The 144,179-nt window shown below is 40.8% G+C and overlaps 2 protein-coding genes across 4 annotated transcripts; both read right to left on the reverse strand.

The window, feature by feature from the left end:
- Positions 1–21,616: 21,616 nt before the first annotated feature.
- Positions 21,617–98,123, reverse strand: OMA1 (OMA1 zinc metallopeptidase). 3 transcript variants are annotated; one of them, XM_058552528.1, is made up of 9 exons: positions 98,090–98,123; positions 83,031–83,549; positions 80,085–80,313; positions 77,271–77,444; positions 77,064–77,171; positions 74,248–74,376; positions 70,740–70,814; positions 42,162–42,311; positions 21,617–22,068 (listed from the first exon to the last, which is right to left on the reverse strand). In XM_058552528.1, exons 2-9 carry the CDS (start codon positions 83,528–83,530, stop codon positions 21,856–21,858), a joined length of 1,578 nt encoding a protein of 525 aa, XP_058408511.1. In that variant the 5' UTR covers positions 83,531–83,549; positions 98,090–98,123; the 3' UTR covers positions 21,617–21,855. The 3 variants fall into 3 exon arrangements, with proteins under 3 accessions (XP_058408511.1, XP_058408512.1, XP_058408513.1); XM_058552529.1 differs by lacking the exons at positions 77,271–77,444; positions 98,090–98,123 and adding an exon at positions 97,639–97,786; XM_058552530.1 differs by lacking the exons at positions 21,617–22,068; positions 42,162–42,311; positions 98,090–98,123 and adding exons at positions 69,370–69,503; positions 97,639–97,785.
- Positions 98,124–115,697: 17,574 nt separating this feature from the next.
- TACSTD2 (tumor associated calcium signal transducer 2) lies at positions 115,698–117,389 on the reverse strand. The gene has a single exon (XM_058551996.1). The coding sequence runs from the start codon at positions 117,387–117,389 to the stop codon at positions 116,415–116,417; it is 975 nt and encodes a 324-aa protein (XP_058407979.1). The 3' UTR covers positions 115,698–116,414.
- Positions 117,390–144,179: the final 26,790 nt, after the last annotated feature.

The raw sequence follows: 144,179 nt of genomic DNA on the forward strand, positions 1-144,179 counted from the left end.
CCTTGCCCTTCACAGCTACGCTGCCGCCCCTCCCCTGGCCAGCCCCTTCATCTGTCGGCAGAGCTGTTCTGTGTCGCTGTGGCCGCCTCTTGCTCAAGGTGATCTTGAGTTCGGGTCAGTGACTCCTCCAGGTCTCCCGCACCAGCCAGCCTCCTGACCTCACCCTCTCGGAGTCCTCCTCTTGCTCTGGCCGGTCTGAAAGGAATTTCTGATCACCAGTCAGGTGGCCAGACAACGTGTCTTAATACTGAGGCTTCCCTGGCTGCCCCCAGACCGCAGCCACCCCTGTAGTTGGATGCATGGTCTTGACTTTGCGCCAGAGGGGGAGTTGTGCATCTACAGCCCGACATATCAGGGAATTAACGTGAATAGGTCTTTCCAAAGGGCCTGCCCTTGCCACAGCCCCTGGAAGGAGCAGCTCCCAGGCCATTTGATCCTGTACTTCACCCAATTGCTCACCAGGCTAGAGGTGGACACACAACCCAAGCCAAGAACCATGTGGCAGACTTACAAGTTGGGCTGAGCCAGATGACTTCTTCCCCAAAGTCTGGAATTGGAAACTTAAAGAGAGTGCTGCCAGTTTGTGGTAGGCCCTGGAGCGGGAAGATCATGTGGATCAAGAGCTGGAGGAATTGGGGGGCCACGTACAAGCTGATGTGCAAGTAGAAGCAAACAGGGAGGGTCTGGAGAATAGAGCAAATCCACTAAGAGAAGCAGAGACCCACAGGCCCTGAGAGAGAAGAGTCAGGTCTCGGTTGCCCGGAGGACTTGTTCTGCTTAATTCTCTATCAAAGCTTCTGTTAGACCTCTGAGAAAGCCCTACGGTAAATGCCTTCTACCCAGGCTAGCTCGAGTGAGTTTCTCTTCTGTGCAATCAAAGGTCTTAAAGAGAATCCAGTCTCTTTATAATCTAATTCCACAGACGACATGCCATCGTTTCTGCCATACTCTATTTATTGGAAGCAAGTCACTAAGTCCAGCCCACACAGGACCGAGGAGGAGTTAAGCTCTACATCGTGAAAGGAGAAAGATAAAGCATTTGTGGACACACATTAAAACTTCCCCTAGCATGAACTGGGCTGAGTGCCCAGAGCTCTCTTCAAGCAGAGTGTGTGGACAGATCCACCAGAGTTAAAGGCACAAAGTCTGGGCACACAAGCACCCCTTTCCCTTCCAGGAGCTTGAGTCAGATCTCGGAGGGCAGCAAAGGCCTGACCTTATCAGATGAGGAAACCAGCACATCAGTGGGACGTAGCAGCAGTAGCTCTGCCTACGTGTGGGCAGGGAAAGAAGGCGCCTCGTCTCTGTTATATAGGACACGAACTCATTGTGCGGAAAGCCGTTCGCCTAATTGGGGCATTGTTGGGACGGAGGCATGGGAAACACCTACTCAGACAGACCTCCAAAATTGCACCGTTTTATTTCTGGACAGAACACCTTCCCTGAATCCATCTCCTCTCCTTCACTTGGCCTCAGATTGAACAGCAGAGAAGAAGAAGGAAGTAATTAATATTTGTGGAACACTCACTATGCCATTTTGTTTATTTCTCACAACATCTTATCAGATAGGCATCAAAGGCAGATTATAAAAATAGAGCGCCCTCCACGCGTGTATGTAGTTGCCTATGGTCCTGAATCTCACTGTTCTCCTGCTAAGTGGTCTCCAAATTGAGGTTGAGCTACCCAGACAGCATGCATAACGATTCACAGGGGCTGTGGAGAAAAACATAACAGCCTTTTATTTATATATTTAAATTTAAAATAAGAAAAAATGTTAAGATTTAATAAAATGTAATATACAGATGGACACTCACGCTCTTACGCAGTCTATCTGTCGCCTACTCTCTGGGAGAGATCCTGAGGAACGTGTGAGTGTCCCACAATGCAGAAGGGCTGCCCATGGAATCCTCATTCAATTTTTGCTTTTCATCATTTCAGGGTTTATTGTAGTTGACGCGGCCACAGTTAAGTGGTTTACAGATCGTATATCTGAAATACTAGTGGTGGGTGAAGATGATGAAAATCTTCTGTACCAAATAGAGGTTCACTAGTTATCCCAGAGCTGAGTACTTAAAAGAGTTGTCTAAAATAAAGACGAGATATGCAATTATCTTTCAACAAGACAAGTGTTCGCAATTTGCTGATTTTCTGTGATAAAACTAGCTGTCCGTTGTCCCTTACAGCTAAGACAATGATTAAATTCAAACTCTGATATAAATTGAACTTTGGACTAGACCTTTGAATAACTATTTTGGAAAGTGTTAAAACAAGGTTTTCAAAAATGTAATATTTTAGTGTGAGCAAGCATTTTTTGTCTCATTAATTATTTTGAAATTATTGTTTATTTTTATCTCACCCTTTTTAAAAATTCCCATCTTAAAAATCTCCATTTGTGTATGTTTTACATGCAAAATATTAGTACAGAAGTAATTACGTAAGTTGTAAATAAAGAAAAGTGCGTACATTGGTACTGGATGCTCAAATTTCCATTGCCGGTGGAGGTGCAGCATCAACGAGGACTGAAGACCAGTGCACCAGAGCCCAGTTGTCTCTCCTAATGTGGTTGAGACTTGTGCTCCTTCTCCTGAAACAATTCTAAGTAAGGAAAAGGCAGAATGGGTGAGAAAGGAGAGAGCAAAGATGGACACACACAGAGTTGAGACTTTGCTGAGCCAGAGCTACTCAGGGATCGCCAAGGGGAGAGCCCGATTTGTTCCAAAGTTGTTTTCACATAAGCACAGTAACCAAGGACAAAACCACAGCCAACCCTAACAAACTACTAAATAGCTAAAAAACGGTCAGAAGATATATGTTGAGGGGTGGAGAGGCAGGCAAGCGTCAAGAGGAACAATGGTGCTCCTGTGGGCCCCAACAGAGCACCCAGGAAGAGAAGGAGCTCTTTCTGCGGCTGAGTTATTCCAAAGGGCTCCTGGTTTTTCTCTGTTTTTATTTTCTATCTTGATGAGAAATGTGCTGATTTCCACCCTGTCTCAGGACAAATGGAACTCTGACATATAGCTCACAATTTACATAACTGATTCGATACTTCTGCCGGCTGTATCATGTTTCTGACAATTACAACACTTCTCTCCTCACTCTGAGGTGTTGGGTACACCTACGATCGCCCTGCTGTGCCCTCAATGCTACAATTATGGGTGCAATTCTTCCCATCTGACACTGCAGGCAAATGAGCTGAGGCTCACATGGGTATGTTGCTTGCCCAAGGACACAAAAGGGGTAAATGGCAGAACCAGGATTTGGACCCAGGCCAGTCTGAAGAAGTACGTTAACTAAATTATCTTCAATCCCCTCAATCCCAGGGCATCTCAGCCAGCAGCATGTTTTGGAGGTTCAGGGTACCCTTTAGCTATTCTCAAAACTTCAAAAGTCTCATAAAAATGGCATAACACAGGATATTTCTTAAAGAATACAGTGTCTGTATTGGATAAACTCTTTCAAGGGTGGATTCAATGATGTGTGAAAATCACATATGTGGTCATCAGTGGTCAGAATACGGGGAGTCGTGGCTTTAGATTTTTACCCAAAAGGCGAATACCTTGGGCCAGTCCCTTTAACTTCCTGTAGCTCTGAGGAAGCCGGAATTCTCACTTGGTCTGTGACCTCAGGCTGTTAATATGAACTTGTTGTGCTTCAGTTTCCTCATCTCTAAAACAGGGATGAAGACAGACTCACCTCTTAGTGTTATTGTAAGAATTCAAAAAATTGAAACATGCAAAGGACTTAGAACAGTGCCTGATACTTCATGGGGAGTCAGCTTTTGTTGTTGTTGTTTTAGCCTCTGTTTCCTCATCTGTAAAATGGGCTAATACATATACTACCTACCCCATAGCTTATTGTGAGACTCAAATGAAATGGACCAAAAGTGCCTTATAAGCTACAGCATGCTCTGAAGATGAGAGACTACGCTGTAATTTTTACTCTTATGACTCACACATGAAACAAGTCTAAGAACAGTATATTCCAGCTGGGAAATTAAAAGCTTTGTTCCTTTGGAGTCAGAGAGTGTCCCTGTACAGATCAATGCTGCTGAAGCGAAAAGAGAGAGATTTAATTACCTCAAGCCTCAGCGCCTTCCCTGCTGAGAGCAGAGAACTCCTGGTGAGAGGACTGGCTGAGTGTGGAGGTGACAGGCCATCGTGTGGGCACCTGGGGAATCCCAGACCACAAGCTCCGGCTCTGTTCCTAGGGCCAGACAACTGGACAAAGGCAGAGCTGGCCCAAAGGAGAAGGTGTGAACCTATATCTTTGCAAAGTCCAGGAGCTGTGATGGAATCCTCCCCAGGAGGAGGAGGCTAAGGTTGCCTTCCTTGCCTTTGCATGCACATGAGTGTGTCTCCGTGTAAGGGCACATGTGCTGTGTTTGCATACACTGGTAGCCATATCCCAAGGGGAAAGTGCACCCCAGACTCAGTCTCAAATGCATAAGGTCACATGCACACTTAAGAGTACCTGTGCACCTGGGCACACCGTGCATACAAAATGTGAGTGGGTTTGCATGTGAGCCCTGTGTCTGCCCCCATGGGCACAAATGCTTGTCTGTGTTTCTGTTCTGGCCCAGGGGACATGGATCTTTGTGGTCAGATAGACCCATCAGTGTAAGTCTGTGGCCTCGCAGGCACACATGAGTCTGTATATACACTTGCCATGTGTCTCAGTGGTGCCGAGGATCTGAGACAGGGCAGGCTGTGGGGCTGCCCCTGGGACATCTGTGGAGCAGAGCTGGACATTCTGGGTGAATGCCCCAAGGCTAGGAAGAGGCAGGAAGGTTTAGTTGGGAGAAGCTGAGCACACAGCCGGAGGGGTCAGGGAAGAGCAGACACTAAATGAGAGGAGATGTAGAGCCCGGGCTGTGGGGAGGAGAGCACAGGGAGGAGCGCAGGGCAGGAACGGGGAAGCAGAGCAGCTGGCTCACAAATGCAGAGCAGGGCAGGCCCAGGCAGGAGAGCTTTTTGTTTTAAACCAGAGATGTTTCCTTAAAGGTGCACCGTGTGTATGCGTAGCAGGTATCAGTCTGAGTGCTTTGTGCATACACGGGCTCTGGATTTGCACACGGCTTTTCTGGGGTTTGACATCTGATGTGATTGCATCTCGAGCATGCTGCTTTTACTCAGACAGCATTTAGACAGCACCTACTGTGTACATGAGGTGTTTGGGAGGGACCAGAATGAAGCAGAATCGTGTCCCCTGTCCTTGAGGTTCTTAGATTCTGTGTGGGGGAATAAAACATGCAATGCAGGGAAAAAGGATAAGCAACGCAGAGAAAGTGGGTAGAAATTCTACTTTCTAGATTAGTGTTCAAGTCTGAACTCTGCCTTTTACTAGCTGTGTGGCCTTGGGCAAGTTATTTAACCTCTCTGAGTTTTATTTCTCTCACCTCTAAGATGAGATAATAACACCAATCACTAGGTTGTGAGAATTAAAGGAAGTAATAGATGCAAAGTCACCTAATAAATGATCAAGTATGAAGCAAATGCGGTGGATGCGGGCTTGGTCAGACAGGCTCCTTGGAGGAAGAGGAGGGAAGTGACCAGGCTGGTGGGCAAGGCTCACCCTTGCCCAGGAGAGGATTGGGAGATCCTGAACTCACATGAGGCAGCTCCTGTCCTCACATGGCGGCAGGATCTAAACACTGGCTCCCTCGAATCCTTGAATGTCTGGGCAGCACAGGACCCTAGAGGAACACCAACCCAACACCTCATGTTACAGAGGCAGAAACAGACTCAGAGGGTTCATCCAAGACTTTCCAGAAGTTTCTGGAAGGAGGAGCTCACACGGTGTGAGGCACTGGGCCATGCTTTCACACATTCTAAGCTCCGCTGATTGGCAGAGCTACTGTTAGCTGACACAGCACCTTTTTCAAATAAGAGGAGGACCCTCCTGTGGGTAGGTGCAGCCCAACGGTGCCCAGCTTGGTGAACTGGCAGCAACTTTGTGCAAATGCAAATTAGAACACTGTGCCTCCTTCGGGCAGACACGGTGCCCCTGAGCACACGGCTAGGTGTCCAGAGCAGCAGGGAGACTGCAGCCCCACTCCTGGCTCAGGCAGATGGCCCTGTGTCTGAGGCTTGCTAGGGTAGGGACCAGCCAGCATGCCAAGCCCTGAAGATGCAACAGTGAACAGGACATTGTCCCGACCCACAGGAACTCTCAGTTTAGTGGAGGAAACAACAACAATGACAAAATTGCAATCAATCATTGTGAAAAGTTCCACGGAAGAGGAGGACCCCAAACGGAGCCTCAGGGTCAGGAGAAGCTTCACAGAAAAATGGGAGAAGGCTCAAGGAGAAAGTGAGGGGGGCCGGCCCCATGGCGTAGCGGTTAAGTGTTCATGGTCCGCTGCTGGCGGCCCAGGTTCGGATCCCAGGCGCGCACCGACACACTGCTTGTCAGGCCATGTTGTGGCAGCATCCCATATAAAGTAGAGGAAGATGGGCACGGATGTTAGCTCAGGGCCGGTCTTCCTCACACACACACACACACACACTAAATAAATAAAATAAATTAAAAAAAAAAAAGCAGAAAGTGAGGCTTGGGGTATGTGGCACACAGCAGTGGTAGGGGTGCAGTGTGTTTACATTCTGATGCAGCCCTGGCAAACTGATGCATGGAAATAGCCCCTGAATCAGAATGGCTCCATTAAAGTAATACTGGATAACGTTTAGTGAGCACTTTAATTCATTTACTCCTGCAACAACCTGAGATGGGAAGTGTCTTGTACATTTTCAGATGAGGAAACTCGGGGGTTAAGTAGCTTGACTAAAGTACCTAGCCAGGTAGTGGCAGAGCTGGGGGACAGCTCCAAGCTGTACTCCTAACCACGGCCCTACACCACCTCTGAGCAGATGTGTTTCTCCTGTCGGAACACAGGAATAGGGGCCAAAGCAGAAGCCCAGACTTGGGGAGGAACGAACCTAGGGCATGTGGTGGCCTCGAGAATGTGTCTCTCGGATGTCCAACTTCAGGGAGTGTAATTGACCAACGGTCCCACCAACTGCTCTCTGGAACTCAGCACTGCCTTCGTGCCATGCTTGCCCCTGGCCGCTCCCAGCCAATGGCAGAGCCGGGCAGGGACACTCAGCAGGGCCATTCCTGGGAGACTCAGGTCTCCTCTCATGGGCAACTTTGGCTCAAGGACTCCATCTAAGACATTCCCACCAACCTTCCTTCCCTCCTTTTCTCCTTCACTCAGAGTCAGAGCCATGTCACAGACTACACTCCCTGCCTCCCCTGGTGTCTTCCTCATCTTCTCTCACAGGCATTTACCCTTCTAGATCCCCTGCCTGTCTAATCTGGTCTCAGTTTCTGGTTTCTGCTTTCTCTGAGGACCTGGACAAACAGAGACAGGTGGGTAAGAAGCCATGTGGATGCCCAGCAGAAGTCCATAGGATTCTGAAAGGCAGATGAAAGGGATACTCGGGCAGGTTGTCCAAATCTTTGTCACTTAAAGCCCTGTCACTTTACTTTTGCATCTTCAGGCCTCAGAGAGGCTGTTCTTTCTTGAAAGAAACATCTCCCTCCCCTGCCACACACTCCCCTTTCTTCCCTTCACTTGGCTCCACCTGGGTCTCATCTGGAGGTCATTCCTTCCAGGAGGACTTGACACCTTGACACTGTGCCACTTCTTTATGCTGCCAATGCCCCTTGACCTTCGTCTATCATGCAACTCACCCCACAGCCCTGGCACCTGTCTATGCCTCTGTACCCCCGCTAGGTGGGGAGCTCCTCGAGAATGGGTGTGAGTCTGTACTGTTATCACTGCATTCTGGTGCCGCAGTGCCTGGAATGTGGGAGTGCTGAACAGATGACCGCGTTAATAAATGGAAGAGGAGCCTCAGAGCAGACAGACACATCCCTGGCCTTGTGCAAAACAGAGACAGGACCTGGATACAGAGCCCCTCAGTGGACAAGTGGACCAGAAAGACTCCCGTGTGAATCTGGCTCTGCTGGGTGGCTCTGGCAGCTCTCAGCTTCGCTGAGCCTCAATTTCCTTATCCATAAAAAGGGGTGATAATGCCCAACTCCCCAAGTTAGGAAGATTAAAAATAAAACAGAGGAAGCATCTAACAAAGTGTCTGGCACAGTAGTAGCAACTCAGACACATCAGACCCTCTGACCTGGCCCCTCAGGACCCTCCCTGCGGCCCTATCGCCCACACGCAGCCGGGCTCAGACAACCGCGGAGCCTCTGCCTCTGGCTCTGTTGACAGCAGTTACGTCTGCTCTGCCGTCTGCTCTCCCTGCCCTCTCTCCTCCCAGGCCTCAGCTTTCTCGTCTCCCGATTATTAAAAACATAACAAACACATATTGCTCCCCTGCTGCTGTCATCGCCACTGAGGATTCAGAAATAAGAAGCTGAGAGTCCTCGTTCCTAGAGCTTGGGGTCCAGTGCGGGTTGGTGAGAGAGAGAGTGGAAACGAGCGCAAAAATGAGGAACTGCTGCCCAGAGCAGGGAAAGCCACGATAGACCAAGACTCAGCTGCCGGCACGTGACTGTGCACAGCCAAGATCTTCCATAACAGAGCCAATTTCAAATCAGTTTAATACTTCTTCTAAAGAGGCAATGTGTTGGATATGATTTAATATGTATTAATTTTTTATTATGAAATACTTCAGGCATATTAAAAGCATAGGTACAAAGAACAACCGTGTAGCAACCATCCAGCTTAAAAGAGGAAACCGGACTGCATTCCCCCTTCTTTCTCTTCCCAGTGGTACCTCGCTTCTGAATTCAGAACTTATCCCTTCCTAGTGTGTTTTTATAGTTTTATTACATATGTACATATTATAAATGATGTATTGTTTTGGTTTACATGTTATAAAACTCTGTGTAAATGTTACATCCTATGTGTATAACTCTGCAATTTTTTTTTGTTTTTGCTGATTATATTTTTGAAATGTATCCATGTTGATGCCTATATCACTAACTCATTCATTTTCACTGCACTATAGTATTCCATCGCATGACAATACCACAGTATTGATCTGTTTTCCTGGTCATAGACATTTGGGTTGGGGAAATAGAATCACTAAGTCTATTAGAGTCCTCCAAGAAGCAGACATCAAGACGGGATTAGATGTGCAAGAGATTTATTGGAGAAACTCATGTGAAGGATGTGGGGTAGCAGGAGTAGACAGGGAGAGTCTTCAGACAATGATGCAGGTCTGACACATATGAAAGGAGAGTGGGAAGGAAGGAGGATTGAGTTGGAATTGCTTCTGACTGTAGCGCAGTTCTAAGAAAGTCTCAGTTAGGCCAACAGGGAGACCTCAGGCAAAGGTTGTCCATTAGAGATGCCGCATGTGAGGCAGGGGTGGCCCAGCCCAGCTCTGGTACCGCTGTGCTCAGTCCCAGGCTGGGAGCAGTCCAGGTGAAGTGTCACAGTGGATCTGAAGGTGTGGCAGCTGGAGTACCATGGAGCCAACCATGCTCCCTGCAGTGAATTCTCTCAAATAGGAATCTGAGTGGTGCCCTCCATGGCTGACCCACTGAGCAGGAGCAGAGAGGAAGCAGAATCTTACTCTGTCTGGAGGACTTTCATTCATTCATTCATTCTCTATCTTATGGAAAAAAAAAGAGATGTTTGAGGTTATCACAGAACAGTGTCATTAAAGCTGGGTCCTAAAAGATCACTGTTTCAGACATCATTGCTGAGGCCAGTGGTCTCAGTAAGCCACTTTCATTTATTTCTTGTGTCTACACTGAACTCTGCTGCCAGGGATCTACAGGCAAAGCTCCAAGAGGCTCCGTGGTAAGGTTTTGGAGTCACACAGACCTGCATTTCATTCTCATCTCTGCACTTGCCATTTGTACAAGTCATTCCACTGCTGTAGTCTCCGTTTCCTCATCTGTAAAATGAGGATAACCAGACCTATCTCATGGAGCTGTTATGGGGATTAAAAGAGATGATCTAAGGGGCTGGCCTGGTGGTGTATGGTTAAGTTCACGTGCTCTGCTTCGGTGGCCCGGGGTTCGCAGGTTCAGATCTCGGATGCGGACCAAGGCACCGCTTGTCAAGGCACGCTGTGGCAGCATCCCATATAAAGTAGAGGAAGATGGGCATGGATGTTAGCCCAGGGCCAATCTTCCTCAGCCAAAAAAAAAAAAAAGAGACAGATGATGTAAGCATAGCATCTGGCACACACAGTATGTGCTTTAAAAAACATTAGTTCCTTCCCCTGTCCTTCTAGGCCATTGTTAGGGGAATAGAAACATATTCTTGGATGCAAGAATTTTTCTCAAACTGCAAGAAATGTTTAAAAACTTAGACGCTTAGTTCTGCAAACCCCAGCTCTCTACAGCAATAGGGGTGAGTGGAAATGATCTCCACTGAACCTTCTTATTCACGCCCATCACTCTTTCCAAAGCAGCATTTGTGATTAATCTCACTCGAGGGCTAAATCGGTCCCAAGCGCTTCCAAGCACTTGATAAAGAAGCTCTCTGATTTATAGCAAACACTGTTATTGAGCGGTGGCACAGAGCAGCCACTGGGGAATTTGTCTTGCTGGAAACTCTGTCCATTGGAGCCTTTTCTTCTATTTGCCTGGATAGGAATTCAACTTATTTCAAAATAGATGAATGGGGTCTTTTTTTGTTCCCTTGGTGGGGTAGAAAAGAGAGAGAAGTTGGAAAATTTTAAAAAATAAAGAAAAATACTTAATATTTACATTTGAGAAACTCTTTATAGCTTACACAGACATCAGGATTCAGCAGAAGGTCAGGCACACAGTTAGACCGCCATAAATGTTTGTGGAAGTGTATAATCATCTCATTTAATCCTCACAGTGGCATGTGAAGTCCATTCCTCACATTTGACAAAGGGGAAAGCTGAGGTTCATAGGCAAGAAATGGCAGAGTTAGGACTCGGATGTAGACCCAGATCTGAGCTTTACACATCCCCACACCATTGCCCTCGGAGGTTCAGGAGCAGAGCCATCACATTCATTCCTTGAGTGCAGATGCCTGAGACACTGTCTCAGAGTGAAAACCTGGTTAGTCCAGGCTGCAACTTCTTTTTCACCTAGTCTGAGTCCATTTGGTTCTGTTCCAGAATACAGTCATGGAACATTTGCTTCTCACTCCCAATTCATCTTCCTCGCTTCTGCCTACTCAGAACCTGACTCTCCTCTGCAACAACTCTTATGGATGATAGTCTTGTCTTTGCTTGAACACTTCCAGTGACTGAGAGCTCCCTACCCAGCAGAGCTGTCCACTGTTGAGAGCTCTTCTTATTTGATTGGGCCCACATGTTGCCCTGGAATGTAGTTCCCCTGCACCTTAGGCTTGGCCCCAGGCAGAGGAGGAGCAGTGAAGAGCTTAGGCTCAGGCAGACCCGGCCTGAAACCTGGCCTTCCCACATTTGTAAAGTGAAACCAATAATATGTTATCAATAGGAATTCTTTTGGGTGCAAGTGAGAGAATACTCGATTAATAGTGGCATAAACAATAAAGACATCCACTTTATCTCATCCCACATTATCTCACTTCACAAAAAGTTTCAGGAGAGGGAGCCCAGTGCTGGCTCAGCAATGAGGTGACGTTAGGGTTCTATGTTGGCATCTCCACGATTCTCTTGGCCTTCCCTCAAGCTCATTAGAAGGCCATAGCAGTAACAAGCATCATATCTTAACATAATGTATGCAAATTAGGAATAGAAAATATAAGTTTTAATAAAACCAAGAAACAGCCTTTTCTGTGGCCTGTCTCTTTATTAGGGAGAATAATATTTGCAAACCCTGGAAAATATTAGACTTTCCTCTATTTCTCATTGGCCAGATCTGCTCACACTCCTGCTCCTTGACCAATCCCGGGTTTAGGGGATAGCGTAGCCATGATCCACTTAGATGATCACGATTTATCCCCTTGGGCAGGGGCTGCCAACCAAACAAAATGAAAGTTGCTGGAAGGGAAATGGAAGAATGGCTGTTGGCTGGGCAGCAACAGTGTTATAGTTGAGGGCAAAATGGGATAGTATATGCAAAGGGCTTACTGGAGTCTCTGACATGTTTTACTCCATAAGTGTTAACTATTACTGTTGCCTACTACTATTATAAACATTAATGAAGGTATCAGTTTCTCTCCGACCATCTCTTCTCCCACCTAGAAGTTCAGTTCACCCTTAATTATGTCTACCTTGAAGATCATGCTCCCTGACAGAAAGGATAAAAGCATCATAGGTAGGGCTGCCTTGTTGCGTATCTCTACAGGGTTTTATTCGTATCACCGTCTGGGTGGATGGCGCCCTCTGGAGGTGTGCAGTGTACAACTTGTGTGACCATTAGCCTAGGTCATGTATAGGAGTAAAATATTTCTTTCTGTGCCATCTATCTTAACCCTACCATCTTCTCTCAGAAACAGTCCCCTCCTGTCCTTCATATCTTTGGCCCTGACATAACTTTAGCTTTAGTTTTCTTGTTTTGTTTTATTTTATTTTATTTTATTTTTTTAAACAGCCCGTTTTAATAATTTTATTTATTTATTTTTCCCCCAAAGCCCCAGTAGATAGCTGCATGTCATAGTTGCACATCCCCCCAGCCACTGTATGTGGGACGCAGCCCCAGCGTGGCCGGAGAAGCAGTGCGTCGGCATGCGCCTGGGACCCGACCCCGGGCCGCCAGCAGCGGAGCACGCACACCCAACCGCTAAGCCACGGGGCCGGCCCAATTGTTTTGTTTTATTTTTATCATTATTATTTTTCATAAGTCTCACTTAGAAACTTAGCCTGAATCAACATCTTATCAACGTCTTGGGTAAAAAGAGGGAGAGGCAGTTGCCTTCAAGGGAAAGAGTCCGTGACCACTCGTGGTCATTGAACTTGACCAGGGAAGCTCTCTCTGCCCTTCATATGTCAATGGGGTGAGCAGTGTTCTCCAGCTCTGCTGGGACTTTTGAAATAATTCAAGGAGAGACCACTCTAGCAGAAGGCAGACAAACCAGGGCAGGTAATGCCTGAATAGTATTTAATGTTATCATGAGTAGAAGACAAAAGACTGTTGCAAAACCCTTATTATATTTGCCTCTTGACATTCTCTGCCTTACAAAAGAATTTCTTAAACAATCTGAGGCCTGGCAAGAAGTGATTTTGGCTCCCAATTTTCCTTTGTAAGTCATCTTTGAAAGTAAGTGGACAAGGGTGAAAGGAAAAGAGACATAGCAAGCAGTGCTCACTTACCACGTGGCAGGCACCTACAAGCGTAAACCCACTACCTTCTCACGGGTGCTCTGTGAAGCAGACATCACTGAATATTTGGCAGGAGTGAAAGTAGTCCTGGGAAAGAGAAGTGATTTGTCTAAGGTCTACCTGATTCGAAAGACGTTTCTCCACAGCACACAGCATTATAAACCAACCAACCAGCCAAAAAGCCAACCTACCAACACCAACAGATGGCATTAAATCTGGGGCCCATGAGCTTGGAAGGGCAAAGTAGTCCATATCATGGGGTCTGTCTGGATCAAGTCGCTCAAGATCCCTGGGTTCCAATTTCTTCCTTCGTGTATAAAGTGGGACAATCATATCCGCCTCATAGAATTGCTGCAGGCATCAAACCAGCTCCTGCCTGTCCGGCGCTCTCAGGGCCCGGCCTGTAAGAGGTGATTCATTATTCATTCAATAACAATCGGTGGTTCTTATTATCGCTCTGGATACTGATCTTATTGCTAGTGACTGGGTCTTGCTGAGCCCTCGTGACTGTGTCTTGAGAACAATCCAGCCTGAATGTCCCCTGCAGAGTGAGTCTGTGGAGCAGACTTCCCCAAGACTGGTTGACTTCCCAGCCTGCGCTCCCTCCACATTTCGACTCCTGACAGATTTCTGTGTTGCGGACAAGGCTGTTGAGTGTTACTCCGCAATCTGTTCCAGCTGTTAAATAAACTTCTCTCGCCCCCAGCGAGCTGTCACGTGTGTGTAAATACCGCTTTATGCCTGGACTATGAATTCCAAGTCAAAACTCCCCCTGCATGGGTGCATTAGGGTCACTCCGGATCCAGAGCCTATGAATCACAGATAATAGGTTCAAAATGCAAGGCTGCTCTGGGGACTGATTGTGTGGCCTGAAAAAGGAACGATTAGCTGTTGTACTTGGGAATGTTTATGGCTACTCTGGGCATCAGAGGATCATTTTCCACATCACCATCATTAGAAGAGGTGGCACTATGAAGGGACAATAAGAAACTCGTGCCCAATACTGCAGTTTACAAAGCTCATTCATATCTGATAGTTGACTTATTACTTCCTCAAAACAACCCTGCGAGTTAAAGATTATTAGAACTATTTGCCATATAACCACAGGCCACTTACTTCACCTCTCTGAACTTCAGTTTCTTCACCTGTTAAGTGGGGTTGTTGTGGGGATTCAATAATAATAATAAGTTTGATAGCTAACTTCACAGGTTGGGTTCCCCTAAAGCAGGCCCTAAGACAGGCACTAGGGTAGGAAAGGTGGGCCTTGGGCCGTTTACTTGGTGGTGATCTCAGGAAGCACACATGAGGGAGTGGACAAAGAGAGAAACACAATATGCTTAACACAGCGGGCATGAGTGAGATGGTGAAAGCTGTGGGCGACTGGGGCTCAGTCCACAGGGGACCCTCTGGCAAACTGTGGAACACACCCCAGAATCATCTCAAGAGGATGAGACATTTATCCACTGACTCTGATCTCCACTGGCTGCAGGACACCCCAGGGGAGCTGACCTTCTGGCACGTCTGGGGGGTCTCTGCCTGTGGCTGAGCAACACCCTGTGGTGCCAAAGAAACCCCTCAGGAGAGAAGAAAGTAGCAGGACGAGAGGAGCACTGGACTGCTCCGCAGCTGCTGCAGGTGAGTTCAGGTGTGGCCTCCCCAGTGATGCTCACATTCACTCTTGATGTGTACTTGTTACACGCCAGGAAGTGGCTAAGCATACATTTGGTCCTCATTCTGATCCCATGAAGCATCAACTGCTACTATCTCCATTTTCCAGAGGAAGAAAATTGAGCCCTACAGAGTAAAGTAACTTACCCAGAATGAGCCAGCCTCAAATCCAGGTCTGCTGGCTGCAGGGACTGAGCTCCTAAGGGCAAACCCAAGAAGAAAATTAACCTGTTTGATAGAGCTGTGGAGATACACTGTGAGGTATTTGCCTGGACAATGTTAAAAGGTAATGCTGGTTACTATTCTTTATATTGCTTTAAGAAACGTATTGAGCGGTGCTTTGGACGAAGGATAAAAAGGATGCCTGCGACAGAGCTCCTGCCCTCAAGGACTGCCCAAGCCAATGGCAGGCTGGCAGTGCAACATGGCAGGTGTGGTGGTAGAGCTTTCCTTCTCCATAACATCCCAGTGAGGATGAGCTGAGGTTCTGAGAGGCAGAGTGGCTTGTTCCATCACACAGCTGGCGGGGGAAGGCAGGGTTTGAACCTGGATCTTTAGACCTCAAATCCTCAGTGGTTTCCTAAATTCATTCCCTTGGGAAGAGGAGTTAGCTCATTGGGATTAGCTCAGATCAAAGCTGACTCGAATGACTTTGGGTAGCCATAGAGCCAACAGGTCTATGATTTCAGATGGAGATAAGTACTATGAAGAAAAATAAAGCAGAAAATAGGGTTAGTGAGTGACTGGAAGGTGCAGAACTGGTAGGATTTTTCTATACCCAGCCACAGAACGTTTGTAGATAGACCTGAAGCTCACAAAACCCTGGGCAGTGGGAGGATGTGATATAGAAATACCCCTGGTGGGTGCAGGAGACCTACCCTTCACTATTTTATCAAGTTCACTCGAAAACTATCTCAAGCATTCAAATAACTCCTATTGCTTGCTTGTTTGTATTCATTCACACCTACACTCATTCTTTCTATCTTTGGACTTGAATTCAGGGAGCACTTACGATGTGCCAAATCGTGTTCCTGAGGGCTGGTGGGCCTTTGTCACAAAGAACTTTCACTTAGCTGGTTGGCTCACTACAAGAGGTGAGTGTTGAGAGATGGTGTTGAATAATGAGATCAAGGAAAGTTCCAGGGATTATGGAGCAGGAGAAAAGCCTTGGCCTCTGGAACAAAGGAAGGGCCCCAAATAAACATTTCCCATGTTGCCCTGAGAATTGCTCTCATTTTCCATGTGTGAGAGAAAGCACGTGAAAGTCAGTAAAAGCTTTTGAGTCTCACAAACCTAGTTAAATTGCTGGAGGATCTGTGTGACCTTGGCCGCGTTACACAGTCCTGTGAGCCTCTATTTCCTGATCTGTAAATTGGGAGAATAACCCATGCCTTGAAGAGCTGCTGTGAGGATTAAACGGAGAGAAAGGTTGTGCCATCTCGTCCTTAGTAGGGCTCAGCAAACATTAGCTCCCATTCTCCGTCCACCATCTGGAGAATGGGCTGGCCATTCCAAGCAGAAGTTGACCTTCTTTCCCTAGTTTTAAGCATCAAAATGCAGAAATTGATGGAAATCAGGAACACACTCTAGACCAGAACCATAATAGGGTTAATAGAATAACTAGGTTATATACACACACACACACACACACACACACACACACTCATAAATCAAACTAAAACAAAACATGCTGCAAATAAGTTTCCCTTTTTCTCACACTTGAGTAAGAGCAGAACATCATTAATTCTGGTTAGATCAGGCAAACGGTCATCCTTTTGGAAATGACCTCTCCTAACTAATAATCTTATAGCCCAGACTAAGACAATGCTAGAGCGTAGGAAGCAGCCTGGGTACACCATTTTGGATGTTGTACAGAGCATACACGTTACCATTTAAAGCTCACAACAACGCTGGGAAGCAGGCAAAGCAAATATTACTATCCCATCTCCCAAAGAAAAAATAAGACCAGCCACATTGCCCTTGATTCTCTCAATGCTACTATAACATCAGAGGGGAACAGTCGTAGTGGAAAAAATTAAATTCAACTTATTTGTTTCTGTGCAAAAACAATACTCAACTTTTAAAAATATATCCTTAAATATAGAACAACAGAACCCTTAAGCAGACTATCCATCATCCCTAAGCTATAGAAATAGGGTTATACTTTGATACACTGGTCAAAATTAATACAAGTTAATTTTATTTTCTTTTACATTCTGGAGAGAAAAAAACAAATATGATTTTAAACCCATGCTGCCCAGGATGAGGTCCCAGGCCCCTTGTGGTCTGTGAAGATGGTAATGGAATCTACCAGTTATGCTTAATATTTCAAAGAGCCTAACTAAAAATTTTATATTTTCTCTCACATAATTAGGCCACTCAGACTAATTAAAATCACAAATCTTTATTTTGGCTGGAATTTTGGTAACACCAGAGATCACATGATGATCAGAGGTCCTGATTGGTCTTTGATGATGTCACAAAAATTCTGAGACCTGGAAGCAGGACCACACTGTGACTTATGCCCCGAGCCCAACTACCTCAACTCCTAAACAGCCAAGTGCAGCAAGACCCTGGTCATGAGTCTAGACACTCCAACATTTCAAGACAAAGAGAACTCTGTGGTGTAAAAGCCCACACACGCAGAGCCAGGTAATATAAAAGGAGTCCTTGTGATTAAAAGGCTGGGAGCCACCAGTCTACCTTGAGGGCTATTGGTTTTCTGTTGGAAGTTAGGGGGCAAGGAGTAAGGGGGTAGTACCCTGACAGGGTTTTCTTTCCAGTAATGAAGTGAGAGATATTTCTCACCACAGATTGAGGAACTCTCTAAGTCTCAATAAAAACACATTATGAGATGATTAATATAAATTTTATCCTTCATGTATGTGAATATACTTTAAACGGATATTTTTACCACCTGTCATAGAGCATTAAAATGAGTACTTTTAAACGAGGGAAAGGAGGGTATTGGCCCTGCTGTTCACAGGTGAGAGTTGAAGGGAAACAAACACTTTTCATCCCCACTTCCTTTACGAGATTTGCCAACTGAAGTAGTAAACAGATGAAGAGCACCGATTTTGGAGTCAGAAGATGCGAGTCTGAATCTCAGTTCTGCCGCTACTTGCTGAGTAGTACTGGGCACACAGTTGCCTAATATCTTTGAACTTCAGTTTCCAGATTAAAAAACGGAGGTAATACCTCCCTCTCCAAAGAACGTGGTATTCCTGAAAGAGCACTGGGTTACAGATCAATGGATCCTTCCTTCAGTCTCGGTTCAGCCATTTACTTGAAATGCATCCTTAGATAACTTGCCTAATTCCACCAAGCCTTAGTTTTCTCCCCTATGAGTAAATAAATACACTTGTCCTTCCAATCTCATGGGTTGGTTCTGAGGATATGAGATAATTCAGGTCAGGAAAAAATATCTTGTAAATGGTAAAGCAAATATACCAATGCAAATTTACTATCATAATGTAAAATTTATGCTACATTGTTTTTGCTCAGATTAAATATCATTTCAGACCAAATCCTCAAGGAATTATCTTGTTACTTTGCTTGGTGAAAGAGGATAAATGTAACAGGTTTTTATTACAGTTACTTAACAGACTCTGTGGTTGCATGTCTCCCATTGTGCTATAGCCATTCAGGGTTGACGGTACCCATCCTCAGCTCCTGACATTCAGGATAATCCCATCAACTGCCAGAGTGATTGCTGCTGGGGTGCTATATAGAGAGCAATTAGTGTTGAAGGCTTTGTTTCAATAGTTTCAAGGTGAGTCACTCTCCTCTCCTGGATGTCAGGTGACCCTGGGAGCTGCTGGCAGCCATCTTGAAATCATCGGGGAAGAGTGAAGCCATAGCTGAGAAAAATAGCAGAGAAAAAGAGCCATTGCTCTAATGATATCATGATCCTCTGGATGAAATTGTGTCTGAAGCTAGTGTACTTTTGGGCTTTTCTGTTACACGAGGCAATAAATTTTCTTGATTTTGAGCTGGTTTTTCTGTTCTTGCAAGTAAAATAATCCTAAGAAATACACCATGTAACCTTGAGCAAGTTTCATCAACCCTCTAAACTTCAGTTTCCTGACCTAAATGGGTGATAATATAATACCTATCATACATAGGGTTGCAGCGAGGTTCAATAGTGCTTGAAAAATGCTTAGCGCCATGCTTGGTACAAAGTAAGTATTCAATAATTTGTGGCTGTTTTTATTATGTTTGGAGCTCTAGTCATTGTGCTAAATGTTCTCAGTAGATCATTTCCCTTAATCATCACGTCAGCCTAGGAGGCAGGATTTGTTATCCCCATTTTACAAATGAAGTATTGAGGGTTAGAGAGTTTAAGTGACTTGCCCAGGGTCCCATGGCTACCAAGAGGCAGAGATTTCATAAAGTATGATTATTTCTCCTCCTTTTTTTAAACCCTTTGACCATATGATGTTGAGTGTTCAGTCTATCAGTAAAATATTAATGGGATGCCTATAATGTGCCAAAAATTATTAGGTATTAGGGACATAGCAGTAAATGTGCATTTCTCTTAGTTTTAAAGGATACAGTCTTATAACTTTCTGGATTATAAGAGGGAGTAAATTGAACGTGTGCCTTGGATTTACCGGCATCATGCTCCAAACAACTGAGCTAACCAGCCAACATCTAAATCCTATGGGCACATGGGAAGCACTGACAATAAGTTATGCAACTAAATGCAGAACATGCAGAGATCGTTTCCATATGCAACTTAAAGCATATGTATACATATTACATTCCAATTGCTATTTAATTTCTCCTAAAACCCTGAGCTGAAATATAACATTTCTTTTACATTTATTGATTTCATGGGTTAAAAAAATCTTTTTCACATGCACTATAAAGGTATTATCTCTGTATTTTCTCTGCTTTTTCTGACATGATGTCAACTTGTATGTTTTCTAGGAATTCTGAACAATACAATTAGATGTGATAATGGGATGGAAGCAAAAATAGACTAGGGTCTCCACTACACTATTTTGTTAGGAAATCTACAGGGAAATCAAACGGTGTGTTTTACCCTTTATCTCTAGGTGACATGCTCCGAATGTCCTTACATGGTATAGAGTGCCTCTGACAGGACCCGTCACTAGAGTGTAAAAAATGACTACATGGAGAACAGTTCATCTGAGCCTCTGCCTTCCAAGTGTCGTTCTGTGCGCAGGTCAAGAGATCCTTCGCAAGCCCTGAAAAACATAAATAGGCTCTGACCTTGTCTTCTTAAGAATTAGGTAAGTATTTTGCCTGAGAAAATGTAATGGTGTCAGCACACATCCTAAATGAGAAGTCACAGGCAGGGTGAGAGCTTCCACTCCCCCACCTTGCCCCGCTCCAGGCTCTTCATGGAAATTCTGATAGAAGGGTCTGAGAGGAGGACCTGGAGAATCATCCTGCAGATACTGCAGGAGCTCCCTGATTTTATAGTTACGAGATTTTTTCCTGTATTGAAGCTATACATGAGAAGCTAACAAACAACTGAGAATGGAGTTTGTTCCTTGTCTTTTGATAGTCTAGTTTTAGATACCTGCAAGTTGTGGAAATGGGCAGATTTATAGTCAAACTTAGCTGTGCTCTGTCTAAGTGAGAGACATTGGGTATATTATTTAACCTCTTCAAGCCTGTTTCTCATTGTAAAATGGTAATAATAAAACCTGCTTCACAGAGTTGTGGAATAAATGGGCCCAGCTCACAGTAGATACTCAATAAAAGGTAATTTCTTTCCCCTTTAATTCTCTAAGAAACTATTTAATATACAGTCATGTGCTACATAATGACATTTCAGTTAATGATGGACTGCTTATACCATGGTGGTCCCATGAGGTTAGTACCTTATAGCCTAGACAGGTAGTAGGCTACTCCATCTACGTTTGTCTTAAGTACACTCTGTGATGTTCGCACAACGATGAGATTGCCTAATGACGCATTTCTCAAGAACGTATTACCATCGTGAAGCGACACATGACTGGAATGTGTTTCAAGAAAAATGTCCCTCTTGGGAATATAACCTCAACATCACTAGACTTCATTAGTTTGGGAGTACAAATAATATCATATAAGTAATAATGCATTTTTAAAACTTATTTCCACATTTACGTAACACAGTAATTTCTGGGTATCACTAGGGATGTGTCTTGTGCTTCTCTCATCTTCATCCAGCCCTTTGTTGATGTCTGCTGCCCAGGGAGATGAACTTGGGGCAGCACCTTGCCCCTGCCTCTCCTGGTGGTACCTCAATGAGAACAGGGTGACTGCCTTCTCTGAGATCCCCAGAGATTCCCAAAATGTAATATCGTCAAGGAGCCAAAACGACACAACTATTAAGACTTCAGGGCACCAGAAGCATACTGTGTCTGCAAGGAAATGACCCTCTCTCCCCGTTTTGCTTCTCACTTTGTTACCTGGACCACAAACAGCACCACTTGTGCATAAAAACACCTTCTTCAGCTCCTCCTATAGCCTTAATCCCTCGTCATCCATAAGTGAGAATCAGGAAATTCTCTATCCCAAGGTCCCCTATTCCACAAAATTCTACCCCAATGCAAACCAATCTCTGCATGCTTTAGACTATCAGCTTCCCAGTTCATCACAACCATCCAGACGCTGAAACCCAGTTTAGGCTCAGCAGGAATCTTCTCTACAATAACAATTACTGCACATTCTGATTTCTCATCCTCGAGAGGTCTGCCATTCAAATCAAAAGCAAGTATGAGACAGAGTAAAATGTGTAATATAAATTTATTCTGTGACATTTTCCTCGTTGAAAATATTTTAAAATAGATTAAAATACATCAACATTTCATGAAAAATAAATACCTAAAAGAATTTAGGTAATACCTGTAATATACATGATTTGACCTTCAATACCCATTTTTTTTCATTTCAAACATCATTTTTTAAAAAGTAACATAAAAATGATAAGGATTGCTGCATTCTTCATATATCCTCTGTCTCAAATTTTAATTCAACTGTCAGTTCTTTTCTCAATTATATATGTTAATGGTATTTGCTTCTGTTTCTGAATGGGAAGAGTATCCATTTTCTGTTTCTTAACAGTGATATTTGGGTCTTCTTTCTCTGATTCTTCAAGAAAATGCTTCACACTGAGTTTGAACAGTAATCGAGGGTCTGGTCCAGAAAGTGGTGGGCAATTACAAATCTCTCTAATTTTGAGAGCCTATTAAGAAAGAATACAATATGAAATAAATAAATACATATATATATATAAGTTTATTGAGATTATTCCAGTAATTCTGAATATGCTCTATGCAAAATAATAAAATACAAGAATACATTCTATATTTTTGGAATAAAAAGTATCTTAATTACAACACACGAAAGAAAACCATAGATAAACTCATGGTAAATAGTTACATTTTCATGATTTTCTCACATAATAACATATTTGAAAAAAACAACTGTCTCTGCAGTGACTGCCTGATGTCCTGTTGGGGATAAACAAGCCTCTCAGAGGTGTCTCTGGTTTCAGTCAAACTCAAATCGACCCTGAGAGCAACCATTCAGATTAGATCTGAAGACTAAGAGATTTTTTCAAGAAAAAGGAAACAATATAGACGTCTGAACATATTGAAAGAAGATATACATAACTGGGGCAGTCTGGGGTGGAAGTGATGCTAATAAACCTAGAGAAGTAAACAAATCAAAATCATGACAACTTTCACTCCAGGAAAAATAAAATGCTGCAGGAAAAGAGAAGTAATCACAGTATACTGAGTATACTCCTGGCTCAGCTGTGACTCATGTTCACAGTTTTTAGAACACTGAATCTCGATCTAACCAAAATCACAACTTAACCAGACCGAGAAGGTGGAGAGTTGGATACGTGTGTGCATGCACAGGGTGTGACAGTGACAAGAGAGAGCTTAATTCTCATCCTCTACAGGGGAAAATAAATAGATAATGCCTAAAACCGAAAAGTTAGGAGTAGCAATATAAGCACTTTATACAGATATGGTGGCAAAGACCAAAAGAATCATTGAAGAGAGTTGGAAATGGTCACTCTTGAAGTGGCGGGCAGGGTAGGGGGACTGTTGCTTTAAGTAACTAGCCTTAGAGAACTATGTGATTCTTTAAAGTGAGTACATGGATGACTTTAAGACATAAAAACTAAAATAGTAATTTTTTAAGGGAAAAAAGTCTTAATATCTCAGGGGTTTTAGAAGATATTTAGGTGAAAAGCTAGTTCAGTTTTTTACCACCTCTTTTTGACAGGGATGCATGCTAAGTAAGTAAAGCAGGGAAGGGTCAGCCAGTGCTGGGGGAATGGTAAAATTTTAGGAAGACTGGCCAGGCAAGGTCTCACTGATAAAATAACGACTTGGGGTGGGGGTGGGGGAAGACCTGAAGGATATGAGGGAAGAGGTCACATGGGTACCTAGAAGAAGAGAACTCTAAGCAGCAGCAGCAGCGAGTGCAAGGACCTGAGATGGGAGTGTGCTGGAGTGTTCCGGAATAGTGAGGAAGCTAGAACAGCTGGAGCACAGTGGGGTGGGGGCAGGATCTATGAGGATCTAACAGACTATGTAGGATCTCATAGGTCACAGTAAGGATTTTAGGTTTTACTCCAAGTGGGCCTGCCCCTGATATTTGTGGGGTCCACGGCAAGAATGCAAATGGAGGCTCAGATGTCATGTGTTTAAATATCTAAAAGCTGTAAGTTAAGCTAATAAACTGCTACACACAATAGTTCTATTCTCCTACTTTGAGGCATATACATTGAAAATGAGCCTGAAGCCCAGGTACAAAATTAGAATTCTTGAATTCCGGAATGTGTAAGGTTGCAGGGAGCCTACCCCAGCTCCTGCCACTGGCCTGCTGTCCACTCCCTTCTCCTTCCACCCCTGGCACTGTGAGGGGTCTTATCTGCATGCATCCAAGGGACCAGGTCCATGCAAGTCCTGGAAGCATGCTCAAAAGTGTTTGGGTGAGGAATTCCATTACTGCAAATACCCAGAGTGCCTTGTGGTGAGGGCACAGGTTCTTAGATGGGAATATGCCCTTAAGTCCCACAGGAGAGAGGGGCATACAGCCAGAGGCAAGCCAGAAAAGGGTCTTCTAAATGGCTGAAGGCCAGGGCACGAGCTTGGGTCTAGGAACACTTCTGATTCTAAAGGAGGTTATGAGTTACCAAAATAAAGACGAAAAAGCATTAAAGTGAAATTCTTTGGTGGAAGGAGGCTTGTCTGAATTTTCTTTGTAGTATCTCACAACACAATAGATGTAAGATGTATCTTACATCTACTGAGTGTTAAATAGATGCTTGTTAAAGTAAACTGAACTGATGGGCCGGCCCCGTGGCTTAGCAGTTAAGTGCGCACGCTCTGCTGCTGGCGCCCCGGGTTCGGATCCCGAGCGCGCACCGATGCACCGCTTCTCTGGCCATGCTGAGGCCGTGTCCCACATACAGCAACTAGAAGGATGTGCAGCCATGACATACAACTATCTACTGGGGCTTTGGGGGAAAAAAATAAATAAATCAAAAAAAAAAAGTAAACTGAACTGATAAAACAAGAAAATGTTTCCCAATACAGCAGTGAAGTAGACAGTCAGACCCTCACCTAAATGGTGACCTACTGTCCAAACCAGGATGCCTTTGAGCATGAAAGGAGATGCTACTAAGATCTACACTGAGACATCATGCGTAAACTGAGACTGTCCTGGCAGCTGGGACACACAGTCTACTCTTGCTGTAACCCCTTTACGGCCATGTTGATGCTCTTGGCCAAGTCAGAAGCAGATCTGTCATAGCTGCTACATCACATGCCTGAGGGCTTCACTGGTGTCTGTACAGGAGCCAAGTGTGGAGTTCAGCAGGAACAGCTGGCACGCTGAGTCTGGCAATGAGATGCCGAGTAGCAAGCAAAGGGAAGGACAGAACGCCATCTCCTATAATCTTTTACATTCAGTAAAAGCTCTTCTCTTTCCCGTAAGTTCTTTTTCCAGTATTTCTACATTCAACTAATATTTAGACCACCACACTGAGTAAGGTGCTAGGTACACATCGGTCAGAATAAACAGTCATGATCCCTGCTCTCATGCAACTTACTTTGCATTTGAATTGGTTCCATAGTTTTGTTTTGTTTTATTTGGCTTTTATAAATTACCCCTCTAGGAAAACCTTTGTTTTAAAAAAAAGATGTTATTTTTTAACCTCCATTTGGATTTACTTGAAGTACACCTCTCGAAATAGAATGATCTGATCAAAGAGTAAGAACAGAGTATAATTTCTGTTATATAGGACCAGACTGCTTTCTACTGGAAAGGCTCTACCAACTTAAGAGTGTCATCAGCATATAGGCATACCTGAGTTATTCATAATCAGTATAAAATAAGATCTCATGATCTTTATCTAGATAACCACACAATTTCAAACCTCAGAATCCTTGGAAATCATCAACTAAATTTTACAGATGAGGAAATCGAGCCCCAGAGAGTTTAAGTGATGGGCAGGGAACAAAAAACTGCTTGCCAGATGTTTACAGCAGCTTTACTCATCACTGTGAAAACTTGGAAGCAACCAGGATGTCCCTCAGTAGGTGAGTGGATAATCTGTGTTACATACAGACAATGGAATATTACTCAGTGCTAATAAGAAATGAGCTATCCAGCCATGAAAAGACATGGAGGAAACTTAAATGTATATTTTTAAGTGAAAAAAAGCCAATCTGAAAAGGCTACATAGTGTATGATTTCAACTTCATACATGACATTCTGGAAAAGGCAGAACTATGGAGACACTGAAAAGATCTGTGGTTGTCATGGGTTAGGGGGAACAGAGGGATGAATAGGCAGAGCATAGAGTATTTTTAGGGCAATGACACTACTCTACGTGATACTTTAATGGTGAATACATGTCATTATACATTTCTCAAAACCCACAGAACTTGCAACACTGAGAGGGAACCCTAATATAAACCATGGACTTTGGGTCATAATGATGGGTCAATGTAAGTTCATCTATTATAAAAAATGTACCACTCCGGTGTAGAATTTAGATAGTGGGAGAGACTGTGTCTATGTGGAGGCAAGAGGTATATGGGAAATCTCTGTACCTTCCACTCAATTTTGCTGTGAACCTAAAATTGCTCTTAAAAATAAAGTCTATTAAAAACAAAAGCTGGCATGGAAGTAAAAAGGCTTAGAAAAAGGGGATTAGCTTTTGGTGTTTTTGTTTTTAATGCTTTGTACTACATATTTTTGTCATCATGTTTTTTTTGCACCACATTACACGTTTTGTGAGTAAATCTTTTACTGAATAAATGTACTTTGAAAATGTCTGACCTATGTTTCTTTAATTGTTGGAAAAACTATATATTATTCATAAAGGTTTTGTGTGGGAACTGTTTCTCTCCTCCAACTATCTATCAAGCAGAATCCTGTTACAGACCATATACATTTCTATCAAATCTTCATCTGTTTTGCATAGTAAGATTTTATCAGATATGTGGGTAAAATATTTTTTCTGTTTTTTTACTTTCTTTTCCACATTTATTACATTTCAGGATGTCAACATCTTTTATTTTTATAAATTCAAATCTATCTTTTAAAAGTGAGCAAGGGCCGCCCCGTGGCTTAGCGGTTAAGTGCGCGTGCTCCGCTGCTGGCAGCCCGGGTTCAGATCCTGGGCGCGCACCGACACACCGCTTCTCCGGCCATGCTGGGGCCGCGTGCCACATACAGCAACTAGAGGGATGTGCAGCTATGACATACAACTATCTGCTGGGGCTTTGGGGGAAAAATAAATAAATTAAATTATAAAAGTGAGCAACATTTTCCCCTGCAGCTAGAATATGCCTTACCATTTCCTTTACTTTTTTTTCTGTATTTGACTTCATGCACTGCACATAATAGGTACTTAATAAATGCATGCTGAATTTTAAACATTTATAGAACACAAGCAATGAATAAATCATTATGATAAATGTCATAGGGAAAATACTCTTAAGAGTTTACAGACTAAGAGAAAGCAGGAATGTACTCTAATAACAAGAATATACAGTTCTAAGAATCCCAAGGAAGATTTGGAGTTAAATATGGAATTAGCCAGCCTAAAGACTCCAACCAGGAGTGAAAGGAACTAACATTTACAGTTCATTTTCTACGTGCCTTGCACTGTGCCAGGTATTTTATAGATGTTATCTAAATTGGTGTTATGATATGAACCGCTTTTGAAATCTTGGGCCTGGCGTAGAATGCTTACCATTAAAGTGTCTTGTAAGAGAGAAAGGGAAGGAGAGAGGAAAGGAGGCAGGACCTTACCCACAGAAACGCACAAATACGTACATAAAACACCCAAGAGATAGTACTATTCCGATTTTACAAACGACGAATACTGAAGGTTAGATCAGGTAACTTCTTCAAAGTTAGGTGAGTGGGTCAGAATTAAAACTCAAAACTCCTAAGACCACTGCTATTTTTACACTACTTCCTATAAGCATCCTTTTCCTATTATCAACTGTTAATTTGATACATGCTGAATTTCTATGAGGGAAGGTAACTGCAATTCAATTGCATTGCCCAATTTTTCTATTTTAACCCAATATTATATTACTTATCTTTCCTATTATTACTCATCATGCAATCACTTAACAAATATTCACTAAGTATCTCAGAAACTGTCACAGGCACTAGGAATACAGCAGTGCACAGGGGCCTTACGTTCTAGGGGAGGAGACAGACAATAAACAGGTAAACAAGAAAATTTCAGTTAAGTACATGAGGAAACTAAGCAGTGAACTGTGTTAGAGAATGACTGCATGGAAGAGAGGCTATTTGAGATTGGGGGATCAGGAAAAGCCTCCCCAGGGAGGTGACAGTGTAAGGAGCTGAGGAAGGGATGCTCCAGGCCGAGAGATGAGCAAGCAGAGGCGGTGTAAAGAGGAAACAAGCTCCACGTGAAACAGCTGGCATCAGGAAGACCCCGGGGAAGAGCGACATGTGGAAAAGGTGGGGAAGTAGGCAGTGGCCAAATTATATCATTTAAAAATGAGGAGTTTGGATTTTTATTCTAAGTTAGATGAGAAGCCACTGAAAGGTTTTAAGCAGGGAAATGACAGTAAAAAGATCATTCTGGCTACTGTCTTGAAAATAGGTTGTTAGGAGGTGAGGTGAAAAATGGAACAGGAAGATTAAGACAGGAGATGACTGCAGTTAATCTAAGGGAGAGATGGTGGTGACTTTTACTAGGGTAGCAGCAGTGTCAACGGAGAAGGGAACAGACTCTTAATGCCTGTGGAGGCAATCGACAAGATTTTCTCCTTGGTAGGATACAGAGGGGAAGAAGGAGAGGAATCCAAGATGAGTTCTAAATTTCCTCCTCTGTGTTAATAGCTTTTCTTTTATTATGCTACCCAAGAATCTGAGGATAATTTACTTGCTCATAGTAAATAATTATTGTCAAACAGCACTGTACCGTTTGCTGGTTAATGACCCCAGTCCATAAATTCTTTTAAAGGTGTTGTTCTTATCAAATTGTCAAAACAAAATCCTTTATGCTCAGAAAATGAATCACATAATTAACAATGTCCTTTTCTATATTTTGAAGCTGCAATGAATTATTCACTGAATAATTGTTCTTTGAACTTTTGAAAAAATTCTCCAAAATAAATCCTCACCAGGGTTAGGTGCCGATTTGTTTGCTATTTGTTACGACTCTTTGGGTTTCTAATACAGTTGATTTCATTTATTTGATTTAATTACACCTTACCTCTTTCCTTAAAAATTAATTTGAGGAGGTTCATTCCAGTTATAATTTCTACTTCTAGCTGCATCCACTTTGGCAATTCTCACACACACACACACTCATGCATGCACACACTTTAATTACTTCTGTTTTTGACCTGGGCCATTAATTAATACCATCTAACTAAAAGTAACATTCTCCCACATATTTTAGTTTTCCTGTATGTTACTGTAGCTCTTCTCCTGATCCTATTTACATTTTATTCTTTGTCTAACTAACTGATCAATGATTTTCACTTTGACTAAATTTCACAAAAAATCAACTGTTGTGATTTTGCTTATTTCTGCCTAATTTTATTAATCATATTTTCCCTGTCTGGGGCACATTATATTTCTCTATTTCTTTTCTCTTTTTCTAATATACTTAAATTGATAAAATTTTCTTTACGTACAGGTTTGACACCAACCCATGAAAATATAACTGCACCATTACAAAATTTACTGATTTTAAGGCATGCTTTTATTTTTTATGGATTTCTCTCTTGCCTTATATATACAATTTTATTTTAATTTTTATGTGGCCACCCACTTTTAATTTTTGTTATATTAACTTTAACGCACTGTGTTCTGACAATTTGAACCATAACATTTTTATATTAAGTATACCTGTTTTTGTCCAAGTTATATGACCAATATTTTTATGAAAGATTTATGTGCATTTGAAAACATACATCTTTTTCCTGGCATTTAGTTTCTTATGTCAGTTAAATCTTATTTTTCATACTATTCAATTCAATTCTTTGTTAATTCCTTACTTGATCTGTGGCTTTCTAAGAATAGCAGGGTGCAAGCTATAATCACAATCATAGATAAACAAACTAAACTATATAATTTATCTAATTCTCAATGGTCAGTGGACTCTGAAAAGAGCACTGCTGCTATTGAGTACTTCACTGACATATTGTTTTATATGTTTTATTTATTAAAGAATCTTCCATCCTAAAAGAAAGAAAAGTTGGTTTGGCTAGATGCCACACCAAAGTATATTAGTTCCATTGTTTTTTTTGTTTGTTTGTTTTGTTTTGTTTCTTTCCCTCTAAACTCTTACACGTCTCCAAAGTCTGAAAAGTAAGACTCAAAGTCATTCTTATACTCTTATGTGTCTTTAAATTTTCTCTTTATACCTTGGAACCTTGTAAGAGCGTATCTTTGCAATGAAGATTAAACACTTCATAAATTTAAATATCTAGGCATCATCATTTCAAGGCTTCTCATGCATGATGCCCTGGGAGTCTTCTAAAAACTCAATTTGAGAAATGTTATTGAAACCAAAAAAGATGATATAGAAACCACAGTCACAGAGATGAAGACATGAATGAATGTACTGGTCTTTACCACTGCTATATGCAGCTTGGATTTCCTTGTGTCTTTTCAATATTCTTCCATTTTGGGGACATTGTTTTAGCTTTGGGTGTTTTTTAATTTGGTTGTGCTATGTTCCTCTATCTCAAGCATCAATGAGTCTTTGCTCTGGGGCATCAGTTCTGCTCTCTACAGCCTCCACCTCATGTTTTACAGCTTGTCCGCTATATCCACACGTTGAGCAATTTTCCGAAATGGATGTATCTTACATTTGTAAAGTCATTCTTTCTTCTGTCACTTTCAATGTAGTTAAATCAGCCATATCATGCCAGCTTCAGGTGGTGCTGCCCCTGTAGTTCTTATCACCTAGGCTGTCCTCTCCAACGGAGTAAAACTTTTAAATTAGACCGGAGATTTGAGATTTGGTTTCATTTTTATATTTTTCTACTCTACGAAGAAGCTTACATTACTGGGGAAAAATGAGCCTTCCAGAGGCTTTGTTTTGTTGTTGTTGTTGTTATATTTAGTTTAGGTGAGGGTCCTTGTGGTGTCGTTAGCTAAGGACACCCAGACACTTAGTCTTTTAAATACAATTACCTATGATCGTCTTTCCTTTCTTTTCAACTCTTATGCCCTTATGTTCTACTCTTGAGTAGAAGAAAAATGTGCCTGCAACATCTTTTATTCCATTATAGTTGATTTCGCTGGTCTGATTTGGCTTTCTTCATCGTTCTATACAGATTCCTCCTGAAGACACACAGGAGCCTTGTGAGACACAGGAGATGATAATTCCTCAATCAAAAAAGCTTCTCAGATTGCTGAAGAACTGGATATTGCAGAGTGCTAAATCATCACCCCACAACTGCTTGCTGGCCATAAGGGGGAAAACCATATTTCCAAAGGAGGGGTTAGGCCATCAGCATCCAAACTCCCTGATGGAATATGGCATCACTAACTGTGGAGCAGCCAGATTATGAGAATCCTGATACGAAGCACAGTTGCACCATCTCTAAAATATTCTTGCCAAAACTTAACTTCCATTTTCAGGTTTATAGAGAAACAAGTTAGACGATACCACATAGAAGCAATCAGATAAATCTAAAATGTGGGACTAGATTTATTCAAGGAGTCAATGACGTGATTAAAGACAAACAAAAAAAATGGGAGGGGGGCACTGTTCTAAAGTCAAAGAGACAAGGGACACAGCAACCAAATGTAACGTAGGTATCTTAATAGATCATGACGTGAACAAACCAATTGTAAAACTGTATTCTGAGACACAGAAATCTGAATATTTACAGGATGTTTAATTTTATTAAGGAATTATTATTAATTTCCTTAGGTATGACAATGGTATGATTTTGGAAGAAAATGATACTGCTTTCTAAAATGCATATTGAAGTAACTGGGGGGAAAGCCCTCATGTCTGGGATTTGCATTAAAATTGCGGGCACAGACCTATGCACCACTCATCAGCCATCCTGTGGCGGCATCCCACATACAAAACAGAGGAAGATGGGCACAGATGTTAGCTCAGGGCTAATCCTCCTCAGCAAAAAAGAAGAAGATGGCAGCGGATGTTAGATCAGGGGCCAATCTTCCTCACCAAACATACATACATACATACATACATACATACATAAATAAATAAAATACTTCTGGAAAAAAAAAATAAGAGAAGGGACAGACGAGGCAAGGGTACAAAAAGGCTGATATTATGGAATGTGAGTGAGTGAGGGGGGTTCATTAAATTACTCAAATTATTCTCTATCTTTACACGTGTTTCTAAAAATTTATAATAAAAAGTAAAACTAAAAAAATGTAAAAAAACAAAAAAAAACCCTTTTTCCTCTCTAAATTCCCTTCTCCTCAGTCATATTTGCGTTTTTGTGACTTCATTCTTGATTTTACATTTATATCTTTAGTTCTAAATGGCTCATGTGAGATTTAAATGTTTCTCCTGAAAAATGAAACCAGTCTCTTTACACTCCCTCTATTTCTAGCTCTCTCCCTTAATTTCTGAAGGCAAGCACATACTTTTCAAAAGGCCTAGGATTTTAGCATCAATAACCTCAAGCCAAAAACCCACTAAACTGATATAACAGATATTAATGAGACTAGTAGATTACCACTTTAAAAGACAGAAAGGAAATACATCAAGGATAATGCCTATATGGCTACTTAAAAATAACAAAATGAAAACTTCTGTTTATATATTAATCTGACAGGATGATTTGATTTGGTATCTTGAAAGGCAAATGGACGACAATAGAAAATAAAAACAGAACTGTGAAAGATTTCGAAATGGGCAAAAAAAAATCATCAGGTGTCCTGTCACATACATCCTTCAGTGTTCTCTCTGCCTTTCATGGCCTTAGAGTTATTTCACAACTCGGTAATTCATAGAAAACTGATAACAATGCAAATGAAACTTGTCCATGAAAATGAAAATGAACTCTGGTGGAATGCAATTGATTATTGCCTTATGAACGGATCAGTTTTGCACGCATTTGTAAAGTCATTTCAGCATTCCTGATTGCCTATGTACCTATGGTTCTTGAATTCTTCTTTGAGCTAGTTGTAACATATCACTGGTTCCCTCATTAATAATAAGTTAAATAAAATCTAAGATATGGTTCATTTTATATTTGTATAAGTCATGATTTTACCTTTAAAAAAATTTTTTTCTCTAACTCACTTCATTTCCTTTCATAACCTGCAACAGAAATTGTAGTCTGACCAGTTTTTGAGGTGGTCTAAAATAAACTAAATATAAATAATTAAAAATTTTAAGTAAACAAATATAAAAAATTAAAATTAAGCCCACCTTGACACAGATCAATTGTCCTCTGGAATGATAAAATAATAAGAAAAAGTTTTCAAATAAAATTTTATAATCAACCACTCCTAACATGTGAATGATGTATTAAGAACTAGCCCTATTTATTCCCAGTAACAACTAACATATTTATGAAACAACTGCTGGTACACATCAGGATTCTTCTAGGCACTACAGATCAAGTAAAACAGCAATTACTAATTCATAGAAAATAAACTACACCGGCATACCTCGTTTTATTGTGCTTCACAGATTATGCGTTTTTCACAAATTGAAGGTTTGTGGCAACCCTGCATCAACTAAGTCTATCAGCGCCATTTTTCCAACAGCATTTGCTCGCTTTGTGTCTCTGTGTCACATTTTGGTAACTCTCACAATATTTCAAACTTTTTCATTATTACTGTATTATATTTGTTGTAGTGATCTGTGATCAGTGATCTCTGATGTTTTTATTGTAATTGTTTTGGGGTGCCACAAACCGCACCCATATAAGACGGTGAACTTAAACGATAAATGTTGTGTGTGCTCTGACTGCTCCACCGACCGGCTATTCCCCCATCTCTCTCCCTCTCCTCAGGTCTCCCTATTCCCTGAGACACAACAATATTGAAATTAGGCCAGTTAATAACCCTACAAAGTGTTCAAGTGAAAGGAAGAGTTGCATGTCTCTCACTTTAAATCAAAAGCTAGAAATGATTAAGCTTAGTGAGGAAGGCATGTCGAAAGCCAAGACAGACCAAAAGCTAGGCCTCCTGCACCATACAACTCGCCAAGTTGTGAATGCAAAGGAAAAATTCTGGAAGAAAATTAAAAGTGCTACTCCAGTGAACACATGAATGATAAGAAAGTGAAATAGCCTTATTGCTGATATGGAGAAAGTTTCAGTGGTCTGGATAGAAGATCAAACCAGCCACAACATTCCCTTAAGCCAAAGCCTAATCCAGAGCAAGGCCCTAACTCTTCAGTTCTATAAAGGCTGAAAGAGGTGAAGAAGCCACAGGAGAAAAGTTTGAAGCTGGCAAAGGTTGGTTCATAACGTTTAAGGAAGGAAGCCATCTCCGTAACATAAAAGTGCAAGGTGAAGCAGCAAGTGCTGACATAGAAGCTGCAGCAAGTTATCCAGAGGATCTAGCTAGGATAATGAAGGTGGCTACACTACCACAGATTTTCAATGTAGACGAAATAGTCTTATATTGGAAGAAGATGCCACCCAGCTAGAGAGAAGTCAATGCCTGGCTTCAAAGCTTCAAAGGTCAGGCTGACTCTCTTGTTAAGGGCTAACAGCTGGTGACGTAAAGTTGAAACCCATGCTCATTTACCATTCCAAAAATCCTAGAGCGCTTAAGAATTATGCTAAATCTGGGGCCGGCCCCATGGCTTAGCGGTTAAGTGCGCGCGCTCCGCTACTGGCAGCCCAGGTTTGGATCCCGGGCGCGCACCGATGCACCGCTTGTCCAGCCATGCTGAGGCGGCGTCCCACATACAGCAACTAGAAGGATGTGCAACTATGACATACAACTATCTACTGGGGCTTTGGGGAGAAAAAGGGAAAAAAAGGAGGAGGATTGGCAATAGATGCTAGCTCAGGGCCGGTCTTCCTCAGCAAAAAGAGGAGGACTGGCACGTATGTTAGCTCAGGGCTGATCTTCCTGATAAAAAAAAAAAAAAAAGAATTATGCTAAATCTACTCTCCCTGTGCTCTATAAATGGAACAACAAAGCCTAGATGACAACACATCTGCTTACAACATGGTTTACTGACTATTTTAAGCCCAAGGAGACCTACTGCTCAGAAAAAAAGATTCCTTTCAAAATATTACTGCTCATTGACAATGCACCTGGTCACCCAAGAACTCTGATGGAGATGTACAGTGAGATTAACGTTGTTTTCACACCTGCTAACATAACATCCATTCTACAGTCCATGGATCAAGAAGTCATTTCGACTTTCAAGGTTTTTTATTTAAGAAATACATTTTGTAAGGCTATACCTGCCATAGATAGTGATCCTCTGATGGATCTGGGTAAAGTAAATTGACGATCTTCTGGAAAGGATTCACCATTCTAGATGCCATTAAGAACATTTGTGATTCATGGGAAGAAATCAAAATATCAACATTAATAGGACTTTGGAAGAAGTGGATTCCAACTCTCATGGATGACTTTGAGGGGTTCAAGACTTCAGTGGAAGAAGTAACTGCAAATGTGGTGGAAACAGCAAGAGAACTAGAATTAGAAGTGGAGCCTAAAGATGTGACTGAATTGCTGCAATCTCATGATAAAACATTAATAGATGAGGAGTTTCTTCTTATGAATGAGCAAAGAAAGTGGTTTCTTGAGATAGAATCTATTCCTGGTGAAGATGCTGAGAAGACTGTTGAAATGACAACAAAGAATTTAGAATATTACATAAACTTAGTTGATAAAGCAGTGGCAGGGTTTGAGAGGACTGACCCCCATTTTGAAAGAAGTTCTACCGTGGATAAAATGCTATCAAACAGCATCACTGCTACAGAGAAATCGTTTATGAAAGGAAGAGCCAATCAATGCGGCAAACTTCCCTGCTGTCTTATTTTAAGAAATTGCCAAAGCCACCCCAAACTTCAGCAGCCACCACCCTGATCAGTCAGCAGCCATCAACATCAAAGCAAGACCCTCCACCAGCAAAAAGATTACAACTGGCTGAAGGCTCAGATGCTGGTTAGCATTTTTTCAGCAATAAAGTTTTTTTTTTTTTTCTTATGAGATGACTGGCTCTGAGCTAACATCCATTGCCAATCCTCCTCTTTTTGCTGAGGAAGATTAGCCCTGAGCTAACATCTGTGCCCATCTTCCTCTATTTTGTGTGTGGGATGCTGCCACAGCATGGCTTGATGAGGGGTGCATCAGTCCGCACCCAGGATCTGAACCTGCAAACCCCGGGCCACAGAAGCAGAGTGTGCGAGCTTAACCACTACACCACCAGGCCGGCCCCTGCAATAAAGTATTTTTTACCTAGGGTATGTAATGCTATTACACTTAATACATAATGCTATTATACACTTAATGGACTACAGTATAGTGTAAATATAACTTCTATATGCACTGAGGAACCAAAAAATTCATGTGACTCGCTTTATTGCGATATTCATTTTATTGCGGTGGTCTGGAAATAAACCAAACAATATCTCCGAGGTATGCCTGTAATAAAAAGTTTAAAAGAAAAACAAAAACAGAAAAAAACATTAATGCCAGAGAAGCTTCATGATTAGATTAAAAGCTTCCTTTGAAAATAGAAAAAAAAGTGAAAAAAAAATCACCTCCATTTTTTAAACGTTTTTCTAAAAATATCTTTACTTTTCTCTCCTTTTGCCCCAAAGCAATTTTTTCTAATAGCCCATTCATTTCAGCCTCAAGTAGATACACATCACACGCACCATATTTTTTTTTAACGTTTTAGACAACGTTACTGTCAGGTTTCCTGGCTTTATACGATTCAGAGGCCAATTCAATTACTGTAGCTGCTACGATATTTGCCTTTTCCTCAACACTCTCCGTGTCAGACAAAATGAAATTCTGTTAAGGTGAACAGTGTGTTTGTGTACACTGGCCAACAACATTTCACTTCAATGTTAAACACTCTCATATTTTCTACTCACAAGATGAAATAATAGTAATGATTTATGCATTTACTTTGTCCAATTATAAATGCATAAGAATGATTTACCCATGAGTTCAAACCCCCAGCTTCCTGAAAGTTTAAAAAATTCAAAATACAATGGGATTTAAATGGATGCATTTACAGCCTGCCACTGAGTAATTCTGTTATCCAAAAATTGAATGCAGTAAATTTGAACATCAAGATTTAGTTTACAAATAAAGCTGACATTAAAAGTCCTAAAAAATAAATCCTATTCAAAATTATGATTATAATAACATAACCACAAACAACTAGTAAGTGCAAATTAAATGTTTTTCCTATATATTCTATCGTTCTCCATCCCCTTCACCCCCTCAAGGAAAGGATGGCACAGGAGAGTTGGTGAGATAAGTAGAAAATAAAAAAGTTCAGTCTAAATGCTTGCAGTTGTAAAATAAATCTTTCAAGTAAATTTCTATCCTGGGTTATATCATACGATTTCCCCTATTCACATCTATTCATATTTTATAAAAATCCTTATAGAAAGAAAGTTAAATAAGGTATCTCTTTTAAGGACAACTTATGGTATATATAAATTTAAAGTCTGAATAGTATAATTTTAAAACTGTCATGCTATTAAACATCAACAGGTCGATATAACACCTGTTCTTCAATTTTTCACCCAAGTTGTTATGGTAACCAAAATATGTGGGATATGTGTTTCCTAAATTTAACTGATTATTTCAAGTAAATAAAATTATAACATATCATTTTATTAACTACAAATAATATTATTACTACAACCCTATATTTATCCTTTTTAAACGCTAGTGGATCATAGGATTATATTTAATTAGGCATTTACACATACTTTATCTCAGAATTCACATTAAAAGAAATAGCAAGGGTATATATTTTTCAAATTTGGGGGCATTTCCTTGACTTAAAAACAAAACAAAAAAGAACTAATCTATTTTCTGAACAATATGCTACACTCAAATATTCCAAAATCATATGATTGTACTGCTTTTGAGCTGCAGATCACATCCTTTTCATCTATAAGTCAGATCCTGTTACTCCTCTAGTACTCTGGTCAAACCCTCCACTGGCCTCCCAAAGTCTTTACAGGGGCTACAAGGCCCACATCCGCCACCTTCCCTTGCTCCCATTCCAGCCACACTGGTTTCCTTGCCATTCCTCAAATACAGCAGGCTCACTCCTGCCTCAGGGCCTCATACTTCCTATTCCCTCTGCCTAGAAGGCTTTTCCCCCACAGGGCTCATTCTTTCATTTATTTCAAGTTTTTGTTCAAATATCATCCTTTCAGTAAAACCTTCTCTGACCAAGCCCACAGCAAATAGCTATTCCAGCACCTCTGCCACCTCTGCTCACACATCACCTACCTGCTATGGACTAAACTGGGTACCCCTCAAATTAATATGTTGACGCCCTCACCCCCAATGTGATAGTATTTGGAGATGAGGCCTTCAGGAGGTAATTAGGTTTAGATGAGGTCATGAGGGTAGGACCCTCATGATGGAATTAACGCCCTTTATAAGAAGAGGAAGAGACACCAGCACACTCACTCTCTCCAGCATGTGAGGCCCAGCGAGAAGGCTGCCATCTGCAAGTCAGGAAAAGAGACCTCACCAGAAACCGAATTGGCTGGAACCTTAATATTGGACTTCTAGCTATTGAATATTGGACTTCAGAACTGTGAAGAAATAAATTTCTGTTGCTTAAGCTACCCAGTCTATAATATTTTGTTATGGGGGCCCAAGCTGATGAGAACACTGTTCCCCTTCCTTTATTTTCCTCCCTAACACTTATTACTAATATACAATATATCAGTGATTAATTCTATATATTACTAATTTATTTATTGTCTGTCTCCCTTTTTTTGCAGAATAAGCTTCATGAGGGCAGGGTTTTTTGTCTATTTTGTTCACAGCACCTACAACACCTACAATACGCACGTAAGAGGTGATCAATAAATATTTCTTGAATGCATAAAGTATAAATTTAAAACATCTTAAATGTTGATATGCTATGTTAAGAAATAATATATTTCTCTGACAATATACAAGAAATTCAGTAAGAAATAAAAATATACAATCTTCAATAAGTTAAATTAGAAAAAATCAGGGCCAGCCCTGGTGGCCTATCGGTTAAGTTTGGCGCACTCCACTTCGGAAGCCTGGGTTAGGCTGCCGGGCAGGGACCTACACCACTCGTCTGTTAGTGGCCATGTGGTGGCAGTAGCTCAGATAAAAAAAAGGAAAAAAAGAGGAGGACTGGCGATGGATGTTAGCTCAGGGTAAATCTTCCTCAGAAAAAAAAAAAAATCAAAATTACCAAGATTTGTGTTCTGATAGAACCAAAGAATCTTACTTTCCTGATTTTCTTGATCTTTTCTCCTCCTACGAATCTGATCTACTACAGGTTCTGTCTTCCTTTTACCATAAATATGGAAACCACCTAATACTATTAACTGTCCAGGATCTTTTTTTCTGCTTCCTTCCTAACTGAACTCAACCACTCTCATGGCTTCAACTATCACCTTTTTTGGGTGACTCTGAAATCCTCTCTCTGGCCTAGACTTCTCTGTGCTCTGGTGCTGTCTTCCCAACTACCTTTGAGATGTTCATTACTTCAGGCATGCTGTCAGGAACATCAAAGGAGAGGAGTTTTAGGTAGAATATAACATCGTACTCACTTAAACAGAAAAAAAATCTTAAAATCTAACCAAAAAAATGTAGTCTTTAGTAGTATATAGACTCATGTAATTCTATACACTGTCTGAGGAATTACTTTCCTTCATTATAGAAATTAGACCTATGATAGCAGAGAATTCCAATCTCTAAATTATGACTACGTATTCGAATTAACAATATACTCTTGCACTGACTATCAGTTTCACTTCAACCACTAAATTACTCCCAATATTGTAGTAGAGTTTTATTACTTTCAAATTGAATTTAATTGCTTGGGGAGAAAATATAAGAAATTATATGAGGTTTTCAAATTAAGTTTCTGAACTAGGATAGTTTATTTTTAGAAGAAAAAATATCTCTCAATTTTTTTCTTTATCATTGGCTCCCAAATATATATTTGTTTCTCCAACCATTTTTCTTCACTCATTAATCAATTCATTATTATTATCACTTTTTTTTTCCTGAGGAAGATTCGTCCTGAGCTAACATCTATTGCCAATCTTCCTGTTTTTTTTTTTTTTGCTTAAGGAAGGTTAGTCCTGAGCTAACATCTGTGCCAATCTTCCCCTATTTTGTATGTGGGTTGCTGCCACAGCATGGCTGACGAGTGGTACAGGTCCACATCCGGGATCCAAACCCGTGAACCCAGGTGCCGAAGAGGAGCATGCTGAACTTAACCACTATGCCATGGGGCCAGCCCCTCATTACTATTTTAAAGACTTTTCTAAAGCACACATTTTACTTCTCTAAATACCCTTAGTTATCCAATGATAAAATGACAACTCAGAATTTAGGACAGGCTTCAGATGAAAGTTGGCTATAATTGATTTTCCAGTTTAAGCAAACCAAAGATTTTTAGAATTTCACTGGGCAAAAATAAAAAGAAAGGAAATTCTAAGACAGAATCATGTTGTTATTATGGCTTTAGAGATAGGCTAAGCCTCCCACGGTGGTATGAGGTTCTTGGGTCTTGGGCAGCAAGTCAGTGATCTCCAGTACAAATCAGTTATTAATGAAACACGTATTGCCCCAGTCCTCTGTTGCCCTTTTCAGATGAATGACTACTAAATATTATACCAAGTAAATTTCACTACTGTTTCTTTCTCAAATATTTTTCTTCAAATTAAGAGTATAAATGAAATATATTTAGGATAGGTCTTCAGAACCCATGTCTGGCTGTCCCCAATGCTCACAAAAGGCACAAAGTATGCCCAACTTATCAACAAATCCTGTTATCATTCCTTTCAAAATATATCCACAATTGGACCACTTCTCTCCTTCTCTTCTGCCTCCATAATCTCTTACCAGGATTATTGCAAGAGCCTCCTAAATAGTCTCCCTGATTCCACCTGTGCTCCACTAGTCCACTCTCCACGCAGAAGAACCAGTGATCACCATAAAACACATGAGTCAGATCAAGCCACTCTTCTGTTCAAAACCTTCTGCTAGCTACCTACATCACTTGAAACAAAAGTTAAGTCCTTACAATGATTAAGAAGACCCTTCACGGTCTGGTCCTCCTACACCTCAACCATTCTCCCCTTCCCTTACTCTGTTCAGCCCCAAAGTCTTCCTTGCTATTCCTTGAACACATCAAACACGCTCTCACTTCAGGTCCTGTGCACTTGTTGCTTCCTCAGCCTAAAATACTCTCCCTCCAGACAGCACAGGACTTGTTCCCTGCTTCTTTCCAGATTCTGTTCAGTGAGGCCTTCCTTGACAAATGAACAGACTAGTACACTTCTCCGCTGCCCAGCCCTTTCTACTACACTTAACCTGCTTTATTTTTCCCCAACGTGCTCATCACTGTTTGACATACTGTATGTATGCTTGTTTATTATTTACATTACCTAACTAGAATGTTAGTTCCAAGAGAGCAGAGGCTGTTTTGTTCCTTGCCTCTCCCAGCAATGGAACACAGAATGGCAGATTATCAATGAATATCAATAAATATTGATCATATGAATGAATGAATGAATCTTGTGGTAGTTTCTTACCCCAAACTAGATGCAGGCTGTTCTTCCTTCAAATTGCATATCACTATATTTCTACTTTTCTTATGATAAACCATATTCCTCGCCCTATTAAGAATCATTTTGTACTTATCTTAACATCCTGCAAATATCAAGAACCATGTCTTATTTCTCTTTGCATTCCTGTATCTAGCAACTTGTCTTTCTTATAATACGTAATCAATATTTGTTAAGCTGAATTTGAAGTCATACTGAAAGATACTTTTATAATACACCTGTATCTGTTGTGTTCTTCTTTAACAAATAGTTCAATACCAATTCTTAAATTGCTAAAGAATATTCTGCTTTTATAACCAACCAGAAAATCTAATGCCAGTGAGACAGAAGAAAGCATGGAGCCTGGCATGGAGACGTCTGACATCCATTTTGTACTGATGTGGAAACCACAGAAAACATTTTGAATGATGTTAACAAATCAAAAGATTTTCAGAAGATAATGAAAATTACTTGGAGAAAGCTGTTTAAGCTTGATCCATTAATGAATTCTACAAAAAAAAAAGAACCATACAACACATGCTTTACTCTATCTTTATAAAGAAATAAAAACCAGAAAGCAAACTAATATGAAGGGATTTTTTTCTAAGAAAACAAATTCCAGCATCACTATTGGAATTAATACCCATTTGACCCCCAATTGTTGCACAACTCATTAACTGGTATTTTTACAAATCAGCTTAAATCACCAAGAAAAGACTAAATTATGATCAATATGTTGAAAAAATATGCCTTGAGTTTTAGACTTTCACCAAATCAGTTTAAATTAAAAGATATGATACTGAAAAAGTTAAACTTGCACCATAAAGTCAACTACACACAGCAATTTATTCCCCAAGACTTATGTACAAGTAGGATTTTACTTTTCAGTCAAACCCTTTGAAAACTGATAATCCATAATTATAGTAATCAAAGGCTAAACCTCTCTTTTTCTAAGCACAAGAAGTAACAGCATTAAAACAAATGATAGAGTAAAAATTACATTTTGCCTTCTACAGCGTTAGCTCACCTCAGGTATGAGTCTATCCAAGTGCTCAGCTCGATTGCCATGAGAAGGGTGTGTGGATAACCACTGCGGCAACCTGGGGTGACCGTGGAGGCTATCTGCGAATTCCATCTGCTGCCAGAACACTGAACTGGCTCTGACGTCCACACAAGCCTAAAACCAAAATTAACAAAAGCACAAAACAAGCTTAGTTAAGAGGACATCTTTTAAAATTTAACTTTATGTCATTACATGTTTTAAAAATATTTTCTATCATCATTTTAATAAAAGTAGAATATGCTCATTGCCTCAAAAAAAAAAAAAAAAAACCTCAAACATAGTATTATGGAACCCAAAAAGAGAATGCCCACTCTCCCTCCTTGTGCCTCCCCCTACACAACATTCATAATAATCCCACTCTAAAAGATAACCCACTATTTTCAATATGATAAATATAAAGAACATGTATTAAGGGCAAAAATCTTCCACACAAATGAAAATTTTCTATGTTTTCATAAAAATAAGGTTTAATTATTTAATCTGTTATTAAACTGTACTAAAGAAATTTTATTCTTAATCCATACCACTAAAATAATTAGAAGACTTCAAATAAACACAAAGAGTTATAGTTTTAATGTGTACATCAATTTATCTACTTTTCTTCAATGTATGTGCTGAAAAATATATTTAAGTCATTCAAAATATCTTATAAAAGTATTAGTCTTTAAAAAAATAGGATATATAGGTCTCGTGTACATGTGTGTATAATTCCATCATACACTCACACACATATACTTACCTATGATAGAACATTCATGGAAGGCTATTTAAGAAACTGTTAATAGGAGCTGCCCTAAGGGTATAAGTGGGGTATTTGATGGTGGAGAAGAAGCATGACTTTTACTTCTGAACTATAATTAAAGTATATTATTTTTATAATAAAAATTATTTCTAAATCCTACATAAGGTGATTTAGTAAATATTATTATAAGCCTGTTCAAATTATTCACATTTCTTAACTTACTTTTTCTATAAGAAGTGATTGGAAAAAAAATGATTATATTTTATTTCCTAACTAGTTTACTTTTGATTAAAACTATTAAGAAAAAAATTACACTGTATTGACTAAAACTGCTATCAAAAAGCCTTACTGTGCTATCCACCTTAAAATAGATGTGACACACAAAAGGCAAACACAGAACATCACATGCCGATATAACTAGTCAACGTTCATGCCACATCATTCTTAACAAACAACATTAAAACATTTTCAAATGCAGGGAAAATGAAAAGAAAAATAATTAGAAATTAAAGTAAACTTAACTACTATTTCACCAGGCCGGCCCCATCATCTTAATCATTTTTAAGTGTACAGTTCAGTAGTATTAAACACAGTCACATTATTGTGCAGACATAGGCACCATCCATCCCCATACCTCTTTTCATCATGTAAAACCAAAACTTTGTACCTATTAAACAATACCTCCCCGCTCTCCCTTCCTCCTAACTCCAGGCAACCACCATTACAATTTCTGTCTTTATGATTTTACTACTCTAAGTACCTCATGTAAGTGGAATCATACAGTATTTGTCTTTTTGTGACTGGCTTATTTTACTTAGCATATTGCCCTCAGGTTCATCCATGTTATAGCATATTGCAGAATGTCCTTCCTTTTTTAGGCTGATGATATTTCATTGTATGTTATCTACCACATTTTGCTTATCCACTTATTGGTCAATGGACACTTGGGTTGCTTCCACGTTTTAGCTATTGTGAATAATGCTGTTATAAACATGGATGTACAAATATATTTTCGAGATCCTGCTTCCAATTCTTTTGGGATTATACTCAGAAGTGGAGTTGCTGAATCATTCAGTAATTCCATTTTTAAGTTTTTGAGAACAGCCATACCACTTTCCACAGTGGTTGTACTATTTTACATTCCTACCCACAACGCACAAGAGTTCCAATTTCTTCACATCTTCACCAACACTTGTTATTTTCTGTTATTTTGGTAGTAGCCATCCTAATGGGTGTGAGGTGGTATCTCGTAGGTTTGATTTGCATTATCTATTGATTAGTGATGTTGAGCATCTTTCTATGTGTTGATTGGCCATTCGTATATCTTCTTTGGAGGAATGTGTATTTAAGTCCTTTGCCCATTTTAGAATCAGGTTTTTTTTGTCGTTGTTCAGTTTAGAAGTTCTCTAATATCTAATTCTAGATATTAATCCCTTATCAGATATATGATTTGCAAATATTTTCCCCCACTCTGTGGGTTGTCTTTTTACTCTGTGGATGGTGTCTTGTGATGCAAAAATATTTTTAATTTTCATGAAGTCTAATTTGTCTATTTTTTCTTTGTTACCTGTGCCTTTGGTGTCATACCCAAAAAATTATTACCAAAACAATGTTGTGAAGCTTTTGCCCTATGTTTTTTTCTAAGAGTCTTATCGTTTTAGATCTTACACTTAGTCCTTGAGCCATTTGAATTAATTTTTGTATATGGTGTTATATAGGGGTCCAACTTCATTCTTTTGCATGTGGATATGCAGTTTTCCCAGCATCATTTGTTGAAAAGACTGTCCTTGACGCATTTTCCAGGCTTGTCAAAAAATCATTTGACCATATATGTGAAGGTTTATTTCCGGGGTCTCTATTCTGTTCCATTGGTCTATATATCTTTTATGCCAATACCACACCATTTTGATTACTGTAGCTTTGTAGTAAGTTTTGAAATCAGGAAGTGTAAGTCCTTTAGTTTCATTATTCTTTTTCAAGATTGTTTTGGCTACTTGGGTACCTTAAGATTGCAAATGAATTTCAGGATGGGTTTTTCTATTTCTGCAAAAAAATGTCATTGAGATTTTAATAGGACATTGAATCTGCAGATTGCTTTGGACAGTATTGACATTTTAACAATATTAAGTTTTCCAATCCATGAACACACACTATCTTTCCATTTATTTATGTCTTTAATTTGTTTCAGCAATGTTTTATAGTTTCCATTGTATAAGTTAATTGGTTAACTCCTAAGTCTTTTATTCTTGTTGATGCTACTGTAAATGGAATTGTTTTTGTAATTTCCTTTTCAGATTGTTCATTGTGTATACAAATGCAACTGATTTTTGTGTGTTGACTTAGTATTCTGCTACTTTGCTGAATTTATTTATTAGTTTAAACAGCTTTTTTGTGGAATCTTTAGTTTTCTACATATAAGATCATATTATCTACAAATAGAGATAATTTTACTTCTTTCTTTCCAATCTGGATGCCTTTTATTTCTTTTTCTTGCTCTGGCTAGAAACTTCCAGTACTATGCTGGATAGAAGTAAAAGTGGGCAACTCTGCCTTATTCCTGATCTTACAGGAAAAGATTTCAGTCTTTCACCATTGAGTATGATGTTTGCTGTGGGTTTTTCATCTATGGTTTTTATCACATAGATGTAGTTTCCTCCTATTCTGATTTTGTTGAGTGTTTTTATATGAAAGGGTGTTGAATTTTGGCAAATGCTTTCTCTGCATCAATTGAGATGATCATGTGGTTTTTTTCCTTCATTTTGTTGATGTGGCATATTACATTGATCAATTTTTGTATGCTGAATTGCTCTTGCATTCCAGGAATAAATTCCACTTGGTCATGGTGTATAATCCTTTTAATATACTGCTGAATTCTGTTTGCTAGTATTTTGTTGAGGATTTTTGCATATCAATATTCATAAGGGATATTGGTCTGCAGTTTTCTTTTCTCATAGTATCTTTGTCTGGCTTTGGTATCAGGGTTATGCTTGCTTCATAGAATGAGTTAGGAAGTGTTCTCTCCTCTTCAATCTTCCAGAAGGTTTGAGAAGGATTGGTATTAGTTCTTCCTTAAATGCTTGGTAGAATTCACCAGTGATGCTGTCAGATCCAGGACTTTTCTTCGTTGGAAAATTTTTGATTACTGATTCAATCACATTACTAGTTATAGGTCTATTCAAATTTTCTATTTATTTGTGATTTAGTCTTGATGGGTTTTATGTTCTAGGAATTTGTCTATTTCATTTAGGTCATCAATTTTTTGTCATACAATTGTTCCTAGTACTTGCTTACAATCCTTTTTACTTCAATAGAATCAGTAGTAATGTCTCCACTTTCATTTCTGATTTTAGTAATTTGAGTCGTCTTTATTTTTTCTTAAACAATGTTTTTTTTAAAACATAGCTAGCTAAAGATTTGTCAATTTTGTTCATCTTTTCAAAGAACAAATTTCTGGTTTCAAGATTTTTCTCTATTGTTTTTCTATTCTTTATTTCATTTATCTCTGCTCTAATCTTTATTATTTCCTTCCTTTACTATCTTTGGGTTTAGTTAGTTCTTTTTCTAGTTCTTCAAGTTGTAAAGTTAGGTTGTTCATTTGAGATCTTTATTTTTTAATGTAAGCATTTCTAGCTATAAATTTCAATCTCAGCACTGCTTCACTGCATCCCATAACTTTTGGTACGTTGTTTTCATTTTCATTCATCTCTAGTATTTATCAATTTCTTTTGTGATTTCATCTTTAATCCATTGGTTGTTTAAAAGTGTATTGTTTAATTTCCACAATTTTGTTAGTTTTCCAGTTTTACTTTTGTTATTGATTTCTAACTTCATCCCACTGTAGTCAAAGAAGATACTTTTTATGATATCTATCTTAATCTACTGAGATTTGATTTGTGGCCTAACATATGGTCTATCCTGGAAAATGCCCCATATTCCCTTAAGAAGAATGTGTATGCCGTTGCTCTGGGGTAGAGTGTTCTATATAAGTCTGTTAGATCTAGTTGATTTATTGTGTTGTTTAAGTCTTCTATTTCCTTACTTATCTTTGCCTGGTTGTTCTGTTCATTATTGTGAGTAGGATATTGAAGTCTTCAACTATTATCGTAGAATTATCTCCCCTCAATACTGTCAGTTTTTGCTTAACATATTTTGTTAGTCTGTCATTAGGTGCATAAACTTTTATAATTGTTTTATCTTCTTGTTGTACGAAACTTCTATTACTATATAATGTCATTTTTGATTTAAAGTCTATTTTGTCTGCTACTCGACTCTTTTTTGGTTACTATTTGCATGGAATATCTTTTTCCATCCTTTCACTTTCAACTAGTTTGTGTTTTTGGATCTCAAACTAGTCTCTTGTAGACAGCATATAGTTGGGCCATGTGTTTTTATCCATTCTGCCCATCTCTGTCTTTTGATTGGAGAGTTTAATCCATTTATATTTAAAGTAATTACTGATAAGGAGGGACTTACTTCTGTCCTTGTGCTATTTGTTTTCTGTATGTCCTATACGTTTTTGTCCCTCATTTCCTGCATTACTGTCTTCTTTTGGGTTTAGTTGATTTTTCATAGTGAAATGTTTAAATTTCTTCTCATTTCCTTTTGTGCATATTCTATAGCTATTTTCTTTGTACATACTATGGGGATTATATTTAACAACCTAATGTTATAACACACTAATTTGACTTTATACCAGCTTAACTTCAATAACATACAAAAACTCTGCTCTTTTACAGCTCTGTTACCACCCTTTTCAGTCCTTGATGTCATAAAATTACATCTTTTACATCGTGTGACTAAAAACATAAACTAATAATTCTTTTAAATGCATTAGTCTCCTAATTTATGTAGAAAACAAGATTTGGAGTTACAAACCAAGGTTACAGTAATACTAGCTTTTACACTAATAACTGTTTTTGTTCTTTAACTGTATTAGTCTCTTAAATCATGTAGAAAACAAACAAAAAATACAGTTACAAACCATTGTTACAATAATACTAGCTTTTATAATTGCCCATGTTTTTACCTTTATTACGATCTTTATTTCTCAATATGGCTTTGAGTTACCATCTCGTATCCATTCATTTCACTTTGCAGGACTTTCTTGAGCATTTCTTGCCAGGCAGATCTAGTGGTCATGAAATCCCTCAACTTTTGTTTAACTAGGAATGTCTTAATTTCTCCCTCACTTTTGAAAGACGGTTTTGCTGAATATAGGATTCTTGGTTAACAGTTTTTTCTTTTAGCATTTTGAATACATCAAGCACTGTCTCCTAGTCTCCAAAGTTTCTAATGAGAAATCTGCTAATGATCTTATTGAGGAGCTCTTGAATGTGATGATTTGCTTTTCTCTTGCTGCTTTCAGATTTGCTCTTTTTAAAGTTTGATTATAGCTCCCTGTGGGTCTCCCTAGTTCATCTTATTTGGAGTTCTTTGAGCTTCCTAGATGTTTATATTCACGTCTTTCATCAAATTTGAGAAGTTTTCAGCTGTTATTTCTTCAAATACTCTCTCTGCCCCTTTCTCTCTCTCTCCTTCTTCTGGGACTCCCATGATGCATGTGTTGATCCTCTTGATGGTGTCCCACAGGTCTCTTAGGCTCTGTTCCCTTTTTTCAATCTTTTTTCTTTCTGTTCCTCAGCCTCGATAAATTCCATTGTCCTATCTTCAAGTTCACTGATTCTTTTCTGCCTGTTCAAATCTGTTTTTGAATCTGTCTAGTAAATTTTACATTTCCGTTATTGTATTTTTCAGCTCCAGGATTTCTTGTTGGTTTCTTTTTACATTTTCTATCTCTATATTGATATCTCCATTTTATTCATAATCGCTTTCTTGACTTTCTTCACACCTTGCTTTAGTTCTCTGAGCATCTTAAAGAAAACTGTTTTAAAATCTTTGTCTGGTATATCTGCCATTAGGTCTTCTTAAGGGACAGTTTCTGTTGATTAATTTTTTCCTTTGAATAGGCCATATTTTCCTGTTTGTTCATATGCCTTGTGATTTTTTTGTTGAATGCTGGACCTTTGAATCTAATATTGTGTTGACTCTGGAAATTAGATGTTATCCCTTCCTCATGGTTTGCTGTTTTTTGTTATTGTTTTGATTTATTGTTTTTCTTTTTATTCACGTAGACTGCCTCTGTGCTGAGGATCAGCCTAAAGTGTAAATTTAATTTCTCAGGTTTTTTATGAGCATGTACAGTTACTTTTAATTTTCCCCATATGTGCAGTTGTTTTTAAATGTCCTAGTTTTTAATGTCTGGCCCCCAAAAGGAAAAATGAACAGTGAAAAAATGAAGTCAGGGGAAGGGCACAGGACTTTAAGTTCTCTGGAAGTCACTTCAGCCAGAAGGGGAGGGACTTGCAATAATGGGGGGAGATGCAACACAATAGCTGCCCACCTCTTTGTACCTCTGTGACCAAAAAATGGCATTCAATGATCAGAGCACAGATCTCTGATATTTGGAGGGCAGGGTCCTTTTTGCTCCCCTAGCTCCAGCAAGCTGTGTGCAAGCTGCTCCAGAAACATGCGCACAGCTGCCTGCCGTGTGATTGGAGGTGGGGGATGGATAGCCCACTACTGTGCTAAGAGCTGAAATTGACTGAAATTAAGTGCAATTCATTATCCAAGTCTTCCCCTGGAAGTTGCAAGCCTTCAACAGACTCCAGAGTTCCAAAATAGTTACATCAGACACTCTCTGCCAGTGTAGTTATTGTCTAGGTGGGGAGATAGATTCCTGGTGCTTGCTACTCCACCATCTTTTCAGAATCTCAATATAATTCTTTAAGACCTTTAAATATTCTAAATTAAAAAGAATCCAAGGTACTTTGCCCTTCTGCACATATATGGATATACATGTATATATGTTTATAATTAGGAATTTATAAATGCTTAGAACAAACATAAATATGTGATCCATGTTTATATGTATATACATACGTGAGTGTCTATATGTACAAGATATCTGTGTAATATATGCGTGTGCTTATGTATATATATAAAATATGTGTATCATATATACGTGCATATATGCGTGTGTCCATACAGAAATAATTATTTGATGCTGAATTCTAAACAAACACAGAAATATGTCCTTCAATAGCAGGTCAATACATTCATTATATAAATACAAGTTGAAATAAACAAGAATGTTATTCTTCTAAGATAATTATAAAAATATAAAGTGAGTTGAAAGAATTTTAACTGAAATCATAAGATACTATTTTTAAAAAGCACAACCCATCTAGCAATTAAAAAAACAAAACTGAAAACTGCCAGATAAACAGTTCAATAGACTTTACAAATTCAGGAATTATCTACTATGAGGTTTATCTGCTACATGTACCAAAAGAATATTTATCTAACATTTTTCACACTAAAAGTGTTAATCAAAAGAGAAATAAAATATTTCCCTCTTCAATCTCTAAGAAACACAGTTGAAGGCAATCTTTAAAGCAATATTTGATATGCACAAATGGAAGAAGAAATTAATTATCCCAAACGACTAATATATTCCCAACTTAAAAGTATTCCCAAAGGACTAGAGATTCCTGCTTTAATATTAAATAAAGGTGTTGGAGTTTGTCTATACTTCCAAAGCCCAATTCAAAGAACCATTAATGTAAGATAACTTTATTTTCAAAAGGACTATTTATATTTTTCCAATTTATGAAAAATAAGTGACAGGATGACATCAAGAAGATGGTAGACTAGGAAGCCTAGACCCCTTCTTCTCACTCCACGAAGACACTGATTCAATGACAATACACAGACAAATTCCTTTTGCGAGAAATCCAGAAACTAGTTCAGAGGCTCCTGCACCCTGGGCGAGTGTAAAACCAGACACATTGAAGCTGGTAGGAAAATGTGAGACAGCCCCTTGCCATAATTCCTATTATTCCCTATCAAACAGTGCCATACGATCTGAAGGAAACCCGAGTTCCCAGCTTCTCCCTGGGGAGGAAAAGAGTTGGACTACATGTCCAAAGTTCCAACTTTTCCAGGGCTGCCCAAGGGACTGGCTTCTATCTCACCTGTCTCAGTGCACTGACAAGACCTGGCATACACTAGATGCTTGGCAACCAGTGAGAATAAAGACAGCAGCTTGAACTAGCACACGGGTAATTTCCATAGCCTCTTCCCCCAGCTCAGCACAGCATGAGTGGGCCAAAAATCCCAGATCCAGCTTCTCCTCCCTGGGGAAGGAATGAGGTGGACCACATGTCTAACATTTCAACATTTCTGGGAACTTCTCAAGAAACTGGCTACTGTCTTGCCTATCTCAGAGCACAGATGGGATCCAGCATACTTCAGATGCCTGGGGATCACTAAGAACAAAGACAGGCGTTTGGACTAGCATGAAGGTGTGAGAGAGTTTCCTAAAATCTCTGGCTGGGCTAATTGGTGAGGATCTTCTCTCATACGAGGCCAGTTCATGAAGACTGGAAGAGGTGGTTGTTTTTTATGATGTCGAGATACCAACACAAAGAGTCAAGGAAAATGAAGAAACAGGAAAACATACCCCAAAGCAACAAGTTAAATCTCCAGAAACCAATCCTAATGAAATAGATACATGACTTACCTGACAGAAAATTCAAACTAACCATCACAAAGATGCTCATCCAGGTCAAGAGAAATGCATGAACAAAGTGAGAATTGCAACAAAGAGATAGGAAATGTTAAAAAGTACCAAACAGAAATCTTGGAGCTGAAGAATACAATAAATGAAGTGAAAAATTCACTAGAGTGGTTCAATAGCAGACTAGCTCCAGAAAGGATCAGTGAACTCAAAGACAGGTCGCTGGAAATTATCCAGTCAGAGGAGTAAAAAAAAAAATAATAAAAGAGTTAAGAAAGCCTAAGGAATTTATGGGATGTCATCCAGCAGACTAATATACACATATACACATTATAGGAGTCCCAGAAGGAGGAAAGAGAGAGAAAGGAGCAGAACGCTTATTAAACGAAATAATAGCTGAAAACTTCCCATGTCTGAGGAAGGAAACTGGACATCCAGATCCAGGAAGTCCAAAGATGAACTCAAAGAAATAAACACTTAGACATGTTATAATCAAATTGTCAAAAGTCAACGACAAAGAGAATTTTGAAGGCAACAAGAGAAAAATGAGTCAAAACATACAAGGGTGACCCCATAAGACTATTAGCGGTTTTCTCAGCAGACACCTTGCAGGCCAGAAAGGAGTGGGATGATATACTCAAAGTGCTGAAATTAAAAAATTGCCAACCAAGAATACTATAGCAAAACTGTCCTTCAAAAATGAAGGATAAAGACTTTCTCAAACAAATAAACGCTGAGGGAGTTAATCACCATTAGACCTGCCTTACAAGAAATGCTAAAGGGAGTTCTTCAAGTTGAATTGAAAGGACTATAACCACCAATTTGAAAGCACAATTTGAAAATTCACCAGTAAAGGTAAATCTATAGACAAATACAGAATACTATAACATTATAACAGTAATAGGTAAATCACTTTAATTCTAGTATAAAATTCAGCAGTATTAAAAATAATTGTAACTATAAGAATATGTTAATGAATATACAATATAAAATATGCAAATTGTGACATCAATAACACAAAGTATGTGGGGAAGGTAAAGTGAACGTGTAGAGTTTTTGTAGGCAGTTGAAGTTAAGATGTTATCAGCTTAAATAGACTATTATAACCATAAGATGTTTTACATAAGCCCCATGGTAACCATAAAGAAAATACCTATAGAAGATATACAAAAGAAAAAGAAACAAATCAAAGCATATCAATATAAAAAAATAACAAAACACAGACAGCAAGAAAGAAAAAGGACAAAAGAACTACAAGACAAACAAAAAAAACAATTAACAAAATAGCAACAGTCTTTCCCTATCAATAATTACTTTAAATGTAAATGTATTAAACTCCTCACTCAAAAGATAAAGAGTGTCTGAAAGAATGAAAAAACAAGATCCAACTATATGCTGTCTACAAAAGACTCACTTTAGATTTAAGCACACAGATAGGCTGAAAGTGAAGGGCTGAAAAAAGATATTCCATGCAAATTGTAACCAGAAAAGAGCAGGGGTGGCTATAATGATATTAGACAAAATAAACTTTAAGACAAAAACTGTCACAAGAGACAAAGAAGGACATTATATAATGAACTAGGAAGACATAACAATTATAAATATATATGCACCCAACATCAGAGCATCTAAATATATAAAACAAATATTGACAGAACTGAAAGAAGAAATAGACAGCAGTATAATTAATAGGAGGAGACCGCAAGACCCTACTTTCAATAATGGATAGAACATGCAGACAGAAAATCAATACGGAAACAGTGGACTTGAACAATGCTATAGACCAAATGGATCTAATAAACATATAGAGAACATTTTACCCAACATCAGCAGAATACACATTTTCTCAAGCACGCATGGAACATTCTCCAAGTTAGATCACATGTTAGATCACAAAACAAGTATCTTTTCCAGCCACAAACTAGAAATCAATAGCTTAGGGAAAACTGAATATTCACAAATACGTGCAAATTAAAAAACAGACTCCTGAACCAATGGGTAAAAGAAGAAATCAAAAGAGAAATTAGAAATTATCTTGAGACAAACAAAAATACAACATACTAAAACCTACAGAATGCAGCAAAAGCAGTATTAAAAGAAAGGTTTACAGCAATAAATGTCTACATTAAAAAAGATCTCAAATAAACAACCTAACTTTACACCCTCAAGGAACTACAAAAAGAATAACAAACTAAGCCCAAAGTTAGCAGAAGGAAGGGAATAATAAAGATTATAGCAGAAATAAACAAAATACAGAATAGAAAGGCAACAGAAAAAAATCAACGAACTAAGAGCTGATTTTTTGAAAAGATAAACAATGTTGACAAACCTTTAGCTAGACCTAGAAAAAAAGAGAGAAGACTCAAATAAAATCAGAAATGAAAGAGGAGGTATTACAATTGAAGTCATAGAAATAAAAAGTATCCTAAGAGACCACTATGAACAGTTATATGCCAACAAATTGGATAATCCAGAAGAAATGGATAAATCCTAAAAACATACACTTTACCAGGACCAAATCATGAACAAATAGAAAATCTGGACAGACCTAAAACTAGTAAGGAGAACGAATCAGTAATAAAAAAATCTCCTAACAAAGAACAGCCCAGGACCAGATGGCTTCACAGGTGAATTCTACCAAACATTTAAAGAAGAATTAACACCAATCCTTCTCAAACTTATCCAAAAAATTGATGAGGGGACACTTCCAAACTCATTTTACAAGGCCAGCATTACCCCGATACCAAGGCCAGACAAAGACACAAAGCAAACTACAGACCAATATCCCTGATGAACATAGATGCAAAACCCCTCAACAAAATACTAGCAAACCAAATCCAAAATCAATTAATGTGATATACTACACTGACAGAATGAAGGATAAAAATAACATGATCATCTCAACAGGTGCAGAATAAGCATTTGGCAAAATTCAATACCCTTTCATGAAAAAGAAAAACAGTCATCAAACTAGGAACAGAAGAAAATTACCTCAACATGATAAAGGCCATATATGAAAAACTCCCAGCAAACATCAAATTCAACAGTGAAAATCTAAAAGCTTTTCCTCTAAGATCAAGAACAAGACAAGGATGTCCACTCTTGCCACTTCTATTCAACACAGTACTGGAAGTCCCAGCCAGAGCAATTATGCAAAAAAAAAAAAAAAAAAGAAAGAAAGAAAGAAAAAAGGTATATAAATCAGAAAGGAAGAAGTAAAATTATCTCTGTTTGCAGATGACATGATCTTATATGTAGAAACCCCCAAAGATACCACAAAAACAACCCCTGCTAGAATGAATTCACTCAAGTTGCAGAATACAAAATCAACATACAAAAATCAGTTGTGTTTCTACACGCTAACAACAAACTATTTGAAAAGGAAATTAAGAAAATAATCCCATTTATAATAGAATCAAAAACAATAAAATACTTAGGAATAAATTAAGGAGGTCAAAGACTTGAACACTGAAAACTACAAAACACTGATTAAAGAAATTAAAGAAGACACAAATAAACGGAAAGATATCTCATGCTCATGGATTGAAACGCTTAATATTTTTAAAATCCCCATAGTACACAGAGTGATCAACAGACTCAATACAGTCGCTATCAAAATCTCAATGGCATGGGCCAGCCCTGTGGCATAGTGGTTAAGTGCACCCGCTCCACTGCTGGCGGCCCAGGTTCGTATCCCGGGCACACACCAATGCACCGCTTGTCAGGCCATGCTGTGGCCGCCTCCCATATAAAGTGGAGTAAGATGGGCACAATGTTAGTCCAGGGCCAGGCTTCCTCAGCAAAAAAAAAGAAGAGGAGGATTGGCACGGATGTTAGTTCAGGGCTGATCTTCCTCACACACACACAAAAAAATCTCAATGGCATTTTTTACACAAATAGAACAAATAATCCTAAAATTCATATGGAACCACAACAGACCCTGAAAGCCAAAACAATCTTAAGAAAGAACAAAGGTGGAGGCATCACACTTCCTGATTTCAAAATATATTACAAAGCTACAGTAATTAAAACAGAAGGGTACTGAAATAAAGACAGACATAAAGAAAAATGAACAGAACAGAGAGCCCAGAAACAGACTTACACATATCCAGTCAACTAATCTTCAACAAGTGTGCCAAGAATACACAAGGGGCAAAGGATAGTCTCTTCAACAAACGGTGTTGGGTAAACTGGATAACTACATGCAAAAGAATGAAATTGGACCCTTGTCTCACACCATAGACAAAAATCAACTCAAAATGGATTAAAGACTTAAACATAAGACTTAAAACTGTAAAACTCCTAGAAGAAAACATAGAGGAAAAGCTTCATGACATTGGTCTTGGCAATGATTTCTTGGATATGACACCAAAAGCACAGGCAACAAAAGAAAAACACACATGTGGGACTACATTAAACTAAGATGCTTCTGCACAATAAAGGAAATAATTAACAGAGTGAAAAGGCAATCTACAGAATGGGAGAAAATATTTGCAAGCCATATATCTGATAAGGGATTAATATTCAAAAAAATATAAGGAACTCCTACAACTCAACAGCAAAAACACAAAATAACCCAAATAAAAATGGGCAAAAGACTTGAATAGACATTTCTCCCAAGACATATCAATGGCCAACAGGTATATGAAAAAATGTTCAACATCACCAATCATCAGGGAAATGCAAATCCAAATCACAATGAGATATCACCTCACATCTCTCAGGATAGCTATTGTCAAAAAACAAAAGATAAGTGTTGGCGAGGATGTGGAGAAATTGGAACCCTGGTACGCTGTCAGTGGGAACATAAAAGGGTACAGCCACTAAAGAAAACAATGTGGAGGTTTCTCAAAAAATAAAAAGTAGAACTATTATATGATCCAGCAATCCCACATATGAGTATTTATCCAGAAGGATTGAAATTAGGATCTCAAAGCAATATTAACACTCCTATGTTCACTGCAGCATTATCACAACAGCCCAAGATACGGAAACAACCTAAATGCCCATCAGTGGAAAAAAGGATAAAGAAACGTGGTATACACGTACAATGGAATATTATTCAGTCTTTTTGTGTGTGTGTGAGGAAGATTGGCCCTGTGCTAACATCCATCAATCCTCCTCTCTCTTTTTTTTTTTTTTTTTTGCTGAGGAAGACTGGCCCTGGGCTAATATCCATGCCCACCTTCCTCCACTTTATATGGGACGCCGCCACAGCATGGCTTGCTGGCAAACCCCGGGCTGCCGCAGCAGAGCGCCCACACTTAACCGCTTGCGCCACTGGGCTGGCCCCTATTTAGTCTTAAAAAAGGAAACCCAGCCATATGCAACAACATGGATGAACCTTGAGGACATTATGCTAAGTGAAATAAGCCAGTCACAAAAGGACAAATACTGCATAATTCCACTTATATGAGGTATTTAAAATAGTTAAACTCACACAGCAGAGGGTAGATGGTTGCCAGGGGCTGGGGGCAGGGAGAAATAGGAAGTTGCCATTCAACAGGTATGAAGTTTCAGTTATGCAAGATGAATAAATTCTAGAGATCTGCTGTACAACATCGTGTCTATAGTTAACAGTACTGTATTATACACTTAAAAAATGTGTTAAGAGGGTAGATCTCATGTTAAATGTTCTTACCATATTAGAAAAAGGTGATAATTCTAGATCAAAATGGAAATATTTTTAAAATAAATATTCAGCCCATCACAAGCCTAATTCACTTGCCTCAATAAAAATTATGACAAAGGAACTTGTGTTTATCACCTGTCTGGAAGTACATAAAGAAAGGAAGGATGTGACTCTTTCTAGACATTTCCTTCTTAAAATAGAACTAGTAAAGGCTATCATTGGCCAGGGAAACGTAAGAAAATATGTTTTAGTGAAATACATTGGTCCGGGAATACTTTTAGACGCAGTATACTGGGATAAAGGGAGGGCACAGGTTTTAGAATCAGAAGGACCTGGGTTCAAAATACCAGTTTTGTATTTTGTTTAACTAATAACCACTCACACGACACTATGTGCCAGGTATTGTTCTAAGCGTATTACAAATATTAACTGATTATACTAACTCATTTAATCATCATAACAACCTCATGAGGTAAGTACTATTATTACACTCATTTTACAGATCAGATGAGGAAACCAAGACCCAGAGAGGTCAAGCAATTTGCTGAAGGCCACAAAGCTAATAACCGACAGAGCTACAATTTGAACCCACGTACACTGGTTCCAAAGTTTGTGACCCTGAGCCAGTAATTTAGTCTCCAAGAGTCTCAGATTCATCCGTAAAAATGAAATTAAAGCAGTAGATCATTAGGATTAAATATGATAACTCTTATAAAGTAGCCAGCCCAGAATCCAGAACATAATAGACACTATTTCTACTCTTCCTTTCCCCTGGTAAGCAACCAGAGGCCTATAGTTATTGCAGGATGCAGGGTTTGGGCATAAGTGATGAGTTCATGAATTTACAGCTAAAAAAGGGTCTAGTTTAATTCAGTCTATAATATCAATATGCATGAATGTGCATTAAGGGACATATCAATTGACAAAGAATTTGCTACTATTCAATTAGAAACTCAGTGGGATATGATATTCATAAGAGTGTGGTAGAATATGAGGTGTTCTTATAATTTGAACATTTCCCAATGCCAAAACAATGCTAGAGGAAAATGTGTAAGTAGATCTAGACCTAGTATACCCTACCCGCAGCCAAAATTTTCATTAGAAATACAAAGATAAAACGTGTCTCTGAATTTTGCTCTTTCTATTCACCTACACTCTCCAACAAAACTCATGCCAGCATCACCCTCTCCAAGAGGTAAATTATGACATTCGCAGTTCTGAATCTTTTTTCAGAATGCCATTAACACCCTACACTTGTCCCAGTCATTCTGGCACCCTCTCCTGTATTCCACATAGACATGTGGTAAATAAAATAGTCACCTGAGACAATATTACAAAGGACTGTGGAAGAGGGTAATTGGACTCCTAGAGGTAGAAGAATGCACTGAGGCTGTTTTAAGATGAGATTTAAAGAGACTAAAACAGATATAAAAATGGTCATCTTAGGGGCAATCCTGCAATAGACCAAAATTGCTCCTAGCGGGTTAAAATATTATGGAAAGTTCCATTTCAGAAATGAATGTACCTTTATCCTGGGAGGGAAAAATCTTACTGTCTGTGAGAACTTTGGCAAGTTACTTAACTTCTCTATCCTCAATTTCATCTGTAAAATGAGGATAATAATAGCACCTATACTTTACAGGTTTGTTATGAAAATTAAAAGAATTTAACACATGTAAAACACTCAGAACAGTACCCAGCACATAAAGAAATGTTCGCTATTTTTATTATCACTGTTGTCAATATCATCATCAGTGTTATCAGCTCTACTGTCATTGTTGTCATCATTATCTGCCAGGAAACTGGTTTATCTCAGTCTTTCCCTTTCATAGGTTTCTGTTCCCGGTAGCGCTGATGGCATCGCTTGTTAAATCTCACTTTTCTTTGTAACTCATTTCTTGCCTAAGCAACATTTTTCAAGTCAATAATTAAAAGTTGCTCTTTTCCAACCGAATGTGACATAGCTAAAACATTATCAATATTTGCCAATTCCTCTCATTAAAAAAAAAAAAACTTTAACATCAAAACTATTTTATGTGCCCTAACAAAGAGGAGAAATGGGAAGGCTTCCATTATTTATAATTGATTTCATTTTAAAGTTTTTTGCATCTTTTGATTGCCAGCATGTCAGTTCAACAATCAATACAATACATTAAGTTTTAATAAATTTTTACGTTTTTTCTCTATCTGAAAGTTTTATCATAAGAATCAACACTTAGAGAAGAAATCATAGCAACTAAAATATTAAATGAATATACAAAAGCCTGTCTCATTTCTCTAGGTGATACAATTACATTCAAAATAAGATGTAATACATAATGTATGTATTATGAAAGTTTACTTTATAACACACCTAGTAAATGAGATATTCTCCTCATTTATTGTTTTTTTCTAAATGAATCACTAAGCAAAGAACCTAAGACACTGACCCAAAAAGAACAAAGAGATAATCAGTTTGCTGTGACAAAGGCTCAGATTACTGACCTGGAAAACTCTGAGACCTGGATTCTAGCCGGGACTCTCACTGCTAACTATGTGTGTGTTATTGGACAAATCACTTCACCTGTTTGGTCCCTAGTCTCCTTATCTGTAAAGGGGGAAGGTGGGTCAGATTATCTCCAATTTTTCTTCCTGCTCCAAAAGTCCAAGATTCTATAACCTATTATTTTACAGAGAGTTTAGAATTTTGAATTTTCTCTTATTTCTGTGATTCAAATAAATTTTGTTTATTACCTATCTCCCCCACTAGATGGTGCGACGTGCACAGTTATTCAAGCTACTTGAAGAAATCAGCGGGCAGTTGTCTCTCAACAGGGGAAGTTAAGCTTTTGGGACTGCACAACTCCTCCCTCTGGAGGGCTCTCCAGCCACTTCAGGATATTTAACATCCCTGCCCTTCCACGTCCATTAAACACCAGTAATCCCCACCCTCCCAATCACTGTGACAATCAAAAACAACCATATACAGTGCCCTGCTAAGAGGCTGCTCTCCAGTTTGAAAATAAGGTTTTTTCTTATTTAAGAAACAGACACTCAAAAATAAAAATGGATGATTTTGTTGTTTGTGAAATCAAATAAACAAAACCCATTTCTGTAAATGACTGTAAAGTGTCAAATTCTCTTTACAGTGACGAGTGAATATACACACACAACAAAAACAAACACTTAACAGGACATCGTTTTGTCAGCTGACAGCTGGACAGCTAGTTATTATTCTGTGCTTAAATCACACCTCAGTCCTACCAATTTTTACTAACTCTATATTAGTCATTCTGAAAATTTATATAATGATAAATTAAATATCTTTTAAATGAGAAATTAAAACAACAACTATAAAAATGCAAATATACAAAATAAACTCACACACAGCCAATAGCAGAGCAGAAGGAGAGAACACTCTAGGGAAAGCAAGCTGCTTATTTTGAAAGAGGCCTCATGAGTAATTTGATTTTAGGGCGTTTTCCATATTCTGGTTAGCCTTGGCCTTAAAAGCTCATAAATCTAATGGGACAGCACATGACCAATAGATCCATCTCTCAGGAGCAGTTCGCATTAACCAAGCTCACAAGACTGACATAAAATCAGAATGCCAACCTACTAATTTACAGCAATAACTATAACTGCCAAGACTACCAAGGGCACAGGGCATTTGTGTCCTCAAGTCAGAGTGTTCTCGCCCTTTCAGGCATGCCACAAAGGAAGCCAGGCTCTAATCAGAAGGTTGCCTAACAAAGATAGAATCAGAAATAGAAGTATGTTGTATGATTTGAATATTAAATGATGAGAAGTCAAGGGAGTGTGATACATCAATGTCCAAAAAAAGGATACAAGCCACAAATAAGAATCAAGTCCAGGATATTCAGAATAACTCTTCAAGGTAGGTACTATCATTATTCCCACTTTTGAGACTAGAAAATAAACTTGAAGAGGTTGAGTGACTTGCCCACCACAGTCACGTGGAAGACTTCACACACAGCTCTAACTCTGGAGTCTCAAGTCCTAACCACGATGCTAGATAAGGGATAAAATCCTTAAAACTGCTAACAAAGAAGCCTCGAGCTACCCTTCAGTTTTATCTCTTGACACGGGTGCTCTCGAATTCTATCTACATTTTAGCCACTCTGAATTTTCAACTCCTGGACTAGGCCATCACATCTCTTGCCTCTGAACATGCTGTCTGCCATGCCAAAAACACTCCCATCAACATCTTCACCGGGGTAAGGACGACTTAGCTTTCAGATCTCCACTTTAAATATTTCTTCCTCAGTTTAATCTGTATACTAAGTTTTCTGATCCCTAGATAAAGTTACATCTCTCTGATATATTCTTCCATGGGGTCCTCTATATCTCTATCATAATACTTCAAACTGTAAAAATTATTTACTGAATGTCTCTGTATCTTACTTAAATTCTGACCTCCATAAAAGTAGTGGATCGCTACATCCTGGCAGATGGTAGGCACACATTAAATATATGTTGAATTAGTAAATGAAAATCATCATAATAGATCAGAGAAGAGTGATGGCCATCAATTTAAATAGAGTGCACCTGGGTCTAAAAGATCTGTCTTCTAATTGACTGCATTAAAAAATATGAAAAAGAATGTGTCAGTCAGAAGTAGGGGGTTAGCCCAGAAACTGCAAAATGTGGCAGCAAATACTGGCCAATGTCCATGTATTGAGAAAGTGAATATCTTAGCCTACTGGACCTGATTCTTGTTTGTGGCAGGGTGGAGAATGAAAGAGGGGAGTGTGACTGGAGTCAACGAAAGCTATAATGAGGCCGGTGCAGAAGTTCAGGTAAAAGATGCTAACAGTGGAGATGGAAACATACCAGGACTTGGTGAAAGATTAGATATAAATCATAAAGAAGAACGAAGTACTAAGGAGGACTCCAGGTTTTTTACAAAAGCAACTGAATAGAAGGTGGTATATTTATTGGGAAAAGGAAGACCAAAGAGAAACAGGTGTGAGGGGAAACCAGCCTTAACACTGAATAGGTTTGAGATACTTGTGAAATAGAGAAGAGGAAATAATAGGCAGACATATGAATATAAATGATTAAAAGATTAGGGCTCTTAGGAATTTAATTGTATTAACTCTATGATATAACTTTATTATTGTTCCTATTCTACAGATGAGGAAAACTGAGGTACAGAAAGGATAAATAACTTGCCCAGGGTCACACAGCTAGTACTCTCTCTGGCAAAGCAGATTCTCAAACTTAGGCAGTCTAATTCCAGAGCTCACTCATTATCACTACACTACATTACTTCTTTGGCAGCTGATTGACACCCCCACACTATGGGGACCCCAGAAAGGTTCAATAATTGGTACTTAGGAAAAAAGGGTTGAGGTATAAGGTTCGAATAGAGAATTAAGTAAACGTGTCCACAATGAATGAGAAAACCCCCACTTTCCTTTCCCATCTCAACCCCTAAACAATGACAGCCAGTTTTACAGGATTCTTCTGCAAAGACACTTGAATAGCCACAGAGAAAAAGCCTATCTATATTCCACGTGGAGGTTGCCCAAAGAAAAAGCTAGCTCACTGCCCTATAACCTTACAATGAAGACTACTATCCCAACCTATGCATATAGAGCTTCTGAACAGTTTCTTAGTGCCTTCTTATAAAATACGGACAATCATGAAGCACAAATTTGGGGATTTACACTTCCAGCCATGAGAGAGTAACTGGTACTGGATTTGTCCTCCCACCATAAATAATCATAAAACTGGACAAAATATATGAGGCAAACGTTTTCTGGTACTGGACAAAAGGCAGGACAAGACTGTGATCCTTCAGAGAAGAGAAACACATAACGCAACCCCCAGATTTGCGCCTGCTCTCTGCCTAGAGGCAGTTTCCTGACCACGACACAGGGAGGTAGAACCCAAGCACAGCATGGTGAGCCCAGCTGAGCTAAGGAGTTAGGAGACAATTTAGCGCTACAGAAGGTGCCGGAATTTGTGGGATAAGGTACCAGAAAGAAGCTTGCCCCAGAAACTGGTATAGAGGTTCCTTGGAAGTTTCTTAAACTGGATTTCATCAAAATTAAAAATGTTTGTTCTGCAAAAAAAAAAAAAAAACCCCATTAAGAAAAAGAAAAGATGAACCACAGATGAAAAAAACTACTTTCAAATCACATATCCAACAAATGACTGTACCCAGAATATGTAAAGAACACTCTAACGTCAATAGTAAGAAAACAAACAATCCAATTAGAATGTGGCAAAAGACTTGAACAGATACTTAACCAAAGAGGTATACAGGTGGCAAATAAGCACATAAAACCATGAGTCAGGTTATAAAAGACTAAACCTTCCACAACAAGAAATCAATAATATCTAACCTGAAGAGTCAAGAAATTACAAAATAAACATATTAGAAATATAGAGGTAAATAGCTAAAATAATTTAAGGTGATTTTCACCTCTGGGTGTAAGGGAGGAGGCAATGAGGGCTGTTATTTTCCATTATGAGTTTGTAATAATAAATGACCTTCTATACCATAATGAAATGTGTGGTTACACACACAAATGCACATATTTTTTCAAGGGTAGTATGGTTAATAGTTTCAAATGTTACTAATAGGAAAAAAAAAAGATAAAGGTAGGAAAGCAAGCATGGACTATGACACATGGAGGTAGACAAGGTGACCTTGAGAAACGTAATTATGGTAGAGGGATGGGGCAGGAACCAAACTGGAGGGTGGACCTTGAAATCATACACCCTCGGGTTTGAATCACGGCTTCATCATTTTGTATCTGTGAACACGAAGGTAAACCTATCTGGGCTTTAGTTCCTTTATCTATAAAATGGAGATAATGATCATAACAATAACTACTTCATGAAGTTACTATAAGGACTAGATTAGGCAATGTATGTAAAATACTAAGCACAGTACCGGCACATAATAAATACTAAATGGCAGATGATGTTATTATCTGAAAAGGTGATACCACAAAATAAGTGATAGTATAAATATAATATTGGAGGCTTTTATACTGTTTCTCCCTTTTGACAGGAAATAAGTACTTATATTCAGAGATGGCATTTTCATATCCTAAGTGATCCATAACAAAGATATTACCTATATCATTATGTATTCTTGACTTAACATCTGTAGCAATATTGTTTTCTCCTTTGAACAGAATAAACCATAACATCACAACTAGCAAAAGGTAACCTAGTCCACAACACAATATTTAGTGTGCTTTAGAAAACAAAATCAGTTTTATCTATCCAGATATACTCTTTTTAAAAAAATAAGGGTTGCATATTATAAATAAAGGAATATCAATATTTCTTGAGTAACTTCTCTAATTTCATTCTTTTCTAAACAAAACAGAAAACTTAACACCCAAAAACATAAAACACTAGTAACTTCCAAATCTGCCTGGATATCAGAATCACTTGGCAGCTCCTAAACATATTCAGATTCAGAGTTTCATCATCTAGCTACTGATTCAGAATTTCCAAGTGTGGAGCCTAGAATACAAATTTTTTTAAATCTACTCAGCAAAAATATAACAAAAGGCAATCTACAAAAGAAGAAATAAAATAGCCAATAAAAATGAAACAATATGCTCAACTTTACTACCAGGCAAGAAAATGAAAATTTTTAAAAGCAATGAAATTCCATTTTTTGTCGAAATTTAAAAAAATTAAAGAGATTGAAAACAGTGCTTATGTGGGTATTTAAAAAAGGCATTCTGATATGTAATCAGCAAGATTCGCTATTAACATGTTGGAATAATTGGGAGCATCTTTTAAAAATAAAAATGAAAATGCCAACAATCCCACCCTACAGCTATAAAAGCCCAAGAAGCATAAGGATATGTGTATAAGGATGCCTATTTCAGAATTATTTGTAATAAAAACAACAAACTGGAAATAACCCAAATGTTCATTAATAGGTACATAATTAAATGAATTATCCACATTACAGAATATTAGGGTAGCTATTAAAAAGACCAAGTTAGGGACTTCCTCTTCTAGCAGTGATGGAGTGAGTAGCTTGTAGCAGACCAATGTTCCTGTAAAAACAATCAGAAAATCTGGATAAAATATATATAATATTTGTTCAAAGGTATTGGAGAGCTCCCAAGTTAGTCAAGACTAGAGAAGCCAAAATTCCAGAAAGAAGGAAAGCTCATTGAGGTGAGCCTCATCTTCTGTATGTCACTCTTCCCCTCAGCGAAATCTGTTAAATTTTGAGCAGTGAATAGGAAAGAGGTTGAGAATACAAGGAGAACTCAAAAGAAATACAAGTGGAAAGAGGTGACTAAGGAGAGCTTTCAGCTGTCTAACAGGGCTAGAGAGCCAAAACTTAGAAGTCAGTCTTGACAAGGCAGCCAGATTTGAGATGCCAAGATCTGAAAGACAAGGGAAAATAAAGACAACACTTGATGCCAGTTCACCAAGGCATTTATTGATTCTCAAACTGCACAGGGCATTTTTTTAAACAAAAAGTGGCCAAAAAATGAGTAGAGATTTCAAGAGTCTCAAGGCTCTGTGAGAACAAAAAATGAAGTTCAGGAACCACTATAGAGGAATTTGTTATATACTCCAAGCCTTCAGTAGGCTTCCCTACACAGCAATACCCTTATGAATGAAGGTGAACTAGAGGTAAATTGAAACTTATGAAGACTCAGCTGAGGCTGACTGACTGAAGTGATCCACTCTATTCTAGCTCTCTACCAGACTACATGTAGAATCCCCTATGATGGAAGAAATCATTATTCAGAGCCAATAGTACTGTTTATATAGTACTGTTTATGTGAAATGTTCAGCATTCAATCAAAAATAAGTAAGCATACCAAGATACAAGACCAAAGGCAAAAACAGACAACAGAAACAGATCCAAAGATAATAAAAATATCAGAGTTAACAAACATGAATATTTAAAGAAATTCTGATTAACAAATTCAAGGAAATTATGACAAAATGGAGAATTTCACCAGAGAATTGAAATTTATAAAAGAGAATCAAATGGAAATTCTAGAATGAAAAAATACAATAACTGAAATTTAAAACTCAAAGATGAGTTTAACGGCAGAATGGACACAGCTGAAATAAGATTAACGAACTACAAGACAGTAATGGAAAAACACACGTGCTGAAAAATGGAGAGACAAGGATACAAAATACAAAAAAAAAGAATAACAGCACAGGAGACATATCAAAGTCTTTTACATATACACATATATGTAATCCCAACGCCAGAAGGGGAGAAGAGAAAAAACGTTGCAAAAACATTTATGTCATGCTATTATGTTAAAAAATAATTACTGAGATTTTCCCAAATGAATAAAAAATATCAAGCCACAGTAAGCACAATAAATACAAAGAAAAGGACACCTAGACACATCATAGTCAAACTATACAAAAGCCAAAGACAAATAGAAAATTTTAGCAGTCATGGAACAAAGACTCATTACCTTCAAAGGAACAGCAGAAAGACTAACAGCTGACATCTTAGGAGAAACAAGTTAGAGAACATTGGAATGCCATCATTAACATGCTGAAAGAAAATAATGGCCAATTTAAAATTTTATGCCCTGCAAAAATATTCTTTTAAGAAAGGTGAAACTTCCAGTATTGCAAGAAAAGGGAAGCAGTCATGTGAACCCTCCAGGAGATAACAATTATAAAAACTTGGTTAAAAATAACAACTATTTAAAGATATTGGAAAGTGTACAAAATCAGAAGCCAGAAGAGAATTTAACCTTGAAAAACTTCAATAGAAGAAATAAGACAAGAGTTCCTGGCTTTCTGGCCTGAGGGTGTTGCCCCGCTTCCACTGAAAAAGCTGCAGAAAATAGTAGCAGAAAACAACAGCCTCGCCAGCTAAAGTGCTAGAGATCATAGCTAAGGGATGCAAAAGCAGTGAGAAATCTAAAGGAGGAACTCTGACAGTAAGAGAACTACAGAAGGAATAAGCACTCCGTGTAAACTCTGCCCAAATCCCATCTGGCATAAACTACACATATGGAGGGGAGATACAAGGAGGGTGGGTGGGGGTTTGTAGAAAAGCAAGAAAAGACCAGAGAGAAAACTAGTCTTAAAAAATAGACTATGGGGCCAAATCTGTAAGTCTGCTGCCTTTTTTCTTTTTTTTTTTTTTTTTAACTGAGTGTATTCCTCAACCATGAGCAGTTTGGGCAACAAAAAGCTGATGCCTTATGAGCTTGGCGTTTCAGTCAACGGAACCAGAAGCCAGTTACAGCACAGCTGGACATTAAGAGGAAATCCTCAGAAGCAAGAAAACAAAATGGAGGGTAAGCTCCATCTTGGCTTAAATCTTTGATTGACTGTCAAATATACTATTGGTTCCTATATTTTACCAGAAATTACTCAATATTAACCTCACCTAGATTTGGATAGGTTAAAGATGCATATTGTAAGCCCAAAAGGAATCATTAAAAATAATGCCAAGAGTTATATCTAGAAAGCCAATGGGGGAGATAAAATGGAATACTGAAAAATATTTAACTCAAAAGAAGGCAGAAAATGAGGAACAGAGAACAAAAAATAGATAAGACAAATAAAAAACAAATGGCAAAATGGCAGACCTAAATACAACCATATCGATAATTATGTTAAATATAAATGGATTATATACTTCAAGCTAAAGGCAGAGATTGCCAAACTCAGTAAAAAAGCAAAAACCTAGTTTATACCGTCTACAAGAGATAGATTTTAAATACAAAAACTCAAATAATTCAAAAATAAATGGGTAGCAAAAGATATACCAAGTGAACAGTAACATAGAGAGAAAGCTGGAATGGCTATACTAATGTCAAACAAAATAATGTCAAACAAAAAATACTTCAAGAAGTATTACCAGAGACAAAGAAGGATACTTCACATTCATCAATCGAATCAATAAGAGGATAAAATAATCCCACATTTGTATGTACCTAATACAGAGCTTCAAAATTCATGGAGCATAAACTAACAGAACTGAAAGGAAAAACAGACAAATCCACAATTATAGTTAAAGATTTCAAAACTCCTCTCACTAACAAATAGACAAAAAATCAGAAGGATATAAAAGATTTGAGTGACACTATAAACCACCTTAACCTAATGAATATTTATAGAATATACACTCAACAAACACAGAATACACTTTTTTTTTCAAGTGATGGAACATTGACCAAGATAGACCAAATGATGCACCATAAAACAAGCCCCAATAGATTTGAAAAGATTAAAATCTTACAAAGTATGCTCTTAACAAAAGAATTAATTAGAATTAAACAATAAAACATTTAGACAAACCTCAAATACCTGGATATTAAATGACTCACTTCTGAACACATAGATGCAAGAAGAAATCACAAAGGAAATTAGAATATTCTGACAACTGGTAATGAAAATACAACATATCAAAATCTGTGTACAGCTAAAATAATGCACAGAGGAAAATTTATAGCTTTAAATGCTATATCAAAGAAAGGAAAAGTCAAAGCCAAGGATCTAAGCCCCCATCTTAGAAAACTAGAAAAAGAAGAGTAAGTTAAACCTAAAGTAGAAAAATTAGATTTCACAAAAATTTTAAACTTGTATTGTTCAAAACACACCATTAAAAAACAATAAAGCAAGCCAAAGAATGAGAGAAAATATTTGCAATACACATATTTGACAAAGGTGTTGTATCCAGCATATGTATAAATAAGTCTTACAATGTAAGAATAAGACAAACAACCCAATTTAAAAATGAGCAAAATATCTGAAAAGACGATTAACAGAAGATACATGAATGGCCAGTACACACATGAAAATATGCTCCACATCATTAGTCATCAAGAAACGCAAGTTAAAAATGTAAATGGACTAAATACATCCCAAAAACGGCAAGAAAAAAAAACTATGTACTTATAAACAACTATGTACTTACACACACACATAAGGACACACAAATAAAATGGAAAAGATATACCATGGAAGCACTAGCCAAAAGATAGCTGTCATAACAATAGCAATAAAGGAAAAAGTGGACTTTAGGCAAGAAGCATTAAAGCAAAAATTAATAGAACTAAAAGGAGAAATAGAAAAATCCACAACCATAATGAGAGACTAACAAACCCCTCTTGATAACTAGAAAAAAAAAAATTCAGCAAGGATATAGAGGATCTGAAACAACAGAATTAACAAACTTAACAAAATTGACATATGGGGAACACTGTACCCACAATGGCAGAATCCACTTTCAAGTGCACACCATTTTAACAAGCTTGATCACATGCTGAGCCATAATGCAAAACCCCCAAAATTCAATGTACACAATTCCAATCAAAATCTCAGGCATGTTTTTGTACGAGTGTGTAATTTGATAAGCTGGTTCTGAAATTTAAATGGAAAAGGAAAGGACCAAGAATAGTCAAGTCAATCTTGCAAAACAACATTGGAGGACAGAAGCTATCAGATATTAAGACTTATTACAAAGCTACAGTTACTATGCAGTATTGGCTCAAAAATAAATAATAGGCCAATGGAACAGAGGCACTGAAGTACAGTGGATAAAAGATTACTCTTCAATAAACAGTACTGAGTCCATTAGATATCCGTAAGGAAAAAAAAATTATCTTGACCTCTTCCTCATATTATATACTAAAAAGATAACAAAACAATAAAGCTTCTTGGAAATAAAAGAGGAAAAATTTATTGAGGTAGGCAAAGATTTCTTAACCAGAACACAGAAGACACCTACCTAAAAGGAAAGTTTCGTAGACTGTAGTATATTAAAATTAGGAAATTCTTGATATAGCCAATCTGTGGCCCATTATTTGGGAACCTCCTAATCTATGAAGTCTGATAATTCACTTAATTCTACTTATGTAACATTCAATGAACTGCTTTTGCTTTTGTGAATGAGTAATATCTTGATTTATGAAACTAAATCCATAAAACTCGTAATGAGAAGTTCAAATAATAGTGATTTTTAATAGTTAGGACTTTTAATAACTATTGGAAACTCAACAAAGAATCAAATACAATTTGAATTTAATATATGAAGTAATATTGTTTCCACTCATTTTTTAAACTGTAGTTTTACTGCTAAATCCTACAATAATACTCAATTATCACAGGTGATTAAAAATAGCAGCCAGGCATGAAATGCGCTGTTGAATAGACATGAACAAAGCCAACTGAAATCAAAGTAAAGGCCCAGAGCTGCTCTCAGTGGCTAGCAAAAATAGGCCATCTGCTGCAAGAAAAACCACCTGAAATATACAGAGTAATAAGCCTGCTCTTGTACCATTTATTTAAATGGTAAAAATTCAGTTTGCTCAGCCACGATCATAGCTACAATAGGATAAACCTGTCTCCAAGCGGGGAAAAACAGCTACACATCATCTTATTTACTCAAAAACCCTCCTTAGATCAAGAAACAAGGGAGAGGAGTAAAATAAAGATAGCATTAGCTTCCAGAGGGCACAGATTTAAAAAGGTACTAATGAAAAATTGTATACAGTCCAACTCTCATTCTCTGCCCATGCCAAACCTCACTAAGACAATGCACATTTATCTTTTACTATGTGAAGGACACTGGGTATTCTCAACTACTAAACATTTTACCTTTGCAGCAAGCTGTAGTCCAATTTTGTCAGCTTCAGCCTCCAATGTTCTACTGTATGGTCTATCAAATATATACTAAGAAGAAATAAGAAAGAAAAGCTCTATTAAGACTATTTCATAACAAAAGGAGTAATAAAATGAGATTTTCTAAATTAATTTCATGGAGTATCTAGGATAAAGATTTTATGCTCTCCATGATTAACATTTAAACACCACCATGGTACAAAACATAAAGTGCAGCCTTTATTTCCTCCATCAGAGATAATATTTTTAAAACATGGAAAGAATAGAAAACAATCATGCCTACAAACTTCTGGAGAGTTAATAGTATCATATAGAGTACTTCTGTTTTTCCAATTATAATCTCTACCTACCATGTAGAGGATTCCCTAAGAAAGCTTACTGATGCAGGCTTTGAATATGGCCAAGGAACAGTCTGATCTTGCAGTTTTAAAATAAAACTGAAAAAATATAGCTATATAACAGCCAGTAACACTACTAGAGGATTTATTTCAGTTAGAAAATTAATCATATAACAGAATGTTTCTTCTTTGATAAATTATCTTCATTTCCTCTTTCTTTTCTAAGTATTGATTAGTTAGGAAAATGAAAGTTTCTTCCAATTTCAATAAAAAAATACACATAGATATTGTAACTTTAATTTTCCTAATTACTTATATTTATGTGAATGCTTTCCAGTTAAATTCTAATTTTCAGTAAGTACTAAACTTTGTAAGAGATGGATCAATAGGCAGGACTTTTGAGAAAAGAGCTATTAATTGGGGAAGCAATTTTTAAGAGGCAGCTACACGTCAGTGATGGCTGGAAATAATATAATCAATCTGATACATGGTATGTGACCATTAGATATGACTTTCTTCCTTCTCAATCATGTGTGTTTTAGGTTGCTGAACTATATCGTATAGTGTCTTCACTCTCCATGAATAGTCTGCAGGTGTCCCATCAAGTCTACTGATAGTATAACTGATTAAAAACATTGGCTTTGGGGCCGGCCCGTGACTTAGCGGTTAAGTGCGCACGTTCCACTACTGGCGGCCCGGGTTCGGATCCCAGGCACGCACCAACACACCGTAGTCCAGCCATGCTGAGGCGGCGTCCCACATACAGCAACTAGAAGGATGTGCAACTATGACATACATCTAATGGGGCTTTGGGGAGAAAAAGGGAAAAAAAAAGAGGAGGATTGGCAATAGATGTTAGCTCAGGGCCGGTCTTCCTCAGCAAAAAGAGGAGGATTGGCACGTATGTTAGCTCAGGGCTGATCTTCCTCACACACACACAAAAAAACAAACAAAAAAACATTGGCTTTAAAAGGAGAGGAAATTAGATTCAAGTCCAAATGCTGACGCTTACTAGCTGTTAAACCTAGGCTAATTGCTTAACCCCTCTAAGCCCTGTAGCGTCATACGTAAAATGGAGTAGTAACAGTACCAACCAACTAGAATTGCAGAGAGGATAAAACGAGCAAACAATAATAGCTCCTATTTACTGCATCCTTACTTTGTACTAAGTACTGTGCTAAATGCTTTAAATCAATTGTTCTCTACGGGATGTGATTTTGTTCCCGAGGGACATTTGGAAATGTATGGAGACATTTTTTATTGTGGGGGGGGGGGGTGGAGGCTGGGGGAAAGCCAGATGTTTAGAGGCATCTAGATATTTAGAAGCAAGACAACTCCTCACAACAAAAAATTATCCAGTCCAAAATGTCAGTAGTGCTTACACTAAGAAATTCTGCTTTAAACGTATCATTAAACCCACAACAATGCTTTAAGTTAGCCAGTACTATCATCCCAATTCACAAATGAAGAAACTGAGGTGCAGTAACCTGCCCAAGTGCTACAGAATTTAGGTCTAAAAGAGCCTCAATTCAAACACAGGTCTATCTGATCAGAGCCTGTATTCTTAACCCCTGTACATAATTAATCCATAGTGTTCATCCTAGTGCCTAACATATAGTAAGCACTCAATAAATGTTAGCTAATATAATGTTACTAATAGCTCTCAAAACCCTACCTGGTAGCACTCTATGAGGGCTGCTACATTATACCCAAATCTTTAAGATCACAAAAATAGAACTCCCCAAGAGTTAAGTGAGGGCCCCTACTCCTCCTCTCCTCTGGCAAATGTCAGCAATTCCCCTCCTTCATGACTTCACTATCAGCATCCCCTCGGCTCTCCAATCACAAGGGGCAAGGCTTTCTAGAGAGAAAAATATTTCTTTGTCACCAAAATGTGGGGGGGAGGGGCTTGATTTAAGGAAAAAGAGTTCAAACAGAAGAAATCTCTACTTTATTTTCAGTTTAATTATTAAATTAAAGAATTACACTGAAGTAGCCGGATTCGTCAAGTATTTCAAGGGAGAAACAGCTACAAGTTATCTTTCTTATGACCAAATCTTCTGATTCCATTACAGAAAAAGCTATTTACTGATGGATGGGGAAAAAACCACATTAACTCCTTTGACTTCCCAGAACATCAGTGTTAGAAATAAAATTCAAAATATGAGATCCTATAACCTAAACAATAACTATTCTTTCTTTCTTAAAAGTTCCCTTTAAGAACCTTTATTTCAATATAAATGAAGTCAAATGATATGGTAACACTGAATGAAAGACTTAGTTATTCAATTTCAAAAGCAATTTGTCTCAAAGAATGCTACGCATTAGATTTAAACAGCACCCAGATGGCACTCTGATGGGTTCTCTACAAATCATTAAATAAACAAATAACAGATTGTTCCTAAATAACCAAACCTCTCAGGACAAGAGGAAATATTTGAGGGAAGATGTAAAATAAAATAATTAATCATAGTTAACAAAGTTATTATCAAGATAGCAAGATCTACTTGCAGTAGGGCAGTGTTTTGAACAAAATGAAGGACTTAATAAATTTTATGAGATGATTATCATTAACAAAGCATTAAAAACTAAAGTTAACAAACATCTAATAAGATGGTTCTTTCAATATTTTCCAGGCAACGTTAGTTTAACTGGGAGTGAGGTGGTGATGGTGATAAAGCAGCTTCAGCCAACGCTGTGCCCATAAAAGTTTATAGGTTTTAAGAGATCCCCATCGAAATGCAAATATTTTGGGGAGGGGGGAATCAGTCAATTAGCACACCACAGTCACTAGGAAAGAAAAAGTGGAAAGATTGAAGGTAAAGCAACAGAAGGAAAGGAAGGGTTTGTGACTGGGTTTTCTCTCTGAAAGACCAATAACTATATCAAAAAAAAATTATGTTAGCCAAAAGCTGCTAAGCCCTTCTAACTCACCCACAGCCACCACTTGAGAGACACAGTATTTTCTAATTTGAACGCTTATTATTAGGAATATCCTCTAAAAATGAGAAAACATAAGACTAAAAATCAGTACTCATATTTCTTTTTTTTTTTTGATATGCGAAAACATATTTGTTGCTTTATAGTAATATTAAAATAGCCTCACTGCAGACCGTTACAAATTCAAGTTCTTGTCTCAGACTTACCTCCTGCAATTTAGACTGTATCCACTGGCCCAAAAGTGCCAAACTATCTCGAGGACAAATGGCCCAAATCATTGTGAGAAAAATCAGACCTAGGAAATCCAATAAATGAACCAAGCTAGCCTTTTCAGCCTGAGAATAATCAAAATAATGAAAATTACATTGAATACATTGAAACAGTATATGCTTACATTTTCTAGTTCATCACATTAAATGATTACATGTGTATAACTGACCAAGACTGCAAGCTATTTTTCTTCTATGTGCTTTATCCTTTCCCAGTCCGTTTTTCCCATCCCTTGCTTACATAATTACATACTCATTCATTCATTTGACTCATATTTACTGAGCCACTTACCATCATTCAGATACAATGACAGGTTCATTAACCTACAGTTTCATATATTAACAAGCATAATCATCTTATGAAATAAGTACAATTATCCCTATGTATAGATAAAGAGACTAAAGTGGAGAGAGGTTAAAAGAATTGTCTAAATTCACACAGCTACTAGTAAAAGGACAAGTATCAAACCCAGGAAGTCGAGTTTCTAATATAGTCACAAAATCTTTTTGAAAATCAAATATATGTGTTTATTATACTTATATTTTTGGACAGAGACTAAACCATACCTAACACAAGAAGCAGTTAAAACAATGAACAATTCAGAAAAAGATTGGAAATTTATTTTAAATAAAAGTCTTTTTGTCTTCATGGCCTAAATATGATGTATGATTCATTTATGCAAGTTTGCAATTTTATAAGTCTGGTATTTCTCACCAGGAAATTGGGTTCAATGAATTTTTGTATTTACTTATAGCAGTAACAAAACAAGGTTTTAGTTAAAATAGTTGTTTTGAGTATAATGCACTGAATTGTCTAGTGTTTCCCATTAAAGCTGATTAATAAATGTTAACGTTAATACTGATAATACAAGAATCATTACTTATTATTTATTTAATATTAATTAAATTATTATAAGAATAATTTATTATTCTTAATTATTAAAGAATATAATTGCTATTACATAGTCTTAGAAAACTAAAAGTAAAAAAAAATCTGTGTACTTCTGGAATAAAGAAAACAACATAAAAGTCTAGATCAAATCAAAATGGAGCTCCTAAAAGAGAAAACATAGTGTTGATAACATCTAAGACCTCTGACAAAGAAATATGAATATTTTCTATTTTTAAGGCTGCTATTTGCTTTTTATGCCTTATCTGATTATTGGCTCTTGCCCTGATAGAGATCACAACAATATGCTGAATGATGCATTGAACTAGATGCCAGAAAAATAAATGTACTAAATATGAACACCTTTTTTTTTTCATAAGGAAGATCAGCCCTGAGCTAACATCCGATGCCAATCCTCCTCTTTTTTGCTAAGGAAGATTGGCCCTGGGCTAACATCCGTGCCCATCTTCCTATACTTTACATGGGACACCGCCATAGCATGGCTTGACAAGCGGTGCATCGGTGCATGCCCAGGACCTGAATCTGCGAACCCCAGGCCACTGAAGCGGAGCACGCGCACTTAACCGCTGCACCACCGGGCCGGCCCCCTGAACACCTTTTAAATACTAAAAATGGCCAAAATTGACTGATTTTGCAGTTATGAATTCCTTTATTGAAAGATATAATCTAGTTCAACTGCTTAGATTTATGCTTGTATATATTCATTTAAGGAAAATATTTTTTAAATTTTCCTGTAACTCAGAAGAAATAAGATAATTACTATTCGTGCTTTGGACTAGCATAACTTTGACCCACCCTATCTTATTAATACTCTAAGGAATAGATAGAATTTGAGATGACTTTTAGAGAGATTAATAACATTATCATTTCCATTTAAAGTGAATATTATTTGCATTTCAATATGGCATTTCACAATCCTTTCACTATTTACCTTCATGTTTTCAATTAAACAAAATATACCTCTAACTATGGGGACAAAAGAGGTATGTGTATTTTTTTAATGAATAAAAATAAAAATATGAGTAAACATATTACTTTTCTGGACTCATACTAAGTCAAACAGATGTGTATTCACAGGAGCATAAATCCGTCTGAATTCTATGATCTATAAGAAAAGTGTTGCCAACAACCAGGTAACTGAGGTAAAGGAAATGGCACCCGCCTTGCAAACAGAAGACCTGGGGTAAAGTCCATATTCTGCCACTTTGTCACGTTAGTCATGTTACCTGGAGTCTCTTAAACACCAGTTTCCTTATATACAATACAGGGATATTAAATACACACCTCATAAGGATGGTATTAAAATTATGAATGAGAAGGTACATATTAAAAATCTCAGTAAACTGTAAAATGGTAAGGTATCATTATTATTACTCTGTGTTAATTATGTATGGTATATCATTCTAGATATTTTCAAAGATGTTCCAAGCTATCTCCCAAGAACAAATAAAAAAGCAGGAAAACTGATTTACCCACTTAAATAGTAATATCATTTTCCTACAGTTAATTTTCTGACTAGATTACAAGTATGTTAATAATTATGGAAAGTTTAAAATCTAATTTTAAATAATTAGAGGTTGAGAATAATGACTTTTTAGCAAAAGAGACAGCTCATAAAAATAGTATTTAAGAGAACACTAATTACTCAGTACCAAATACTAAAGACCATAAAAATTCTCAAAATTAGCCAACATATTTTTTCAGGTAACAATAAGACAATTACTAAAAACTAAAATTCCATCATTAAAAAGAAAAAACTGAAAAGATTCAGTTCTTTAAAAGATTTAACTTGCTAGCTTCAAAGCAGTATTTCAATAACTGAAGCTTCATTTTAGGTACTTACAGCATGCCCAAGTACTGCATGTGCTATTTCATGGCCCAGAAGGAAGGAAAGTTGATGAATGTCAGTCACACTATTTAAAAGTCCAGTGAAGATAAACACTTGTCCATTCTGCACCATGAAGAAAATAATGTCAGCAATTAGAACACTATAAAAAACAAAGATGTTCAATTTAACAATTAAACATTAGGTTTGAGAATGTTTACTTACTGGAAGCACAAAGGCATTTATATCTGGGGAATCAACCACATGAATAATCCAATTGATCTCAGAGATCCCTGGAATATCTTTATTGCATTCAATTAAATGATAAACCACTTCTTTAACAGTCAGGTATCGAGGATCTTTCTCAGGTAGCATATCATTTTTAAATTCTTCCATCCACTGAAGTATTAAAAAGAAAAAGCAGTCTTTAAAGAGTTTTAGCTCTACAAAATGTTTATACTGCTTTGTGGAGAGTTATATGGCTACTTGTTGTTGAACATTTTAACTTTTAATTACGTAAAAATCTGCATATATTAAACACTCAGATTTCTCAGATTTGAATTATTCATACAAAGGCAATGTGGTTTCTCACAATGGAATAAATTCTAATAACTAAGATTTTTCATATAAATTGGTTGAAATAAAAATTTCATTCATCTTTTCTATAAGCAAATAAAATGCTTAAATATTATTTCTCCTTTCCTAAGTATTTTAGAAAACAAAACACTACCTAGAGAACATAAAGATTTCATATAAGAGGGTAAAATACAAAAGGAAATTCTTTTATAACCCACTGAATAGAAAAATATCCTATACTTAATAAGAAAGTTAAACTTCTACAAAAAAAAGACATTTCATTAATTTTGAGTGTTTTATTCACATAAATGGAAAGGACATTACTGAAATTTAAGAACCACTGGGCATTTCATTTTCTCTGTATTATGCTGATTAAGACTAGCCACCATATGAAGACACTTTTTCTGAAGCTATATTCATGAGAGACCCCTTCAAGTGTACTGAGAAAATTAAGAATGTTCCGCAAATACTACTTTAATTTCCATAAAATGTATAATTTCTTTCACATATAGGTCAAATTTGTAAGCTTCTTCCTTGAGATGCATTAAAAATAGATGATTTTGTAGAATTTGAATTTGTAATAGTCTTTATGTCAATTAACATTTTTAAAAAGCATGTCACCAATGTAAAGAAATAAACAAAAAACACTATTATATTAACTTGATATATCATATCAAGCAGGTATTTATTTGTAGGTTAAAAAATAAGAAAAAAAGAATATATGTATGTACATATAATTTGTTAAAGCTCCTTAGTGATATGAATGGTAGAAAATTCACCAATTTAACACTAGGCCTATTTCAATCTCTCCAGGACACGTTCCTCAAACTTACCTCTGACTAGACTATATTCTAAGAAACATCTCAAACCTCTGTATAAACCCTATTAGAAAAGAGTGGTCTTGGGCTGGCCCCACGGCTTAGCGGTTAAGTGCGCGCGCACCCTGCTACTGGCGGCCCGGCTTCAGATCCCGAGCACTCACCAACACACTGCTTCTCTGGCCATGCTGAGGCTGCGTCCCACATACAGCAACTAAGAAGGATGTGCAACTATGACATACAACTATCTACTGGGGCTTTGGGGAAAAAAACAAAAGGAGGAGGATTGGCAATAGATGTTAGCTCAGAGCCAGTCTTCCTCAGCAAAAAGAGGAGGATTAGCATGGATGTTAGCTCAGGGCTGATCTTCCTCACCAAAAGAAAAGAAAAGAAAAGAAAAGATTGGTCTTATCTTAAGAACAATGTTTTTAGTGAAAAACCATCGTTATTCTTTTTGTTTTTTGTGAGGAAGATCAGCCCTGAGCTAACATCCGATGCCAATCCTCCTCTTTTTGCTGACGAAGATTGGCCCTGGGCTAACATCCATGCCCATCTTCCTCTATCTTTATATGGGACGCTGCCACAGCATGGCTTGACAAGCGGTGTATCAGTACGCCGCCCGGATCTGAAGCTGCGAACCCCAGGCCGCCCAAGCAGAGCACTTAACAGCTGTGCCACCAGGCCAGCCCCCGTGATTTCTTTTTTTAACAGTAACTTTCCATTGACAAACTCAGAAGCTCAACTCAAATAAAAAGATATCAAGATCTAACCATGCCAAAACCGCAGAGTGAGGCTAAGAGACTTCAACAAATATTGATCAAGCACATACTATGTGTGCGTAACGCAGTGGAGATGGAAAGACAGTCTGTCCTCAAGGAGCTCACTAGTAGACAAAACATTTAACTACCTGAGTTATTATACTCTCCAAGGAGTTAAGGCTTCTGAATTCCAACTTTATTTTGCGTTCAAAAAATACAATAAATTGCCAAAATTAATGTTTGGAAATAAACTTATTCTACTTTACTTTCAAGTTACAAAAATTCAGACTACAGATATATTTATTAAAAAAATATATACTAAGCACTACTTTGTGCACTGCACTTAAGTTAAAATGATAAACAAAACACACAGGGTCTCTGCCCCCATGGAGCTTAGTCTGACAAGGGAGACAGATCAGCAAATAAATAATTCTGTAAATAATTATGTCATCCTCATGGTAAGTGCTCTGAAGGAAAAGCACAGTATGCGAAGAGAAAATGAAAGAGAACTATCCCCAATATAGCCAAGTACTGGACACAATTGCAAACGAGCTGATTCATCATTCAGTCTATAGGAAGGATACCCCCTAGAACCTAAGTAGCCACTCTGCGTAACCCAGACTGGATAATCAGGGCAGGCTTTCCTGAGAAAGTGACATTTAAGGTAACATGTGATGAGCATGAGCTAGCTGGGTGAATGGGAGGAAAAGCAATGTAGGCAGTAGGAATACTAGTTATGAAAGGTCTGAGGCCTTTTGGGAAAAAAAAATGCTAATTTCCTATCAAAGACTAAAATTAAAAAGTAGTGCATGTTTCATATTTAAGAAACTTTCCTACTTTGAGTATTATATTAAGCAATATAATTAAAAACAAATCTTACTACTTACTGCTTCATATTCCAGTTCTGATAAAAGTCTGAAATGTTCTTTCCCCAATAATAGTAACTTGCTCCTTCCTGTAACTGGACTCACTTCCAGATGAGTAAAATAAAACACTATGAAGAGCAATATAAAACTACTCAAACCAAGAAATAACTTCCATTTGTTCTTCCTTACACTTTCTTTAAATAGTTCCTTTTTGTTAGGAGGAAGTGCCTGCCACCATTTCCTTATGCCCCTAGAACAAAAAAGAAAAATTCAAAGTTCCGATAATAGTATCAGCACATCTCATTTACCTCACTAGAATTTTATGTCATCAAATACTTGAATTTTTGTGATATATTTCTCTATATAGATGGTTTTCTCGATTTATAAAATTCTTAGCTAAATGATGAAAAAGTAATCAACTATAAAGACCTATAGTTAAAAATTCTAAAGCTCATTTGAATTTTCTTCAGTCATTTTAAAGGCAAACAAAAATGAGGAGCTATTTTACCAAAATCACCACTAGTTAACATTTATTGACTGTTTACCACATGCACAGTACTCTTAATTGTTATACACATGTCATCTCATGTAGTCTACATAATAGCATCGTCACAGAAGAGAAAACAGAGACACACAGGAGTGAAGCAATGTGTCCAAGGCCATGGAGGTCCTAAGAGGAAAACCAGGCAATGTGATTCCAGAGTCTGAGCACTGAACCACTTAAGAGGGGATGAACGGCCCAGATAACCATCTGAGGGGGTTACAGTACAATAAGTCTATACCTTTAATCACCACTCTCCCCACTGCTCATCAGACTTCCAGCACAATCTGCCAGTGCTTCAGCAAGGTACAAGGGAAACCACCTCAACCTTGATTTTAGAACAAATATTGCTGAGGAGCAGAAACTCCACTAGCCCCTTTAGAACATGACAAACAAGAGGTAAGAAGAAGTGTATAAGCACTGTAAATAAGGAAATGAGAGATTTTATAGACAACATCTGAGGAGTTCCAATTTCTGCCAAGCAACAGTACTCTCTGCTGCTTATCAGACTCCAGAGACATTCTGACAACAAGCAAATGTTTCCAATACGGGGACAAAGAGTTTTCCTTGTGAGTTCATCTGTGAAATCACAAGAAAAATTTAAAATATATACGTAATTCTCTTGACAAAACTTATTATAAAAAATAACTTCTTTAAGTTATCTTTAAGTGACACACCTAAAATGCCTTTAAAGTGTTTCAACCTAAAAAGATTAAACCAACCTTTGAAGTATACTTATTTCCTATTTAAAACTTTATATGACTTATTATTATTTGTTTAAAATGTATGAAAACATATTCTAAAAGGAAATTTTAGGTAACTTACAATAGTATCAACAACAAAAAAGTTAAAAATAAATAAATAATTTAAAAGGATGAAAAAGAGCTATTGGCCCCAAGAACCAACCAAGGAGATTCTCTCCTCCACCAAACTTTTTTCAACTAGTCCTTGACTCTTGGATTTCCATGTTCATCTCTGCATTGTCCAATTTTAGCAAGAATGCTGCTAAGTCAGATTAGCCAGAATCCCCCATCTTCCACATCTGATCACCCTTGATATCTAACCAGGTTCCTCAGACTTCACCAGCACCCAGGTGATATCTGATCACCCTCACCTGCCTTCAGCAAGTAGCCTGTTAGGTCTGTTTACGCAGACCCCCCCTCCCCTTACCCCTGATGTTTCCTCTTAGTAATTTTCCATCCACCAACCCCTACCCTGCTCCTTGGCTATAAATTCCCACTTGCCCGTGCTGTATTCAGAAATGACTGTTTCTACACTGAGGTCTCTTTCCCCGGACTACAATCGTCCTGAATAAAATCTGCTTTTACTGCTTTAAATATTGTCCAGCACTGATTTTCTTTGACAGTCATTAATTAAATTGAAAGCTAATATAGCTGTCTACTTTTTGGGTGCCAATGCCAAATGGTAAAGAACACAATAAATTACAGAGTACAAGTTCTCAACTTTTGATAATAAGAAAATTAGGTTGGTTAATATGGAAGTAAGAAGGTGGCCAGAAAGGATTTCATCACTATCAAACATACAGCTTTATGAGGAGACAATGCTTAACTTTACCTTCCTTCAATCTTCACAGAGCAAATAAGAGAAAACAGGATTCATTACGGGGGGATTAAATTAAATATAAAGTACTATTTAGTTGTAAAAATATTAATTATTATAAAAAACTACCAAGAGCAAATATAAAGATTTGTTGGAAAAGAACAGAAAAATAAATAAATAAATAAATATTAACAGTTTAATAGTTAACTTGGTTAGGAGTGATCCCATTCTTAAATAAGCAAAGTTGTTCAGTTTCATGATCCATTGCCTCAAATTCCATAAACTAAAAAGGAATGTTTGTAAGCACTGTTCTCATACATAAGTTATAACCAACATTTCTGATTCTTCTTGTAATCATAAAGTCAATCTTTTAAAAAGTACCTAGGGGGCCAGCCCCGTGGTGTAGCAGTTAAGTGCGTGTGCTCCGCTGCCGCGGCCCTGGGGTTCAGATGCCAGGGGCACACCAACACACTGCCTATCAAGTCATGCTCTTGTGGCATCCCATATAAAGTGGAGGAAGATGGGCATGGATGTTAGCCCAGGGCCAGTCTTCCTCAGCAAAAAGAGGAGGATTGGCAACAGATGTTAGCTCAGTGCTAATATTCCTCACACATACAAAAAAGAAAGTATCTATACAAGATATATAAGAACAATTTTTTAAAGATCCTATTTCTATACTATAAGTTAATATGTAGTAAATTACTTTAAGATTATTAAATCATATATAACAAAACTAGGTAGAACCAACTATTTAAAAACTTAATTTTGAGCTAAATATGAGAGGGAAATCTAACAAATTTTCTTTAAAAGTATAGTTTTATAAATACTCTTTAATAAAAAGTTTACTTTTTTAAAAAGCATCTTACCTGCCTACAATGATTGCGAGTAGTTTCTGCACTGGTTTAAGAACTACCAACAAGAGAGGAACGGGAGCAGCCTGAAACCGTGGAGAAGTGTGGAAACTCCTGATGTCTCTCACGAGGGAAGAGCTTAGAGGGCGCAGTGCTGAAAGAGCAGGAACTACCGCAACTTCTTCTATCAGTTGCTGTCTTGAAAAAGAAACATTCTGTGCAGTACATTTTTGGTTAATCATCCAAATTTCCTTACTTTTGGCACATGAGAGGCATCCTGTTCTTTTGTTATTAAAAGTTCTATAGAAATGAAAGTTTCCCGGCAGAAAAGTCAGTCTATCACACTGATTCATTCGCAGGCCCTGATACTTATTTACTGTACGGTTAATCTGTACTTGATGACAGTCTGGCGAGGTTTTAGCTAGTGTGTTACATTTTCTCCAGTTGGTCAGTAAATTAAATCGGAAGAAAGCACAGTTTCTAGTAGCAGACTGCAATCCATAGATGAAGTTCATCTTTCTTTTGCTTGATTATCTGGAACACAAAAAATAAACTATAAATATCTTTAGAAAATACTTACTTGCCAAACTGGGAATATAACACTTATGAAATAGGTGTGTCAGTTGTTCTTCCTTTAACACAGCTCACCCTAAATTACCTTGGGTTTCTACTCACCACCCCACAGCAGTACCTTTCAGTAACACAAACCAAAGAGGTTTTACTTACTTTTTTTTTTTACTCTACAACATGTACTTTACAAACTTGAATTTTTTCTTCTTTTCATTTTTTATTTTAGTTGGGGGAATCTATTTTTATTTCATCAGCTAAATTATTTGGATAATCAGAAATGGATTAGATAAAAACAGCAGTAAAATTTTATCAATTGTCAATAACTGCAGGAAAGAAGTATGTAATGGAATGGTAAAGTCTAACTTACAAGATATATTTTTTTAAAATACAAATTTATTCCTTTCAGACATAATCCTGGTGCTTCTGACTAAGGCCAAGATGGAGTAAGCGGGACCAGACTTATCTTCCCACCTAAAACAACTAAAAAAATAGACAGAATAAATAAAACAATGGTTTCAACACACTGGACATTAGGCAATGAAGGACAGTGATCCCTGAGAGATAGGAAACAATAAAGTGAGCTCTACAATAGGCAGAGAGGGGAAACGTAGGCACATCCCAACAGTCCCTCTAAATTGAAGAGATGAAGCTGGAAGTTCAAGTAGGTCACGGTAGCTAGAGCTCACAGAGCAGAGTACAAGACAGAGCTGCACAGAGAAAGAACTCCAGAGACCTGCAGAGAATCCCCGACTTGTACCCAGCCGAGTTCTGACCAGGGTGTTCAGATGATAAAATGCCCTGGAGAGGGGAAAGAATCACCTGAAAGAATCTGAGGAACGATATGCAGGGCTCACAGAGGGCAGAGTATAGCACCTGTTCCCACCCTTCAAAGTGGAAAACCTATCAATTCATGGGGCATTGGGTACAGTACAGTCATACATTGCTTAACAAAGGGGATATGTTCTGAGAAATATGTTGTTAGGTGATTTCCTCATTGTGCGAACATCATAGTCTACTTACACAAACCTAGATGGCATAGCCCACTACACACCTAGACTGCATAGTCCTAACCTTATGGGACCACCATTGTATATGCAGTCTTCTATTGACTAAAACATCATTATATGGCACATGACTATAGGGTTTTGCCTCAATATTATAAAAATTAGTCCTAGACTAAAAGTTGCTCTGGCCCTATCTAACAAAGATTAAAAGCAACATTCAAAAAGATCAAACTGTTTCTAAGTAACTTAACAGCATTCCAGAAAAAAGCTCAAGAACGGTTATAAGAATACAAAAATATCTAGCACTTAACAATGTACAATTAAAAATTACCAGGCATGCAAGAAGCAGGATATGTGACCAATAATTAGGAGAAATATCAATCAATAGAAACTAACTCCTAAGTAACACAAATGACAGCACAAGTAGACAAGGATATTAAAGTAGTTATTATAACTATATTCCATTTGTTTAAGAAGTTAAAGGAAAATTCAAGCATGTTACGTAAGACATGAATATATTTTTTAAATAGACCTACATTGAATTACTAGACAAGAAAACTGTCTTAGATTAAAAAAAAAAAAAAAACCCCAATGGATGAGACTAATAGCAGATTAGACATTGTAGAAATAAAGACTTGTAAACTTGACATACCAATAGAAACCATCCAAAATGAAATGCAAAGAGAAAACAGAGTGGGAAAAAATGCACAGAGCATCCCTGAGGTGTGGAATAACTTCAAGTGGCATAATACACATGTAACTGGAGTCCCAAAAAAGGGGGGTAGAGCTGGTAGACAGAAAAAACACTTGAAAAATAATGACCAAAATTTTCCAAATTTGATGAAAACTGTAAACTCACAAATCCAGGAAATTTAACAAACCACACACACAAGAAACACAAAGGAAACAACTCCAAGGTATATCATTATCAAATTTCTTAAAACCAATGACGGGAAAATCTTAAATTTGACATTTAGATGAAATGGATAAATTCCTTGAAAAACACAAACTACCAAAGCTCACTCAAGAAGAGACAGATAACCTAAAGAGCCCTATATCTATTTTTTTTAATTGAATTTGTAGTTAAAGACATTCCCACAAAGAAAGCTCCAGGCCCAAACAGCTTCACTGGGGAATTCTATCAAACATTTAAAGAAGATTTAGGGAGTGACGTCAGCATCATAGCAGAGTGAGTTGTTCCCTTTGTGTCTCTCCTCTAAGTTACAACTAAATGGACATTCACTAACCAAAGAGGATTCCCCACAAAGCACAACAGGATGCCTGAGAGATAAATGCAACTATACATCTGAAAGTGGGTGGACTAGATCGCTGGGAAGCAGTGGAACTGGGTGAGCGCACCCCACCCCCTCCCCAGCGGCAGTGATCCTCACACAGGACTGTAAGAGGAGGCAGGGGCAGACCAGTTGGCACACGAATGCTTTCGTAGTGGTGGCCTTGCCTGCAGGAGCGCCCACCAGACCTCGCCGGCCCCATCTGTGGGAATCCTCCCTGCTGAGTGGTGGCAGCTTAGCCTGCACGAGGGAGCCCTGCCCACCAAGCACAGCAGCTCAGCTGAACTGCCTGCAAGTGCAGAGCTGGCCCGCACATGAGAGAAAGTGCCCCTCCCGTCCTGCATAGCACAGCACCTCAGCTGGTCCCCTGACGAGTGTAGTGGTCCCGCCCACATGAGAGTGATCCACTGGCAGAGCACACAGGCGCCACATGCATGCATGACGAGCCAAGCAGCTGTGGCTAGGCTGCACAAACACAGAGCAGCCCTACCAGCACAACTTCCAGCAGACAGAGTGGGATCAGGAAACACAGCTCCTGCCCCCCACAGCAGTGACAGGAGAAATCTGCAACCTGTTACTACCACAAATGCGCTGGCAAAGGATCAATTCATCAAACACCATGAAGAACTACAGTAACGCTTCAGATCAGAAGAAAAATGACAAGTCTCCAGACCAATGGTGAAGTCACAGAAATTTACAATCTAAATGACAGATAATTCAAAATAGTTGTCATAAAGAAACTCAACAAGTTACAAAAAAACTCAAGAAGACAGTTCAATGAGCTCAGGAATAAAATTAATGAGCAGAAGGAATACTTCACCAAAGAGATTGAAGCTCTAAAAAAAAAAAAATCAAACAGAAGTTCTGGAGATGAAGAACACAGTTAATAAAATAAAAAATAATCTAGAAACCATAAAAAACAGAGCTGACCCTGTGGAGGACAGAATTAGTGATTTAGAGGATAGAAATATAGAAATGCTTCAGGTGGAGGAGGAGAGACAACTAAGATTTTTAAAAAATTAAGAAATTCTTTGAGAAATATCCAACTCAATTAGGAAAAGCAACGTAAGGATTATAGGCATTCTAGAGGGAAAGGGGAGGGAGAAAGGAGCAGAGAGCTTTTTCAAAGAAATAATAGCTGAGAACTTCCCAAACCTGAGGAAGGCACTGGACTTACAGGTACATCAAGCCAACAGAACACCTAATTACACCAATGCAAAAAGACCTTCTCCAAGGCATATAATACTAAAACTGGAAAAAGTCAATGACAAAAAAAAATATTCAGGGCAGCAAGGCAGAAGAAGATAACCTACAAAGGAACCCCTATCAGGCTTTCAGCAAATTTCTCAGCAAAAACCTTACAGGCTAGGAGAGAATGGAATGATATTTTTAAAATATTGAAAGACAAAAACTTTCAGCCAAGAATACTCTATCCAGTGAAACTACCCTTCAGATATGATGGAGAAATAAAAGCTTTCCCAGATAAACAAAAGCTGAGGGAGTTCATCGCCACTAGGCCTGCCTTACAAGAAATGTTGAAAGGAGTCCTCCCATCTGAAACTAAAAAGCAAAGGTTTACAAAACTTTGAGCAAGGAGATAAATAGACAGAATCAGAAAATTGCAGCTCTATATCAGAATAGGTTAGTAAACACTTAATTAGTACACAAAAGATAAAGGGAAGGAAAGCATCAAAAATAACTATAAACACTTCAATTCAGTCACAAACTCACAACACACACAAAAAAAATTGTGACAACAATAACTCAGAAGAAGAAGAAAGGGATAGAACCTGCTTAGGCTAATGGAGATGAGGCTATCAGAAAATGGACTATCTCATCTATGAGATCTTTTATACAAACCTCATGGCAACCACTAAACAAAAACAGAGCAGAGCCACAAATCATAAATAAAGAGAGAACTGAGAAAACCATCAAAGAAAACCACCAAACTGAAATGGAAGTCAGAAATACAAGGGAAGAGAAACAATACAAATATAGAACAACCAGAAAACAAGAGATAAAATGGCAGTATTAAGCCCTCATATGTCAATAATGACTCTAAATGTAAATGGATTGAATTCTCCAATCAAAAGACACAGAGTGGATGGATGGATTAAAAAACAAGACCCAAAAATATGCTGCCACCAGGAAATACATCTCAGCTCTAAAGACAAACATTAAGTTCAAGGTGAAAGGATGGAAGATGACATTCAAGCAAATGATAAGCAAAAGAAAGCAGGTGTTGCCATACCTAGACAAAGCAGACTTCAAGATAAAAAAGACAAAGAGAGACAAAGAGGGTAGTATATAGTAATAAAAGGGACATTCCACCAAGAATACATAACACTTACGAATATATACGCATCTAACACAGGAGCACCAGAGTATATAAAGCAACTATTACAGACATAAAGGGAGAAATTGACAGTAACACAATAATAGTAGGGGACCTCAACACCGCACTTACATCAGTGGATAGATCATCCAGACAGAAAGTCAAGAAGGAAACAGTGGCCTTAAATGAAACACTAGACCAGATGGACTTAATAGATATATATAGATCATTCCATCCAAAAATAGTAGAATACACATTCTTCTCAAGTGCACATGGAACATTCTCAAAGATAAACCATTTATGTTAGGAAAGAAGGCAAGCCTCAGTAAGTTTAAGATGACTGAAAGCATATCAAGCATCTTTTCTGACCACAATGCTATGAAACTAGAAATCAACTACACAAAAAAAGGCTGAGAAAGTCACAAATATGTGGAGACTAAACAACATGCTACTGAACAACCATTGGATCAATGAAGAAATCAAAAAATACCTGGAGACAAATGAAAATGAACACACAACATACCAACTCTTATGGGATGCAGCAAAAGTGGTATTAAGAAGGAAATTTACAGCAATACAGACCTACCTCAACAAACAAGAAAAATCTCAAATAAGTAATCTTAAACTACATCTAACAGAGCTAGAAAAAGAAGAACAAAGCCCAAAGTCAGCAGAAGGAGGGAAATAATAAAAATTAGAGCAGAAATAAATGAAATAGAGACTAAAAATACAATATAAAGGATCAATCAAACTAAGAGCTGGTTCTTTGACAAGACAAACAAAATTGACAAACCCTTAGCCAGACTCACAAGAAAAAAAGAGAGAAGGCTCAAATAAATAAAATTAAAAATTAAAGAGGAGGGGGCCAGCCCAGTGGCATAGTGGTTGAGTTTTCGTGCTCCGCTTCGGCGGCCCAGACCTATGCACCACTCACCAAGCCATGCTTGGTGCATGCAGGTGCATGCAGGTGCATGCATGCAAGCCATGCATGCAGCATCCCACATAGAAGAGCTAGAAAGATGTACAACTAGGACTCACAAAGATGCACTTGGGCTTTGGGGAAAAAAAAATGAAAGAGGAGAAATTACAATGCATACCACAGAAATACAAAGGATTTTAAGAGAATACTATGAAAAACTATACGCCAACAAATTGGATAACCTAGAAGAAATGGATAAATTCTTAGATTCATACAACCTCCCAAAACTGAATCAAGAAGAAACAGGGAATCTGTAAAGACCAATTACAAGTAAAGAGATTGAAACAGTAATCAAAAACCTCCCAAAAAACAAAACAGATGGCTTCTCTGGAGAATTCTACCAAACACTCAAAAAATATTTAATACCTATCCTTCTCAAACTATTCCAAAAAATTGAGGAAGATGGGACACTGCCTAACTCATTCCATGAGGCCAATATTACCCTGATACCAAAACCAGACAAGGACAACACAAAGAAGGAAAATTACAGGCCAATATTGCTGATGAACACAGATGCAAAAATCCTCAACAAAATATTGGCAAATCTAATACAGCAATACATTAAACAGATCATATGCCATGATTAAGTAGGATTTATACCACGGACACAAGGATGGCTCAACATCCACAAATCAATGTGATACACCATATTAATGAAATGAGGAATAAAAATCACATGATCTTCTCAATAGATGCAGAGAAGCATTTGACAAGATCCAACATCCATTTATGAGGAAAACTCTCAATCAAATGGGTATAGAAGTACCTCAACATAATAAAGGCCATATATGACAAACCAACAGCCAACATCATACTTAACAGTGAAAAACTGAAAGCCATCCCTCTGAGAAAAGGAACTAGACAAGGGTGCCCACTCTCCCCACTCCTATTCAACATAGTATTGGAGGTTTTGGCCAGAGCAATTAGGCAAGAAAAAGAAATAAAAGGGATCCAAATTGGAAAGGAAGAAGTAAAACTCTCACTGTTTGTGGATGACATGATTCTATATATAGAAACCCTCAAGAATCCACCAGAACTATTATAAATAATCAACAACTACAGCAAAGCTGCAGAGTACAAAATCAACTTACAAAAATCAGCTGCATTTCTATACACTAATAACAAACTAGCAGAACGAGACATCAAGAATACAATCCCATTTACAAGTGCAACAAAAAGAATAAAATATCTAGGAATAAACTTAACCAAGGAGATGAAATGGTTATACTGAAAACTATAAGACATCATTGAAAGAAATCAAAGACATAAAGAAATGGAAAGATATTCCATGATCATGGATTGGAAGAATAAACACAGTTAAAATGTCCATATTACCTAAAGCAATCTAGATTCAATGCAATCCCAATCAGAATCCCAATGACATTCTTCATGGAAATAGAACAAAGAATCCTAAAATTTATATGGAACAACAAAAGATCCCAGATAGCCAAAGCATCCTGAGAAAAAAGAACAAAGCTGAAGGCATTGCAATCCCTGACTTCAAAATATACTACAAAGCTATAATAATCAAAACAGCATGGTACTAGCACAAAAACAGACACACAGATCAATGGAACAGAATTGAGAGCCCAGAAATAAAACCACACATCTATGGACAGCTCATCTTCGACAAAGGAGCCAAGAACATATAATGCAGAAAGGAAAGTCTCTTCAATAAACGATGTTAGGAAAATTGGACAGCCACACGCAAAAGAATGAAAGTAGACCATTGTCTTACACCATACACAAAAAATTAACTCAAAATGGATTAAAGACTTGAATGTAAGACCTGAAACCATAAAACTCCTAAGAAAATATAGGCAGTACACTCTTTTCACATCGGTCTTAGCAACATCTTTTCGAATACCATGTCTACTCAGGCAAGGGAAACAACAGAAAAAACAAACAAATGGGACTACATCAGACTAAAAAGCTTCTGCACGGCAAAGGAAACCATGAACAAAACAAAAAGATAACCTACCAACTGGGAGAAAATATTTGCAAATCATATATCTGACAAGGGGTTAATTTCCAAAATATATAAAGAACTCATACAACTCAACAAGTAAAACACAAACAACTCAATCAAAAAATGGGCAGAGGATATGAACAGACATTTTTCCAAAGAAGATATACAGATGGCCAACAGGCACATGAAAAGATGTTCAACATCACTAATTATTAGGGAAATGCAAATCAAAACTACAATGAGATATCACCTTACACCTGTCAGCATGGCTATAATTAACAAGACAGAAAATAAAGAATGTTGGAGAGGATGTGGAGAAAAATGAACCCTCATACACCGCTGGTAGGAATGCAAAGTGGTGCAGTCACTATGGAAAACAGTATGGAGATTTCTCAAAAAATTAAAAACAGAAATAACATACAATGCAGCCATCCCACTACATGGTATTTATCCAAAGAACATAAAATCAACAATACAAAGAGATTAATGCACTCCTATGTTCACTGCAGCATTGTTCACAATAGCTAAAATGGGGAAGCAACACAAGCGCCCGTCAACTGAAAAATGGATAAAGAAGATGTGGTATACATATACAATGGAATACTACTCTACTCAGCCATTAAAAAAAAAAAAACAAAATTATCCCATTTGCAACAACATGGATGGACCTTGAGGGTATGATGTAAAGCGAAATGAGCCAGACAGAGAAAGACAAACACCATACGATTTCATTCACATGTGGAAGATAAACAAACACATGGATAAGGAGAACAGATTAGGGGTTACCAGAGGAGAAGGGGGTTGGGGGGGTAGGCGAAAGGGGTAAAGGGGCTCATATGTATGGTGACTGATGAAAACTAGACTATTGGTGGTAAGCACGATGCAGTCTATATAGAAACTGATATATAATAATGTACATCTGAAATCACACGTTATAAATCAATATGGAAAAAAAGAAAATAAAAATAAAAAAGATATAATAATAATTCTATACAAGCTCTTCCAGGAAATTAAAAAGGAAGGAATAGTTTGCAACTCATTCCATTAAGACCAGCATTATCCTGATACCAAAGCCAGAAAAAGAAATTACAGAAAGACTATAGAGTAATATCCTTCATGAACACACATACAAAAATTCTTAACAATACTTTAGAAAACCTAATTCGACCATATATAAGAAGGACAAAACATCATGACAAAGTGAGGTTTGTCCCAGGAATGCAAGGTTGATTAAACAAGATAAATCCGTGTAATTCACCCTATTAACAGATTGAAAAAGAAACACTGCATGATCATCTCAACAGATACAGAAAAAGCACTTGATAAACTCTAACATCCACCCCTGATAAAAACTCTCAGTAAACTAAGACATGTACAGAAAACCTATATGCCAACAGCATATTAGCAAAAGACTATCCTTTCCTGCTAGTATCAGGACCAAGGCAAGATGTCCATTCTCACCACTTCTATTCTACATTGTACTAGAGATCCTCGTCAGTGCACTAGAAACAAATAAATACATAACTAACTAACTAAATGGCATCCAGACAGGAAATAAAGAAGTAAAATTGTCTTTATTGCTAGATAACATGATTATCTATATAAATCCAAAGGAATCTACAAAAAGCTATTAGAATAAGTTTAGTAAGATGGCAGCATACAAGAGCAATATGCAAAAACAATTTTATTTCTATATACTAGCAACTGACAGAAGCTACACCCTACTCCCCCCGAAAAGTACATACTCTATGATTCCAGCTCTATAATATAAACTGCAGAAAATGCAAACAAATTTATAGTTACAGAGAGATCAGTGATCGCCGGAGGATGGGGATGTTAAAGAGGGGCAAGAGGAGGATTATGAAGTTTTAGGGGTAATAATATGTTCAGCATCTTGATTATGTTGCTGGTTTCACAAGTGTACACATAAATCAAATACTGTACAGTTTAAATATGTACAACTTATTGTATATCAATTATACATCAATTAAGCTATTTTTAAAAGATACTAACAAGAGACAGCAACCAAATGCAATGTGTAAACTCTGATTAGATCCTAGTTTGAAAGAAAAAAATCAGCTTTAGAAGATGACAACTGGGACTACTGGGGGAATTTGGATATGGATTTACTTTTAGGTTACTTTAGGTAATTATTGCTTATTTTCTTAGGTGACAATGATATTGTGGTTAAGTGAATATTTTATGCCTGAGATATTTGCTAAAATATCTCTTCATGATGAATACAACTTAAATTGTATAGCAAATGTACACATACATACACAGACACACAGAGGACATAAAGCCAACACAGTAAAATATTAACAATCATTGTATCTAAGTGGTGATTATATGTGTGTTCATTAATTTTTTTTCAATTTTTCTGAGTATTTCCAAATCTTCATAATAAAAGTTAGGGAAAAAAATATGTAAATCTAACTCAACCTAGGCTAATGCAATATTACCTAGAAAGATGCTTCAGAACACCAGTTTTAATAAATAGTATTACCTATATATCAAACTATTTAAAAATTACTCAAATTTTTTACATAGTTCATACATTCCATGCTTGCATTATTAATGGTATACTGTGAATAAACGGCATGCCAAGTAAACGTTAACTCTAAGTTAACCCTTTTGGAATTAAAACCAATTTTAAATCAGTTCAGGCCAGGCTGATATATAATAGTTTGACATTATTAACAACATACTTTCTTGTTTTCTTTTTTTTTTTTTGAACCAAGCTGAAAAGTGGTAAAATAATTTAAGCCTGGAAATCATTTCAAAATTAGTATTTGAGTAGCTAGTAAAGTTCTTAGGCTAGGTGGCATACGAGTTACAAACGCAGCATAAAATTCAGTTCCTGCCCTCATGGAGGTTATAATCTAGCTGAGGAGAAAAAAAATCTACCTAAGACTATTAGGGATAATAAAATACAGTTCCTCATTAAGTGCAATGTACTGTACGAATTAAAAAAAAAAAAGATACCCATGAGTAACAGAATAGTTCAGGAAGACAACTTTTATTTTTTATGCCATTTGGGCAGATGCAAAAAGACAACAAAAAGAAAAGAATTGTTTCAAATGGGCAAGTGTACTTACGGTTGAAATACAAAAAGTCTTCTACTAGAAGTCAAACTGCAAAACAACACAAACCCACTTTCTTTCCTTTAGTATAGTTGGAAAGCTTCAGACACTTGCTCAACCACACTCTCTTTTTATAAGTGTATTCTACAGCTTCAATTTAGGAGATAGGCTTAGATTGTCATGTTTGTCCCTAATGAACCCTGCCACTGGCCACAGAGCTAGGAATGGATATCTGACACTGAAAAGATTTTAAGTGAGGCATTATCAGGCACAGAAATATAAGGGCATGTATAAATTGGGGCTATAGTTGGTGCTACGGTAACACAAAGCAATAAGGAAGCAAGAACTGCAAACAAAAATCTTTGCAAAAGAAGTGGATCCACGGAAAGGACAATGAAATCAAAGTGTGGAAAGAAAGGAGGAGACCATGAAGCCTCAGAGAGAGAGACGGAGGGGGAAGATGCACACCTTCCTGGTTCCCAAGAGACCACTGTACTTTCTACACTTAATTGACTGTCATGAGTTTTTACTTTCTTCCTAAAATAATTCCCTCTCTTCAAGGAGTTTCTGTATCTTGCAAATAAATGATGGCTGACTTATGAGATTACATGGTATAAAACAGTTACACATTTGTATACAAGCTGATAACATTTTAATATTATACATGTTGTTTACTGGAACTGAGGGTTCCTTCCATACTTCGCAAAGCCAAATACCCAATTTTCAACAAAGAATCAGTTCCAGATAATACTGGATTATCTCTACCATGACTTTAGCACCCAAAAATATCTCAGCCCACATTACACCAGTCACGAATTCTTCCTCCTCAATATCTTGATCTAGCCTTTCCTGGGCTCTGTTGCCTTACGGTGTTGATTACTATACACCCTCCAATCTCTCTGCCTTATTTCACCGCCAACCTCTATCCCTCCAGTTCATCCTCCCAAAGTAGAGCTAAAGCAGTCTTTCTAAAATGCAAATGAGACAATGGAATCCTACTCCCACAACTCACATGAAGTCCTGCATTGCTAAATACCATGCAGCCATTTAAAAAATGGAGATTTGGGGGCCGGCCGGTGGCACAGCAGTTAAGTACGCAAGCTCCACTTCAGCGGCCCGGGGTTCACAGGTTCGGATCCCGGGCGTGCACCGACGCACCGCTTGTCAAGCCATGCTGTGGCAGCGTCCCATATAAAGTAGAGGAAGATGGGTATGGACGTTAGCCCAGGGCCAATCTTCCTCAAGAGAAAAAGGGGAGGATTGGCATGGATGTTAGCTCAGGGCTAGTCCTCCTCACAAAAAAAATTAAAAATGGAGATTTGTGTAATGACAAAAAACACAGGCAAATTTAAAACATAAGAACACACGCTATTTTGCAAAAATTCTGTATATCAAGGATGGCCAACTCAAATGTGTAAAGCAACACTGCACAACAGAACTTCCTGCAATGACGGAAATGTTCTATATCTGAACCATCCGATATGGTAGCTGCTACACGTGGCTACAGAGCACTTAAAATGTGGTTGGCGCAACTGAGCAACAGAATTTTTAATTAACTTAATTTTAATTAATGTAAAACTAAATGGCCATATGTGACTAGTGGCTACTATATTGAATAGTGCACGTTTGTAGGGTCCAGGCAGGTCAATATCAGCAAAGTCATACTTATGTAAATGCAGATTCACACTCACCTAAAGGAGGTGCAACAAGTATAATGGAATTTGGGCTTAGTGTTGCCAAATATTTCACTTTTTTCAAGGAAAGCCAGAAAGTCAGATAATGTACAAGTTATCAATTTAAAAACGTTGGCAACCAATTCAAAAAAAAAACTTTTTTAACCACCTCAACAAAACAAACATACACAGATCCCATTCAGTTTTTGATCTCTGAATTACGTTATTCATTCATTCATTAAATATTTAGTAAGTGCCTACTACATGTCCTACCACATACCATTCTGGATGCTAGTGATACCACAGAAAACAAAACAGACAAAAATCTCTACCCAATTTGCAAAAATAGTAATGCTAAAATATGCTAGCATATACAAATAAAAATCTAAAGAAATATAACCACACTATTCACAGTGGTTCTTTTTGGTGGCAGGATGGTGGTTGTAACGGATTTAGTATTTCCATCTTATATATTTCTGTGCTGTTTAAATTTTTACATGATGTATTATTACTTTTGTAAGCCCCAAAACCAATAAAGGCAACTACTGTTGTAATTTCCATTGGTTTCCATAGGCTTCAATAAACTCCTTCATATGGTAGACCAGGCCCCTCATAATGCTGCCTCCTCCTGTTTTCCGGGGCACTTCCCCATCCCTCCTTCACCCATTCCTAAACTCCAGACCCACTGACTGACTGACACCTCTCAGAAAAGAAAAGCTCTTATCTCTCTGTCTATGCACATCTACTTACACTGCTTAGCTCTGCTCATAGGCCAAGCAAACTCCTGCTCATCTCTCATGACTTACTGAAATTTTTAAAAAGTATTCTACTGACATGGAAGGTATAAGCAAAGCCCCAAATACTATATGTATATAAGTAAAAACATTACCATTTATATCACTGACAATCAAGTGTCACCTAGAACAGAAATAGTGCCTGATATTTTGTAATCTTTGGTTTATCCTTAAGAAAAGGTAAAGAAAGGGACAGGAAACCTATTTATACATTTTCCAAGAGCCAATCACTAGACTACACAGAGCACAAGAAAGAATCAGGGCTGACATCTTCAAAGAACTGCAGCAGGTCAACAAACACAGCTAGCAGACTTCCAGGATTACTAAATTAATGATGTGAGAAAATTAAACAATTTGATTGCTAGCCTCTAAGAACATTTCAGATCCTTAATTCTTTAAGTACCATCTCAGAATGAGCAAGTACAGCACTCATAGCTGAAGCCTGGAATAGTTTTAACAAATCCGTGAAAAATGACTATTTCTTCTCTAGTTTCTATGGAAACAGCTGTCAGATTGGCAAAAAATAGGACATGTACTTTAATCATTCGAGCAAAGTACATACAGGACGGAAGGCTTAAGAAAATAAACTGGAAGGCAACACACTTGGTTCTCAAGCTTCCAGACGTCAGACTGCACCCCTTCGCCCTGGCCCAGATGCCGGCACGAACCTAAACTCTCTCGGCGAGGGTCACGCGGCCTCGGTGGGAGCCGCTATAGCTGATCCATCCCTCATTTCCAAGTGAGGCACTTCCGCCTCCTGGACCAAAACCTCACCGAGGACTGCCCGCAAGGCACAGTAAAACTGGCGCTCCGCGACACACAGGCAAGCGACATTACTTCAATAGCATAAACAGTGATTTTGGTAGACAAGTTGTTGAAGAAACTATTAAGACTTCCTAGAACTGTTTAGACAGGAAATTTTACATTTTTCACTGCCGCGTTTAGGCAGGAAAGCTTTTTCTCTACTTTGAGCGTGAGGCGATCAGACGGGCTGACTCTCGGGATGCCTTCAGACGCGGCGTCGACCCGGAGGGGGCGAGGGGGGCCCCCACCCCGCGCTGAAGAGGAGCCGCCGCGAGGACAGGCGGACGGGACAGGGAGGGGACAGCGAGGGTCTCCGCCCGCCCGCAGCCCCGGACCCCGCCGTCACCCGCGAGGGGCGCCGGGGAGGATGCGGCTCCGCTCTCAGACCCCTTGCCCGGCCGCCCGCCCCTCGGCCCCCTCCCCAGGCCGCGCCACATCCCCGCCGGTCCCCACGGTCCTCCTCCTCACCCCCGCGGCCCTGGAGTCATCCCTACTCCACTCCCGCACCCTGCCCCTCCCCTCGGCCCCGCTCCACTCGGAAAGGAGGGCAAAGGCATCCCCCCCAACAGACCCCAGCTGTGGCGAAAGCGAAGCCGACTCCTCCCACCCGACCGTGCGCAGGCGCACACCCCACCCCAGAAGCCCCGCACCCTCACTTCCGGCCCTCCGCTCCGGCCGGCGCGCCTTTAGCTCCGCCCACACCGGGCGGGCGATCCACCCGCCCAGAGTCGTCCTCGCCGCGAGCGAGGGCCCTGCGCGCACTGTGGCGCTCCCGCTCCCCCGCTTGGCGGGAGGAGGGACGTGGCTCTGGGCTGGGGCGCTTGTCCCGGAACTTCACTTACACAGATTTGTTAGAACCTGACTTGGCTGAGCTGGGTCCTTTGAGGAGTGATCCAGGCCAGGCCGTGCCCGCTGCAGATTCTAAGGCAGTGCTGGCCGAAAGGAAAGAGACTCGAGGGCTGCCAAAAGGCTAGGTGTCTTGGTTCTGAAGCTGACTGACGGAAGCAGTCTGTGCATTCTGTGCACAATGAAAAACATCGAAGGATATAAACCCTAAAAGGTATCACTTTTATAGGGTTTATTAGTAATTTTTTCCTTTTACCTTGCTTATCTGTGTTTTATAATTTGCCTTTTACTTTGAAGGAACTATTCTGGAAGACTCCGACCACTGGTTCCCTAAAAACTGAAGTGGCAAGTCCCTGAATCTTCATGAGTTTATCTCCCACCCTCTGAAGTGCAAGGGTCTGACCAATGTTTCCAATGTACTAGCCACCTCTTGCTCATCGTGCCTGATGAGCATGATGTCATCAATGTAACAGGGTGATGTTCTGTGGGCTGTCCAGGTGACCAGATCCTTTTGGACTGTATTATGACAGCTGGCACAAGGTGTGTGGTCGGGGGCTATTGCATGGTTAGGTCTGCAGTAGTCTATAAGCCATTCTCCGGGTTTCTGAAGGGGCCAGACTGGCAAGTTAAATAGAGATGTGACAGTGACAACCATGCTGCCTCCTTTAGGTCTTTAACGGTGACACCATCATCCCTTTAGCCCCTCGGATGAAATATTGGTTTTGATTTAGTATCTCGAATTGGTAGAGAAGGGACAGTTGCAGAGGCTTTCCTTGGTCTTCCCCACCATGAGAACCCAAGGCCGAGGACCTAATGTGGACCTTGTTCCAGCCACCCAATAATACACTCCCAGTTATGCACTCAGGGACTGGGGAAATGACCACTGGATGGGTCTATGGACCCATTGCAAGCTGGATGTTATCCAGGACTCTGCTTATAGCCTGACCCCCACAAGCCTCTGCTCTTACAGAGGGACCACGATAACACCCTGGGTTTCTGGGTAACAAGATCCTTTCCGACCCTGTGAAATGTCTGGATATTCGTCTTTCCTCAACATAGAGTCAGCTGAGAAAATGGTCATAGGCCATAGGGTAATCATTACAGTAAACACTTGTTTCAGTGCTGCAGGGTCCTTCTTCCTAGGGACCCAGCCACTGCTTCAGTCAATGAGTTCTGTGGTCGGGGTCTGAAAATTGGCTCAGATCTGAGAATTGAGCAAAGAGCATGACTTTTTATTGGGGCAACCACACTCAGACTCCTGCTCCTCCATTCTTGCCCTCTGATTGTAGATGTTAAGCAGCACCTTGTTGGGTGCCCATCTATTTTTACCCTAGGGACACCTTGGACTGTTAAATACCGTCAAAATCCCCTGCAGATCAAGCTGCCCCTCTGACCTGCCAGCTGTGATTACAGCTTCCAGGCTTCTGGTAGTTAAAGCCACCACCTGGCTTCCATTACTTCAGGATTCTGTCATCCCCCAGATATTATCGAGCCCAGCCTTGTGATTGCTTCTCTTACCATCATCCCTGGCCTGCAGAGGGGCGCCCCCTCCAAACTTCTTAGTGATGCTGGTACTCCTCTCACCAGTACATTCCCCGTTGCTGTTGTACATTGTCCTTTGGGCTTCCTGTAGAACATAACCCTATGTCTGGTCTTCTGGTTCCACACAACAAATCATTCCAGCAAGCTCACTTCCCTCATGCCCTTCTTTCTTTCCTTCCTCCACAGATTAATTCAGCTGCCTTCCTCCCTGGATATTTCCCTTGGTTGAAGACACCTGCCTCATCCAAGAATATGCCTTCTCCCCAGGGACAGCACGCAGTCAATGGCCAATTAATCTGGGAGTACACAGGCCTGGCCCCTGTGCTTCAATTGAAGACAGCCCTGCGGGGCTGTCCCAGCTCCAGAGCTCTCCATGGGGTTGGCTGAGAAGCCCCACTGCTCGCTCTGCCCAATCCTCCTTCCCTTTCTCCCTTCTAGGTGTTATCCCTGCACACAGACTTATCTCAGAGCCTGTGTCCAGGGAAGCCAACCGAAGGCTACAGCTTTCTCCAGAAGTGGAAGCTGCGTTGACACAGACTTTCATTTATACCTCCTCGAGGAAGTATTGGAAGCTGAATACTGAGTTAAAGGAGAGACTAACAGTGAAGAATTATGAGGCATGACTTGTTTTAGAACCAGGTGTAGACAGCAGCTCAACAGACAAGTAAGCCTCTCTGCTGATGGAGACTCAGGTTGAGAGCCAGGGGAGATGGCACAGGATTTGACGAGGGTCCCATATTTGGTAGGCTGCAGTGGATGGGCGGTACCTTGGCTGAAGGGGCCTTTCATTTTTCTTGAATATATGCCAGGCGTGACTCTTCCAAACGTTGGAAATGACTGGTCCTGAATCTGCAATCACCCCAACGTAGATAATTGCAGCATCTTCATTTGCATATTCTACTCCAACAAAAATTAGCTCAGCGTTTTCTTCCTCTACATGTTTGACTTCCTTTACTTTCATCTTCTGTCATGCCAGCCCTTTTTCCCACATAACGTAAGCACACATGCCATTTAAATTTTTTTTTTTTTTTTTTTTGGCTTGAAGAGAGTGGTCACACAAAGTTCTAGTCTGTGTTTATTTAGAAATTGCCACCTGGATTGTGGCTGCTCTAGCCTGCTGACTGATCTCCCTGCCTCCCGGCTCATTCCTTTTATCTAAACAGCAGCCACCTGGACCCAGGTCCTGAAGTTGGGGGCCAGGATGATTCAATATGGCTCAGCAGTCTCCAGGCTGGGCCCAAGAGGAAGTCCACAGCTTGGACACATCCTTGCTCACTCCCCAGAGATTGGTTCCAGGTGAGCACTTTTCTAAGCCTCAGTGCAAACTATTGTTTTTTTTTTATTGCTCAAGTAAAATATTAATACCACAGAAAAGCAAAGCAGAAAGAAAAGTTCTCTTAACCCCACTACCCAAAGATAATCACTATTAACTTTTTGTATGTAACCCTCTTGAAATGCAAGATTAACATTACTTTAAAATTTAAAACTTTGATCAGATGAGATGTTACTGTCATTTTAATATGCATTTCTTTGATTCCTAACAATGTAAACACTTTTTCATGCTTATATGCTGTTTGGATTTCTTCTTTAGCAAATTGCCTGTTTGTGCCCTTAACCTATTTTTCTATAAAATATTCATTTTTATCTTATTGACTTATAAAAATATTTTATATAGTATTTAAGAATTGTCTGTCCTTTATGTAGCAAACATCTCCCTTGATTGACATTTGTCTTTCAATTTTGTTAATTCATGTATGCATATATAATTTTTAAAATTTTGATACAGACAAATCTATCCATCTTTTCATTGTGGTTTCTGCCTTTGAGGTCACATTTACATTCTGTCTCAATCCCAAGATTATATATTTACCAATATTTTCTTCTAGTATTTAATGCCTTTTTCTTTCTTAAATCTTTAATCTACAGGGAATTTATTCCAGTGTCAGGTAGGACAGAAAAATATAACCTAAAATGTTTTCTGAAGGATTGGGTCAATGGAGCTTTTACAAAAGACACATGCATGTGTCCTTCCCGTGGTCAAGGACCACCAAGGTCACTGCCGTCCCAACAATTTATTGAATAACCCATCCTTTGCTGACTGACTTGAAGCATCACTCTTGTTATATACTAAATTCTTATAAATAGCCACGTCTGTTCTGGACTTTCTCCTTTGTTCCTTTGTTCTGGCACTAGTACATGATTTTAATTAGTCTAACTTTACAATATAGATCTTATTTTCAAATATTTTGTTGCTCTTCTTACACATTTGACCTTCAAGACGAACTTGAGAACTATTTTTCAAGTCCTCCCCACCAAAAAAGGAGTGGGATTTTGATTTTGTTATTGCTGTTGTTTTTAAACTTAGATTAATTTGGGGGAAATTTATATCTTTGCAATGTTGATTCTATCAACCCAGGAAACTGACAGGTGTCTCCATTTATCTAGATCGTCTTTTATGTTTCTCCATAAAGTTTTACAGTTCTCTTATATGGGTCAAAGCAGTATATTTTTTAAAGGAACTATAAACTTCTTAGGTTTCCCGAATCTCAGAGATGGAAGGGACTTAAAAATCACCTCATCATCCCTACCCAATCTGTTGCTGAGTCCCCCTCTCAAGCAACCAAAGATATGGGGTGTATTTTGGTGTGTTTTTTTAACACGATGACATCATACTATATATATTTTCTGTGACTTCCATTTTCTCACTAGAACAATAGGTCTTGGAGAAATTTCTATATCAACACTTATAGATTAACTTAATCCATTTTAATCGCTACATGGTAGTCTATGGAAATGACACTGTATCATTTATTGTTCCCCTGTTTATGGACATTTTATTATTTCTGTTGTTTTGCTGTTATGATAACTCAGCTTACAATCTTGAACCCTAACTAAAATCAAAGTCCCCCAAATTCCAGGGAGCACAACCACTGCCTGCAAAGTCCCCTCCTCAAAGTCACCACCAGGTGGCACGTGCCTGTTTACAGAAAGGCATTTCTCTGGCTTCCCACAGTGTCCTTCAGTTCTGTCCAACAAATATTTATTGAACGTGCATTATACAGCAAGCTCTGGACTTTTAAAATACACTGATTTCAATATAGTAAACAAGTTCATTAATTCATAAATACTTACGGAGTGCACATTATGCGCCAGGCCCTGTGTAGGTCTGAGGGCTCCAAGGAGAATTAACCCCTGCTACTCTTCTGCACTCCAACAATTCCCAAAATAGAACATGGGTCATTACATCGTGGTACCCATTTATTTCTAAGCCCCAGATAATTCTCCACCCATGAGACCAATAGACCAGGCAAATAATTTGGACAACTCCTTAAATTTGTCCTGAGATTTCCATGCTTACGTTCCCATGCTCTTGCACATGCTGTTCTTCCTCTGTGGGATGCTTTCTAATTTGGGGTTCCCTCAGAAGGCGAACCTGAGACAAGGATTCAAATGCAAGTAATTTATTTGGGAGCTGGTCCCAGGAAGCACCAGTTGGGGAATAGAGAAGTGAGACAGAGAGGGAATAAAGCCCGATAAGTGATACACGAACTAGTTACAAATGGGGGCAAATGGAGTGGAGTCCCTCTGACGAATGCGGGGCGACTATGTAACACACACGTCAGAGTTTTCCCAACTGAGGGATGAAGTTGCTGGGCTATTTATCCACCAGCTCCAGTCAGTCGTTGGTTGAGGGCTGTCCTGGGGATGATTAATTCTCTGGCACTTCCAGCCTCCTGCGTGTGCTCCTGGGAGCCCAGAAAAAGCCTCAAGTAAAGGGATTCAAATACTAGCAGTTGGAAGTTAGACCAGCATGTGCAGAAATATGGGCCATGCACCAATATGAAGGGAGATGTGAGTGGGCACTAGCTGGCTAATTCATTCTTCAAAACAAAGGGCCGAAATCACCCACTCTGGCAAGTCTTGCATGCATCTGCACCAGGACTGGTGAGTTGCCCCACTTTTCTGTGCACCAGGAGCACTTTGTGCTTACGTCATTCCTACAAAGAGATTGTCAGTGGTGGCTCTGAGACCCAGGTTGGCCTGACTCCAAGTCCCAGGATAAAAACACTAGCGTGCTCCCATACAAGTGAGCCCCTTGGCTTGTAGATGCATCAGTGCAATCTCTGCCTCTGTCTTCATATCGCCATCTTCTCTGTGTTTCTGTGTGTCCTCTCTTCTTCTTATAAGGACACCAGTCATTGGATTTAGGGCCCACCCTAAGTCCAGGATGATCTCCTCTCAAGATCTTTAGCTTAATTAACATCTACAAAGACTCTATTTCCAAAGGAAATTTGAAGGAGATAAAATTCCTCTGTGTGGCTCTTAAATTAGGAGAATATGAGATTAGCGCTGCCAGTGACCATCTTGCCCATGATGAGGAGAAAGTTGGCCTAGAAAATGAAGCCAAGCCAAGAGCAGAATAAAGATATGAAAAGAGAGACAGAAACCTGACATTATTTGAGCCCTTGGATCCAGCCATACTTGGAGCAAACACTAGCCCTTCACTTTCCTGTTACATGAATCAACATATTTCTTTTGCTTAAGCTAGTTTGAGTTGAATTACTAACACAACTGAAATAGTCCTTACTAATGCACTCAAGTACTGCATCTCTGCTTTCCTCCTCAATCTATTTCCTCTTGCTTTTCTTCTTATACCTGACAAATTCCTATGTATCCTCAGGTCTCAGTTCAAACATAACTTTCTCAAGCGGCTCTTCCCTAAACTGGCCCCCAGCTCCACCCCAGATTATATCAGTTCTCCCTGATGGATGTTCTCATAGCCCTGTATTCCCTTATCATAACACTTACCCCACATTATTGTAATTACCTGTTTAATTTATTCTCCTATCCCAACACCACCACTGTGCTGAATGTACGGTCTTCGAGGGCAGAAAAAAATTCTGTTTATTGCTATATTCCCATTTCTATCATAGTGATGAAATATAGTAGATGGCTACTGTCTACTCATTCACAACTTTGAGTCTTCATTTATTTTTCAAATTATGGTAAAATAAATTATGACCAAGTGTAAGTATTTTCATGTGGCTACTAGATAATTGTAATATGTCCTGATTAATTTTTAGTATAAAAGCTAGTAATTGCTCTTACTTAGGAATTTCTTGAAATTACATTAATAATTTTTTTAAAACTCCCCAGCTGATGAAAGGGAATCATTTAAAGAGGATAATTATACTCATGGAGGATGAAGATTATTGCTTTAATAGTATTTAGCAGTCTGATTAGACTAAAGAAAGAGAGAACCCAGTTTGCTAGTTTTTTAAGCATTTTCTGAAGATCTGGATTAAAATCTAAATAATACATCACCTTGAACTGCCCTTCTTTTAAATAACTTTTGTTTTTTCCTGATTATTAAAGCAAATTACAATCATTGTGGAAAATTTAGAAACTACATAAAAGCATAGTTGGAGACAATAGAAAGCCCCAGTGTCCTCATCAGTGAATCTTTGTGTTTTATTTCTGTGCACATCTGTAACCAGATGTCAGCTCAGATCCTGGCTCTTGCCCCCAGGGACACTCCTGGCCTTACCTTAGTGTTCCTTCTGTGGGATTCCTGACTTCACTTCTCATGTTCCCTTTTTATCCCACAGAAACGAAGAGATGCCTTTTCCTTGATTTCCACACAGACAACACTGCCCATACAGTACACTTGCATAGCTGACTTATACTAAAAATTGGCGGTAAAGGCAAGGAGGAAATTTACATTACAGTTCCATATTCATCATTCATTCATTCAGCAGACATAGCCTTTAAAAGAAATACAATTCCCTTTTCATAGTCAAGGCACATACTAGGGGTCTGTACTGGGTTGAATAGTATCCTCCCAAAATTCATGTCTACCTGGAACCTGTCAATGGGACCTTATTTAGAAATAGGGTCTTTGCAGATGTCATCAAATTAAAATGAGGTCATCCTAAATTAAAGTGGGTCCTAATCCAATGACTCGTGTCTTATAAGAAGAGGGAAGTTTGGACACAGACACACACAGAGGAAAGACAGCCATGTCAAGGAGGCAGAGACTGGAATTTTGCTGCCATAGGCCAAGGGACGCCAAGGATTACCTGCAACCACCAGAAGCTAGAGGATGCAAGGAAAGATGCTTCCCTAGGGCCTTCAGAGAGAGCATGGCCTTGCTGACACCTCGATTCTGGACTTCTAGCCTCCAGACTCTGAGCAATTATTTTCTGTTATTCTAAGCCACTAAATTTGTAGTGCTTAGTTATGGTAGCCCCAGGAAACTAATGCGGGGTCCAACCCCTGCCGAGTGATCCTCCCTTTCCCCCACCACCCAACTCCAGAAATTTCCCTCCCACTTCCTTATGCAAAGCAATTTAGTTTCTTTGCCCCTCCACTCCAAGCGGGGGGCGGGGGGCCCCCTTTTGCTTTTCCAAAGGCTCATCCTCAGCTTCAGCAACAGGAGGTGGGCGTGGAGGGGTCCCCTTTCTTCTGTCCGGGCAGGCTGTCCCAAAGGGGTGCGGTACTGATGGATTTCTACTCTGATTAAAGTTATACCATTCCACCTGAAGACTAGAAAAAGAAGGAAATGAAAGCACTTATGGTCAGTTTGGAGTTAAAACAACCTATTTTGCATTTAAAGATAACAGATTTGTTCCCATTTTTCTTTTTTAAAATGGAGTGGGGTCATTATGGAATTTTGTTATTCTCCACCCCCCCCCCATTACTTAACAGTATATTGTGAGCATTTTCCCATATTAAAAAGTCCTCAAGGATTATACTATAATTTATACAGATCCACCAACCCTTATCTACAAATCCTAAATGCTCTGAAAATGGAAAGCAGCTTTGAAAGTTTGGTACCAACTCATTTGGTGGCAAAAGTGACCTGAAGTGGCCAACGGCTATCTATGGTCTATTTATACCAATTAGTGTGACTATTAATAAGTTTCATGGCAGAAATCTGGATGTGTTGATGATGTTGCCACAGACCCTAATGAGGGGTCTAAGTAACATATGCAACAAATTGTCCTTCTAAAACCCCAAAATTCTGAATTCTGGAACACACTGGATCTCAAGGAGCTGTGGACTCGTATAGCCATGCCCCTGTTGTTGGATATTTAGATTATTTTCAGCTTTTTGTGATTAGGAAATTGCTGCGGGCACATGTCTCATGTGTGAACCTTTGTTTGCATCACTGGTCATTTCCTTCACATAAATTCCTTGACATGGAGTTAGGAAGTCAAAGAAAATAAACACTGCTAAGGTTCTTGGTGGATATTGTCCACTTGTTTTCCAGAAAGGTTATACCAGTTAACCCCTCTGTCACCAGCACTGAGTAATGCCGGTTTTATTAATTTCTCCGAGGAAAATTTTTATCCCATTTTGCTTAGAACTGATTTGATTACTGGGGATGTTAGATATATTTTTTTAAAGATGTTTATTATCATTTCTAGCTCCTCTTCTGGAATTGTCTACTCGTGACCTTTGTCGATTCTCTGCTGAAGTCAGGGCCCTCTCATAAGGTTGTTCTGTGTATGTGCTGCAGCAAAGTTGAGGGGGTGCAGGGGCCAAAATCCGTTCTGACCCCAGTGCATCCTCACCTGAGGAGGAGCATGTTTTTCTCCTTACAAAGGCTCCTACCTACCTGTGTACTTGGCAGCCTCCCCTGCAAGACTGGATCCAATTAGGTGGGATGTCTTTCTCTAATTTATCTGCCCAGAGGGGGGCGCCCTTTCTAATTTGCACGAAGGTACCTAGCTGAGGCCTTGATTAGATAATTGTCTTTCTAATCAATTTGTCTCAGTTCTTTATATAGTAAAGCTATTAACTTTTTGCACATTATATTGTGTTGTGTTTTCCTTGCTTATTGTTTTGTAATAGTTCTACTCGTAAATTATTTAAATGTGTTCTTTATTGCTTTTCCTTAAGAAACCTTCATGGAGTTCTAAGTAGCTTTCTTTTTCTTCCTTTTGCCTCTGAATATTATCTTGAGTGGTGAGATATGGGTGGAAACGTATGAACCCGTGTTAACTCGAGAGCACCTGCTATGCTCCATCACTGTGCTAACATGGGGAATGCAGAGGGGAATCAAAAGGGATAGCTCTTCCCTTCAGGGAGCTTGCACTGGTCACTGTGTATTCAAGTTTAAGTCACTATTGACAATAACTAACATTTACAAGTGCTCCCTGTGTGCCAGGCACTAGTCTAAGTGCTTTCCATGTACTAACTCATTTACTTCTCTCACCAGCCCTATGGGAGGTAAGTTTATCATTGTCCCCATTTTACAAGTGAGGAAACTGAGGCACGGGGAGGTTAAGTAACTTGATCAAGATCCCACACTGATAAGTAGCTTAGCCAGAAGCTGCACCTAGGCATCCCAGCCACCTGTGTTCCCACAGCACGCTCACAGGCAGTCACCTGAACTGTCTCCTCCAAACCTCTCCTTTTTCCCAAGTGGTGCCCCCAAACAGCAGACAGCTGGTGGAGAATGACCATAAATGGCAGACACTCAGGTCTCTCTTGGTCCGGGGCTCTGCTCCCACCCACGCTCTGCTCCCCGATCTGTTCAGTGGCCCCTGACTTCTGACTCGGCCTTATCTCCTGGTGCCAGTCTGGGCTGGTCCTTGCATCTCCATCCCTGGTTTGGACCCTTCTTGGTTTCCTTTGCCCTCCTGTTCTCCTCTTCCTTGCCCTGAAGTGCTGGAGTCTTTTTTTTTTTTTATAATTTTATTTATTTATTTTTTCCCCCAAAGCCCCAGTAGGTAGTTGTATGTCATAGTTGCACATCCTTCTAGTTGCTGTATGTGGGACGCGGCCTCAGCATGGCCAGAGAAGCGGTGCGTCAGTGCGCGCCCGGGATTCGAACCCGGGCCGCCAGTAGCGGAGCGCGCACACTTAACCGCTAAGCCATGGAATCTTTTGAGCCGTGGTGCAAATTTCCCTTTTCAGTCTGTTACCTTCCCCCTAGGTAACTGCATCCCTGTTCATGGCTTCTAAGTACTACCTCTATGCCAGTGCCTCTCAAATTCCCATCTCCAGCCCACAATACACCGGACATCTGCATCCAACTCCTAGCTGAACTCAACGTGTCTGAAACCTTACTCGTCATTCACTCCCACAAAACATGTTCTCATTCCTGTGTTCTCTGCCACAGGGAATCGTACCACAACCACTCATGAAACCTGGGAACCATTCTTGACACCTCCCTCTTCCTCACCACCCCCATAGAGAATCCATCCCCAAATCCCATTGAGTTTGTGTCCCTCCAACACAGCTGCTTCTCTCTGTCACCGTCACTGTCCTCTACACCTACTCTTAGTCCCAGCTACCTTTATCTCTCGCCTGGGATTCTTCTTCTTCTGGTCTTCTGCTGTTTCTTTGCCTCTAATCTTGCTCCTTGTCAATCTATTCTGCATACTCCAGCCAGAGAGATCTTTTTAAAACACAATCTGATTATATCACCCCCTGTGTTAAAAAAAAAAAAAAAAGCAAAAAAAGTTTTTGGTGATTTTCCTATAGTCTGACGGTGTGAGGATAGGCTGTGTCAGCAGGGAGGCACGGCCTCTTTTACCTCACACCAAGGTACCCGCCAGCCCAGTCACCAAGCCCTGCACTGCAAGGTTAAGTCCAACTAGATGGGATGCCTTTTCTGCTGTCTGCACAGAGGGAGTGCCCTTTGCTAATTTGCACAAAAGTCAAAATATTTAATAAGCTTGAAAGGCCTTCCATAGTCTATCCTCAGCCCACTTCTCCAGCCTCATGTAGCACTACCCTTTTCCTTGCTATCCACATTCCAGCCATGCTGGTCTACTCTCAGGTCCTCAGATAAGCCACACTCCCTCTGCTGCAGGGCCTTTGCACATGCTGCTCTCCCTTACTAAAATGCTTCTCTTTGTGCATAAACAACATCTACACATACCTTGAAGTCCTGAAGGATGTGATTCCCCCTAAGACTACATCAGAACTCCCATATACCCTCTTTTGGTTTGGAACACTTACCTCATTCTTTAACTGTGCCGTTACTTACATGATTATGTATATAATGACTGTCTCTGCCCCTAGCCTTTCAGTTCCACAAAGGCAGGGACTCTACCAGTCAGATTGTTGATTGTAAGCAACAGAAACTGATTCTGGCTAAACTTAAGCTAAACAGAATTTATTGGAGGATTTGGGGTAAGTTCACAGAATCAGCGGGAAGATTGGAGAACCAGATTCAGAAAATGGCCAGGAACTGGGGTTGGCTGGGCTGTAGGAACATGGCCAAGGTCCAGCTGTGGGACAGTCTGACTGGGATGCCCCACTGGTGCTACTGCCACTGGACACTTGGCACCCGCAGAACAGCTGTGCTGTTGGCAAAGCTGGTGCTGCTGTGACTACTTTATAAGTAGCCTGGTGTATGGCTTCCTGTCCTCTCGATCAATGTCCCGGGCAGGGGAGTTCAGTTGGCTGAGCCAGATCACATGCCCAGATCCCCCCAGCCAGAGGCAGGACCATCTAGTGTCTCACCCAGACTCACATAACGGGAGTGTCTCCCTCATTGAGAGGGTTGTGGGGATGCCAGGTACACACACACAAAAAAAGAAAAAAGATAAATGAACCCCAGAGAAACTATGTCTATTCAATTCATCATATATTCCCAAAACTAGTACAATATCTCGCATAAAATAAGACAAAAAATATTTGAAGAAACGAGTGATCAATTCTTGGCATCCTTAAGGTCAGGTTGTCCAACTTGTGACTGCTTCAGGGTCACCACCCACATCAAGCTTCAACTGCTCACCTAGTTGATACCTTCTATATCATATTGTGTTTCAACACCGTATGATAATGTGCCTCCCATCACAATATTTGGGTGACCAGAACATTTCCTCCAACAGCACGAGCTAACAAGGTAATGGAAAGTAGTGAGGGACTGAGCCACACCCAGTGTGGGAGCTGTGAGGATACAAAGCTTCTAAAGGGTTAAACTGATCTAGTCAAGGGATTGTGTCCCTGTTCTTCAAATGAGACAGGATGTGACGTGATGCGTTGGTAAGCTGAGCTGTCTGCTGTTAAACCACTGGTTAATGTGTTTAGACTGTCACTCTGGAACGTTCCTTTTTGTCTTCTTACCCATCTCGGTTTGGCCTCCTTGTACAGCATGGACCTGAGAATTTCCACTGAAACTGAGGCTATAAGGCTTGCTGTGGTGCCAGGGGACACCCCTCTCATGTTTTTTCAGTGTAAGTCCGTAACAGTGAATGGGCCTAGCCCCCCTACTCATGCTCACCCTCCCAACAATTCCTTCCTAGAGTTCATCATAAAAAGCAATAATGAAACCTCTGATGGTGTTTAGCAATGACAGAGAATGGTTCCAGGAGGGAAATTACAACTGGAAGATGTCCACCAGGATTTCCTATTGATTGTCAAAAATCCATTAAGTTCCCAAATGGTCCTTTGAGGGATTCCATCCAGGTCCCTGAGAATAAGCCTCCCCACTTGCCTCATCACTGTCTAGCACAGAGTATGGTTCTTGGGCCTGCAGTGCTGTAGAACATACTGGGAAAAGCAGAGACTCGGGAGGAGCGCAGGCCTGGGTTTGAATTGTAGCTGTGCTCCTCGCCAGCTTTGTGATTCTGGCAAGGCATGTATTAATGCCTTGGGTTCCTCATCAGTAAACCAGAAACAACAGAACATACTTCTGTTCATGGGGTTGTTGTGAAATGAATGAGATAATTGGGATGAAGCTTGTGGGACAGCGTTCAGCACATGACATGTGCTCAACAAATGGCAGCCATTGGTATCTGTTCAATTCAACGCACATTTCCTGAGTGCTTATTTGGCGCCAGGCACCCTCTACAACCCTGAGTGGGATACAGGAATAATTCTCCCAAGAGTCCATTTTCCTCTTTGGAAAGGTTTTCTTCAAAAAGGAATCAAGGAGAGAGCCATAGGAGAAAGAGCTCTTTCGTAACTCAATACAAAAATGCACTCTGGCCCACAGTTTTACGGAGGCAGTGTAGGATATGGTTAACAGCGTGGATTTGGGGGCCATTCTCTGTGTGGTAGACAGAATAATGCCCTCTCCTACCAAGGTGCCCACATCCTAATCCCCAGAATTTGTGAATATGTTACCTGACATGGCAAAAGGGACTTTGCAGATATAGTTAAGGTTAGAGACCTTGAGAGAGGATAATCTTATTCTGGATATGTGGGTAGACCCAACCTAATCACATGAGTCCTCACCAGTGGGGAATCTTTCCCAGCTGTGGCCAGAAAGAGATGGGGCAAAGGAGAGAGATGCAATGTGAGGACTCGACTTGCCATGCTGGCTTCGAAGATGAAGGAAGGGGGCTATGAGCTAAGGAATGTGGGCTGCCATGACAAACTGGGGAAAACCCCCAGCTTACAGCCAGTAAGAAAGTGGAGATCTTGGAAAGGAACCGAATTCTGCCATTTATTATGCACAAGATAATAAATGTGTATTGTTTAAGCCACGAAGTTTGTGGTAATTCATTGCACAATTTGAGGCAGTGTAGCACATTGGTTAAGAACATGGATTTGAGAGCCAATTTGCCTGGGTTCTAATCCCAGATGTGTCACTTCTTAGATGTGTGACCAGAGGCAAGTAATTTAACTTTAACTTTTTAGTATCTTAATTTCTTCATCTGTTACAAGAATAATAGTATAGTCACCCATACTAGTTTGGGTAAAAGATTACACTAAAATAAAATAAAAGACGCTTACAGAGACACAATAATGATGTAATTTGAAAACAAGGACATTTATTTCTTTCTTATATCATAGTTGAAGGTGAGTGTCCCACTGGGCATTGGCAGCCATTTTATACAAACCAGGTGGACTGTGGCTCCACCTTTGTGAACAGGTGGCTTCCAAGGTTGCTCTAGTCCCCTAATAGCAGATGTCTAGGGACAGAGATGTCCCCTAAGAAAGCGGCCTGGAAGTGCAGTCTGCATCACACTGGAGCAAGCTCAGCCATTCCCCGTCATTTTCCCCAAGTTCTTGGGGGCCTGGCTCTCATTCTAACAAATTGATCATTTACTAAATACATACTCAATCTTTTCATATCTTATGTCTGATCTTTAAAACCAAGCATATTAGATAAGACTCTACCTATTTTACACATAAGAAAACAGGGGTCTGAGAGGCCAGGTAACTTCAAAGCCCATACATCTTACATGTAACCAAAGTATCTCTCCCATTTAAGCGATATTAAAAAGCTAAGGAGCAACCACAACAATTTAAGAACAGCAATGATCAGGGAAAAAGTAAAAATAAACAGGAGACTAACTAGGAAGACAAGTAGAGCAAGCATTAGACAAGCTAGGGTCAAGGACGGGAGCTCTGGGGCAGCTCAGCCACTATCCGCCTGACCTGGGGACATCCATTCTCCTCTCTGGGCCTCAGTGTCTTCATCTGTAGAATGGAGTCTTGGACTAAATGATCTTCTTTCCAGCTCTGACATTCTGTGCTTCTATTTGAAAAACAGGAAGCCAAAAATATTTAGCAGGGAGAAATGATGTGATTTTAAAAGTTGCTCCAATTAAGGAAATAGCACGAGTGGAGAAAGCCTGGGTGACCGAAACAAGGAAATCAGATGAGCTTCCCACAGGGCCCGGGAGACAAGCTGCGACATGCAGGGTGAGTCATCTGCTCCTCACATTCCTTCCAAGGGCAGCCCCACGTCTGCACTCAAAGCAGTGGATGTTAAGTTTGGGAGGGAAACCTGGAGGTGGAGGCTAACCCCCTAGGGACAGCTGGTTCTGGATAGTCCTGTCCTCAGCAGAGGCAAGCTGAGCTTCAAAACAGAAGTATGGGGGGCTCTTCCTTGGAAGAAGTGACCAAGAAAGGTGTCTCGAGCTGCTGGGTGTGTGAGTTAGCAACCTAGGCTAGGAGGCCAGGATGAAGGTCTCAACTCTGGCTTTGGCACATGGAGGATGTGGGATCATGAGTTACTCAACCTCCTTGGACCTCAGTTTTCTGACATGTGAAATGGATATGATCTATAGGAGAGGAGAAAACTTACGATATACTGAACTCTGAGTGCCCAGATGGATCTAGGCACTCATCAGTTACCACGTTTAATGTTTGCAATAGGGAGAGAGAGATGTGTCGTTTCATTCAACAGAAGAGGAACTGAGGGGAATTAAGGGACTGACTTGGCCAGTGGAGCAGGATTTGAACTCAGGTTTGTCAACACTTGGTTATTCCCAGTAAGCCAATGCCTCAAAGATGATATGTGTGAAAGTGCTTTTCAAACTAGTAAGTACAATAAAGTGTAAGGACTCACAGTCCTGAATTAATTCAGAAATTGAGAAATTATGCAGAAGCAACATTCTGAAGAAGGAATGGACTTTTTCAGGGCTTTTCCTTTGGTCAGCTGCTCACTGGATCCTTAATCGGTTTATTTTCTAGGCAGTCAAGTGGTCATTTTTTGAAGCGACTCTTGAAACAATGGCACCGTGATGTAGTGAAAGGAACACTGGACCTGGAATCAAGAGACGTTCTAGTTCCAGCCGTGCCACAGAGACATTACTCTCGAGAAGTCACTCGCCCTTTCTTCCGTGAAATGAGGGGTTAGATTAGAGGAGGTCGCCCAGGTCCCTTTGCTAAGGCACTTCAGAGACTCGGGAAGCGAAAGCACCAAGGGAGCCCGGAGTGGAGTCTCAGTCTCCCTGTTACGTCCCCATTCTCACCTCAGGCACTTCAGCCTCCTTCCCACTGCGGGCAGCCAGCCCACGTCCGCCTTCTCCCCCTCGTTAAGCCCCATTTGAGCCTGAGAACGTTTGGGGCCTGACGGGAGTTCCTCCCCAGCAGGAGTGATTACAGACTCAGAGATTTCCGGCGATCTTCAAGTGTCCACTCCACCCGCGCACACCAGCCACAGCCCCAAGCTGTGCAGGGAGCGGCTGGGAGCCACCTCCCCCCAATTCCTCCTGCTGTTCCAGTCTCCAGGGGTAGGCACAGACCACAGCGTAGAGGCGGCAGGAGGAACCTGAGATGGATTCCAGGGGAAGTCCTGGATCTAGCTATTTGCTGTTGGATATGCTCCCCACCCCCTCTTTTGTACACCCCACTGTTGCAGCAATTTCCCGGTAATGCAGGAACCTGTTTACCTCCAGGCTACCCCACAGTGACCTTCTAACACACTCTGCTGCACAGAAGTGCATGTGAATAACGAAACCGGGGAGATAAGCGTGAAGGAGACAAGGTGCTAGTTTTTACAGTTGATAGGAAGTAAAAGTTTTTAAAGCATATTACTAGTAAAATCTAAGGAAAACAAGCTGCGTGAGCATGCGCGCACACAGCCAGAGCAGAACGCCCTCTACAGAATGGCTGTAATTACGTGGGACGGTCATTTAACCTCTCTCGTCGCTGCAATACTTTGGGATTAAGTAAATTGCCAAGGGCTAAATGGCAACAGTACCACCTACTTCCGTGCGGGGATTCAAAGGAGACACAGCTCCTGAAACAAAGGTAGAGTTCTCCTTCTCCACCGGGGAGTTCTTGTTTTGAGACAACCTAAGGCTGGTCCCCTTCCCAACAGCAGCAGCTAGTTCTAGCTTCCTCTCTCATACCCACCCTCCCGCAGTTGGAGGGAGGTTTCCAAATAATCTTATTTAGAAAGACCGGTGTTGATACTCGCCAGTTAAGGTATCTCAGGAAACAGCCGAGCAGCTATAGGGAATGCCCGCTCCTGCTAAAAAGTGTTAGAATTTGAAATAAGAAATCCGAGTCATGGGAAATTAGACAGAGGAGACCAAAGTGATATAAATCTGGAGCAAATTTGCACAAACTCCATCTTTTTAGGTTGTTTTCCATATTTTATTAAATTCGTGTTTTTAAAAAAAATCACAGCAGCATTATCAAAGACAACATATGTACAAACATTTTACAAAAGAAACGTTACTAATATCAGCTGTAATAAGAGTGAGCTGAAGAATAGACGCTGAGTTTTGGGGACAGAGTCTGCCCTCAAACAAACACATCTAAAATGTGTTCAGGCAGCTGAAACAGACTTCTTTCCGGATGACAAGAATATGTGGTTGGTAACATAAGGATGGTAAATGAGGATACCACACGGGCCCAATTAGCGACCTCCTCTTCTCATCAGGGAGGCCATGATACACGGAGCTAATCAAATAACTTAAACCTAAGACAGTAAAAGCGCTGTTTCCCATCTAAATGCATTGAAGCCCTCAACATAGATTGTGTCACTTACAAACGTGGCTGAGTTGTCATACAGACACTTGATTCTTATACATAACCCTAATCCAGACTTTCTTACCTCTTCGAGTCAGATTTCTTGTTGGCCCCAAAGGGAAGGAATTTTAGAAATGCTTCCTTCAAGACATAAGTCAGAAAGAGAGGTGACCCCGAGACCAAGATCTATCAGACTTGGTGGGGTGGGGAAAGGCAGTAATTTGGAAGGAGAAATGTCTCCTTTGGGCCAAGAATCAAGAAACGTGACTCACTGGGGTCTGGGCTATGCTGAAACTCGGTACCCCTCCCATCCCCTGCCCCGCCGGTACCTACAAGCTCGGTTCGTTTCTCAACTCCCCCAGTTCCTTGATCTCCACCTTCTTGTACTTTCCCGACTTCCTCCGGTTGCTGATCACCAGGACGGCCACGCCGGCGACGAGGGACAGCACGACCACCACGATGACGGCGACGAGGCCGGCAGTGAGGCGCTTCATGGAGAACTGGGGGGGCTTCTCGTCCAGATAGTAGATGAGGGTCCGCTCCACCAGCAGGGGCTCGCCGCGCACGCTCACGTCGAGGCCGCGGCGGCCCAGGAACAGCGACTCGCCCTTGACATCCCTCTCGAAGTAGTAGGCGGCGTCGGCGATGTCCACGTCGCCGGGGGCCATCTGCGACGCGTTCTGCTGCAGCTCGATCTGGATGGTGGGCTGCTCGTAGTGCACGGCCGCCACGAAGCGCGGGTGCAGGCGGTAGCGCTCGCGGAAGAGCCGGCGCAGCTCGGCGTCCAGCTCCGAGCGGTTGAAGGCGCGGGCGGCCGCGCGGTGGCGCAGGTCGATGAGGATGTGGTAGGTGCGCACCAGCTCGTCGCAGCGCAGGCTCTGGTCGCCCTTGTCGGTGCGGCGCACGCCCACCGAGTTCACGCACCAGCACACCGCCGTCTGGTTGCACTGGCGGGCCTTGAAGCGGCCGTCCGGGTCGCAGTCGGGGTCGTAGAGGCCGTCGTTGTCCACGATCGCGTGCTCGCTCGGCCGCACCAGCGCGCGGCCGCCCTTGGGGGCGCTCGCGCGCGCCTTGAGCAGCAGGCACTTGGAGGTGAGCGTGGAGCAGTCCACCTCGACGCCCGAGCCGAGCGCGCGGCAGCGGCAGCGGCCGCCCGGGCCGTCCCGGGCGCACACGGTCATCTTGTTGGTGGGGCACGTGCAGTTGTCCTGCGCGGCCGCGGGGCCGGTCAGCGCCGCCAGGAGCAGCAGCAGCAGCAGCGGCAGCGGGGACGCTGGCAGCGCGAGGCCCGGGCCCCGCGCCATGGTGGGGCCGAGGAGCGCGGACGGGACGCGGGCGACGCGGCGCGGGGGCCTCTGCAGGCTCGGCTCGCCGTCCGGGACCGGCTCGCGCGTCTGCCGCCGGCCGCTCCCTCCCGCTCTTATACTCCGCCCGACCTGCCCGGCTGGTTCGGCCGCCGACTCAGCCGCGGTATTCGGGTGACACATCCCGCCCCCCGGCCCGGTCCCACGGAAGGCCGGCCCGCCCTGCGCCGCCGCGATAGGATCAGGGCCGCGGAGGCTGCTCCCGCCTCCTCGGCCCGAAAGCCGGGCGAGGAAAACCGATACTCACCTGCGGGCTGCGGGGACCCGCCCGGCCCCACCTGCCGGGGACCCGGGGCGTCCCGGCCGCTCTCGGGGCTGGAATTCTCAGGAACTTCGTTGAACAGTGCGGCGCCCGACTGTCGCGCTGTTGTCGCCTCCCCCCCTCCTTTCCTCTCCCTTTCCAGCCCCTGTCCCCGCTTTAAGTTCTTCACCCCCTCGCTTCTTTCCCCAGTTCTCTCAACACACACATTTATGTGGTTCACGATTCACAAACGTGATCTCATCCTCGCGCCAGTCCTGACAGGTGTGGACTCTCTCAGACCCATTTCACAGGTGATGCAGTTGAGGCTTGGGGACTTAAAGTGGCCCAGGCATCAATTTCCTCAGATTCCTTGGCGGGGTCTTGAGTGCTCTGCTGACTGTTATGAGACCTTAAATAAAGTTTATGGAAACGGAGTGGTGCAGAATTTGAAGAAAGGTTAGGGAGCAGTTCTGTTACTCACCATGTCCTGGGTAAAACCCAGGAGTCCTGTGTCCAATCTGTTAGAAGTTCTCTTAACCACTTTTTCTCTCCTTCACACACACACACACACACACAATATTTATGCATGTACTCAGTATAGGGACACAAAAGGAACAAATTCTTAAAAAGAACCAGCAAGACTATTTGGAGTTTTTTGTACAATTTGATTCTAAAAGAGCAAATCATTGCTTTTCTTTTTCTGTGTCCCACATAAGTAGTTGAACCACTGCAAGTAATGAGAGCAAGGAGACTGTGGGAGGTTGCTTGTTTGCCACTGTGTGGCTGCTTTAATGGGATGGAGGGGTTGCAATCTCTTTTTTGAATCATTGAGAAAGTCCAGGGTTTCAAAGCTGTGGTAAAATGAACAATAATTAGCAAGCTATAATTATTCCCAGCTCCTCCGTCAGAGCACACTTTATACGTTCAGTGTTTCATGAACATCAGCGGTAGTACAAGGGTGTTGTTTAACACATGAAAGGCAGCCAGGCCTCTGCCCCATTAATTTTCAAGCAATTCCTGAAGTGGGTAGGTGGAAATCTGTTATTCTGCCTTCACAGGTAGAGAAAGCAGAGACATGGGCAATTTCTTACCCACAGCACCAGGCGTGGTGGGAATACTCCTATGCTCTCTACCTGCACTGTCTCTGTTCAGCCTTTGGACCTATAGCCCAGTCAGGTCCCAGGTTCTTTCCCCCTCCAACCCTCAGTCCACTCTGTATCCAAGAGGGCTTTCTAGATCACAAGTCTGTGCCATCTCCTCTCTGCTGAGAACCCTTCAAGCACAGAGTGGGAGCTGTGCATGGCTCTTAGGATACAATTCATACTTAAGTTAGCACACGAGTTCATATGACCTTGGGCAAGCTACTTAACTTCTCTGTGCCTTCTTCCCTCATCTGTAAGATGGGGATAATAAAAGCACCTACCAAACAAGGTAGGTGTGAGAATTAACGTAGATAAACTGCTGAGAACAGTGTCGGCACTCAGTAAGAGTAGATAGGTGCTCGCTGCTGTCACCACCATCATCATCTTCATTTTGCTCCTGTCAGCCTCTCCAGTCTTCCACGTGTTCTCAAGCCTTTGTAAAGTCATCTACCTGAAGTCTCTCTTTCTTCCTCTATTTAGTGTATAACTGTGTTTTTCTACTCAGCTCTTGGGTCACCTCCAGGAAGCCTTCCCTGATAGACCCTTTTGCACTCAGGGGAGTGCCCCTTCTCTGTGCTTTCCTAATTCCTGTCACACACCAGAAGGGCAATGCCAGCTTTTCTGGGTTTCTATCTTCCCCTCTAAAATGGAGCTAATAGCATCTCTCTATTTCATAGAGTCATTCTGAGAATCAAATCTAAATAGACGAGCTAGTAGATCCAGAGCTTTGTGAACTGTTAAGACACCGTAAAAATGTTAGGCTGCATTTTTAGTTTTTAAATATCTATTTTCTCACATTTCCAGCTACTGACTAGGTAGCCACAATCCTCTACGACTAGCAGAGCCACCTGCTTGATATTCTAGTGGGTCCCGGGCTGGCAAGAGGAAAGCTGATGGGGAAGGGTTCTCTGGGCCAAGGAATGCATACAGTGGTGTCTTTGACTGCTTAGCAAGGACAGCCCCAAACGGCTGGGCCTTACTTGGGCTGGTGCTCTGAAGTCTCCTAACCTCTGCTCCTCCATCCACGTGACGTGTTGGGAGGAAGGAGATAGAAGGAGCCGGCCCTCAGTGTCCCCTATGGAAGGTGGGGTGAAGCAAAGATGACACCCTGCACACACTTTCTTAAATTCTGTGTTCTGCCAGGCTTTCTCCAATGGGCACACAAACACCATGATGAGTTTATTAAGTAAGCAGAGCCCCAGCTCTGATTCTCCCTCCTCCCTTGGTCCGTTTCCTGCCTCGCTCTGCAAAATATCACATGTTAGCTTTATGTCTTTATGTTTTTTTTAATTTTAATTTGTAAATATTTAACAAAAGCATAGGGGCAGGAAGCCCCCCTGGGCACTGTAGCCCCAGCACCAGCGTACATTTGGCATTCAGCAATGTTTATCGGGTTCATTAACATGCATTTGTGCCCCGAATGTTGCAGTATCAATATACTCTTCTGGGAGTGTTCATGTTGACCATTTCAGTACTTCTCTCCTAGTCCAATTCTCGTTACCTACCCCAGCCACGAACCTCTATCCCCACCCTAACCGACCCTCCAAACACCCAATTTCAAGGAAGACTGACTAAAGATACCCTGAGTGTTATTTTTGCTTTTATGCATGATCCCTAACTTCTGTCAGCCCTGTGGCTCTGGGGAGGAAGGATGTGGTCTGATGAGGCTGAGAGCAGACAGGGGCTCTGGAGGCAAGCAGTGCAGGATGGTTGAAAGAAAATAGACTTTGGGTATAGTGAGACTTTGCCTCAAATTCTGGTTTTACATCACTCACTGGCTGTGTGGTGTTGAGCAAGTTACTTCACCTCTCTGAGCCTCAATTTCCTTAATTATAAAATGGGGTAATAATACCGATATTTCCCCAGTGTCTGTGAAAAGGATGATTTCCCACCTTGTTATTAAGTACATGCTGTTCCCCCATTCAACTTCATACTTCATCTATTCTTATGCCCTGTTTTCTAAACTGGTGTTGATTATCTGATTTTCCTTGGTATAAGACCAATGCCAACACATCAGTTTTATACTTAAAGGTGTGATTTATAAAAACAAAACACAAAAATAAAACTATGTTTGATTAATAAAAAAAAACCTTACCATCCATAATTATCTTAATGATTCAAGATAAAGAATATAAAATCTGCGACACAGTGTTTGGCATATACTGAGAATTAATCTAGGCTGTTATTATCAGCTGTCTCAGGAATGTGACGATGCTCTGAGATCATTAAAGGTTTCTGCACAAAGCTGACGATTGTGCGGACTGCTGAAGCGCAGGTCCAAGGAGATGGGCGCTGGTGATGGGGGGCTGCCTTAAGTCCTTATCATCTCACCCCCTAGAAGCAGGAATACGGAGAATATCTAGAAACAGATAGTACTTGAGCATTTCCACTCCCCTTATCTGCTGGAATCCCTACAGCACCCATGGGGAGCAGGCGGGGAAGATATTATTATCCCTATTTTACAGCTGTGGAAACAGATGCCTTGGGAGAAGAGAAAGACTTGCTCATGGTCACATGTTTCTAAGTGGTGAGGCCAGGCCGAGAACCCAGGTCTCCTGACTGCAAATGGGCATGTAAATTAGCAAAGATGGAAGAGGATTGAAGGGGTGAAGAGGTTACAGTCTCATCTCACGTTCCTAGGGTTTTCTTTTATTTTTCTTTCTTTCCCTTAATGGTACAAAGATATTTTAGAAAGTTCTGGTTGCATGAAGAGCAAAAAATAGTTAATTGTGTAGGGCACAACAGTGAGCTGACACCTGAAAACCTGGGGCCTCTTGCCATTAACCAACAGTTCCTCCCACGCTGGAGGCGAAGTGGTCCCCAACGTCTCTGCTTTGATGCAGAAACAGCCTACGTTTGAATTCTGTGCTTCCAGACTATGGGCAGGTCCTTCACCTTGGTTTCCTTTTTTGTAGAACAAAGATGATGGTTACCTCTTCGAGATGCTGTGAGGATTTGGCGGTGTAAGGTCTGTGAAGCTGCCTGGCACCATGCTGGGAAGAGCCCTCACTCTTCTTTCTGGCCTGACCACGGTCAGCTTCTGCCTTTATAAGGAGCAGCCATTGAGACAGTAGGCAGTGCCCTAAGACCTGTCAGAATTTCCCTTCCTCCTCAAAGAGAGCTTGGAGGCTTGGAGGAAACAGGTGATCCTTCAGCCAGAATGCAGAAAATGCAGAGAGAGGGGTCAGCTGTGGCGATTGTAAGCTCATGATGGACGAAGGAGTCCCCAAGAAACAGAAAGAAAGGGAAGTCAGTCCAGGGGCTGGGGAGCAGGGGTGTGGAAAGCAGAATAGACAAGGGGTATACAACTCTATCTTCAATGTTTCATTTCTTTAAAAAGGTGACTCAAGTATTGCGAAATATTAGAATTCGAGAGAGCCAGGGGATGGGTACACTCTCCGTATTTTCTTTTTTGCTATTATTACAATGTTTATAACAAAAAATTTTAAAACAAGCCAAGCCCTCAAATTAAGTTTTGGAGGAAGTATTTGGGGTAAAGTTTCTGTTTTTGCTTCTACTTGTCTTTTTTCCCATTTCCATAGTTTCTGTTATTTATATGAACTGCCATTTATTGATCACCAACATTGTGCCACGCACTTTATAAATAAATTCCCTATAATGCTCCCAGCAACTCTACAAAATAGTCTCTCTTGTCCCCATTCACCGGATGAGGAAGCTCAGGCTCCAGGTCACACAGCTAAGAAGCAGTGGAGGAGGGATGTGAACCCAGGTCTGGGGACACGAACACCCGCACTTTTCCATGACACAGTTTAGTCTCTTGCTGAAGAGTCCTGAGTGAGCAAGAGTAGGTTGAAGACGTTGGGGTGGTAAACTGGGTGTGGTTTGGGTCCCGGCTGCCGAGGGAATGGAATGTCTGCTCTTTGCACTTTTCTGGAAAGACAATATGTTTCTCTGTTTGCCCTTGCGCGTTTGGGTGGAGCCTTACTCAGTATTTTCGGAGAGAGTGGCTGTGACGTCTACGGGTCTGCTTGGTTTTTGTAGTGTGTCAGGATTTGAAGTGACTGCCATTTCACCTGAAAAGTGTGTATCATGGTTTCATTTCAGCGTCTCCTGTCCGTGATCTTCTCTTCCTGATCTTCTTGGCATGATCTCCTCATCACAAACCGCAGGACTGGTTCCCCTCATCTGGTCTCCTCCTCTAGAGGTAGTTGGCTTCTTCTAAGGGCTTTACACTACAGGAAAAGCCAATAACACTCCCAATAACTTTGTAGTTGCTGTAGTTAATCTCGCTGGTTCGTGGGCCCGTCAGTTTCCAGAGAGGTTTGGCAACAAATGAGGAGTGAGCCAGGAATCTTGTCACATTTCCCAGGCAGCCGCCTTTCTCACCCCCTGTATGAGTCATGGTGCTTCCTCTCCCAGAGCCAGCCACGTGATGCGTGATACCCGGCAGAGGGGTGTGGAGGCGTTTGCTGTTTCTAAACAGTTCCAGCTATCCCAGAGGTGAGGGCAGGTAGTGAGAGGTCTCAAAGGCACTGCTGCCACCCACAACGGAGCCTATTTCTAGGCAGTCCTGGTCCAAGAGGCGCTCCCTGGAATTATTGAAAAGAACCTTAGAGGTCATTTATTCCAGTCTCCCCCTCCCAAAGAAAGGAATCCCTTCTCCAAATCCTAAACAGGTGCCGATGCACCACCTGGGGTGATGAAACCTCCCTCTGTGCCCACGAGACAGCCCATTCGAGTCCCTACCAGCTTGACGAGAAAGTTTGTCATAACATTTAGCGAAATTCTGTGCCTCTGTAATTTGTATAAACTAACCCGAATTTCCATTCTTGCAGCAATAAAGAGGAAGTGATTCTCACCTTCCACTCAGTGGTCCCTCTGGTGTTTATTTGAAGCCAGCTCTCCTGCCCCTCGGTTCTCCTCCTCTCCCTCCCTCCTCTTCCCTTGCCTTTCTCTAGGTGGAACATGCCTATTCCCTCATCCTTCCTCCTGTGCCAACCTCACCCCCTGGGTGGTGGCGTTGTTTCCACCAGTGGCCCAGTTCAACAAATGACGTTATGTAAGGGCCCGCTCAGGAGATGCCAGCAGAGGATCCCCGGGAAGCTGTGAAGGAGGGTTTGCTCCTGTTGTCTCGCCTCTCTGCTCCTTTGCCTAGGAAGCTGAGTGTAACCCAAACTGTCCCTAACCTGTCTGCTAATTTCCCTTTTTCTAGAAAGAGATGGTTTCTGGGCAATACTTATAATATCTACAGTATATTGAGAGCCTGTCGTGGGCCAGCTGCTCAACAGGTGTTGTCTCTGTCCCTACAACATCTAAATGGGGTAGGTTCTGTTATTCTCACTTTATAAATAAGGAAAATCAGGCAAAAAGCCACTTGCCCAAGAATACATAGGCAGCGAATGGCAGAGCTAGAATTCACATTCATTTTGTCTGGTTCTGAGATTATGCTCTTTCTGTCGCACAGTGCTGCTACCGTCCATGTGAATTTCCCGAACCCAAATGTTAACTCCACCGCACAGTATACAAGCTCAAACCACATCTCAACCTCTTTTTCTTCTACAGCTGCTGAATCAAAGCATCAAACTAGTCTCTCAACTGACTCCAAGTAATGATACAGATTAGATTTCATCCGACAACATACAGTTTTGCCATCTGACATCTTGGTTGAACTCACCCTTTAGGGCAGCAGACAAGGCATTATCAGCCCTGTGCAGGTGAAGAAAGTCCAGCCTAGTGCAAGTTAGTGGCTTCTCAAAGCTCGAGAGAGGACAGAACCTTCCACTCTTCCTGGCAGTAGAGGCTTTCCTTACTGCTTGAGCAGCCCTTCCCACGGGCACAGACACCCCGCCCCCTCCTCCGCTGAGGTTGCCTTTCTGCTCTTTCCTGCCTCCACAGCTGTTCATCTCGTGATGTCTCCAGGCCCATGGGTCCAGGAGTGAGTGTGCTCAGGGGCTTGCACTCCACTCCCACTCTCAGCAGTTGAGTCACTAGACTCTCACTGGGACGGAAGTTGAGGCCAGGAGGAGGGGGAGAGAGCAAAAGTTGAGGAGTCTAGGGAGAATGAGCAGGCGCGAGAGAGGAGACTTCATTGTGCTCTAACGCGGAGATGTAGGGGTCCAGACGAAGCGCCAGAAAGCCCCCATTGTTCCTCTGGCCTAAGTGGGATGCAAGAAATTGGACTCATTTCTTTGGATCCGTGTGGGAAGTCCTGGCTCTGTCAGCTGAACTTCAGCTATAACCTTTCAAACCATGACTGAGGGGAAAATGAGGACCGCCCTCAAAAGCTTGTCCAGAACACAGGCCACTGCCGATTGGAAGGCAACCAGGAACCAAGAGAACTCACCTGCTCAGCACCCTGAGCCCCCGTGCCCCACCCACACTGCTGATTTCTTGTGCATCCCTTCACCATCTCTTCAGCCAGCCGGGCATCACTGACTCATTTCAAACCCTTGGTGAGTGCCTAGCAAGTGCCAGGCCGGGACCAGGCTGAGGGGATAAAAGGCAAATGGCACCTACCCCCTACTCAGAGGAGCTCCCAGTCTACGCAGCAAGGACCGCCTAGTGGGAGCTCAATACAGATTCGTTGAATAAATAGCATAGAAACATATGAATAATCACAATGAGGGGTTATAAAGCACAGTTCCTCTTCTCCTCACTAACATGGATTATTCACCCGGAGTTGCAGAATACCTCAACAGCAAAACCTAACTTGCTCTTAAGCTTGTCTGTTTTTTCTCATTTTTCTCAACGATGAGTATGTAGAACTTTGAGGGTGGGGAAGGGGAACATAATAGATAGCATCTGCATAAAAAAGACAACTGGAATAAATAACATTTGGGCGGAAAAGACAGCCTAGGGATAACATTTGAGGGACAAAAATGACAACCCAAATCAATAACATCACAGAATGTTAAAGCTGGAGACAACTTTCCAAAAAAGCTAGTCCGGGAGTTCTAATCTGTTTTGCATCATGGAATCCATTTCTGACGAAAGTGATGGATTCTCTCCTCAGATAAATGGAACTGTGCGCAAACACTGAAATTGCACGCTTTCCAGGGAAGGCATCACAGATTTCCTGAAGTCTGTTAATTTCAAGGACCCTCCCACCCCCAATTCAGATTCTCTGTAGAGTTTAGTGCCTTTGCCTCATTTCACAGAGACAGGGAAATGACTTCTTCGAGGTCACACAGCCAGTTAGTGAAAACATGGGGCAGTTTGGTTTTAAGAAGGAAGTCAGAAACAGCTGCCTGGGTTCAAATCTTGACGTCATCATTTACAGGCATTTGACTTTCAATAAACCACTTAATTTCTCTATGCCTCTGTTTTCTCATCTGTAAAATGGGATGAATAGTAACCTACTTATTCATAAGGTTATTGTGAGGATTAGGGAGTTCATCCGTGTTAAAACTTGGAGCGGGGATTGGCAAACTATTTTTGTAAAAGGCTAGATAGTAAATACGTTAGGCTTTGTGGGCTAAGGAGCAAAATTTGAGGCTATTATGGAGGTATTTATAGGATTTATTTAAAATGTAAAATACATTCTCGGTGCATGGACCATACAAAAACAGGTGGTCACACAAAAATAGGATTTGGCCCCCGGGTGTGCAGTTTGCCACCCCCAGCTTAGAGCATCACCTGGCACACGGGAAGCGCCCAGTAAGCGCCAGCTTCTGCTGTCCAAACCAGGGCTCTTCCAACTGGCAGGATCACCTCCACACAGCACAAATAACAACAGGAAGCAAGGTGCTGGCTGGCCGACTCAGCCAACCTGTTCCTTACAATAAGCCCAGGTTACCACAGCGTGGAGCCTCCCTGCTCCTCCCTGCTGCCGAGGGCTTACCCTCCGCTTCCAGCGTGAGGGGGCAGAGCCGCCAAAGCTCTGATCATTGTCAGGGAAGCCCAAAGGCAGGTGCCAGCATCATGGGGCAGAGAGAGGTGGGAGGAGCTGGAAAGGGGACCACAGGCCTTGGTTTCTGGGCAGGGGTAGAGGCACGGGAAGGACAAACGGCCTGTCCCACAACTACCGGCGTTCTGGGCTCTGCAGCGCTCTGCCATCTGCCAGTTATGGGGTGCTGGGAATGCCATGACTCTTGTACCTACCCGAGGCCAGTTCTGCCAGGTCAGCCACCTTCTGCCCACGCCTACCCTACTTTACAGCAGCCTCGCCTGGGGCAGCTCCAGACACAGACTCAACCACAGTTTGTGAATTAGAGGGGCCCTGCCATCTACCCCCAATTGCTTCATTTTACCCATAGGGAAACTAAGGGCCAGGTTGGGAAGTGACTTGCCTGAGATCAGACAGCACATGTAGCTGAACCGGGATCAGAAACCTGGGCTCCTGCCTCCCAGGTCAGTGCTTATTCCCTGATGGTATTAGTGCAGGTTTCTGTCTTTGGCACTTGATGGAAAATACCGGAGGAGTTGTCCAGTCTAGTTTTTTGATACGCATCAGGGTGCAGCTGGATCTGACCTGGATACAGCCCTTTGCAGAGTGCTTTCACTTGTTTCTCAACATTTCCTGAGCTCCTTCTATGGGCCAGCCTCTGTGCTGGGTGCAAAAGATGAGAAAAGAGCCAATTTTTGCTTTCGTGGATCTCAACCTATAATTCAGTGTGATGATTGTTACTCATTAGTTGGTTTGCGCATTTGTCCGTTCATTCAACAAACATTATTGACCATGCACTTTGTGTCAGGCACCGCACTAGATGCTGGCAACACAGAATTAATAAAATATCTTTATGGAAATTCTAATCTAGTGGGGAAGATAAACAATACGCAAATACATACACACAGTAGTATGCAGGTAGACGTTTGACAACAGGGCCTCCAGGAAAAAAAGAAAAAGAGAGAGTACCATCATTTGCAGCAATTGCTGATTTTCTTGGTGTAAATACTCTCCCACGGCTCATTTCAAGCTTCCCACCTGGCATCACTGGACGCCGACTTGGGAGAGAGGCAAGCAATTGGCTTTTGCAAGCTGGTGGGAGGCAGCTGCAGCACAGCACTGCATAGACGCTGCGACAGATGGCAAGTACCTTGAAAGGCAAGAAGCAAGCTGAGAAGATGGAGAGTGATGGAGGGCACGCTATTTTAGATAGGCGAGTCTGGGCGGGCTTTTCTGAGGTGGTGAGATTTGAATGGAGACCTGAATGAGGGAGGAAGCCAGTTATGTAGTGAATATTTAGGAAATGAGCATCACAGGCAGAGAGAACAGCATGTGCAAAGGCCCTGAGTCTGGAACGTGCTTGACCTGCTTGGGGAATGGTGAGAAGGCCGGTCTACAGTGAGCACCAGATTTATGGGAGCACACAGAAGGATACTTGAATCCAATGGGTATGTGGAGCAGTAGTGGAAAGGGAGAGTGGGACAGTATTCTTGGAGAAGACATTTGAAGTGAATCTTAAAATATGAGTAAGGGTTACTAGAAAAGTGGGAGTTTGGGCAAAGGCGGAAAGAGAGGGGAGTTGTGGGGAGCAAGAATGGTGTGAGCGAAGACACTGAAGGACTACAGGGTGGAACCGAATAATATGGCAAGGGTGTTGGGAGTATGTGCCCGTCAAGGCTGCACAGGTAGGTGAGAGCCACATCATGAAAGGCCTTGGGCACTAATGATGATTTTCCACCAGGAGACAGGAATAGGTGCATTTTTGGTTTAGAAAGATCACTGAGGCAGGTACATATGAAGGATACACTTGATGGGGAGACAGAGGAGTCAGAAATGGGTCTGGAGGCTACTAGGGTGGGATAGAAAGGATGAGGGCCTGATTTAGGGAAGAGGGGCGGAGATGGATCTGGACCAGTAACCTCATGTCTCTTTAATGATTTACACTAAGGGCTTTCACCCCTATCTTTCCTCACCTTCACAACAGCCCTGTGAGGTATGTGGGATATGGGGTGTAGTGGGTTAAAGACGGCTGCAAATCTTTGACACTCCTCCCGTCTCACCCCTTGAATCCGGGCTGGCTGAGTGTCTCACTTACAACCAATAGAATGCAGTGGAAGGGACACAAAGACTCCCAAGGCGAGGTGAGAAGCAGCCTTTCCGTGTCTGCCTGCGTGTCTTGGCATGCTTGCTCTGGGGGAAGCCAGCTGCCATGTGAGGAGTTTCACTGCCCTAAGACCACCATGCTGTGAAGAAGTCCCAGCTAGCCACGTGGAGAGGCCACATGGCAAGAGAGGTGCCCAACCAGTCCTCCCAGTTCAAGTGCCAGATATGCGAGTGAAAAAGCCACCTTGGACGTCCCGCCTGGTTGAGCCTTCTGATGACTCCGGCCTCAGCTACCATCTGACTGCAATTGCGTGAGACCCCAAGCAGGAGCCACCCAGCTGAGCCCAGTCAGCACAGAACCCTGAGAGGGGATCATTCCTGTAAGCATTACATTTTGGGATGGTTTGTTATACAACAATAGATAACCAGAACACATGACAATATCCCCATTTTGGATGGGGAATTGAGGCTCAGAGAGGTTAGGAGGACTTGTCCAAAGTCACATGGCTGATAAGTGGCAGAGCCAGAGCTAACCCCAAGGTGCTGACCTTCAGAACTGCTATTGGAACTCTTTCCTACTGTGTCATTACCATTCTCTCCCATGCCCTGGGCCCAGAAAGATCAGGGATGGAGGCAGCCAGCCACCTGAGTATTTTTGCCAGCCCAACAGGGACGTCCGCTCACAGTGTTCATAGCAGCCCAGTTCTCGGGGAGTAAGAGAAGTGTGTCCCCTCCAGAATCCTGATGCCCTGGGGTGCCCCTTCCTGGCAGGTCCCCATGTTTTCCCTCTCTCCATTCAAGCCCGGCTCTCAACCAGGGGTCCTCGTGGGAATGGAGAAACTCGCATTTACTGAGCATCATACTCGCGAAGTGTTTTTACAGTGTTCGCGCATATAATTTGCACAGCAAGACTATCAGACAGGAACAGCCACAACTGGTGGGGAAGCAAGGCCCCGAAGGGGAAAGGGCCTTGCCCAGACTCACATGGCAAGTGAGTTTCAGAGCCTGGATTCCAAGCCAGCTTTGTCAACTCTACACTCTGCATCCCTTCCGCTGGAAAATGGGGCTAATGTTCACATGACAACATGAGGTTGTCATGTGGCTTGGAGGAGACATTCTCGCAGATATGTCAGTATGGCACCTGGTACATCATAGCTGCTCAATACATGCTAATCCCCCATCCCCCCCCATCCCTGCTCCATCCCAGAGAAATTCATGACCTGCCAAAGGGCAAGAAAAGTTCTTGAGTAGAAAAATAATAACTCAACGTTTATTAAGTTCTCTGTGGTGTAGGCTCATGGATTGTTTAATTTAATCCTCACAAATATGTTACGAATTAGGTACTACTGTTAGCTCCACTTTACAGATGATGAAGTCAAGTCTCAGAGAGATAAGCAACTTGCCCAAGACCACACTGCTAGCGAGTGATGGATTCAGGATCCAAACCCTGGTCTAGTTGACCCCAAAGTCCATGCTCATAAACAGTGAAGGCTGCCTTGGCCCTGAACTAGAACTCCTAGGCCAAGTGCACGCCTGCCAGGCTGCCCGATGGAGCAGGACTGGGCAGGCTGCTTAATGAGTGGACCGAGTGGAGGAAGGAATGAGGTCACATTCCAGGAGGCTGAGGCAAGGCAGTCCACGCTTCGTTTCAAAAGATTCACTCTCTTGGAAAAAAACTAGCAGGGTTGGATACCTGTGCCAAAAAATAAAACTGGATACACAAAAGGGACATGAGGACTGAGCACAGGACTCAACCTCCCAGAGCCACAAGCCTAAAAGGGACCAATCGCCCAGACATCCATGACGCAGGGCCCCAAAGCAGAAGCCGCTAGCATCGCCCTCCAAGAACTCGTTCATGTCCTGCCCTCTTCCCATTCCCGCCTCTAAACTCCAGAGAGTCATCTGGCCTTTCCTTCAGGCTTCTCCCCTCTGTGTCTGTGCCTTAAGCCCCTATCACATTATTAATTCACTTCTACCAGAAGTTGTTTGAGCACCTACTTTGTTGCAGGCACTACACTAGGAGGAGTGAACAGGGTGTGCTCACTGCCCCCTTGGACCTTACAGTCCAGTGAGGAAGCCAGACCTTAAACTAGAAATGAACATTATGATAGGAAAAGTGCCGGGTGCTGTAGGAACTAACTTCCTTCTTTTCTTCCTGCCCTTCTCTGGCCCTCTCTTCCTCCCTTCCTTCCACAAATACTTATTAAGCACCTACTGTGTGCCAGGCCTGGTCTCAGTGTGAGGGATAAAGCAATGAACAAGAGAAGAAGATCCCTGCCCCCCTGGGACTTATATTCCGGTAATAATTGGGGGATTTGACCCAGGACAAGAACAACTATGAAAGAACTTGTAAGCCATACTCAAGAGTGAATTTTGCCTGGTTGGTACAAGAGAACTGGTATTGACTTTAGACAAGGGAATGGTCTGAGCAGATTTGTGTTTCAGAAAAATCACACTGGAAAACAATGCCAAGGATGAGTGGAAGGGGGTGAGACTGGTGGCCGGAGGGTCAGATGGAGGCTACTGGGATACCATGGGAGACATGATGATGCCCTAGACCAAGCAGGGGAGATGAGAATGAAAGAGAGCCCCACAGTCACACCATATAGGACTAGCCAGTGACACTGGGACCCTGGGCAATCTGGCAAAGCAGCATCTCTTCCAACTGATATTTTAAAAGTGGACACATCTATTTAGGGGGTGTGGAGAGAAACAAAGTATCTATTCTTAAAATTGCTGCCCGTTTCTTTATGTTTATTATGTGTACCGAAGACAACATTTCAAATCATTTGAAATCATCCTTTTTTTTTTTTTTTTGGTGAGGAAGATTAGCCCTGAGCTAACATCCATTGCCAAGCCTCCTCTTTTTGCTGAAGAAGATTGGCCTGGGCTAACATCCATGCCCATCTTCCTCTACTTTATATGTGGGACGCTGCCACAGCATGGCTTGATAAGCGGTACGTAGGTCCGTGCCCAGCATCCGAACCTGCAAACCCTAAGCCACTGAAGCAGAGAGCACGAACTTAACCACTACACCACTGGGCCGGCCCCCGGAATCATCTTTTATTTCACAATTTCTCCATCACTTACAGCTGGGTAGCAAGCTGAGCCACCACGTGAGAATTCCAGCTCCTGTGCTGGAGAGACCACATGGAGAGGCCCTGGGCCTACGCAGGGAGAGGTGCCCAACTGAGCCAGCCCCCAGTGTTCCCAGGGTGCCAATCACGTGAGTGAGGACATCCTAGGACCCTCAGACCAGCCTAGCTGCCAGCTGAATACCACTGAGTGGCCCCAGTCCAAGCCACGTGAAGCTGAAGTATCTCGCAGTTGAGCCCTGCCTGAATTCATGACCCATAAATTGTGAGATAGAATAAAATGATCGTATCTTCAAGCCGCTAAGTTTGGGGTCATTTGTTGTAGAGCCGTAGGTAAACAGAACAGCCCCATTTGTTGACACTCAAGGAACATACAAGTAGGTAAGCCCCAGTACCGTCTGAAATCCTCTCCATATGATCCTACAGAGGCTACAGCAACTGATCGCCAATATCCACTCCAGCTGATTGGTCTACGCAAACCTGGTAACACCATCCTCCTCTCCAGGGAAATATGAGGAGGACCCTGAGTCATGAGGAGAGGCTCCTGGAGACGCCAGTGAAGAATCTTCCATGGGTATCTAGCCTCTTTTTCTCCCTCTCTGGATGGGAAAGAAGACATGTGTCCTGACTGCCATTGGCAGCCACCATATGAACACCAGGGGAACCAGACTTAGGATGAGGCCGGCGCTATGGAAGACAGAGGGGAGAGATGGAATGAACCAAAGACCAAAGTGGCATCATCAAACCTCTGAATCCACCAACCCCGAAGCCCACCCTACTGTTGACTTCTGCTATGTGAACTAATTTGTTTGCTTCCAGCTTAAGCCAGTCTGTGCACGATTTGTTTCTTACTGCCCAAGGCAACTAATTAACGCTATAGTTCTTTTCTCTGAAATATGCACATTCGGTCCATAAATTCAATTTCTTCAGTTCTAGTTCATCCTGAGATCAACTCATGCTCACTTGCTGTATTTAGAGCGGACAAGGCGGGGAGATAATTTTAATCCAGCTGTCATTTAAACCATAAATTTGACTAGCTACATAAAATCCACAAAAGCAATGTCTCTAAACAGTAAAAGAGTGCTACAAATGAATATTAATAACAATAATTATAAGCAGGACAATGAATATCATTGAGGAGTTACAATATGCCAAGCATTCTTTTAAATGCTGTATGGATTACCTCATTTAATTCCCACAGCAATTCCATGTGGTTAGAGATATTTTAATCCCCATTTTACAGAGTAGATGCTGAGACTGGGAGAAATTAGGTTAATTTTCCTAGGTCACACAGCAGCGAGTGGTGGAATTGAAATTTAAACTGAGAAAGTCTGACTCAGCTTTACCTCTTAATGACACTTCTAAACCAAGAAAGTAGTAGCACTGAAAAAAAAAAAACAAAAGGTTTCATTGATTTGTTAATTAGAAAGGAGGATTCATGGGTGGGGTGGATTTGGGGGTGAATGGGTCAATCCTGAGATCAAGGAAGAATGAGGCACAAGTCGGCCCTCAGCATCTTACATGCCCACAACCACTGTTTATTGATGTTTTGTAAATAGCTATGTTACATATTTACATATATATGCATGCATATATATATATACATAGACACATAGCCACACGTAAATATTATGAATACCTCTTTTCCATGTGACCTCGATCTTGATCATGGTAGTGTATCTTTGGGGGAAGTGTGACCCTAGATAACAGATGTCAAAACCAAGCTCTGTGGCAGGGCGCTCCCCCTTGACCAGCCCCAGTGTCTCCCCTGGGCTTTCCTCCCTCTGTCACTGAACTCACTGTTGACAATTTCAATGGTAAAGTCAGTTCTTTGGAGCAAGAGGCAGAGGGGCTGGAAATCCTGAGTGGGCTCTGCATTCATCTGAGACAAGACTTTAGCCATCCAATGTCACTGGTCTCTCTATTCAGAGGAAAGGAGTTTCTGACAGACTGATTTTTGTGCCAGAGCCTTAGCATGACTGTGCCAAACGTGTAGCTGCCATTCAGTCTCTTTCTTCAGAGAAGTAAAACTTTTCAGTATTATGGCGAGGCTTCCACGCAGATCCCATCCTCACAGGCGAACAAATTGTCAGATCAGATCCTTCGAGAAGTAAGTCTGTATTCAAAACAGACCCGTCCAAGAGCTGTATGGGAAATGTTCCTTCTCTGAGATTCAGTCTGTTCTGAGGACGGGGCAATGGGCATCCTCTGAACAAAGGCCATCCCTCCATCTTTTAGGCTCCTGAGCATCTCATTCATCTCCAGCCTCCTCAAAATCAAGTACTCCTGGGAATGATGCTCCTTACTGGACACAGATACCAGTGAATGGGAAGTGCCATTCTCTTAGGAGAATTTGGTTCCATTCAAGGCTGCTGAAGAAAATGTGATGGATTTTTCCAGAAGGTATCCAAGCCTTCCATACTTTGTACTGAATAGTGTATCCACTCCTGCAAAACAAATCACAGAGACTGAAACCTCATCCCATGTCAGAGGAACTTTCCTCCAATTGATGTCTATACTTGCCTTATTACGAGCTATTCCACAACACTTACCCCCATCCTCTCCTTTGTGCATTTATTTATTTATTCACTCAGTATTCATTCACTTATTTTATATAGAGACTATAATGTGCCATGCACTGGGCAAACTGTTGAGGATACGAGGGTGATCAAGACAGATGTAATCTCTGCTGTCATAGAGCTTAGCAGGGAAGACAGACAAGTTCTCAGAGTAGGAGTGTGGTGGATGTGTAATTTGTAATGGAAATCACAGAGTGATATGGACATTTTCAGCAAGCAGTGGGATGAGATGGAGCACCTAAATAGAGTAGGGATCAGGGAATGCCTTCTTAAGCAAGTGAAGTCTAACCGCCGACCTGAAGGATGAGTAATACTGGGCCGGGGGAAGGAGCACAGACTTTTCCAGGCTATGGCAGACATGCTCTATTGGCACTCAATATCTACTCCAACCTCCTTCTAGGGTGGATAGACTGGAAAGCTAAAAAACGCATTGCCCAGGTTCCTTTGTAGTACAAGTTCTGGATGTGAATTAGTTCCATCAGTCAGAGGCACTGAGGATTTGGAAGATGGAAGTGACACGGTGGCCTCGCCTCCTTCCTTCTGTGACTTTCACTGGCAAGTAAACTGGAGATCTGCCTTTCCTGAGGCGCCTCTTGATTGTGGTGGCTTCCTGGTCATTTAGCTTCTAGATTGTGTCTGCTTGCCTGTTTGGGTGGTTTCCTAATCCTGGCAGGCAGCAGCTGCAGGGGCAGCTTCCCAGTTTGGCTGCCAGCTCCCTGATGGCTGAAGAGGCAAAAATTCCTCTGGTGGCCAAGCTGTCCACTGCTCTTGAGGTTGTCCTTAGAGTCTTATTTTCCAGGCTTGCTATTGCTTCCAAAACCATTTAATACCCTACAATAAATGCCCTTCTGCTTAATCTAACTAGAGTGGATTCTGATTCCTGCAGCTGAGCCCTAAACAACTTACAGACCGTAGGAACCACATACGTGAATGTCTACTAGGAAGAAAGCTGCTGTCATTCCAATGTTGTCCAATGTGGCTGGGGTAGGAGGACTGGAGGGGCAAGAAAATGCTAGATCATGGAATGCATTATGAATTAGGCTGAAAATCATTATTGAAGGGCAACTGAAATGTTTCAAGCAGTTTAACCCCAAGATCAGATTTGTAGTTTTCAAAGACACTGCCTACCAAGTGGAGAACAGATTGAGGGCCAGGAGTGGACACATCGACACCACCTGGAATCTATTGTGTTAGTCCTGGATTTAAAATATACCTCATATGTCAATACTCAGTTTGATGTTGAAATACCAGTAGTTAAAATAAGAGATTCTTAAATTTATTTTTGTACAAATTAAATCTTTCTTACTCCCTCTTCTATTTTATTCCAAATAGAGTGTGACCATTATTCTGACCATCAGTGTACAACATTTCTTGGCTATATTGGTGTATCCTTCAACCTAAAGTCGTAGCCCTTGTCATGAGGCCCTCTTCACATAGTTGGGTCTCTCTCTCTCTTCTCTCTCCCTTCCTCCCTTCATTCTTCCTCTCTCTCCCCATGTACCCCTATTACAGTATCTGCTCCCTCTCCTGTCCCTTCATGCCTAGAGCAGTAATGTCTCTGAAGCTGTAATTAGCTCTGGGTTCTGTGCTATCCCTTGTTCCCTCCTAGTTTCCCTACATCCTGCTCAAATCTTTGTAAATAGTCCTTTTAGTAATCTCTCCCCAAATTACCTAATTTGAGTATGCCATCTGTTTCCTGCTGGGACCTGAAGGAACACACTAGGTCATTTGTCTTGTAGAATTTTCATACATTCTGGGTTTGGCTGATCATCTCCTTGTGATCTCATCCCCCACATTTCCTGTCAACTGCTAGACCTAGTGGCTTGATGAGATTCAGATTCAAATTTTTTGGTGAGGGGGAGGGGAGGCAACACAGTTTCATAGGTGGCTGCTGTATACTTCCTATAGCATCATATTAGGAGCCACATAATGTCCGGTTGTCCAACTTTTGCTGAAGTTAATATCTGAGGGTTCAGGTGTTTCAGCCTTATTGATCCATTATAAAGCTCCCCCTTCAATTTTTCACTTAATGATTTTTTGCAGCCATTGATGATTGTTGGCTAGATCCATTATTTCATTAGGGAGTTGCAAAATGATGATTTTCTAACACTACCCTTCTTTCTGCACTTATTAGATGAGATTCTTCAATAAAGAACTTTCATTGACTAAGGGATTACTTTTAAGATGTTCTCTTTGGTTTTCTGCAGTGTTGTTATTGTGTGACTAGACATGACTAGATACAATGACCTCAGAACCATTCACCTCTATTGCCCACTCATATAGATGCTGTCATCAGATATTTTTACTCTTTATATTATTGCTTTCATTTCAATGTTCATTTAAATAATTTGTGAAAAATATTACCTACAAATGTATCTTTTTCTTTACTCTTCACACTTTTCTGCATCTCTGACTTTCAGTCTGGGATCAGATCACCCTTTATTTTCTAGTCCTAAATTTCCTGGCTACAGTGTGGACAAATCCTATTTTCCCATGGAGGGCAGAAATATGCCTGATCAGGCTCAAATACTCCATTTATTTTCTTCATTCTTATATCTGCTTCTTAGTGGCTTTATCCAAGCCACCCTAGAGGGGATTTCCTTCATCTGCCTTCTGTAACAACCAAAGCATGCCTAAAGCATCCGGGCTGGCATTTCCAGACAATTGTAGGTGTTATAGTAAGTACTTTCTGTTTATTTTGTTTAACATGCTTCCTCATCAGACTGTCTCTGCTGTGTCAGTCTTAGATACAAGCCTCTGTGCCTTTGATCATTGTATCAGTTAAGACTTATGTTAATTGCAAATAACAAAAAAACTCAACCAAGTTTTACAGTCAACAGACGAGAAGTAGAAGGAATGAAAAAAGAGGAAATGGCAGTACCATTTCAGGAATGTGACCCTTTCCAAGAAGTCACCATTTGTCTCTTGTCTACATCTTATTCGCTACAACTGTCAAATGGCCACCTCAATCTGAATGAGAGGCTGGGAAGTGTATGTATATTTCTTAGTTGCGCACTTTGCTACTCTAAACAAAATTGCAGTTCTGGTAGGGAATGTTGACTTTGGGTTGGCAACCAGCAGAGTTTGTGCTCTCCTCCTGTTCCCTTAGCCTGGGATGCCCTTCTCTCCTCTCCACCTACTGAAATCTCATTCATCTTTTAAGATTCCAATGAAATGTCACCTCTTCCCAGTTTTTGCAGATTATCTCAAAATGAATTTTCTTTTAATTTTTCGGTTCCATAAGCAATATATTAGATGCCTAGTAAAAACACTTCAAAATGGTAAAAATGGCAAATTTTATGTTATATATATTTTGACACACACACACCAGACTCAGAAACCAAAAGTGTCAACATGGTGTGGCAAATGCAAAGACAGAAGGAGGGACAGGGTGTTGGGGTGCACAGAGAATCATCTACATTGCCTAGGCATTGGGTTCTGGCTCTGCCACCGTGACTATTGGGTCTACTGGGAAGCAGATGCTGAGACACAATGAGGACCAAGAGAGTTTATGGAGGAGGAACCTTGCGAAAGGAAAGGAGTGGGAAGGACTGGGCAGAGGAAGCTGCTAGACTGTGAAACAGACTGATACAGTCTCTGTTAGCCCAAAGGGGAGCGCTGGAGGAGAGAGCCCCTTAGAGGAAACCCACTGTGGGTGGAGATGCTGAGGCCCTTGCGCCCCCACCTTGCGCCATCTTTGGCTGAGACTGCACTGAGAAGGCTGAGGGCACCAGAAAGAATGAATTGGAGGCTGTCAGCTCATCACCTCCTTGCAGCTGGGAGAGGAGTCCTTTCAAGAGGGATCAATGCAGCCCATCTCTGTCTACCACAGGCCCTGTTAGCTGTGTGATCTTGTGGATTTATAACTTCTGTGCCTCAGTTTTCTCATTTGCAAAGTAAGTACTATAACAATAATAGCAACATCACCAGGTTGTTGGGACAATTATATGAGCTAATTAATGCATAGTACTTAGAACAGGGTCTGGTTTATAGTAGGTGCTCATTAAGTGTTGGCTATTATTATTGGTATTGCCATACTAATATAGAATGTACATCATAAAATAAACACAAAAAATAAGCTACAGAGGATATGCTATAATAAATGCAAGTAGAAATTCTGATATCTTCTGGACCTTGACTGATTATTTTCTGCATTCCATTTTTGGACTTCTGGTTTGAGCAAGCGATGTGGCTAAGGTGATGGCAGTGGATCTAGTAAGCTGTGAACAGATTCAAAATGCATTTTAAAATGTTAGGACTTGCAATGGAGTGGTCACAGGGAGAGGAGGAGTCGTCGAGGCCAACCCCCAGGCATCTGGCTTGATCGGGTTATGTGGATGGTACTGTCACTAAGGTGGAAAGACTGGATGGGAGGGGGAGCTGGGGGCCAATCAAGGCTTGTTTGAACACACAAGATATCTGTGAGGCAATAGAGAAGTCAAGGAGGCAACACAGGTGAGAGCTGAGGTGAGATCGGGCTGGAGATGTAAGTTTGGGAGTTATTATGATAAGGATGGTGTTCAAGTCCATAAGAATGGCAAGATCGGGGCCGGCCTGGTGGCGCAAGCGGTTAAGCGCGCACGTTCCACTTTGGCGGCCCGGGGTTCGCAGGTTCGGATCCCAGGCGTGCACCGACTCACTGCTTGTCAGGCCATGTTGTGGCAGCGTCCCATATAAAGTGGAGCAAGATGGTCATGGATGTTAGCCCAGGGCCAGTCTTCCTCAGCAAAAAGAGGAGCATTGGCAGATGTTAGCACAGGGCTGATCTTCCTCACAAAAAAAAAGAATGGCAAGATCACTTGGAGGGAGAAGAGAACCAGTCTCCTCCTCCCTCCCCTCTCAAATCCAGCCAAGCTCTGGTTCTATCTCACTGTCTTTTGATGCCACTCCTCTTCTTCATCCCCAGTTCTGCCTCAAGGGCTCCGTTGTCAACGCACATCTGGATGGTTACACCAGCCTCGTTGGTTGTCTTTCCATGCTCTTATTTTGTTCTCCAGCTTACCTCTCTAGCTCATTCTTTTATGATCTCTACTGTGTACTTTACAGTCCAATCATATCAAATTACTTGTAAGCCCCCAAAGGCTCCCTACTATCTCATGCCTTGAAACCTCAATGGCTTTTCTTCACATTCAGAACAAAATGCAGACTCTTAACCATGGCCTCCAAGGCTCTATCTGAATTGGCCCTGGGTACCTTTCCAGCCTGATTTCCTGCCTCCCTTCCCCTCCCCCTCAGCTCCAGCCACTTTGACCTCCTAGCTGTTCCTTGAATTTGTCAAGGAAACTCTAGACTCAGGGCTTCTGCCCTTGCTGTTCCCTCTGCCTCAAATGTTGTTCCTCCAGACAGTCATGTGACTAAGGCTCTCATTTCAAACGGATCTCCCTTCAAATCTCACCTCATCAGAGTCCTCCCCTCTCACCCTATTCAAAATAGCCTCTGGCCCCTTTCTCGCCTCCCACTATGGCCTCCCTCTATCTCCTTACGCAGCTGTATTTGTTCTTCACTGCATTTATCACTATCTGATATTATATTACATATTTATTCTGCTGTTTTTTTTTACTATCTCTTTTTCTTCTACTAGAATTTAAGTTCCACAAAGGCAGAGCTCTTGTCTGTTTCATTCACTGCTGCATCCCCATTGCTTAGATCAGTTTTTGCATTTAGTGGGTACCCCAAAAATATTAGTTAAATGAATGAATGAATAAATAAACACAGGAATGAGTGCTGCGATTCCCGTCCGTCCTTTTCCACCTGGTCAGCTCCCACTCATCCTCAAGACTCAGGTCAGGCACCAGCTCCTCCGGCGAGTCTTCCCTGACCGTCTGCCCAGGCTGGGCGCGGGCCCTTTGCTCTTCTTCCGGGCTAGCTTCTATCACAGTCCTTCTTACCCTGCACTGGGATCCTGGGTAGTGCCTGCACCCCAACCTCTCGGCCTCTTGAAGGCAGACAAATTGTATTCCCCTATCTCCCCGGGGCCTGACAGAAAGTCTGCGCTCAGTAAATGTTTGTGGGATGAGTAAAAGAGTGAATAAATGAAAGAATTATAGCAGAAAATTAAAAATTTCCACACAACTCTGATGTGCAACGTAACATAATTTTCTTTGGCAATAACTCGTCTTACTTTGCTCTTGCATGCCCATTCCTACTGAGGGTGGAAAATAATCCTTACACTTGCCAGTTAAAGGCAACTCAGTTTGTTTTGGTTTTATGGAGTCTCTTTCTGCCAAATCTAGTCGTGTCGGGGTTGATAATTTAAACTCAAGCCCTCTGTCAGTACTGTTTCTCTCCTCATTCAAAAAGCCCCCCTTTCCTTCTTTCCCAAGATGGTGTCTGGGTGCAGGCATGAGTTTAATGCATCCCCATGGTCATGGAGGTGGCAGAGAAGAGAGTAGGGATGGGGAGGGACCCTGGGCCAAGAGTTCCGCAGTTCTCTGTGTTCCCCAGAGGGCTGGCAGGTTTAGCTTGGTCCCTGGGCGCTCTGAGGATGTCTATGAAGAGTTCATAATACTTGTGGTCTTCTGGCTGTCATCCATCCAGAAGCTGATGCCAAAGGCTCTTCCCTGCTGTACCCTCTCGTTGTGAGGTCCCCTGTTTTTCGCTCCTGGCCCCAGCCCTGGGGCTTCCAGGAATGCTCTGTTTCTCTGTCTCCCTCAAACTAGCGTGCAGCCTTGGTGACCTTGCCCTTACACACCTCCTTAGCTACTACCGCTTATGTGTCCACGCTGTGATGGACACGGTGCCATGCTGAACCCAGGACTTGGAATTTCCCAGAGCTGGGCTGTGAGAAGCAAGAAGCAAACTACTCTGACTGTTGTCCCCAAACTCTTCTCAGAAAACAGGTCCTGCTAGAGAGTGCAGCCCTCTGTGTCCACTGCCCCAGACTCTGATGCTAGAAGAGCTTTCTATTACCCGCTTCTGTCTGGACAGACAGGCTTTTGTTTCTTATCTTCTTTCTTTGGTGCTCTATAGCTTTTTCTGTTCCAAGTGGTTTCCTCTCTTGTCTTACTTGGGCGATAAGCAGCACAGCCCAGCCATATGGTGTAAGGATGTGGGAGATTCAAGAGATATTCTATTCAGATGATGTATGTATGTATGTATGTATGTATATTAGGCAACCTGTCCCATATCATCAGGTCCCTATATGGAGTTCAGGACTCCAAGCCAGATCTTCTGTCTACTCTTTCCACTGTGTCTTTTGGATTAAAAATCCAGTTACACAACTTCCCAACTTTCCCAAACGCCATTCACCCTGAAAGCTTTCTCAGAAGGTAATTATGTGCCTTGGGAACTCTGAGCTGTTCAGATGTCAAGATACACTCTCTAAGGTGCCCAGAGAAGTAATTTGTCCTGTGGATTTCCCAGTGCTCTGTGGTCTGTAGAGCTGGTTAATTAAAAGCCATATTGCAATTACAGAAAATGACAAGGCAGCAGCTTGATCAGATTTTCACTGTGGAATTCTACTTTTTTCCCTACATTTTTGCCTGAAAGGTCCGTTTTTATACATAAGTCAATGCCCTCTCCCCTTAAATCTTGATGCTTGAATCCAAATGCTTAATCAACACTGGATGTCTACTCCACATTTCAAACTTAATGTGTCCCAAAATGAACTCCTGATTTCAAACCCCATGCACTGTCCTCTCCTAATGCTCTCCATCTAGCAACACATTCTTCCAAATATTGGAATCATCCATGACTCTGCTCTTTTTCTCATACCTCACATTCACTCCATCAGCAAATATCATCACCCATGTCTGCAATATCTCTAGACCCTGAGCTTCTCATCACCTCCAAAGCTACTATCTTTTCCCAAACCACCATCGTCTTTGCCTGGACTATCTCGAAAGCTTCTAACTGGTCTCTCTGCTGCCACTCTTGCCCACTGAGTTAGTGCGTGGGTGTGTAAATACATACGTATTCGGTTACTCTAACAGAGACCCAAATAAATAGTGGCTGAAACAAGACAGGGTTTGTTTCTCAGTCATGTTGCAGCAGGATGGAAGCAGTTCAGGACTTGTGTGGTAGCCCCATGGCGTCAGAATCCTTGTTTTGTGGCCCCACCCTCCCTAGGGTATTTCCTTTGCTCACATGACCCAATATTGCTCACCACCCAGTCTGCATTCTGTCCAGTTGGGAGGAAGAAATGGAGAAGTTGGAGGGGGCGGCACGCCCTCTTACTTTAACTGCACAGCCCACAGATTGTACCCACCATTCCATTTATACCCACTGGTCAAAATATAGTCAAACAACCATACCCAGCTACCTGGAGGACTGGGAAATGCAGGCTTGTTCTGTACTGCCAGGTGTCCAGCCTAGATGCAGGGCTCTGCTACTACAGAGAAAGGATTGGAGTTTCTGTCACACACATACCCCTGTGGCCTGTTTCCCCTACAGCAGCCAAAGTGAACACTGTAAAGCAGCGATCAGGGCATGTCACTCAGTAAATGACATGATGGTACTCAATAAATATTTGTTTAGTACCTCAATTAATAAATCCGTGGAATCAATTAATAAATCCCTGGAAAATCAGGCCTGGAATCATAGTCCGTCCTAGCTGTAAGGGACCTCAGAGAATATTCAGCACAATGATTTTCGAAATTATTTTATATATGTATATTTAGAGAGAGTCTCATGAGGAAGCCAGTACGTAAAATGGATAAAATGTTGGCTGCTCTGGTTGAAATCAGGGGCAGCACAGGGATCGTTTGCTTTCTCTTTCCTGTCAAAGCCAGGTACCTGTTACTGTAAATCTTTAATAAGATTACCTTTTCGAGCTTGTTATGAAAAGAAGTTAATCTGGTCAATGTGCTGTTTTCTTGTTTAACCTGAGGTTAACTCAAGGGTCTCAAGGACTTATGAGCTTGTTTTACAGAAGAGAATGCCTTCAAGGATCACCAGATAACCAGCCCCCAGCTGCCGTTGATGCCCAGAAGTCAGATTGCCCAGGGGCTTAGCGGGAGGGACCCCTTTGTTTCTTGGAAACTCCTCCTGCCACACCCCGTAGCTCTATAAAACCCCCTGCTCTTGTGAAGGCAGATTTGAGAGAACCCCTGCTCCCACCTTCTAATCTTGGACAATTTGAATAAAACTCTCTCCATCTCCAAGCACCAATGTCTCAGTGTTTGGCTTCCTGCTCAACACGAACTTGAGATAAAGAGGTTCAGTACCCCTCTCAGCTCAAATCCAGCACCGATTCAGACTGACATCCCCAAAACTCTTTGGACCACCGTGTGAAAAGAACTGATTCTAGCAGAACATCTTCATCTCTAGATGGGGAAACCGAGGCCCAGGGAACAACAGGAATTGCTGCTTACTGAGTGTCTCCTTTGTGTGTGGTGCTGAGGTAAGTGGTGCTTCACACACACCAACTGACTTTCCCAAAGTCACACTGCAAGTGAGTGACAGCTGAGGCTGGAGGCCAAGGCTGCCCGTCTCTGGCTCAGCGCCCCTCCACTGGAGTGGTGAGATCCCCGCCAGCAGAGGAAAGCCTGCCTCAGGACTGGCCGCACCCTCTGGGGTGGGCACAGGCCAGCGGGGATTCCAGGCGATGGATTCTTGCAGTAACCGCATGCCTTCTTTAAATACACCCACGTCTCAGTACCTCCAAACTGGTGGTCAGGTTTCCTCTTGAGGGAAGAGGTGGAGAAAAAGGAGCATTGGGAGGAGCCCTTGTGTTGAACTAAACTGGTTCTGAAAACTTGGGCAAGTCTCTTATTCACTTTGATAA

Source organism: Diceros bicornis, chromosome 13 (genome assembly GCF_020826845.1).
Source record: "Diceros bicornis minor isolate mBicDic1 chromosome 13, mDicBic1.mat.cur, whole genome shotgun sequence".
NCBI classification, from domain to species: domain Eukaryota; kingdom Metazoa; phylum Chordata; class Mammalia; order Perissodactyla; family Rhinocerotidae; genus Diceros; species Diceros bicornis.

Coding starts and splice junctions, on each gene's coding strand:
- OMA1 (XM_058552528.1), bottom strand. CDS start 83,530: ATGAACTTCATCTATGGATTGCAGTCTGCTACTAGAAACTGTGCTTTC. Junction 77,445..80,084: donor CAGAACTGGAATATGAAGCA/GTAAGTAGTAAG, acceptor TTAATACTTCAG/TGGATGGAAGAATTTAAAAA. Junction 70,815..74,247: donor TACAGTCTAAATTGCAGGAG/GTAAGTCTGAGA, acceptor ATTTCTTCTTAG/TATATATTTGATAGACCATA.
- TACSTD2 (XM_058551996.1), bottom strand. CDS start 117,389: ATGGCGCGGGGCCCGGGCCTCGCGCTGCCAGCGTCCCCGCTGCCGCTG.